Raw genomic sequence first — 144,179 nt, 5'->3', positions numbered from 1 at the left:
GTGAGTGCAGTTCGGAAATCGGCAAGGGGACGCATCCCCCCCCACACACACACTTTGCCCCAGTGGTCTTTTCCACCCCCGCTTCCCATATTACCCTCCGTCAGGGGAGGCTGGTGGCTCCGATTTCGGTGAGGCTGTCAATCCATTCTAGGTTTCAGTCAGAACTCTGAAACAGCTATCCATAGTGATGAACCGTATCCCCAAAATAGGTCCAGCACCTTGGAGAGCTCCTTTGAAGTTCTGGCTGGTTCTGACTAAACCCAGAATAGATTCACAGCCCCACCGAAATCGGAGCCACCAGCCTGTACTTCTTCTTGCCCTCTGTGGGGTTCTGACTGCGGGGGCGGCGGTAGGGAGGGGAGGCTAAATCCCCCCCCCACTACTTTCCAATGTTCTGTCTTGTTTGTGTGATGCCAGTGCTGAGAAATACCAAACGCACAGGGACCTGCTCTATTCCCCCTGTGTGTATTTGTGTGTGTGAGAGTGTATCCCATCATAGTTCCTCTTTTAATGTTATTCTCTTCTTTTGCCTATAATAAAAACGTCCTGGGTTTTGCCCTCCGTCATGTAGAACCTGCTTGAGCATTTATAATAAGCGCAAAGTTGTTCTGCACACATTCTTCCACACACAGATTTGTTTCCCCATTGACGCAATTTCTATCTTAGTGGCTTTCTGTTTGGTTTTCATCAGTTGTAATAATTGATCATGACTGCAGCTGAATTCCTTTTCTTCTTTTCCCCACTCTTCATTCAAGTGTGTGTGTGTGTGTGTGTGTGTGTGTATTTGAGTGTGTGAGTGTGAGTGCAAGGGAATATATGAAATTATTCTTTTTGCATAGTAGAGCCTTTACTTGTGGCATATGAGTTTTGTTTAAAATAAACCAAATTTTCTGATTTATGATGATGGGCAGGAAATTATTTCAAAAGGCGCTGATGCAGCAAAATGCTATTGGCAGGTTTTCAAGATTGCTGTTTTTGTGCAGGATCTTGAAATAAAATATAACAAGCAGAATAACGGGTTTCCATCTTAGAAATGGCTTTTTGGATATTTGACCATTGAATTGCTAACCAGAAGGAACTTACTTGGTGGTGTGTGCAGAAAACCCTGGAATTTTATCTGCAAAGATATGTGTGTTTGTTACCCATGGAGCATGAAATATGCATGTTTATTCAGGGGTAAGTTCTACTCAGTTTATTAGGACTTTTTCTTTGGTAAGTGTTCTTAGGATTTCGCCATCAAAGTTATAGTGAAAAGTGGCACTTACGTAAAGGGAATCTATTAATATTAAATGCATGTGGATTCAGGGCGTTTGCAGTAGATTTACAGATTTATACATGTCCAATATTTGTGTGGAAAACTGGCAGAAATAGAGTCATGAATGGCTAGTTCTTCATCATTACTATTATTTTCTTTTTGAAGGTTGAGTCTTTGTAAATTATGTCCCTTCATACATCTACTATGATGTAAAACTATATAAATGAATAGTGTATGATAGAAAATATGCACATTTTAATCAAATACATTGAAGTCACAAATGGTTTTTATTGTAAGCAAATTAGCAGAATTTAAAGCATATTATTAAAGTGTCCATTTCCTCTGTGAATTCATGGTAAGTTTGTCTGTTTTCCATAGCTCTGCATTGGAATGAAACTGCGGGAGAAATAGAAAGGACCCTGGCAGATGAAGACACTGCATTTCAACAGACTAATAGTAGTAGCAGCAAAAATAACAGCCACAGCAGTGCATTCCAGAAAGAAATTACATTGCCTTCAAGACTTGTCTATTATCTAAATAGAGACTCTGAAAGTCCCTACCATATTTTGGATACCAGGACAAGGCACCAGCAAAAACACAGTAAGGTAAGGCTTTTAAAAAGGAGGATACAGCACAGTGTCTCAAAATAGTCATGTCTCTTGAGGTATTGTCTTACTTTAAGAATGTTTATTCAGCAAGTTTGCAATACTTAAGAAGTCACTGCACTTTTCTCAGGACAGAAAGGTGTTTCAGTGAAAAAATAGGGAAAGGACTTGATATGACTGCATCTTGTGACTAATACGAAGTGTGAGGAATCCTTGCACATAAATATTGAGGATGACTGCTGCTACCACAAGTACAAACCATTTTTTTTTATTTCCTTGAGAGGCTTAGAGCATTTTCCTCTCCAACCAGCTTACCTGATTGGGGGCGGAGAGAGAGGACTATGGCAGCAGAGTGGTAGGCCATCTCTCTCAATGTCACAGGTTTAGGGGACCCCAGAGCATTACAGGCCCAAATTCTTTATTTTAAGCAGAGAGATAATTAAGTAAATCATCCAGGCTCCTGATCCAGCTAAAGGTAGTCATGACTAGGTACTGCTGAAAACGATGGCACTTAAGTTAGTAATTATTTGCTTGTTCAATTGATTTCAGTAGGACTTAATAATTATTAATGTTAGCTGAATTAGGGCACAAGGTTCAAAAGCACATTAGAAGAGAAATGTGAATTGACTCACAATTGACTGAAAGTAATATACAAAGGTGCATTTGGATTTTAGTCCATCAGTTTCATCTCTTGATTATCAGAGCTTTTTGCTCTCAGTCTGCTGGTTTTCCCCTAGAGTCTCAGTAACAAGCAGGTCCAAACAAGTTGTCCTTCCAGCTGAGAGGTTGGTTGTTGCCTTTCTGAAGATGGAATTCCAGGAGTCACAAATACTAATTTCCAGGTATCTGGCCATTGGTCATAAACCTCTTACTTTCCAAATGCAGCTATAGCATAGGATTAATATCATTCAGTGTTTCTCAATTAAAGGAGAGCATTTCACTGTAGGAGACTTCTAAATTTTTAGTAATAGCATTATTTCATTAAAAGAGTAGCACTTTCTCTCATTATTAGTAATGTTATGTGTCTGGATGCAAAGGGATTTGTGGGGAGCTTCCTTGTGCATTCCAGAGATAGACAATTTTTCTCTTCTCACTGCATCTCCATGACACATTGAATGCATGAATACATTGAATTCTAAATGTCCCCCAACCTTTAGAAGTGGCTTTTTGAGGAGTGAAACAGAATGTGGTGGAAAGGGGGGGGGGCACTGAATAGCCCCAGTGCACACACAATACATTGTGCATGTTCCTTTGGAACCTGGCTTTAGGGGGTTTGATAGTAACTTGTCACTGATTGCTTTTTGAGGACTAATGTATCACAAGTAAGAAAATTCTAGGCTTTCAAATTACTACAGAGAAAATGTTAACTTTATGTCTGATCTTTGAAGGATCCTGCTTGATCGGGGGGGGATGAAAGATGATGTCTTTGGCTGGCTGAAATCTTGTATCGCAGACCCCATTGCTCATGTTCATATCCCAGCATGCATGAGTCATTGTCCTTAGCTAGACCGACGGTTTATCCCGGGATCGTCCCGGGGTCATACCTGTTCATGTAAATGACACACAGGTTATCCCAGGAGCAGGCAGGGACAACCCCAGGATGATCCCGGAATAAACCTTAGGTCTAGCTAAGGCCTTAGTGTAGCCTTGGGAAAGTTACAAGCTTAACCTAGCTCACAGTAGTTGTTATGATAAAATGAGAATTCCTTGTGCATCCTGTGGATTTCAAATGTGATAAATTGAATCTAAAACATTTATAGTATATGGAGCAGGATTAATATAATGTTACTAAATTAAGTACATACTAAGATTGGCATAACTGAAAAATCATAGCAAAAATGATACCTAAGAACTGCAACAAATGATTCAGCAAAAGTGGCTGTCAGAGGAAAACAGCTTTAAATGTCTGTGCTTTTGAGATTCCAAACTTCTGTTAATGCTGTGTTACAGGAGAACTTTAGTTAATCATGAGTTTCGCACATAGTTCTATGTAAAATAGGTCTCTTGGCAGGTGGCTCCTTGTAATACATGCTTTACTCCTAGGGAGGTACATATACAGTGATATTCCTGAGATGCACATGGTTTGACACACGCTGTATAAAGCAGTGATTCTCTGCTCCCAAGCAATAAATATGGATGACTTGGAACAATAGTGAAGATATCACCATACTTTGTACTCCCGAGTTCCTTCTTTTGCAGGTCTCAACAATTTAATAAATTCGCTTGTCCTTATGGATCATTCACTTATTCTTGCAGGCTCCTTACCTCTGGTTGTCTTTGTTTATGTATGTGTCATGACCCAATCCTGAGCAGGCCCCTGACCCAGAGGGGCCTAGCTAGCCAGGTCAGAGAGACCAATGGTGCAAGCTGCAGAGCTGGTAGAACCTGGCCCTGGCATCAAGTTTAAGATGAAAGCTGTCAGCAAGGAACCCCTTGAACAAGAGGCTCTTGAACAGCATCTCCTTTGCAAGATTCTCCTGAGAGGCCTGTCCCTTCTTGGCCTTGCATTTCCACAGTGCCTGCTTGCTAGTGCAGGCCATGCACCAGAGTGAAGCAGAGAGATGAAGGACTAGAGGTCTATCCCTTTAAAGCTCTTTTTGCTCCTCGGGAAAGGAGTGGAACACTGGAGGAGTAGTCAGATCCTGAAGGTGTACAAAAGGACTCAAATAGGCTCCAGACATAGTTGGAGCAAGTTATCAATTCTGAGTTGCCTAAAAACATGCAGCCTCATTTTGCCACTCTCATGCACCCTTTTGTGCCCTGTGGGCTCATGTTCAGGAAAGCATCATATGCCTGTTTTCATGAAGACTGAGACGTGGGAAGCTTCAGTGGGGAGCCTTTGCCTTTACACACACTAACCAGCTACAGCTCTGACAATTACGATATCAACTTGACATCAAATATAATTTCCAGAGTTGAAGGGAAATGTTTTTTCTGTTTGAAGCTTTATATGATCATGATGTACATAGCAGATGGGTTAATTATAAACCATTCTTTTTATTATTTTGTAATGAAATATACATATCTATACAAATACTGAATAAACCAAAAACTATGAAATTGTAGAGCTGTTAGGATCTGGTGGTTGTTTAAACACTGAGACAGGACTCTTCTTCATAGTATTTATTTATTTATTTATTTCATTTTTATACCGCCCAATAGCTGAAGCTCTCTGGGCGGTTCACAAAAATTAAAACCATAAAAAGCATAATAAAACAACCAACAGTCTAAAAACACAATTACAAAATACAATATAAAAAGCACATAATACCCAAACATATCCAGGGCAGTTTACAAAATATAAATATAAATAGCAGAACAGGTTAAAATACAATACAAGCAACAAAAATATTCAAATAGCAATAATGTCTCAACAACCAGCAAATAAAGCACATCATCAGAGGTTCTGACTAGAAAGATGCCTGTTGGAATGAAATTATAGTAAGAGCAGTTATAACATGATAAAAAACCATATCAATTGCAGATTAAAATATATATCCGAAGCTCTAATTAAAAAATGTTTGCTGAAATAAAATAGTCTTCAGAACATGTTGAAAAGCAGACGAAAAGCAGACAGATGAACTTTTGGGGGCTATTCCACAATTTGGGCAACATAGCTGAAAAGGTTACTCTCCTGCCCCCACCAACCATGATTCTGTTGGGGAAGGGACAAAAATGAGCACAATTATCAAACTGGTTCATATGGGAGGAGGTGATTCACAAGATAATCGTGGTTATTTAGGGCTTCAAAGGCAAAAATCAGCACTTTCGATCGAGTCTGGAAGCCAGTGAAGTTGGAACAAAACTGGCCTAATATGGTTTGTCCTGTCAACCCCAGACACAAGTCTGACCACAGCATTCTGAACCAATTGAAGTTTCTGGCAGCCCTGTGTTAGTTTGTTACAGTAATTCAACATGAAAGTGACACAACTGTTGGCAACTTGGTGCCCTTTAGATGTTTTAGACTACAACTCCCATCAACACCAGTCAGTATGGTCAATTATCAGGGATTATGGGAGTTGTAATCCAAACTACCAGGTTGCCTACCCTTGGTAGGGCATGAATAGATCTGATTGCTTCAGAAAAGAATGCAGCTGGCAAACCAGATGGAGTTGATAAAAGGCTCCTCATTAGTACTGAACCTGTTCAGATGTCACACTAAGCCACAATGATCAAGCATTTTGAGCTAAACATTATGGCTTAGCATGTCGGGTGAACCATGATGTAGAGCTCATCTTCACCAGCAGAATATTCCACTATGAAAGCGGTATATAAAAGGCAGGAGCCACACTACTGCTTTATAGTGGTATTGAAGTGCACTGCAGGATCTACGCTACTGCTTTATAGTGGCACTGAAGTGCACTGACAACTGTTGGGGCCCATGACACATCTACACCAAGCAGGATATAACACTATGAAAGCGGTATGAAAGCAGTATATGGTATGTGTCCATGGGCCCCAACAGTTGTCAGTGCACTTCAGTGCTGCTATAAAGCATTCGTGTGGCTCCTTCCTTTTATATACCGCTTTGATACTGTTTTCATAGGGCAATATCCTGCTTGTTGTAGATGAGCCCGTAGTGTGTCATGTGAACCATTCCTAACCAAGGTGGCTACATAACTACGGTTTAAACACACTCACTAATCATTTGCTGCAAAAGGGTTAGCGGCCTATCCATGGCTTGGCCTATCCATGGCTTATCATGTCTGAACAGATCTACTGTCACCTATACATCTATAAGCAGGGACAGATTGAGGATTGTCCTCAAGCTGTAAATCTATTGCTTCAGGGGGAGTGCCACCCCATCTAGAGCAGGCTGAACACCACTTTCAAGATTATCAATAACAACAACCAACAGTACTTCTGCCTTGTCTGGATTAGGAGGAAGAAATTGGGGAGTGTTGCTACTTGGGTGGGCCAGCTTGATGGAGAGTTTGTGTCTGGATTATGGTTCAGTTTGTTCACCCCCATCCATTCCGGTAGTGCTCCAGACACTATTTTAGCATTTCATTGCTTCCCAGGATTGGGTGATAGAAACAAGATTTTGAACTCTGTATCATCAGCAAGCTGATGACACCCCAGCCCAAATCTCAGGATGGCTTCTCCCAGCGGTCCTATATAGTAAGAACATGGTTAGCAATCATCCAAATTACAGCATGCCGAAGGGACCAAGGGGCACCAAGTCAGCAGCGTGTTTTGTTTACACAGTTAAGATTGCGTCAGAGGAGTTCAGAAGATACATGAGGAAATAGGCTGTTTTAATTACATATCCTTTTATGTTATTTGGCATCAGTTTAAAATCTGTGTTTGCTTGTTGATTGTGAAGTTCCTTAGATCCGATCATATGATAATTTTAAGGAGGGGTTTCATAAATAAGATAAACAGATGCTTCAGATTTTAACCTGATGTACACAATGAATTTGAGGTGAGGTCTTGTTCTCTTAAGCCTGGATAGGGGGGCTTGTGGGATTTAATTATTCTCCATCTTCCTTAGGACATTGTGGCTTCTAAATGGCTGAAGGTTCACAATGTGACTTTTAAATTATAGATAACCTTGTTGGTCCATGAAAAAAAATCCCAAAATCACAGTACAAGATTCCTTTATTGGGATCAACTAAACTAAAATGTCACAAAGTAAGTTCTCCAAAATTAAACTATTTTTCAAGATGGGTGTTAAGCAATCAGCTAAGGGGTTGGGAGTGAGGGAGAGAAATGAAGCTAGGTAGTTTTGCAACTGTCTTAATATGAGATGCAAGAGGCGTTGGATAGACTTGGATTAGCCTCTTCTAGGTTCAAAAGTTGCACTAAGGGCTATTGGAATAAAGAAACAATAATGGTGATTCTCTTTTTTTAAAAATAAATAAATAAAATCCAGCAGTTATTTAGATTAATAACAGATTAACTCTGTTTTCTGTCCTTCCCTGTCTAGTGACCACAATCCCCTCTTTTTGATTAGGCAGTGTCAGGTGCACCGCATAATCAGGAGCTGTGTTACTTCTGAATCTCTCTGGCCACCTGGAAGCCTTTTACTGAATGCCTTGGCATTGTGTCCTTGCTTTAATTCTCCATAGGAAGACTTACTGGATGTTTAGCACTGAAAACAGTTGACCTTCTTATCTTCCAAGTTTGGGCCCCTGCATTATTCTGAATGGCAGAATGGAGCCAGCTGCTCACTCCCTGCTACATTATTCAGATTGTAAGAAAAAACAATAAAACGTTGAAAACTGTTAACATTGCTAACAGAAGAATTGTGTGCATAAATAAATGTAAGTGCTTCCTAGGGATTGCCATCTGAAAAGACTTAACTACAACTTTGATTTCAGTTTTGTCTGGTATTTGACTACTATTCCTATTGCCTAGGGTGACCATATGAAAAGGAGGACAGGGCTCCTGTATCTTTAAAGTTGTATAGAAAAGGGAATTTCAGTAAGTCTCATTTGAATGCATGTAGCACCTGGTGAAATTTTGTCTTCATCATAACCGTTAAAGCTGCAGGAGTCCTGCCCTATTGACCAGATACAAAAAAGAGGAGGGCACCTGCAGTTTTAACTATTGCGATGAAGAGGGAATTTCACCAGATGCTGTATGCATACAAATGACACCTGCTGAAAATCCCTTTTCTTTACAACTGTTAAAGATACAGGAGCCCTGTCCTCCTTTTCATATGGTCACCCTACTATTGCCCCATTTGACTTGTATTGTGTTCATTCATTATTTTGCTAATTAATTTTATAAGATGATGCATTTATAAAAGTGGATTTTTTTTCTGAGGAACTGAAAACATTTCCAACCTACAGCTTTGGTTCTGTACTATTGCCATCTGGTCCTTCGGAACATCTCAAGACCCCTACTAAAGATATGGCACCAGTAATTTCTTCCTGGACAAGGAGGAGGGACAGGACTGGCCCTCCCATGAAATCAGGTGAAGCCTTTGTCTTAGGGCTTTGCTAGACGAGGGGTTAGCCCGGGCTGATACCCGGAATTGCCCCTGTTCATCCAGATGATGCACAGGGGATCCCAGGTTTAGGCAGGGGTCAACCCTCCCTTGCCCCGGGATAATGGGCTGTACTTGTAGCCCAGTATTTTCGCAGTCCCGGGATGAGCCTGGGACCGCGGAAGGTCTAGCCCATTCCGCAGCTTTTCCCGGCTACGTGGCTTACTTGTGCATAGCCGGGAGAAGCCGCACACGGGGCAGGGGGAGAGATCACAGCCAGGGGGGGAGATCGCGGCTGGGGGAGAGATCGTGGCCAGGGGGGGAGATGGGGGCAGGGGGGGAGATCAGGGCAAGGGGGGAGCGGGGAAACCTTTTTTTAAAAAAACTTACCTTTTTGATCGCGTGCTCCTGCGCACCCGGCCCTTTAAAAATGAAAAAAAAAAATCGCAGATGTGACGGGGCTTTCCTTTAGGCCGTCGCGTCTGATGTACAGACTGGGGGCACAGCCCACGCTAGCTGCGGTGTGGTCTCCCCCCTCGTCCCGACCAGACTTTCAGGTAGGTCTAGCAAAGGCCTTAGGCAGAAGAAGGGGAAGAGTGGCGAATTATGCACACACACACACACACACACACACACACACACACACACACACACACCAGTGAGTCTTGCAGGCCCTGGTCTCCCACTGCAGCAAATGCAACAGGAGGCCAGCAACCAGTGGAGCTCTCCAGAGAAGCCACCTGCCCTCTGGCTTGCCCTGATGATCTTCTCAGGACGGTCCAGAGGGCAGGTGAACAGGCAGTCCCTTTGAAGAGCCATATTGGCTGTAAAAAGTGGCTGGTGTGGTGCAGGCAGACCCAAATTCCTGGTCCTGAGTGGCCCCAGGCATTGTGGGAGGGGGTCTCACTGGAGATCACCTTTAATACAGGCAGTTTCCAGGATCACCACCTTCTACAATGCCTGGTGCTGAGGAAGGACCCTTCAGAGCCAGGCATTTGGGCCTGGCTGTCTTTTTGCAAAGTTGCACTGGCCATTCCTGACTGTTAGAGCAATATGACAATGAAACCAATTCCCTAGGGATGTACTGGGCTCTCCCACACTAGAGGCATTCAAGAGGCAGCTGGACAGCCATCTGTCAGGTATGCTTTAAGGTGGATTCCTGCATTGAGCAGGGGGTTGGACCCGATGGCCTTGTAGGCCCCTTCCAACTCTACTATTCTATGATTCTATGATTCTCTACAGCCAACTTGGGTCTTCAGAGAGCAGCAGCAACAGTGGCAATGGCAATAAGGATGCAGGTGTCAAGATCTAGCCAGGATCTATATATGAATATGAAAGTAGGCTTTTGCATATTTATAGCCCCTGGGTGGATGAGGAAATGTTAGAGATATGAAGGCCTGGAGTAAGGGAGAGAAAATTTGTGGAGAAAAACATTCCCCCCCACCATTTTTCCAAAGATTTTTTTTTTTTTGTTCCCCCACCCCAAATTGGAAAATTGAAAAAAATAATAAAGAAAAATGTATTATGGAATGTTTTATTTTAGCATGATGAATAAAATGTTTAAGACATTTAATATAATATGTTAATATATTTACTTCTCCAAATAATTTCTAAAAACGATGTACAGTATCAAATTATTATTATTCTGTGCACCGAGGACAAGAAACTCCTAGGTTGCAAACTGAGAGTACAACTCTCAAATGCACGAGCATGATGCCTTTCTGCCTCCAGGGGGCACTGCCATTGAAACAGAGTCTGAAACTGATAGTGGTAGCTATAGCTCAGAAAATAAGTCTGATTAAATTTCATGCATATTTATTGAATCTTGACACACACAACCTTTTCTCAGTTCTTTTTATGATAATGGGTACTTTATGTCTGCTTGACACTGTGGAGGACTAGAGGAGACGCAAATCATTTTCTTTGTTACTAATGTTGATGGTTTCTTCTGTTTTTTGTTTTTTTAAAATTGCTTTTTGCCTGCTCCTCAAAAACTGGCAAAACCAAAGAGTTTCCTTACAGTTCAGGAGCTTGTAGCTCCATTTGTTACCAATATATATATATATATATATATATATATATTTAAAGAAGTAAATTCAATTTGTAATAATTGCTTGAATACACTGTGCTTTTAATATACCAAATATGATAATTTTATACCCAACCAACTTGGACATAATTACATTTTATGTTCCTAAAGTAACAAAGTGACTTTCAGTCTTTAAAAAGTGCTAATACTGCATTTTTTCAATTTTTCTGAAAAATTCTGTTTTTTTCTGGGGGGGAAAAGGGAAACCCCCTATTCCCCCCCTCCCTCCCATGTCTTCAAAATGTCTGGAAATTTTACATCTCTAGGAAATGTGTGTGAAAACTGGTGCTTTGAATATGGTTCCTCTCCTAAATCCGGTAGTTGGGGCCATACGTATATGTTACTGCACATATTAATTTTTTAGGCAATGGGAGATGGTTAGATTCTTGGAGAGGGCTGTGCACATGCAGCTCCAGCTGCTGTGGAATACACAGTTGGATTAGGGGTTTAATGACTTATTTTATTTGTTTGTCTATAGTAGATGGAATGCCCTTAGTGAGAGTATTAAGTGCCCTGAATATCAAAAGGGCTAATTCACTTCATTGGCTATGCTGTAGCTTCAGATAAAGAAAGAGTTTATCCTGCTTTATTTGCAAACTTCGTTGATTATTTTAATTGGATTGCCAGTTTAACATAAACAACTATTGTAGAATGATGAATAATTGAAAAGGCATTCTGGAACAATTAGGTACTAAGGTTTCTGCCACAATTACTTTTGCTACTATTTAAAAAAACGCTATCAATTTTATCTCTGAAGAAGGATGAACTATGAATGTTCCTTAATTATAGGATGGACTGCAACCGTGTAGTTTATAAAGTAAGCTTATAGTGGCAAGTAAGCTTTTATCTTAAAATTTCATGTTAGAGTATTTGAACTCATTCTATCACCACCAAATTGCTAGTAAATATGTATTGGTCCTAATTTTGTTTAGAGAAATGAATATATTATACTACTTAGGTCCCTTTGCTTATTTATATGTTTAATGAAAGATTTATATACTTGTAAGCCAGGGTAGCTTATTAAATCATAGAAACAATTCTAAAAAGGATAAAAATATAAACAATCCATTGTGAAATACTGAGAAATGAGTATAAAATAAAGGTGGACACATTGGTTGATAAGAAAAAACAATCAAAATATATAATTGGTCAATTTCTTTATTAGGACCAATGTAATAAAAAGTTCTCCAGAGCTCTTCATCAGGCTAAATAATAAATAGAAAAAAAGAAAAAAAGCAGAGGATGGGAAAAATATCAAAAAAATACAAAGATTAGACCAAATGTTGTAGTCAAAAAGTATGTAGATTAGTCTGGCTTTTGTATTGCCATTTTGTACTACCAGACTTTTGCAACTTCCATTTTGAGATTAGATCTAAGATGCAAACCTAATGACCACAACATTTGGCATAATCTTTGTACTTTTCTTGTCCCCCCACCCCCCATGCCTTTTGTACCTTACTTGTCTGCCCTGAGCAGGCATCCATGATGGGTTATCTCTTCTTACTGTCCAGAATAAGGCAGGAACATTTACCTTCCTTACAAGATATATTTATATGTTCAGGTTCATCAGAAACACTATAATAAAGAATAATGATAAACCAATAATGGATGCCTTCTTCACACCAAACTGGATTGGAGCTTCATGGGGAGTGATTGCCCAGACTACGCTATATAGTAAAATTCTAGAGAACCTCAAAAGCTTGAGACTTTTGTGGAATTTTGTTTGGCCCTAATAAGTATTGCTCAACTGTGGATTGAAAAAAAAAGGTTCATACACATGTAGAGTTTATCATTACTCTTTTGTTACAGTAAGTGTGAACAGATACCTACATTAAAAAAATAACATACTAAAACATTTAGCAAGAATAATCTATAAACATATTTATTGCTTGATTCAGCTGATTATTTTGGGTGCATGCATGGAATTTCTCGCCCATATGCAAGAGCTGCTCATTCATTTCAGAAGAGAAATTCAATCAATGAATATCTTCTGTAAACGGAGAAGCCCTCATGCTGGAGATATATTTATGAATTAATGTGCTATATTTTATTGATATTAGTATAATCCATTCTTAACGAGTACATTCTTGAGCTGCTAATATTAATTCTTAAGTAGCAGTTTGAGATAACTAATATAAATGTTCTTTGTTCTGGTTTACTGATGTTGGGTTATCTTCATTATGTGGATATGGAGAATTTTAGATATTTATACAGTATAAATCTATTTACTGTTGTGTTTTACTTACTGCCTTGAGTAGGTGAGGTGCAAATGATGACTCATGTTGTTGATTCTTCTTAATGAAGATGAACCCAAACTGTCTTGACTCCCAATCCTTCCAGCACACCTACACTGGCAAACTGACACAGGACACTCAAATCAGTCAGAACTCTTTATTGCAGGAAATCCCACGGCAAAAGCTTAAGGGTTACACTCTAAGTAGGGTTTATGTTGGATTTCACCCTAGGAAGGCAGACCAGGGAGTAGGGATTCAAAATGTGCTGAATGGGGTTACACTTATTTTGAAATCCCAGGCGGCTATCAAATCTTGGTAAAACATTATAGTAAATCAGTTTTTAATGAACTGATAAAATCAGGTCAGATAAAAATAGTTTACTAGCCCTTGGCTGAATGCTCTACAGAAGAGCCATGTCTTTACAGTATGGCAACGGTGGTGCCCAAGAGGCTTCTGTGAGGAGAGCATTTCATGACAACCAAAAATGTTCTCTCCTGTGTACTCACCTGCCACATCTTAGATAGCATGGAAACATGGAAATGAGCCTCTAATGTATTTGCTAAAATGTTATAGCTGGAACATTTGAATCTTGAATGAAGCGAAAATTCTTACTTGATAGTGCTTTTGTTAGGAATTAACATCTTGTGCTAACTGCTTACACCTACAGTAGTTCTTAAGAATCTCAAGGGAGTAAATATATGAACTACATAAAATGCAGCAAAGTTTCCCTGTGATACTTCCTACTTCTTTATGGTATTATTTATAGGTTACAATAATAACTCAAATGTTAAATTAACATGTTAATATAATAATCAACTTGTAAATGCCTAAAATGTGCTTGAAATTATGCAAACGTATTTGTGACGATTGAAACTATGTGAGTCATTTGGCTATTTATGAATTCTTTGACAACGTAAGGAAGTTTCTCTTGTTAATGTTTCTTCCTCCCTTGCCCCTACACTCTTCCATTCTTATCTTCAGGCTGTGCATCTGGCTCAGGCAAGTTTCCAGATTGAGGCCTTTGGCTCTGCATTTACTCTTGACCTCTCACTGAATAAGTAAGTTTATATTTGTGGTCCTTATTTTTTCTTTTTATCGTAGTGGTCATGATCTATTTTAATTGCAGGAAATGATCATGCTCTGCATTCATTTCCTAAAAGACTGGCTATGCTAGGCTGTAAAGAAACAGCGAAGATACCCCAGATATTTCAATAAGGAGATTATGCAAAGAAGAGAAAAAGAATAGTGTCTAAGAAACAGAACTGTAGTTTTTGTTCAAATCTGAATTGCAGAATCTCATCAATTGAGGCTTCCATTATCTTCATTTTTAACATACTTGGCATGCTTGATGTCCCTTGTTATGGTATGTCCACATTCAAGGACCCACGAAGTTAGAGAATTACCCCAACAACATAAGGAAATGTCATGTTCTTGGTGTCTGGATTTCAGCCTATTCTGTATACTCCAGTGTCATGTCATGTCTCATTTTAAAGCATGTTTTGTAGGGTTAATTGCAATGGGGTAGGTGACAGCAGCTGGTAAGATAGAATCATAGAATCGTAGAGTTGGAAGGGGCCTACAAGGCCATCGAGTCCAACCCCCTTGCTCGATGCAGGAATCCACCCTAAAGCATCCCTGACAGATGGTTTATATGTTGTACATTGCGAAGAGAAAGAAAGTGTCTGTAGTTAGTTGCTGATTTTTTTCATATCAAAATGTGTGGGTAAAGTTGCTGCAGTGATGGGAGGGGAGAGAGGTTGAAAAAGAAGTGGAAAGTTCTGGGTGTGAGAATAAGAGATACTGAGTGGATGGGAAGGAAGAACTTATTGAAATCAAATATTTATTCCATATTCCTCCTTTAAGATATGAAACAGCATTATATTTTACGCAATAAGCTGGGCTTTGCAGAAACAAACAAAATCAAACCACGTCTGTTCTGTCATAGAATCATAGAATAGCATAGTTGGAAGGGGCCTACAAGGCCATCGAGTCCAACCCCCTGCTCAATGCAGGAATCCACCCTAAAGCATCCCTAAAGCATCCTTGTCCAGCTGCCTCTTGAATGCCTCTAGTGTGGGAGAGCCCACAACCTCCCTAGGTAACTGATTCCATTGTCGTACTGCTCTAACAGTCAGGAAGTTTTTCCTGATGTCCAGCTGGAATCTGGCTTCCTTTAAGTTGAGCCCGTTATTCTGTGTCCTGCACTCTGGGAGGATCGAGAAGAGATCCTGGCCCTCCTCTGTGTGACAACCTTTTAAGTATTTGAAGAGTGCTATCATGTCTCCCCTCAATCTTCTCTTCTCCAGGCTAAACATGCCCAGTTCTTTCAGTCTCTCTTCATAGGGCTTTGTTTCCAGACACCTGATCATCCTGGTCGCCCTCCTCTGAACACGCTCCGGCTTGTCTGCGTCCTTCTTGAATCGTGGAGCCTAGAACTGGACGCAATACTCTAGATGAGGCCTAACCAGGGCCGAATAGAGAGGAACCAGTACCTCACGTGATTTGGAAGCTATACTTCTATTAATGCAGCCCAAAATAGCATTTGCCTTTCTTGCAGCCATATCGCACTGTTGACTCATATTCAGCTTGCAGTCTACAACAATTCCAAGATCCTTCTCGTTTGTAGTATTGCTGAGCCGAGTATCCCCCATCTTGTAACTGTGCATTTGGTTTCTATTTCCTAAATGTAGAACTTGGCATTTATCCCTATTAAATTTCATCCTGTTGTTTTCAGCCCAGCACTCCAGCCTATCAAGATCACTTTGAAGTTTGTTTCTGTCTTCCAGGGTATTAGCTATCCCACCCAATTTTGTGTCATCTGCAAATTTGATAAGCGTTCCTTGCACCTCCTCGTCCAAATCATTAATAAAAATGTTGAAGAGCACTGGGCCCAGGACTGAGCCCTGCGGTACCCCACTCGTTGCCTCTCCCCAGTTTGAGAAAGTTCCATTGATAAGTACTCTTTGAGTCCGATTTTGTAGCCAACTGTGAATCCACCTAATAGTTGTTCCATCTAGCCCACTTTTAGCTAGTTTGTTAATCATGGGGCACTTTGTCAAAAGCTTTGCTGAAGTCAAGATATATGACGTCCACAACATTCCCACAGTCCACAAGGGAGGTTACCTTATCAAAAAATGAAATCAAATTTGTCTGACAGGACTTGTTCTTGACAAATCCATGTTGGCTTCTAGTGATCGCCGCATTGATTTCAAGGTGTTTACAGATTGACTTCTTTATAATCTGCTCCAGAATTTTCCCAGGGATGGATGTCAGACTGACTGGTCTGTAGTTCCCAGGTTCCTCCTTTTTGCCCTTTTTGAAGACAGGGACAACGTTAGCTCTCCTCCGGTCATCCGGCACTTCACCTGTCTTCCATGATTTTGCAAAGATAATAGACAGTGGTTCTGAGAGTTCTTCTGCTAGCTCCTTCATTACTCTAGGATGCAGTTCATCGGGCCCTGGAAATTTGAACTCATTCAAGGAAATTAGGTGTTCTTTGACCATTTGTTTATTAATCTCAAACTGCAATCCTGCCCCCTCAACTTCTGCTTCACTTTCTCCAGGGGGCTCATAGACCCGCTTTTGGGAGAAGACTGAGGCAAAGTAGGAATTGAGCACTTCAGCCTTTTCTTTGTCATCTGTTATCAATTTGCCATCCTCATTAAGCAGTTGAACCACCATTTCTTTCCTCTGTCTTTTACTACTCACATATCTGAAGAAAGCCTTTTTATTGCTTTTAGCATCCCTCGCTAATCTCAGCTCATTCTGAGCTTTAGCCTTCCTGATGTCATTTTGGCACTTCTGCGCCATTTGTCTGTCTCTACTGTCATGTACACAAAGTCCAACACAAAGGCTTTCCAAGCTTCAGAGTAAGAGAACACTGTAAATGAATAAATGCAAAATGCATATATAATTTGTGATGTGCTACTGGGACACATTGTTTTCTTATTTTCATAGTTGTCTGTATATAAACAGAGAACCTCTCTCATCTCACACTATTACCCCGCTCGTGCTCTTCGCTCCTCTGATGCCATGCTTCTCACCTGCCCAAGGGTCTCTACTTCCCTTGCTCGGCTTCGTCCATTTTCTTCGGCTGCCCCTTATGCCTGGAACGCTCTTCCAGAACATTTGAGAACTACAAGTTCAATCGCAGCTTTTAAAGCTCAGCTAAAAACTTTTCTTTTTCCTAAAGCTTTTAAAACTTGATTTTGTTCTGACTCTTATACTGCCTGTTTGGTGCATTCTCTTCCCCTCCTTATTGTTTTATTATGACTTTATTAGAATGTAAGCCTATGCGGCAGGGTCCTGCTGTTTATTGTTTTTCTCTGTACAGCACCATGTACATTGATGGTGCTATATAAATAAATAATAATAATAAATAATAATAATAATAACATAGTACCAGACTAATGAAATGCACACTTATAGAAGTTACTGATTATCATTGTAACTTAGTTCGCAATCATTTGAGAACTTGGAGGCTTACGGCCATCCAATGCAGAAAGGGAGGAGTGGCGGAGGTGAACTTCACATCCGCGCTTCTCCCGATCTGCATTTTAGCTAGACAAGCTTTTTCACCCATCTAGCTGAGGCATGGGGGAGGGGAGGTCTCCTGGGTCTGAGGTCAGAGTGCTGACTCTGATCTTGGATCCAGGAATCCAAACTATACTATGGCCTTCCAGATGCAGGGCATGGCTAGATGGGGCAATATCCCGGGATCGTCCCTGTGTGTCCACATGATGCACAGGGGATCCCAGGAGCAGGGAGGGATGATCCCTGCATTTCTCTGGGATACAGCCCTACACATTTTTCTCGCTTTTTCCGGTGGTCCCGAGACTGCAGGATGTGTGGGCAGCCATCCCGGTATAGTCCTGGCTCCTAGCGAGTAAACGTGAGGAACCGGGCACAGGGCACACAGCAGCGTCAGGGCTGTTGCGTCAGCATAGGTCCTGACTCAAATGAAACAGTCTTCAGTCCATTTAAAAGCAAGCAAAAGGGCCCCTGACAAACTTCCACAACTGAATAGGTCCTCTCTCTTGTCCTCACCAGTCACACTTCTGTTGGCAAAGCGACAACAAGAAAGGCTTTTGTAACTGAATGCAAATCCTTAGCAGGTTCATATGGGAGTAGATAATTAATGAGATAACCTGGTCACAGGCTGTTTAGGGCTTTAAAGACCAGAACTTGCATCTTGAATTAATCCCAGACACAAATTGGAAGCCGCTGAAGTTGGAACAAAATTGGCCTAATATGATCTGTCCAGCTGAGCCTGGACACAAATCTGGCTTCAGCATTCTGAACTATGGGTAGCAATATGTGACATTTTATGAATGGGGTAGATGTGGGAATTTTTTTTTGGGAGGGGGTAGGAATTCCAGTGCTAGCTTTAGTGTCCCCCTGTCCTCCCATGCTTCAACTATCTCCCATTCATCACTCCTTCTGCCCTCGTTCCCTCAAACCTGCATTCATGTATCATGGTGAGCATAGGGCAATGGAAATGTAGGCATGGGCCTAACCCTTTTTTATTCCATAGCAGCAGTAGCTATAATGGATGAAATGGTGAGAAGGTGGAGGTATAGACATTCCTGAAAATCACCAAAGTGATTAGTGCTACATGCTGAAGATGAAAGTAAGGAATGCTTCAGTTCTTCCACTCCAACCAAGGAACTATGTTTTGTTGAGGGGATCTGATGCATTCCTTCCTTAGTCAGCTTGTAGGTTTTAGGGGAGATAAATCAGCTCCTCCTTCTTCTCCCCCTTCCCAAAGTTTAGTGTTAGATTTGAGGTAAAGCAATGCTTCCGTGCCTTTCTTCTTACTCCAAATCACTTGTCTGCATTTTTTCAGATTTTTCTGAATTTAATTAGATATTTTTGAACTGACAATGAAATATAAATATACTTGATTCCAAACATATACAAAATTTACTTCAGCGTGAGAAAACATGTTGCAATAGTTGTCAGTAGGCAGGTGCCCACTGCTCATATAAAACATAATCCCCAAACACAGCTGAAAGTTGAGTGAGCAGGTCAGTGTCCTGAGTACCAGAGTAGTAGTTGTGTTAGTTCACAATGTGTTGATGGTTCGTACTGATAAATTGTACAACCTAATAGTGGCAATATTTTCTTGACATATTCATGAGAAGGATCCAAATGGTTTGTGAGGTCAGAAAAGTTAATTCTATATTATTTTCCATTAGTTCTTGAGTATTCATGGATCAAGACACAAGTAATAAGGCTGCAATGCTACAGTATATCCATTTATCTGGGAGGATGCCCTATTGAACTTAATTGAACTTAATTCTGAATAGACATGTTTAGAATTGTCTTTATTTGTATTTTTTTCTTCAATACAAAGTTTAAATCATGAAATTGCAGCTAGGATAATACTTCATGATGTAGGTATTTGAACTAGATTTGACATTTTACAGAATAGCTAATTTTATCGTTAGAATTGTTTTTTCGGCCAGAGTATATCTTTTAAGTATTTAGAAATAGATTTTTTAATAGATATTGCATGATCTTGTTTGGTGGGGACTGATTACATTTTGACCAAGTCCATTAGTGCTAGTTGAGCACATATCTACTATTACCTGCTGAAGGGGTGGGGGAGGAGGGTAGTTAAGGGGCTCTATCCTGCACTCCTATTGTAGTTGCAGTGTTGGTTTCTGGTAGGTGTTTGTGTCCAAAGGCCTGAGATGGGTATTCCTGAGTATCTAGGAAAATACATGCTAGGTAGCCCAGCCACAACATATCACCACCACAACTTTTCCCCCCTACGTGTGTGCGTTCATGTGAAGGGACAGTGATGTGGTGCTCTCCCACACATATTTGGGAAATGGCTGTGTTCCCTCTGCTGCAGAGTGTGAATCCACACACATACTGTATTACTGTGTTGTGTGCTCTCATCTCAGGTTGCCTGAAGGTGCAATATATGTATCTCTATTAGCTGAATGGGTTAGGTTTTAGTTATCGTTCATATTCTAGTGGAGCAATGTTGTGCAAGGGCTGGAGGGGAAGAATCAGCACAATTGTTTTTCTATACAGAAGCATCATCTGCTTTTTGAAATTTAGTTGAGATCTGATTTCAATTATTCGTCAGCAGTTTGAGTGTTTTTGAAGAGAGAAAACAAATGTATAACATTATTGGGGTTCCAACAACTCAAGTTATTTAAACAGTGTGGGCCACCATATTAGCAAACGGTCACTTACCACTAACTTTTCCTCAAAAATGTTGAACTGGAAACATTTAGGTTCCAGGACCCAACCAACATCAGTGTTTCAGCACGTTAAAGGAAATGACATCAAGAGGCACTTTTTTTATTATCTTCTGTCACCCACAAAAAGTGTGCATCAAAAGACTGTAAAGCATAAGAGATTCGTAGGTGTTTTGTTGGACCAGAGTTGTTTTATTTTGGAGATAGGCAAAGTAGGCAAATAAGTAGATGGGAAGAGGCATCAAAGGGAATAAAAGCTTAAAAGACTTTTTAAAAAGCTTTTTTTTTAGAAAATTATGGAGAATCCACTTTAGTTCACAAATACAATCTATTTTTTTAATTATGAGATGTAATTTGTTTTTGTTTTTTAAAATTAACTTAGGCCGTAGCTAGACCTAAGGTTTATCCCAGGATTGTCTTGGGGTCAAACCTGTTCATCTAAGTGCCACACAGGGCATCCAGCGCTCAGGCAGGGATGAACCCGGGATGATCCTGGGATAAACCTTAGGTCTAGCTACGGCCTCTGTCACCTGTCACACTAATACAGTGCATGCCATTATCACTGGTTTGATTGGATTGGTGGAAGGTCATTTATGTTGGAGGAAACCCTCTCTGTGCATATACAATAGATCTTTACATAAATGAATTCTGTCCCTTTGTTCTCCCTTCCCTCTTTCAATTGTGTCCTGGCTCACCAATATCAGGTTTGGGGGACTTTTCAACACTGCTCCTAAGTATACTACTTTACTTTCTCCCATATAAGTGAATGACTGGTATTCACTCCTATAGGGAAAGCAAATAATTTTTAATCTGTCTGTCTCATCCCTTTAGGTTCTATTTATCGTTTGTTACAGAGTGTGACAAAAGCATGAGATTTAGAACTTGGATTTTAGTATCTATAATCACCTGACCCTGCTTTATGGCCAGGTGCAGTTCTTTCCGTAGCAGTTGTGAGAAGGTGGGGGAAGGGGACGGGGGGACACTCTGCTATGGTCCCTGGGATGCTGTCTAGGAACCATAGGATTGCTCTCCCGATTCTTTAGGTAAGATAGGTCAGTTGGATATTAAGTCAATAATAATGTAATGGTAGACAAATCTGCATCGTAGTAAAATAAGTTTAATTGAAAATTTCATAGAAATTAATTTGTAAAAATTACATACAACTTTGTTGATATTTGCAATGATAATAATGCAAATATTATTTTATTCTTTTAGATTCACGTTTCCACAGTGAATAGTCAAAATGTTTGATAGATACAATTAGTCTGTGTACATGCAGATTTTCTAGCAGTATTGTTTAAAGAACTATATATACTCTCTCTCATTTCTTTGCAGTGATTTATTGTCCTCTGATTATGTAGAAATTCATTATGAAGATGGAAAACCACAATATTCAAAGGTACTGTAGAATTTCTTATCCTAGCTGAAGAGTGAAGATTCACTAGCACGTTATTTGCATGTTGTTGTGGTGGTGGTGGTGTTTAAAGCCTAGCACATTTCAAGCTTTAGGGAGCCAAAATATAGTACAATGTGAATTTCCTAGCATTTCCATCTGTGTATTGAGCTTGCCACAAATACATGCATATCTAAATTTATAGATGGAATATTATACAACTGAAAAGCAGTTGTGTAAGCATATTGTAATAATCAGAAATTATCATTTGGGATGTAATAGGTGCCGCAACTTTTTTAAAAATCATGACGATAACTTAAAAACTTGCTGCAGATTTGAGCACACAGATGTTTCTCTCATGTGTATTGTTATTTGGAAGAGAAGGATGGAAATTCTTTTCCTATCTGCTGATATTAAAAAAAAACCATATATCTAGAATTCTTCTTCATGGTCTCTGTGCATCACACATATGGGCTCTGCGCCTCCACTGAGCCTCATTTCGGGTCTCCTATAGCTGAGGAAAACGTTTTTGTGGGAGCCCTCCCCCACTGTCCATTGTGCATGTCCTAACGGGTTCCCGCCACTTTCCTCAGTTCTCTTTCGACTGCCTAGTGATAGGACGCTTCATCGGGAACTCCTGCTCTTTCTCTTGGAAAGGGCCCTTTCTCCTTGATTTTTCTTTGTTTAGCTGAGTTGTTACTCGTTTTTACTTGCTTGTACATATAGTTTATATATAAATTATATAAAATTATAAATGATATATTATATAGTTTAAATCCAGTTTGGAAAGTTCCATCGTTGGACAAGTTCAGTCAGCTCCATTGAGCATATGGCCTTTTTGCAAATGCATCAGGTGTGGAAGTAAACTTCGCCCAACAGACGGACATTCACTTTGCTTGATCTGTTTGGGGAAAGCACATGTAGTTGAGACGTGCCACCATTGTATGAATTTCATGAAACAGACGAAGAAGAATCACTCAGACTGCCTAAAGGCAGTATTCTAGAGGAGAGAGTTGGAAGCAGTTGACTTGTGTAAACCAACAACATCCAAGTCAGGTCTAACTATGGCAGAAGCAGCTCAACCAATACCTTCAAATAATTCTCGGTCTCCGACTCTAACAATGGGTTGTACCAATCCACCCACTCCGCGTAGATCTCTGGTACTTTCAGTGGCCAAGAAAAGCCCTCGTTAGGAGGTCAAAAGAAAAAGAAGAACGAAATGAAGGAATCATCTGCTGTAAGAGGATCGCCAGAGATCATTCAACTTCAGATTCCTTCCCCTCCGCCACTTCTAGCCTCCCCAGTACCAACTCGACCATCCTCACTATCGAGGGAAGAACCTATTTCAGACCCATTAACCAGAATGTCATCGGTACCAAGATCGGAGCCAATCCCCACTGCCTTGACATCAGAGGGCGAGATTAGAGTTTCAACACCACCACGACTACCCAAGTATAGGGGCAGGTCGCCACTGCCAGTGGAACGTAGACCAGCCGATCGCAGGATTTGGGATGCTTCTCCGGACACAATTAGGTCTGGACAGTTGGAGGCATATCATCACTACCCATATGACAGAGAATGGGACAGATATCACACTTGGGCGCCAGCACCAAAAATGCACTACCACTATGCTGACTGGCGATGATCTCTGGATTGAGGGGTTTACTGGGAATGTAACCCATATCTGGGAGCACGTTCTTCTTCGTGGTCTCTATGCATCACACATATGGGCTTTGCGCCTGCGCAGAGACCAGACCGGAACCTTCTATAGCTGAGTGGAACGTTTTTGGCGGGAACCCCTCCCCCACGCTACCGTGCATGTCCATGGGGTTCCCGCCCTTACCTCAGTTCTTCGTCGTCCGCCATTGTGCACAGACCTGTTTAACCGAACCTCTAGCGTTTTTCTTATTAACTTTATTTTCTCTTTTACGATCTTCTTCGTTTTTCGATCTTTTTCTAAGACTCTTCTTACTACTTTTCTTATATTAAAAATAAATAAATAAATATTGTAGATAGTTTTCCTCAGCGACTTCGGTCACGTGAGGCCTGTATGGCAGTTGAAGCCCCGTTTACGAAGTGTGTGAAGTGTGGGGCTAAGCTTCCACCTATTGACGGACACTCCCTCTGTGTCCTTTGTTTGTGCTAAGGCCATATCGTTGAGGCCTGCTATCACTGCATGTCGTTTACAAAACAAACGAGGAAAAGCAGAGCTGACGACTTCCCTCCATCTTGGGGGGAAAAAGCTCTCAGAGCCACGGAGGCTCCTACTATGGATAAAACGGCAGTCAGTAAGTCCGTTACCGACAAAACGGCAGCGAGTAAGTCCGTTACCGACAAAACGGCAGCCAGTAAGACCGTTGATGACCGTTGCACTGAGGTGCCTGAGAATTCCAGAGCGGCTAATAGGGCTCAGATACCCCTAACGCCTGGACGGTCACTGGTGAGTTCCGCGGCCAGGAAAATCTCCAAAAGGGCCCGGACTCCCAAATCTTCAATGATGGACAAAACGGCAGCCAGTAAGTCCGTTGATGACCGTTGCACTGAGGTGCCTGAATATTCCAGAGCGGCTAATAGGGCTCAGATACCCCTAACGCCTGGACGGTCACTGGCGAGTTCCGCGGCCAGGAAAATCTCCAAAAAAGGCCCGGGCTCCCAAATCTTCGACGATCGACAAAACGGCAGCCAGTAAGTCCGTTGATGACCGTTGCACTGAGGTGCCTGAATATTCCAGAGCGGCTAATAGGGCTCAGATACCCCTAACGCCTGGACGGTCACTGGCGAGTTCCGCGGCCAGGAAAGTCTCCAAAAAAAGGCCCGGGCTCCCAAATCTTCGACGATCGACAAAACGGCAGCCAGTAAGTCCGTTGATGACTGTTGCACTGAGGTGCCTGAATATTCCAGAGCGGCTAATAGGGCTCAGATACCCCTAACGCCTGGACGGTCACTGGCGAATTCCGCGGCCAGGAAAATCTCCAAAAAAGGCCCGGACTCCCAAATCTTCTTCGGAAATGGAGCGGCGGAACCGGCTAGGAGTCACTCTACTCCTCCTGTCATACCGACCGCTTCGATACCGAGGCCTCCCTCGGTATCGAGATTCCAGCCGCTACCGATGGCTACGGTACCGACGCACCCTCCCAGTCTATCGGAGGGCGAGTTGCGGGATTCGGCTTCAGCGGCCTCTTTCTGAGAGCCTACCAGGCCGTGAGAGGTTCAGGGACTAATCCCTCTACCGCCTTCGGAATGGGATCGATATCACCCACTTCCAGGGTGACCACCAGTACCCTCAAGAAGAGTATTATGCGCACCCTTCGCTTACATCGAGGGTGTGTCATCTACCGCTGCCTCCACCGCCCGCCCACCAATGTCCACGGTGTCGACGCCTCGACACCGTACGCAGCCATCGGCATCGACTGCCGCGGTTACCACGATACCGACGGAGCATGTGTCATCTACCGCTGCCTCCACCGCCCGCCCACCAATGTCCACGGTGTCGACGCCTCGACACCGTACACAGCCATCGGCATCAACTGCCGCGGTTACCACGATACTGACGGAGCATGTATGCCTCCAGGTGGTTACAGTATCCTTGCCTGAAGAAAATTATTCATCGGATTCTGAATTGGGGTTGTCGGCTACTCCATCGATGCCTTCACCATAAGATGAGGTTCATGACAACGACCCTTCTTCCCCTTCCGACGATACGGTCAGATCTTCTGACCATATGCTTAGAATGGCTCAGGCATTAGGACTGGTGATCCAGCACCACATGCTTTAAAGCAAATGGCTCAATTATTCTGGAAAACACCGGCTATGTCTCAAGCCACATCGTAAAGGCTAGAGACCCTCTATCGAGTCTAACAAGAAAATGTACAGTTTCTGGTCCAACATCCCAAACCTAATTCGATCGTAGTGAGTCGGCTCAAGGCCGCTCACAGAAGGCACATTCTGCACCCGTGGACAGAGAGGGCAGAAAGTTGGACCTTACGGGCCGGAGGATTTACTCCTCTGCTTCTTTGGGCATCAGCCTACGAGGCTACCATGGCACGATACCAGCTCTTCCTCTGGGAGAAAATAGGATCACTAGGTGAACATCTCCCAGAGGACAAAAAAGAGCGGGCACGAGTCTTCCAAAGTGAAGCTTCAGCCATAGCCAGGCAACAAGTGTCGACAGCGCGACACCAAGTTGACTGCCATTCCAAGTCGATGATGGGACCCGTGTCCTTGAGGAGACATGCTTGGCTCCGCTCCGCTAATCTGGCTCATGACACCAAAGCCAGGATTGAGAACATGCCTTACGATGGCGAGGGCTTGTTTAATAGCAAGATGGACAAGACCTTGGACTCTATATACAAGGCTTGCACAACAGCCAAGAAAATAAGTTTTTCTGCTCAGCCTGCCCAATACAAGCTGAGACGGTGAACAAGACCGCCTGCTTAACAACAACAGCAGCGGCCCTACTATCAAAGCCAACAGAGGCAGCAACAACAACAACTCCAGAGTAAGCGGCCATATCAGTCTACATTTCAACAAGACAAGCGTCAGCCTGACTTCACCAAGAAGCAGCGACTTTGACTTCTTTGTCCCACGTCCACCTCCCTTTGCGAACCGCCTAGCACCCCATTACCATCAATGGGAGTCAATGACATCAGACTCCTGCATGCTCACTATCATCAACTCGGGGTATGCCATCGAGCTCGATGTCCTTCCTCCTTCTTCGGGGGTGAAAGTAACGGCGCCATCCCTTCCTCTGCTTCCGGAGGTACAGACCTCTGCTATCGAAGAGAGCCATCTCTCCCGTACCCGCAGAGGAACTCAACCAGGGTTTTTTCTCGCGCTACTTCACGGTCCCGAAGAAATATGAGGTCTTCGGCCGATCATGGACTTAAAGCAGTTAAACAAATTCATCATTCCAAGGAAGTTCCGTATGACAACGGTTACTTTTATTCTGCAGCTCCTACACTTGGACGATTGGCTTCTGGTAGCGGACAGCAGTTGCACGCTCCAGAAGGACATTTCAACCACCCTCAACCTGTTGGACTTGTTGGGTTTGTGGGTCAACGAGGAGAAATCCATCTTGACCCCACATCAGAAGCTCGACTTTATAGGGGTAACTCTGTCGTCTCAAGATGGGAGAGCATACTTACCGTCGACCAGAGCGAACACCTTACAGCAGTTAGCCATCGATACCGAGAGCCGCCGAAAAGTTTCGGCATGGACAATTCAGAGACTATTAGGCTTGATGCAATCATCAGGTTTGCAAGACTCAGAATGAGAATATTGCAAGCCTGGGTTTTAAGAACTTTCGATCTTCGAAACACTCCTTTGGTAACGATCACGACGGATGCATCGTTGATCGGATGGGGAGCACACTGCGACTCCCTCACAACTCAGGGCCGTTGGCCTCCTTCCCAGAGGGAACATCATATCTACCACCTAGAACTGCTAGCGGTGGAGAATGCAATAAGAATTTTTTCACAATTGATCGAGGGCTGAATCGTCCTGATCGCAACAGACAACACCACAGTAGTGGCGTACATCAACAGACAAGGTGGGACAAGGTCTCATTCTCTGAATCGATCGGCACTCAGGATTTGGAACTGGTGCATAAAGAGAAATACTCACCTGACGGCGACCCATGTAGCGGGCAATGAAAACATCATCGCGGACGCCCTCAGCAGGTCTTTCCACGTCGACCACGAATGGGAGCTCGATACCGAAGTAAGAGACGTTCTCTTTCGGTACTGGAGCCTCCCTGCTGTCGATGTCTTCGCTACCGAAGAAAACGCAGCTTGTTCCAGGTTCTGCAGCAGAGCAGGAAGGGGAAAGCACTCGCTAGGAGATGCTTTCACCAGAACCTGGAAAGGAAATCTTCTTTACATCTTTCCTCTGTTTCCACTGTTGACGAAGGTGCTGGCCAAAATCCAGTCGGACAGGTCGGACTGCATCCTTATCACACCATGGTGGCCTCGACAGACGTGGTTCTCCACGCCCTTCGACTGTCGGACGGGAATTACATCAGACTCCCGCCGATACCGACACTGTTGTCTCGACACCAGGGCAGGGTTCGACACGCAAACCCGTCGACCCTCAAGATGACGGCATGGAGGATATCATCCACTCCTCCTCTCGTATCAAAGATTTAACTGTAGACTATATATTTTGGCATCACTAAAGCCTTCAACAAGAAAATCTTATGCGGCAAAGTGGCAAAGATTTCAAACTTTTGCCTTGGAAAACGATCAAGCACCTGAATCTTGCCCTTTAGCGTAAATCCTCAAATACCTACTGACACTTTATCAGCAGGGACTCGAACTCACTTCCATCAGAGTTCACTTAGCAGCTATTACGTCTTTCATCGAGGCATGATTGGTTTTACACCTTTTGTGCATCCAACATCGAGGAAATTTTTAAAAGGGCTTAAAAATATGATACCGACAGTAAAGAGTATCGTTCCACCATGGAGCCTATCAGTGGTGTTACAGGCATTGACAAAGAAGCCCTTCGAGCCCATGGCCTTATCTGACCTTAGGCTTCTAACATTCAATACTGTCTTTTTAGTAGCCATCACTTTTGCTAGACGTGCAAGTGAGCTTAGAGCTCTCAAGATAGTTGCTCCTTACACTATCTTTCACAAAGATAAGGTTGTGTTACGCACAGACCCTGCCTTCTTGCCTAAGGTAGTGTCAACCTTTCATCTGTCCCAATATATCACTCTACCAGCTTTCTTTCCGAATCCTACATCACCTGTAGAGTCTGCTTTACATACACTTGATGTAAGGAGAACTCTTGCCTTTTACAAGGCTAGGACAGGGAATTTTAGAAAAACAAAGCAATTGTTTATTTGTTATGGGGAGCCTTATAAGGGACTCCCTGTTTCATGCTGGCGTTTGTCACGCTGGATTGTAGAGACAATTGAACTTGCCTACTCTATCTCTAAACTAGAACTGGTGAAACCTGTGACAGCTCATTCTACCAGAGCCGTCACAACATCTGTGGTTTTCGGCAGAGGTGTTCCTTTGACAGAAGTCTGTAGAGCTGCAACGTGGTCCACTCTATCCACGTTTCTTAGGCACTACAGTTTGGGCACCCGTGCGAGGCAGGACTGCTCATTTGAAGGACAGTGCTCTCGGAGATCTTCAGATGATGCACCAACCCACCTCCAAATATATGTCAGCTTGCTACTCGCCCATATGTGTGATGCATAGAGACCACGAAGAAGAAATGCAGGTTGCTTACCTGTAACTGTAGTTCTTCGAGTGGTCATCTATGCATTCACACAACCCACCCACCATCCCCACTTGGTAGTGTGAGACTTATAAATGACACAGTTATATGTGGAATGTACTTGTATTTTATTTACACTCATGTTTATGGGGGCACAATGTCGGACTCCTGTAAACTGAGGTAAGGGCGGGAACCCCATGGACATGCACGGTAGCGTGGGGGAGGGGTTCCCGCCAAAAACGTTCCACTCAGCTATAGAAGGTTCCGGTCTGGTCTCTGCGCAGGCGCAAAGCCCATATGTGTGAATGCATAGATGACCACTCGAAGAACTACAGTTACAGGTAAGCAACCTGCATTTCTCGGGGATACCATCCCATGCAGGCACCCACACTTCGATATGATCCAGCGCCCACCACAGCATGAGGGAGATCAAGGGATAAAGAACACTTCCACCACCTTGGGTACCCCCGTATTCTGGATCACTAGTGGAGAGGTCGATGCCTCAAGCGCATCAGATGCATCGACAACCAGATCACTCAGGGATAGCACAGACTACATACCAATCACCATCCCTTTCTGCATCTGCAGGCAGAAATAAAAACTGGCTGGATTCACCTTAATCAGTGGAGGATTATCACGCAGATATGACATCTTTATCCTAAATTCAGCCTTCTATATCATCCCCAGTTGACATTGTGGGAACACAAGAGGTGGCATCCTTTTCAGAGGACCTTTTTCACTTCTCAGTAGGGCTGTGCACAGACCCCCCAATTCACTTCGGATCCCGATTCGGACCTTCCAAATCGAGCCCAATTTGTTTTGGATCGATTCAGACCCAGTCCGCCTCGCCTCGGATCCGAATCAATATTAGGATGTCCAAATTAATGAGATTTTTCATTTCCTCATAGACTTGCATTGGAAAAAATAAACACCAATATATTTTTTATTTTTCAAGATAGAAACATGAAAGTTGGTGCACTTACAGATGTCCTGGAGGTAATCTTATGTGCCAAATTTCAGACGCATCTGTGCAGTGGTTTTCTTGTAACCCACTGCTAAAAAAGGAATTTTTCAAGGAAAGAAAGCAGCCACTCAAGGCAAAGAGTGATTTGAGAAGGTGTGTATTCATTCAAGCTCACACTATCCCTTCAAGGGCAAATCTCCCCTACTTTTCTTTTGTTCTGAAGTTGACACGTCCTCAGGCTCTTCCCATTAAAGTATGCTGACTGCAATACACATATTACCTGGATGGGAGCAATGTGCCTTAGAAATTGAGTCAAAGCAAAGCCAGAACCAGATTGATAATACTGGAGAAGTAGGTAGCTAGGCAGGCAGGCTGGTAGGCAGTGAGATGGGCAGAGAGGCAGCAGGCAGGTGTGCGGGCACGTGTAAGTGAGCCAAGGATTGTCTCAATTCAAAGCCAGAAACACAAACCAGCCCTGCAAGGCAGAATCAGACAGATCATATTGGAGAAGTGTACAGGTGTTCAGGCAGGCGGAGAGGCAAGGTGGCAGCTATGCGGGCGGGCACAGAGAGGCTGGCAGAAAGCAAACAAACCAGCCCTGTGAGGCGGGCACAGAGGAGAAGAGGCCACAGGCAGCTATGGCCATGGAGCACTGGGAGCATGTATGCCATAGGCTTGTGGGGTTGACCCACCCAGCCCATCTACATCTCCCAGGAACCAAGAGGGCAGAAAGGTAGGCTGGCCCAGAGAGGCTGGCAGAAAGCAAACAAGAGAGGCAGGCACAGTGGTTCGAAACAGAGACAGTGAGAGATGCTTTGGCAACCCCTTAACAGGAGGCTAGGAGGAGGATTGTTTCAGGGTCCATCTTATTGCACTGTGAGCAGCACAGCCAATAATAATAATAATAATAATAATAATAATAATAACAACAACAATAATAATAATAATAATAATAATAATAATATGCTCTGTGAGTTCTGTGTTATTTAGTCTCTCAGTGTCTTCTACTTTGTGTGTGTGTGTGTCTCTGCTGTGTGTTGTGCACAAGCAGTACATAATAATAAAGCACACATTTATAAAATTCCATAAAAAAACAAGGGTCGAACGGATCTGCTACAAACTTGGCATGGCTCAAGCCCTACTGAAGACATACCATGGTGCTAATTTTCATGTCTTTATCTGTATTTTTCCCCTTTCTGGAACTTGGTTACTTATCAAGGAGCTAGACAACAATGAAGAGGTTTGAGTTTGAACTTTAAAAATTCCCAAAAAAACAAGGGATCAACTGATATGCTTCAACCTTGGCATGCCTAAAGCCCTACTTAAGAGCAATCGTGATGCTAAGTTTCACCTCTTTACCTTTAAAAATAATAGCATATTTTTAAATAATAATTTTAAAACCATAAATTTTAAAAAATGTTTAAAAATCAGGGGATGAACCGGTCTTCTTCAAACTTGTCAGGAATGAAGCCTTACTGAAGGCCTATCATGGTGCCAATTTTCATGTCAATAGGTGCTTGAAAAGGTCCAAATCAATCCGAATCTATTCGGATCATGTGATTTACTTTGGACTGATTCGGACCTGTTTTGATTCGATTAGGATCTGTTCCAAAGCCCTCTGAATCACCCCGATTCACCTAGGATTCAGGATTTGGACCTGAAGTGATGCAGAGCCCTACTATCAGACCAGATACTTGGAATGGCTCAGTTCCTTGGCATCGAAACTCAAATGCCAGCGGAGAGAGTAAAGGTTCCGGTGTTCAATGCTGACCTTGGCAGCTATTTCTATCCTTTTTTTGCTGCAAATGGTTAAGAACTCATGGAAAGCGCCTTCTTCAATGGCACCAACATCTTTGCACACATCCCCTTCGGACAAAGAAGGAAGGCGTTTAGATCTACTTGGGAGTAGAATGTATTCATCTGCGGCATTGGGGCTAAAGGTTGTGAATTACCTGGCTACTATGTTCAGATATGAGTTATTTTTATTGGAGAAAATGAGTTCCCTTTCAGTTCACCTCCCAGAAGATGAAAGGGAGCTTGCCTGCCGTTCGGCTGGGCTCACCCAGGAGGCCAAATCACGCATAGAAGAACTCCCATTTGATGGCAACCCCCCCCCCCCCCGTACTAACCAACCCAGTACAGGTAGAAGCGATGGTTCAGACAGCAGCCTTATTACCACAACAGACGGTAGAGAGATTGCATCTCTCGGATTCAACCACCACCACAACGCAAGCAACACTCCTCTAATTGTTTTCATCAGCAGAGGCAGAAGACAGAACATGACTCTAAGTGGAGACTTTGACTTAATCTGTCAATCACCATCACAGGGAACTCAATCCCTTCCCTTTGGGATATATCTTGCATACTTTCTCAACAATTGGAAAGCCATAACGTCCAAATCATGGGTCCTAAATATATTCAGTTAGGTTACCATTTGGAATTCAAAGTCCTCCCCTCCTGTCGGTATTGTGAAAGTGACTGCTCCTTCTGAAACACAATTGCAGAAGGGAACAATTGTAAGAGTACTATTGTATCAGACCAACAACAAGTTCTTATCTCATTGTTTCAGGATAGCAAAGCAGGATGGGGGACTTGGACCCATTCTGGACTTCTGGAATCTCAACGAGTTTATCGCAACAAGGAAATTCTATATGACCGCGCTAGCGACAATCCTGCTCTTACACCAAGATATTTGGTTCGCTGCTGTGGAATTAAAGAATGCTTATTTCCATAAGAGAAGCACACCAACATTACCTCAGATTCATTATCGGGAAGCAGATGTTCTAGTTTTGTGTCCTTCCATTCGGACTGGCAACAGCACTAAGGTCTTTACAAAGTGTATAGCAGGAAAACAAAGGAAAAAGCAAGGGGCAGCAATACACTGAGGCTTAAGGGTGCATTAAATCCGCTTGGGGAAAATAATCCAGATTTTCCCCACACCAAAATAATCTGTAAAAGGGAGGAAAAGAGGCGAGATGGGTGCAGGACAGGGACATCATGTGAGTCCCACCCTGCAATACCAGATACTAGATGTGGCAGGAGTGCGTTAAACTGATGGTGTGATGGAGCTCGTAATCCAGCTACGAGGAGCAATTCATGCGATTCCGTATGGAAAAAGGTTTCCATACTGAAATAGCGTCAATACAACAGATACTTACCTTTCTACATTTCCTGTACAACAAGGGCTTGAAGGTGACATCAGTTAGAGTGTTTGTTGTTTATTCGTTCAGTCGCTTCCGACTCTTCGTGACTTCATGGACCAGCCCACGCCAGAGCTTTCTGTCAGCCGTTGCCACCCCTATCTCCCCCAAGGTCAAGTCTGTCACCTCCAGAATATCATCCATCCATCTTGCCCTTGGTCGGCCCCTCTTCCTTTTGCCTTCCACTTTCCCTAGCATCAGCCTCTTCTCCAGTGGCAATTTCTGCACATACGGGAACTGTTCAGAATTACCCAGTATTTATGTACCCACTGGTCCGACAATTTATGAGGGGCCTTAATAATTTGGCGCCTCTGTTATGTGACCCAATACCACCATGGAGCCTCTCGGTATTCTTGAAAGTTTTGACCTTGAAACTGTTTGAACCTATGGTGACGGTAGATATTCACCTCCTTTTGTGGAAGGTAGCCTTTCTGGTGGCAACCTCTGCCAGAGGATCTAGTGAGTTTGCAGCACTCTGTATAGATACACTGTATTTAGTGTTCCACAAGGACAAGTTGATCCTAAGGCCAGACCTGCTGTTCCTGCCAAAGATTGTTTCATCTTTTCATATGTATCAGGACATAGTGCTGCCAGTGTACTTCACCAATCCCTTGACTCCATTAGAAGCTTCTCTGGACACTCTGGATGTTAGGAGAGCACTAGCTGATTATAGAAACAGAATAGAATCGTTCCGCCAATCGCAAAGACTTTTTGTCTGCTATGGGCTCTCAGTATCGTCTCAGAGACTGGCAGCAGGGATCATGCAGACTATTGAATTAGCTTACCAGCTAGAGGGCTTGCAGCTGCAGCATTCTGTGAGGGCACACTCAACTAGAGGTGTAGCCATATCATCAGCCTTTGGGAGGGAAGTTTCACTACCAGAACTCTGCAGGGCTGCGACCTGGTTGAAACCGTCAACGTTCCTCTCCCATTATAGGCTGGATGTTCGGTTGTGAAAGGACTGCAGTTTTGGCCGAGCAGTCTTGTCATCAATTCTACAGTAGCAGCAACATTGTCTACCTACCCACCTCCGGTATATCAGCTTATTAGTCACCCACATGTGTAATGCACAGAGACCACGAAGAAAAAAGGCAGGTTGCTTACCTGTAATTGTAGTTCTTTGAGTGTTCATCTGTGCATTCCACACAACCCTCCCATCCGTCCCCACTTCAATGTCAATGCAGCTACGATGTCAATACCGTGGTGTGGTTGTTCTCTTCATTGATGAGGCGGACTAGACAGTCTCAAGGAACCGAGGGAACGGGCGGGAACCTGTTAGTACGTGTGCAATGGACAGTGGGGGAGGGTTTCCACCAAAACATTTCCCTCAGCTTTAGGAGTCCTGAAACGAGGCTCAGGACAGGCGCAGAGCCCATATGTGTGAATGCACAGATGACCATTTGAAGAACTACCGTTACAGGTAAACAACCTGCCTTGATCATGACAATCATATGGCGGGGGGGGGGCTAACGGAAGAAGGGAGGAAACTTCTGATTGTGTTAAGCTTTGAAGTCATCATTAACCAAGTTGAAAATACTGCTTAAACGTTTATTTAATATTGCTTTAACCTTTCAACAAAACATTAACAAAAATGTTCAGAAGCAGGACCACCATGTTAAAACAAAACCAATGCATTTAAAGTGCATTGTCAAATAAGAAAACCTCAGTCTTTTTTTATTGATCCATTTTTTCATTCTGTTTGAAAAGCATGCAAAATGCTGAGTATTGCTAGTTGCATTGTCATGCTCTAAATAAAACTTTTGTTGCATCAATGCCAAGTATATTTGTGATTTCAGCAACTAATATAATAATTACTGACTGAAAACAAGGCACTTGGCAATTGGAAACTATGTAAATAAACTTGTAATTCTTTTTGTTTTAGAAGAGCTGTATTTAATAATTTTGCTCTCCCCACCATTAAATTAAAACATGAGTATTTACTATGTTAAGTTTCACCAAAATTACTGTAATCATTGATGTATAGTTATTGCTAAAACCAAAAGTCAATCATACAATCTATGATTTATGGAATTAGCAACAAAAGTATGTCCTATTTAATGTTTTACTTTAAATCGTTGCAAATTTCTATTAATGCTCACCTGTACCAGTCATGTGCAAATGTTTAGTAGTTTGCATTCTAATTGTATGCATTTTTATACTGTTTGTTTGGATATTTTTTTTAAAGGGATAGCTTGCCAATTATGATTAGTGGAAAGTAAAACTGCCTTGTTTACCTAGCTGCAGTATTGCCAAACTGACTCTTTGCTCTGCACCTGATTGAAAATGGAACCATGCCTCCTTGGAGCATCTGAGATTTATATTATTGCAGTCATTTATAGGGGATGGTGCATACATCAAACCTTTCCATAAGCAGTGGAGAGATGAGACTGTGGACCTATTTGGATGTTATCGCTGCCCCCTGTTTCTATGAATGGTGAGATCAGAGGCAAGCTTTGTGTTTGTGCTCCAATCACTATGCATAGTCCATGCCCAAACTAGGAAATCCTTTGGTTATTATAGGGTGACCATATGAAAAGGAGGACAGGGCTCCTGTATCTTTAACAGTTGCCTAGAAAAGGGAATTTCAGCAGATGTCATTTGTATATATGGAGAACCTGGTGAAATTTCCTCTTCATCTCAACTGTTAAAGCTGCAGGTGCCCTGCCCTCTTTTAAATCTTGTCACTCTAGTATAGCTCCTGCAGCTTTAACAGTTGTGATGAAGAGGGAAAGAGCAAGCTTGGTGGGAATCACTAGGGCAGGAAGGAAGGCTTTAATCTCCCCCCTCCAATAATCCTGATCAAGGTTATAGTTTCCCTGCTGGAGTTTGCTGGGCAGGGGTGGGTGGGAAGAGGTTTTAACCTCTCCCACCAGCGTTCCTGATCATCACCAGTGCAGACCCTCTACCTGAAAAGGTTGCTCATACCTGTTGTAGTAACTCTCCTTCTTATTTTAATGGTTGCTGCTTTTTAAAAAGCAACTCAGGTTTTGAATTTTAAATACAAATTTAATGGCCTCAGATGACTTAGAGTTATGTACTTCATGCTATTTAGAAAATTCAGTGTACTGAATGTATTGCTAACCACTCTGTAAAACCTATATTCTCTTTTTAAGAGGATTAGAGACTATTGTAATAAATGCATTTTACGAGTCCTGGCTCTGAAAAAAATAATAATATATGAAGCTGGTGCTTTTATAGTTCATTAGCGTATTGTAGATGGTTGAGGATTCCTCAAGGGCGCTCCTTCAGAACATTGTCATAGTCAATTTATTTGTATACCACATTTTCCACAATACATTGTGCTTAGAGCAGTTCATAAAAACAAACAAATATGAAAGCCATAATTATAATAATTACAATACAACATTAACTCAATTACAGTTCATTTGAAGCATATCACAATTTAAATAAGTTCAAGAAATATCAAATATCCATATCAAAAATATTAATACTATACTCACATTAAACAATTCACTGAAAGGTTCATGTTAAGAGACCTAATAATGATACCTCATCCTCATCAAACTCAAACAGCATTGAAAGGACTGTATTCTTAATTACTCCGTAGCGAAATCCTATGCTTGCTCACTGAATGTTCAGTCAGGCCCGCTCCTTAGTAAGTGTGTATAAGATTGCAGCCTAAACTAGTGTAGTGTTTTTTACTTAAGTTCGAACTATATTCTTTTATTATCCTCAAAAATGTTGGCATTAAAACAGTCATATTAACTCTTCACATAGTTTGTGTTGTCCGAAATAGCTTTAAACCATAAATTCAAGTGATCATTCACCCAAACAGTATGAGTATGCACTAGCCTAATTAAAACTGAATCACAAAACCTAAAATTAAAGGATTCCTGTTAATCCTCAGGGAGGAGAGCACTGTTACTATCATGGGAATATCAGAGGCATCAAGAACTCCAACGCTGCGCTTTCCACATGTAATGGGCTCCAGTAAGTACTAATACTACTAATAAGTATCATATTAGTTGCTGATTTATCTTACTAGTTCATGCAATTGTTACAGTTGGGAGTCTTATTAACATTCTGTTCCCTAGCAAAAAGATAGTGGTATAATACTAGATGTTATATATGTTATGAAATTTGCTTGCCAGTTCCTCTACTTCTGAGGGAAAGTGGGTTGAGAGGATCTGTATTGGGACCAATGCATTTCGACTTGTTCATAAATGATCTGGAATTAGGAGCGAGCAGTGAAGTGGCCAGGTTTGCTGTTGATACCAAATTATTTAAGGTGATTAAAACAAAAAGGGATTGTGAGGAGCTCAAAAAAAAAAAATCTCTCCAAACTGGGAGAATGGGCATCCAAATGGCAAATGCAGTTCAGTGTAAGCAAGTGTAAAGTGATGCATGTAGGGGCAGGGAATTCCAACTTGAAGTATAGCCTGATAGGATCTGAGCTAGCTGTGACTGACCAGGTCCATAGCGAGACCTAAGGTTTATCCCTGGATCGTCCAGGGGTCAAATCTGTTCATCTAGGTGACACACAGGGGATCCAGTGCTCAGGCAGGGGCAAACCCTGGATGATCCCAGGATAAACCTTAGGTCTAGCTGTGGCCCAAGATAGAGAGCTTGGGATTTGGTGGACAGTTTGATGAAAATGTCAACCCAGTGTGCATGCGGTCGTTGTAAAGAAGGCAAACTCCATGTTAGGCATAATTAGAAAAGGAATTGCGAATAAAACTGCCAGTATCATACTGCATTGAAACTGACTTCTAAGAACATAACATTGTCTTGCTGGATGTAACCATGAACAAATTAGTCCAGCACATATTCCCTTTTAGTCAGATGCCTCTATAAGCTCACAAGCACTAGATCCATCCCCTTATTTGACCCTGGCTTATTTTTTAAATAGCCCATTCCTCTGCCACACAAATGGTTCTGGTCACCACACCTAAAAATGATATTGTAGAGCTGGAAAAAGTGCAGAAAAGGGCAACTAAAATGAATTGGGGGCTGGAGCATCTCCTCTATGAGAGAAGGTTGCAACAGCTCGAATTGTTTAGCTTGGGAAAAAAGAGAGCAATGGGAAACATGATATAGAGGTGTACGAAATTATGCACGGAGTGGAGAACGTGGATAGGGAGACATTTTTCTCCCTCTCTCATAATACTAGAACCCAAGGTCTTTGATCCCAGTAAGTGCTTTAATATAATGCTCACATACAACCTAAGTAGATTTGAACCAGGATATAAATAAAGGTACTCAACCTCCCTTGTTATGAACCTTTAGAAATCTTCATTTTCTTTTACTTCCACCCCACCCTCCCCTACCCCACCGGTCATGTAGATATTTTCAAAGATAATTCATCATTCCTAACTGGCAGAAGCCATTTATCACCATGCCCTTACTTCTACGTGTTCCTAGGTGCTTTCTGGAATATTCAGATATATTAGTCTGAACATTTATTGGTAATCCTGGAAATGCATACTCTGGTGTACTCTCATTCATCTATTTCTTGGTATTTTTAGAGCTCTCATGTCTTTTTTTCTTTGTGTTTTAGTGGTATGTTTGAAGATAGTACTTATGTATACTTGATAGAGCCTTTGGAGATGATTCACAGTACAGTAAGTTAATACTGACCTAAGTAGATCTTGTTTTGCTTTATTCCTAATGTGTCTAAACAGAGGATGATAATTATTTAGGCCAATAATGTATTATGCAATCTCATATGTCTTTTATAGGTCTGTCTGTATTTATCTTTGAATAAATATTTTTCTGTTAGAATTTTTTATACAACAAGAGAGAGAGAGACTGATACACAGCTGACATTTTGTGAACTTGAATGTTAAATAAATTTGTACTGGTGTTGTAAACCACCTACAATGCTGACATATGACGTTCAACAGTGCTAGCTCAGACTCTTGTCAAGTGTTTGAATTGTGGATTTGAAGTCTAAAGACATACTGAGTGGGTTCACAAGTCACAATAAGCCACCCTGAGACTAAGCCATGGTGGGTGAGTGGCTTGTCTGTTACTCCCAATAAATGATTACCCACTCTGCAGCTTACTGTGGCTTGTTTCTTCCTCAGTCCCTCTCAGTCCTCCCAAGGGGCCTTTGCAGCAGAAATTCACATTTCCTTGTTCCTTACATCAGCATTCTTTCTGCAATTAGTCTGCTGGAGTCACAAGGTAACCCCCTACCCCCATGCATCAGATTTCCAAAGGGCTTTAAGTTTCTGAGTCCTTATGAACACAGAAATACATTGCAATTTCCTCCCATGGTCTTGTGCAAATCCAGAATACCACAAGATCCCATGTCCACTTTTGAGTTTAGCACTTTGGCACTTCCTGAGTGAAACTCCCCCCCCCCCGCCCCCCTAGTACCAGATCACAAAAAGGAAACATTTTTTGAGCCCTTATAAACACATTCACAATTTTTAAAATTGTGTGTGTGTGTGTGTGTGTGTGTGTGTGTGTGTGTGTGTCTTTTGCAAGACCACGTCTGCTGTTTAGCCAAGCATGCTAAGCTTTGGGCTCCCCCTCCCCCTCTTCATGCTTGTCATTTCCCCCCACTGGTCTCTGTTGCTAGCTGTCAGATATACATATGGGTTACAGAGCAGTGAGTGGGCTCGCTAAACTGTGGGAATGTTGTGGAAAAACAATAAAACATAGGGGGGAATCGCGCAAATTACAAGGCAGAGCAGTAAAACAGAGGAGGAAATTGTACAAATTTTAAAGCAGAGTAATAAAACTGAGGGGGAAATTATGCAAATTTCGTAGCAGTGGACAGCCATTGTCGTGGACTTGCACAAGACCTTTGTAAATGTGTTCAGGACAGTGTTTGGTGTCTTTCCTTCAAAACTTCTATGGGAAAAAAAGAATTAAAAATCCATCCTGAGGTAGAGGGCGCTGAGAAGGGTTGAAGGGGATGGTAGTGACACCAGTGAGATTGCAAGAATCAGCAGGGGTTTTCCCCAATCTGGCTGGCTGGCTGGCTCTCTAGCCATTCCTGACAACCCTGCAGGAGCCCTGCCGTTCTTTGTAAACTTACCAGATACAAAAGGGGGCAGAGCTCCTGCAGCTTTAACTGTTGTGATGAAGAGAGAATTTCACTAGGTGCTGCATGTATACAAATGACACCTGCTGAAATGGCCTTTTCTATGCAACTGTTAAAGATACAAGAGCCATGTCCTCCTTTTCATATGGTCACCCTAGACAAGCCGTGCTGCAATCACCCTGCTGTGTTTGAAAGTCACCAAAAAATACCCTGAAAACAAGCCACCCTTAGCAACCCTACTACAAGCCACAAGTTCTCAGGGTGGGTTGTTAGTGAAAAACAACCCACAAAGGAAAAATCACTCTGTGTTCAGACATCATGGTAAGCTACCCTGCAATCATCTATGATAACAACCCACTGTGGCTTTGATGTGTGAACCAGGTCACTGTCAAAGGCTAGAGTACTTTGTAAGCCTATTGGAATGAATAGGATTTAGTAGTTCTTTAGTCATAATGAATGATGTGCAGACCATAAACTAGTTTTCTTGACTATTTTGTCTGTATATTGAGTTGAACTTAACAATTGTATGTTCCCTTCAGCAGAAGCAAATTCATAGTTTTCAGTTAGTTAGTGCAAAGTAAGTAAGTAACTGGATGTTAAACAATTGTATCTAAGGCATGCCTTAAACCCCATTGTTTCTGAGAGAGCCTGGTAAACCAGAGCTATGATTTTACACTGTTTTCAATATAATAATTAAAAAAATACACTTCCTGCACACCAGTCATAAAAAATAAACTAAATCTAATTTAACTAAGAATAATGCTGGTCTTGTTCAATCTTAAAATGTTTTGTACAATCTAAAGATGGCTGACAAATTTTGGGGAATTTACATGCAATTGAATGTACAATGGGAATGTGATGTAGACATTGCATAGGAAAAGTGGCGGAAGACAGGTGACCCAGAGAGACAGCAGAAGAAGGTGCTTAGCAAGATTATCAGATGCCCAGAATAGAAATATTACACAGGATCTAAGAGTTATGGTTATGCAAAAGAAAACTACGCAGACAGCAAGATTTCTGGGTTTGCCATAGCAATTTCTCCTGCTGAAGAGATAAGTTGCTGTTGGCTTTGAAAATCATTTTTAAACACATGCCTCTTTTTAAAAGATCATGGTTTACATCATAACCAGTTAATAAAGCCAACAAATATATTATTAAAAATACCAAAATACATATCTATAACATTTCCAGATATACAGTTGGCAGTACTGCACAAATATGCCAATAATTGGGCCAAACTACACAACGTTAGTACAAGCAAATACATACATGATGTGATATAAATATGTTGGAGAAAAAATCAGTAGCAAGATTGAAAAGTAAGAGATCAAAGGCTAGGAATAACTGTGAAAATTCTATAAATCAGCCTTGGCCATGCTGGCTGGGCATTATGGGTGTTGTGGCATCCTTGAAGACATCAGGTGTCCAGCTTTGAGAAGCTCTGATTCAAAATGTAGATTTCTGAATCACATCTGACAGGACAGGAATGTCCCCTTGCTTCTGCAAAAAGAAGCAGACTTTAGGTTCGCCTCTGTAGTGGCCAGCCTGCCCTGTGGTTAAAGAAACGACAACATGATGGGTTGAATTTAGGAAGAGAAGAGAGAAGGAACTAAGACTGTATGGGTGTACACAGCCATCTCCCCATCCCACTCAACCAATAATCAGGTGGCGGGGGATGGGGGCTTGTCAAAACTTGAAGTTTATACCATGGAGTAGTATGGTCTTTCACATTTGAATTAATTTGTCAAGGACTCTCAAGGTTAGGATTAGGCTATTGGGCGGTATAAAAATGTAATAAATAAATAAATAAATAAATAAATAAATAGACAATTTTCATGGTAGAGCTTCATATGTATATGCTGTGAAAAATACTCCATCTATTAGAATATCTTTTGCTTAAATTTATACGTCCAATATGATAGACCTATTTGCCTCTTTTGTTACAGAGCAGTACAGGTAGGCCACATGTCATCCAGAGAACGTTAGGAACAAATACCTCCAAGCAATTGGAAGACCTTGGTATGACATCGTTTTTTTTATCTTACTTCAGTAATATCTGAATTATTAATACTATATAACAGCATTGTAAATTTAAAAATTATTTTAATGGAGTTTTCTGTTCTGACATTTATTAATACAGCTGATAGAGATTTACACTGAAGTAGAACACCATTATTTAACACAAACTTGCTAAATTTCCAGCAGAATTCAGTAGACATGACTTTTTTTAAAGTAATATTTTTTCGTGAAAAATACTCCGTTCTAGTGAAAACCTGATAGTTATGCTAATGGTAGAATACCTTTTTTTGAAGTATCCGCTAATGAGGAAATCCCAGTCCAGTTATTTAGAATCTTTTATCAATAGCCAAGAATATATCTGTTGTATTTCAAAATAAAATCACTTTTTCTTCTGTAGGAACCCCAGTATATTTTTCTTTTGATAGCCTGACAGTGCTTATTCTTTTCTTCAATGTACTGAGTTTGGACACAACTACATTTAATGAAAATAGGATTCCCCCTCCCCTCCCGCCTATCTACTTCTTTCTTTCCCTGCTGCATTCAAGACCCAGTCCAAATTATTGCTCGTCCTAACTTGTATATTTTATAAACTTTATATTCTACAATATCTGCTTTCATTGCTCTTAGATGCCAACACCTTTCCAGAGGGAAGCCTGTACACAACTCCTATTGAAATCAATGAAACTTAGCAGAGCTTCACTTTTTGGACTAGAATGTGCTTTATCTGATGTATCCCTTCCTTTAACCAAGGAAGGTAGCTCTGGGACTGTGTGCTTTCCTTGTCTTATCTCTCCTGTCCCAAATGCAAATTCCCCCAGGTTTCCTGCACCCCCTACTTTTGTGGGCAAGGGTCATATCAGTAGCACCATTAACCATAGTTAAAACTAACTAGGGAACACCCTTAACCAGGATTTTAATGAGCTTCAAACCATGATTAAGATCACCATCTTTGTTAGTATGAATTAGTTCACATTGTTAGTATGAACCCATGTTTAATGGCAGAGTTGACATTACTCTTACATACAGTATGTATAAGGGGAAGGGGAAGCTGTGCTTGAAAGTGGAGGATCAATGTGATCTAGGGACTCATTCCTGGTCTCTTAATTATGCTTAAAGGATGTTATATCTGCATTGACTGGCTATTTCGTTTTGGCTGAAAAGTTAATACGTTTTGGAAAGTAGTGCCTTTTTGTTATCAGTCCATAAAGTTTTTAACTGATAAAGATGGAAGAGTCTAGAAAAGAGTCTCTGTAGAGCCCCCTTCCTTTGTAGAATATGATTTGGGGTTAAAATCCGCCTCGTCTATGTGGGTGCCTAGGCATTGCTTGCTATGTCCATCCCCAAGATGATGGTCAGCAGGGCTGGATCTACACTACTGCTTTAAAGCGCTTTATAACAGTTTTGAAAACAGTATGTGGAGTGTGTCCTGGGCCCAAACAGTAGTCAAAGCTGTTATAAAGTGCTTTAAAGCAGTAGTGTAGATCCTGCCCTGGTCTGCTTGGCTTGGGCCATCTGCCAGCTCTCCCCTCTATTTTATCTACTGCCAGCTGCTGAAAAAGTAGATGGAAGGAGAGTGGCAGAAATTGGAAGGAGAAAAAGGAGAAGAGAGCTGGTTGAGTTTAACATGTGGGTATGTGGATACAAAGGGCTAGTAAAGAGAGGCCTGCCCTTGCCCTATCTCCTGTGCTAGTCATATATGGAAGGGCTCCCAATTCATTCACCAGTCTTGTTTATTTTTGTTTATAGTGCATAGTGTGTATACCTGTATATTGTGCATGTATACGTGTGGCACATGTATATATAAGAGCATATGTGAGTATGTGCATGTTGTGCATGTGGGGAGAGGTGGAGGGAGGATGTCCACACCCCTGTTCCCTTCCCAGTACCATGAATACATACATACACTCCTACTTGTACAATCCTGTATTTTCCCATATTCCAAATAAAAGTAGATTAGGGCTTAGGGTGAAGGAATTATGTTTGCTGGTTCTAGGGTGAAAAGTCTGCATGTGGAAATCTGCCCCCACTGAGTCAGAAAACAACTTTGTTAAGCAGCAGCTAAGAAAACTATCCATTAGGTACAGTGAACATCCCGTAATGGATACAAACCTAAAGCCAGATTAAATTTGATCCCTCATAGTTCATTTCTTCCAGAAGAACCTGTGCTGCTCTGCAACTGTTTGTTTGAACGTTTTTGACTAAAAATGGCAGATTTGAAACATGTCCTTAATAGAATAGAAATGGGAGAAAAGCACCAGCGCCAGAAAAAAAGGGGTGAGGAACTCTCTGTGGTGCGTAGGAAAACGGTTTGCCCAGTAGGTTTCATTTGATAAAGGTAGCAGCATTATGACGTGAAACTGAAATTTCTCTGCTGTGTTTTTTTTTAATCTCCTATAGAGACTGACTCTACTTCTGAATGGCCCTTCCTATCTGAGCTGCAGTGGCTAAGAAGGAGAAGAAGGGCTGTGAGTGTTATAACATCAGTAATACTACACCAAATTACAATATCTGGTCACTCTAGAATAGCTAGAGTGACCAGATACAAAGGAGGGCAAGCCTCCTGCAGCTTTAACTGTTGTTATGAAGAGGGAATTTCACCGGGTGCTGCATGTACATAAATAACATGAGTAACAGATTCCTCTTCCCTCCCCACCCCCTCCCACAATCCTGTCCCCTCCCCTCTTCCTAATAAAGTATTGTGCAAAATGCGGCAGCCAGACTAATAACGAGGACCAAGAGGTTCAAACATATAAGTCCCGACTCTGGCCCACTTGCATTGGCTGCCTGTATGTTTCCGAGCCCGATTCAAAGTGCTGGTTTAACCTATAAAGCCTTACACGGCTCAGGACCACAATGCCTGACGGAATGCCTCTCCTGACATGAACCTTCCCGTACACTACACTCAACGTCTAAAGTCCTCCTCTGGGTGCCTACTCCGAGGGAAGCTCAGAGGATGGCAACAAGGGAGAGGGTCTTCTCAGTGGTGGCCCCCCAATTATGGAATGATCTCCCCGACGAGGCTGGCCTGATGCCAACATTATTATCTTTTCAACACCAGGTCAAGACTTTTCTCCCAGGCATTTAACAGCATATGCTGAGTTTTTAATTGACCCCGGATCTGCTGAGAGTTCATAGTTGTTTTAAATGTGTGCGTGTAATGCTTTTATGTTTTTTAAAAAAATTATATTGATTTTTAATATTCAGTGTTTTAATCTTTGTAAACCACCCAGAGAGCTTCGGCTATGGGGTGGTATATAAATAATAATAATAATAATAATAATAATAATAATAATATAATAATAATAATAATAATAATAATAATAATAATAATAATAATAAATACTCCACTACCAAACTGTTCCCCTCTTGTATTTGCACTATAAATCCTATAATGGGCCATAAATATAATTTGCAAAATGGTCATGGAGAAAATCAGAAGAAATTTGCAAATGAAAGTAATAAACTATAGTTAGAGATATCTTCATGAAAATATATAGTCTATTTGCTGCAAACTAGTGTATTGTTAAGGCTTTAATGGGTTTAAATGAAAAAGGGTGAGGTACACAGCATAGCAATGCAATTCCAAATTCATTGTTAAATCTCCAACTGTAGCTTTTTAAATCTTATAGACATTGCGTGGCATATTTGAAGAAATGAAATACCTGGAGCTCATGATTGTTAATGACCATAAGATGGTAAGTTAATTGTATAAATTCTTTCTGTTATCTAATTATCAAATTTAGTTATACAGTTATAAAAGGATATTTTTCTCTTCTTCACAACTATCAACAATTGTTATTTGCTGATACAACTTGATAATTGGATATAATTTGCTAAGAATTCAGTACTGGGACAGGTCGGGCATAACAGCAAATCATGGGTTAATTATCCCAAGATTTCCTGTGCAGGAGCGAGCAGGCATGCGTCTCACTTCCACTTTCTGTAAACCTGTGATTGGCCCATTCGTAAGTTGTGAGTGTGATGTGCAAACCCAGAGTGCTGGGTTGTTTAGAGGCTGCCCTCTATGTGTTTGTTGAGAAGAGCTTTACTGAAGAGCTTGCTCTACATGCATAGGCTCCTTGCATGATTTCGAACCCTGGACAAGCAGGGTTCTAATTCAGGCAGGTAGCCTATGCATGTAGAGCAGGCTCCTTGCTTCATACCTTTGCAAACCTATGGAGTGCATCAGGGCTGAGCAAAAGGGTTATCATGAAGGGCCAGGGCCAGCAAGTGTGGTCCTGCTCTTCCTCTCATGCAATTCCTGTCACATGAGTGATTGGATGCCTAAATCAGGTTCTAGTCACTCACTCCCTGTATTGATCTGGGGTTCTGATTCGCTCCCAACCAAATTAGATTCCTTCAATTACCCAAATGAAACAAAACTGCTTGTGCAAAAGATGACAGTTTATTGATAGAAAATGGATGCAGAGTATACCGTATTTCTTCGATTCTAAGATGCCATCGATTGTAAGACACACACTAATTTCAGTACCACCAACAGAAAAAAAGCTTTGAGTCTAAGAAATAATAAACACACCCGCGATTCTAAGACGCACCCTGTTTTTAGAGATGTTTATATGGGGAAAAAGTGCATCTTAGAATCAAAGAAATACAGTATATGCAAAAAAAGTTCATACCCCTTTTCAGTTGACCAAGCCGTTCTCTGTCACACTGTTTGTACTCTGGGATCCTTCAACAGAGTATGTGAAGTCATTCCCCCAGGACTGGCAAAAGTTCTCCAAACTGCCATGGACACATTGCCCCTTGAAGGGAGACCAAAGTGCAAAGCCTGCGGATTGTGGCTTATAGATGCCTCTCTCCCCTCTCATGAGCGAACAGGCCAACAAACATACAGTCAAGAGAAGGGGCAGGGGTTCTCTTTCCTAAATGTGCTCGAAGCATAGCAGACTGAGAAATCACTCACCCATTCTTTGAGACCAGGGCATCAGCATTCCAGAGGGAGTTTCACAGGTCTTCTGTGAGAATCAAAGCTCGACATTTTTATCTCTTTCAGTTTGTGAAGTAATTGGGCAAAGCCTTAGCAATGTACAATTGTTGACATATGAAGCTGTACTTGCTTGGAACTAATTAAAGCATGTGAAAGATCTGCTTAATTAACTATGAAGCAGCCAGTTAAGCCAAACTACACAGGTCTCTAACGGCATGTAAAAATGCTGTGAAGTCTACCTTTTTGCTTACCAACAAATTCACTACACCCACCCCCAACTTTGCTTTATTTACTGCTTTCCATCTGACCATATTCTTTGAAGTACTCTCTGGACTCTAATGATCAGGGACTCATTGTGATACCTTTCCTCCACATTGGACAGCGCCATTGCCTCAGTATCATACCAGCAACTCGGTTATTTGAGATTGCTACCACTCCCCCCCCACCAACCGCCACAAGCCATGTCTCCTGGGTTTGGGCTACATGGCAAGCCATGCCAGTGAGGGCAAGTAGGGAAATCCAGCTGACATGCAACTGCCATGCATGGTGGGGAAATAAGCCACAATGACTTATTTCCTTTGCTATTGTGTAAATTGGCCCACTAAGTGTCTTTCAGTCTCAGACCTCCATCTATAATTTTGGGGTGATAATATTGATGCTAGCAGTTCTTACTGCGTTACTGTAGTCCTGCTATTCTATGACAAGAATTGTTATATTTTCATATATGGCTCCTGCAGTATTATTGGTCAACAGAGATTTTAATCCTTATGGATCTACTCCAGTCCTTTTGAGTTCTTTTGTCCCCCAAATTTGAAACACATTGTTGTTCTTATTCTAATCTAGTTGAGGAACTGCCCCTTTAAATTTGTCTTTCCCCCAAAATGCAGGAAATTGTACAAAAGAATTGTAACATAAAATCTAAGGATTTAATGGTTACATAAATCGGCTGAGTATAAGTTTGTTGTTGTTTATTCGTTCAGTCGTTTCCGACTCTTTGTGACTTCATGGACCAGCCAAGTAGCCCAATGTTGTTGGTTTCTTTTTTAAAAAAAATCTCATATAAACAGAGTCCTTGTTCTTTTATGTAGGGTAACCATATGAAAAGGTATCTTTAACAGTTGTATTTATTTATTTATTTATTATTTATTTATTACATTTTTAATAGCCGAAGCTCTTTTATATACCACTCTCATAGTGGAATATCCTGCTTGGTGTAGATGAGCCCATAAAATCAAATAGGGTGACCATATGAAAAGGAGGACAGGGCTCCTGTATCTTTAACAGTTGCATAGAAAAGGGAATTTCCGTAGGTGTCATTTGTATATATGGAGAACCTGGTGAACTTTCCTCTTCATCTCAACTGTTAAAGCTGCAGGAGCTATACCAGAGTGACCAGATTTAAAAGAGGGCAGGGCACCTGCTGCTTTAACAGTTGAGATGAAGAGGAAATTTCACCAGGTTCTCCATATATACAAATGACACCTGCTGAAATTCCCTCTTCTATGCAACTGTTAAAGATACAGGAACCCTGTCCTCCTTTTCATATGGTAACCCTATAAGTTATTAGGATATGGACACCAGTTAAAGCTTCAGGAGCTATACTAGAGTGACCCTGAAATTCCCTTTTCTATGCAACTGTTAAAGATACAGGAGCCCTGTCCTCCTTTTCATATGGTCACCCTATTTTATGGGCTCATCTACACCAAGCAGGATATTCCACTATAAAAGTGGTATATAAAAGGCAGGAGGCACATCAAGCAGGATATAGCGGTATGAAAGCAGTATATAGTATGTGTCAATGGGCCCCAACAGTTGTCAGTGCACTTCAATACCACTATAAAGCAGTAGTGTGGTTCCTGTCTTTTAAATACCGCTTTCATAGTGGAATAGCCTGCTTGGTGTCCTGCTCCCTATGTGAGCAAGACTTAATTATTTGTAATCTGTCTGCAGGACACTAAGGCACCTGCTGTGGTTGTTTTAATGCAAACCTAAATGGTAGCCTCACATATAGGGGTCAGAGCATGGTCTCTTGACAGTATTGTTTCACTTGAAGCCGAGAAAGGTGGCACTGAGCATGAGCTACAGAAGGAGGCTAGTATCATTTCAGAAGTTAAATAACTTGTAAAAGTGGAATTGATGGGGAAAGTTGTTGCAAATTAATTTTTAATAGTAGGTTTCACCTTTTCGCATGCAATTGACCATAAAACAAACATAGGCTGCATAAATGTTAACAGTTCAAAAGGAAAATATTATTTGCAGAGGAGCTGTTTTTTCTTTACATCGCTAGAAGGCAATAGAGAATAACAAATGACGTAATTAAATGTTGACATTTTTCTTCTAGTACAAAAAACACAGATCCTCCCATGTTTATACAAACAACTTTGCGAAATCTGTGGTAAACCTTGTGGATGCTGTAAGTATAATCAATGCAATTAATATTATTCACCATTTGACTTGGCAGGCACTGGGATGAAAATAGAGGTGATGGAGAATGATAGTTTATATATCACTTTACGATGTTTCTTGCATAGACTGTGGAGAGGAATCCAGTAGTTCATTAAACAACATTTACTTCTTGGCCTAAATTGAATGTACCAGTAGCAGAAGATATTCCTGGGCTAGAAGGAGCTCTATTGCCTTTCCCCATTGAGCAAGTGGTTGTGGAGGTGCTAGAGGATCACTTTGTAAAGCTAAGATCTGCAAGCAATTGTGCAAACAGAACTATAGTTGAATATAGTCTAGAACTTAGGGCCTTGCTAGACCTACCTGAAAATCCGGGCATGTGGAGGGGCCAGCCCGTGCTACAGCCCCGTCGCGTCCGCCATTTTGTTGTAGACTTAAAGGGCCGGGTGCACAGGAGCGCACCACTGGCAACAGTAAGTGGTTTTTTTTTTAAAAAAAGGATTCCCCGCTCCCACCCTGGCTGCGATTCCCCCCCCCGCAATCTCCGGTTCCCCCCCCTGCGATCCCCGCTTCCCTCCCACAATCTCCAGTTTCCCCCCCCCCCCCGGGATCCCTGCTCCCCCCCATGATCTCCCCACCCCACAATCTCTCTCCCTGCACCCCGTCTGCTGCTTTTCCCAGCTACTTGCAAGTAATAGCGGTAGCTGGGAAAAGCGGCAGACCGGTCTGCACACCCGCGGTCTCGGGCTCAGCCTGAGACCGCGGGAAATACTGGGCCTCAAGCGGTGCTGGTTATCCCGGGCCCAGGGAGGGTTACCCCTGCCTGAGCCCGGGATCCCCTGTGCGTCATCTGGACGCACAGGGGCAGGCCCAGGACTTGCACCGGGCTAACCCGTGGTCTAGCAAGACCCTTAGTTTCTGCTAGTGCAATGTCATTTGTGCTCGCAGAATCAAACCGTTGACTACAACCCATAGGGAAAAGAACTAATGTAGACTAATACCAAATTCAGTTCTCTGAATGCTGACCTTTATGTAACCAAAACAGAACCAACCATTCACAAGAGATGGGTATTAGCACATGTATGTGTATAAAGTGAAGAAACAGAATTGTCTAATAATCTGTTCTTTTACGGTTGTTAATAATTATACCTGATCTTTTGTAATATTGGATTTAATGTAAAGCTTAGTGGAATGTTGGTTTTTAGGAAAATTAGAGGCATGTCGGCTAATGATATCCCAATGTTTCCCTCCTGCTTTACCCCCTCTGTCCTTCCACTGACTGATTGGCTAATTGTGCCTGTTTGACCCAGTGTTCTACTCCTGTGCCTGTCCTGTCTCTGCCCGCAGATTTACAAGGAGCAACTGAACACCAGAGTTGTTTTAGTTGCTGTTGAAACCTGGTCAGACAGAGATCGTATTAACGTTCGCCCTGATCCAAGACAGATGCTTCATGATTTTTCCAAATATCGACAGCATTTCATCAAACAGCATGCTGACGCCGTACATCTTCTCTCGTACGTATTGTGAGCTCTGTTTTGTGTATGGTTTCCTGAAGGTTACTCCTTCATGCTCTTATTTTGTCTACTTATTTCTGTTTCCCAGATAAATCTTAAATACTGCTTATTTAGTTATTTCATTACCATAATTATAAAATACTAAAAAAAAGCATTAGAGAAAGATAAACTTCAAAATGTACTTCACTGTAGTAAACTTCAGAATTTCTGCAGTTTAATTAAAATTCACTTATTATAGAGATTTTAATGGAAGCCTCAGAAAACAGTTTTAAAGATGCAAGATGATATCCAGTGTACTATATCCAGTGTACTATTATGGTGGTTTGCAGTGTATCCACAGATCCACATAGACAAGGGTCAGCAAAGTGGGTCTTGGGTTAAATCTGGGTATACTTGCCTAGTAATTCCCACTGTGATTTCTTCCATCCCCAAATGTTAATCTTTACCATTTGGCACCGTTTGTGCGCCCCCCCCCTTTCCTCCCCAAGCCCGGCCCCCTGAGGGCGAGCCGGGCAAAGGGGAATTCCTTCATTCTCTCTGATCAGTGGCATCAGCGATCAACACCACTTGTTGTAACAATTGGAACATGAACAGCACAGGAAGGAGCAGCATGATTCGGTTGGGGCTTGAAGGAGCTGGCTCCTGCAAGTCCCAGTTGAGTCCCTTCAGGGCACAAGTGATTGGGGCATAAGTGGCACAGGAAGGAGCATCGTGAATCGGTGGGACTTGTAGAAGCCGGCTCTGGCAAGCCCTGGCCATGTCCCTTCCTCTGTGCAGAGAGACATGAAGAAAAGCCGATGAGGGTGGGGGCAGGTGTCATCACGAGAGGGGGAGAGCTTTGAGGTGAGGACCTACCCCCTGACATCATTTGGCCTGCCAGTTTATTCCTGGGGAGTAATTGGCACCTGAACCAAAGTGGTTGTCTTCCCCTGGACTAGCCCAACTATACATTGAAATGGATAGTCAAGTGATAAATAGCTATATTAAAATAAAAACAGAACATTTAAGATTACATGTTTGAAAAACAACAAAGGTGTGCAAGAACAGTAAACTATGATGAATGCTCACTATGTGGCATGTGAATTTGGAGTTATATTGAACTTTCCTAAGACTTGATGCAATTAAAAAGAGGAAAATAAATTAGAGGGCATAGCGTTTATCCTAGTCAGCAATCAGTTTCAGTCTTAACACACACACATACACACACTAAACTAATTAAAAACTACACCTTATTTATTAATTTGAAACATTGCTATACAACTCTCCAAAATTGTTTACAGGTAACCAAAGAAATGGTTTAACTTGAGCCAGGGCTCATCAAAGCCATGCCCACTGACATCATGCCCCACTTTTGCTTTTCTCCATGCTGGGAAAAACTAGACAATATTGATCTAGGTGGCCTAATGGTCTGTCTTGTTATAAGGCAGCTTCCTATGATAGTACAGCAGTGGCAAAAAATAAAGCCTTTCTGTTAAATCAAGGCCCTTTAGCTATGCATTTTCTTTTATCTTCATGTGTGTACGTGTGGGGTGGGAGTTACAACCTGCAGCCCATAATAGAGGAGCATCCTTGATAGAAATGGTAGCAGAGACTCCCATGAGGTGCATCTGGCAAGCTTTGCTGTTAGTGGTGGTAAGAATCCTCTATTACGGAAGAAGGAAGTGTACACAGCAAGGCTGGTGGTGTAACGTCTGGGGGATCTGGGGTTGTGTGGGAAAGTATTGTTCTTTTCTTCTGAAATTGTTATATCCAAATCCCTGACTTGCAAATTGGCACCTCGTGTAATGTGAAGTAATTTAGCTTTGAGAATGTGTCTGTATATGAATGGAAATAAAATATATGTTAATTGGCATGTCCTACATACAGAGGTCTTTCAAGCATTTACAAGTTTGCTGAATGAGGGAATCCTTCTTCTCCTGCAGTAGTGGTAGATACCCTTGGATAGGTTTCCCCTGCCAATTGTTCTGATAGGCAGAACTATGCAGATTAGGCTTTTGAATACCCTCCTATGTTGGGGAGCAACCTGCTTCAAGTTACATTCCTCACTAGTTCTGAGACTCAACCTCTGCAGTGTTCCACAAATCTCCCTCATTTTTTTACCTCACAACCTTTTCTTCATCTTTCCTCATCTGTTCTTGAGAAGGAGCATTAAGGGAAATCCTATTGTTTTCCTGCAACTGTTGTGCTTCCTGTTTCTTTGGCGAGATTGATATTAATTGAATTATACGGTAGGAGAGGGGTGACAAGGCAGAAGGTCCTGCTTCCCAGGGCTCCTTTAAATGGCGGACACAGTTGAATCGAGGGAGTGTGGTTGTCTGTTTCCTCACAGGCCCCAGGAAATAGAAGTAAGATTTTGCTGTAAGTTTTCAACCCTTGTCACACTTACTTGGGAGTAAGCCCCATTGAACACAGTGGGACTTACTTCTGAGTAGACAGATGGGGATCGGATCTGCCTGCCTTTGTTGCAAGGAGGGCTTTTACCCTCTTTGCCTAAAGTCCTTCCTCCCTTCCTCAGCAGGTTCATAGTACAATGTCAGCTTTACATGCTGCCAATTTTGTGCCGTTTACGATTTATTCTAGCTTCTCTGTGCTGTATTTTAAAATGGAATAAGGGGCAGGGGGACTACGGGAGACCTCATGTTTGTTTACTGCATTGTTAAATTGACCCCAAAACTTTCATGAGTGGTCAGAAATGAACGTGCTATAAATAGCTCATTTAGAGAAGCTCTAAGGTTTGAGGGGACAGCCAGTTCTGCAATGCCTTATAGCCAGTCTGTAGGGAATCAGGGTCTATCTGCCAATGGATCGAGCTCCTGAAAATGGAAGTGCAAGTTGCTCCCAGCTAAGCCCTCCCATCGTGGTGTGACGCCTCCCATATTTTGACCAGCAGTCTCTGACAAATAAATTTCTTATCTCTCTCATGCCAGCGAAGGCTACAGACTCTGAAACTGACAGTATTTCAGGAGCTTTGCTGTCACTTCGGACCCCTTCACCTCCGCTCTCAACAATCAACGCTTGCGCTTCTTCTTCGGACACCTAGCTCGTGCAGTGGAAGCCACAGATGTTCTCCACTCTCACTGGCCCAGGGACAGGCTCTGCACATTCCCGACATTCCTGTTTTGGGCCAAGGTCCTCAGGAATATCAGGGCAGAATGGGCAATTGCAATAGTTGTAGTGCCATTCTGATTCCGGAGACTGAGATTCTGCCAAATCCTGCACTTGATACAATAAGACCCCTGGCTCCTGCCCTCGACATCCAATCTCACACAAGGAGTGGTGTGGCATCTGGACCCAGAATGGCTACATCTATCTGGCTACTGAGAGCCATACCTTCCTCTCCCTCAGCTATTCTACTGAGGTAACAAACTATGCTATCTTCTAGGAGACCATCCACTAATTGAATATATGAAACAACCTTCATTGGTGCAAGTGGAAATGTTTAGACAGCAGAAATCAAGAACTTTCTCCTATTCGTACAAACTGGGCTACATATGGGTCTGAAGGCAAACACACTTCTCAGGCAAGCCATGGCTCTTCCTTCATCCCCTCCAAGCTATGCTATAAGCCTCTTGATGCTCACTCGCACCTTAAGCAGTTCCTCAGAGCAGTCTCACTCATCTGTCCTGCAGTTATGCACCATTCCAACATGAATCTGCACTTCGTTCTTTCAGCTTTCACTTCTCCACCTTTGGAGCCTCATAGAACTCTGTCTCTTCTTTTCCTCTCCCTATTTCTTGTAGCCATGATATCTGGCAAAGAGTTTTCTGCTTTCTCCATAAGAGACCACTTCTGCACATTCAGCAAGGACTCTGACACACTTCAGTTTGATCCTTCCTTTCTTCCCAGAATTAATACTTTTTCACAGAATGCAAGAACTTGTTCTTCCCTCTTTCTGCCCTCATCCTTTTCACCCCTCTGAATGGGTCTGGCACACATTAGACAATAGAACGACCATCAAAATCTACCTTTAGAGAACTGAGGCACTCAGACGTCCTGATTCCTTGTTTGTTTCCTTTCATCCTATGGCTTTAGAACAGAAGGCTTCCCATGCCATCCTCACCAGGTGACTCAAGGCATGTATTTTTGTGCTCTATGCAGTTTAAAAAGCCCCTAAACCCATACATTTTACAGTACACTTCACCAGGGCCACAGCTGCCTCAGTAGCCTTATCTTGGCAGAGATCTGTAAGGCAGCCCCTTGGTTTTCACACTACAGATTTGTAAGACATTACAAGATGGACAAATCTGCTTCTGTCAAAGCAGCCTTCAGACATTGGGAGCTCTGTTTTATTGCACTCATGGATTTTTGCCAGGCCTTCTCATGAAGTCATCTGCCTCATGCCCTTTCTAGCGTTCATTGCACGACAAAAAAACACCCCAGTAAGTCCGACTTATTTTGAAAGATGGAAGTTGCCACTATCTCCTGCTTTGTGCAGGAGAAGCAGCAGGATCAAACCGGCCCACTGAATGGGCCACGCGCAAGTTGTTTACTTCCTCTTTCAAAAGAGGAAATAATGAGGGACAAACACACAGGCGGAGAAGCGACAGTAAGCAAACATGATTTCCCCCTGTGTGATGACACTCAGAATGTTACAACAGGTCCTCCCTCAACCTTAGAGTCAGCTTGCTTTGGAACCAACGCTATGGGATATATTCCATGATGTATATCTCCTTACACCACATGTGAATAGAAAGTTGGATACTTTACATGAAGTTCCCTTCTGATTCACTGTGTTGGAAACTTCCATACTGCACCCTTTTGCAGGCTGATCAGCCATTCTGATACTAGTGTTTGCTATGGGTTTTTTCCCCCCACAGAGTGTGCAAATCCCAAGAGAAGGGACCTTTTTTTTTCTGGCCTCAGTTTTTCTCTGTGTTTTCCTCATTACATTAATGGCTCCTCAATAACTACTCTATCTAAATGCTTGGCCAGAAAGGAACTAGCTGGGAGGAGCCACGGAGGCCAGAACTAAGGCTAAAAGTCTGGTCACATGTTCCTTGCCTGTCCTGGATGGTGGGAGGAGTTAACCCTGATGGATGTCTCCTGTGCGCTGAATTGAAATGGAACTTCACAGTAACTACCCAATTTTCCATTTCTCACTATAACTCAAATTTAGTTCTGCTGGTTCAGGGGATGTTTGGTTTTTATTTATTTATTTCTTGCTCTGACATCTTCTGAAAGCTGGAAGCGGAAGTAGGTTGCTCCCCCTCACAGAAGGGCACCTGAAAGTCTAATCAGCGTAGACCAGCCTATCAGAGTGAGTAGGAAGAATATCCAAGAATATCCTCCATTCACTGCAAAAAAGGAACTTCTCATGGTAAACTCCAACATTCTGATTATTTGTATGTGTCCTATCCTTCCAATGCTTTTAGCGTTGCTATGTTTTTCTTGTTCTTAAGGAATGTGACATTTCATTACAAAAGAAGTAGTCTGAGTTACTTTGGAGGAATTTGTTCTGTGACCAGAGGTGTTGGAGTAAATGAGGTAACATTTGTCTTTTGTCCATATTATTGTAATGCCTTTATTAGATTAACCAAAACATCACAAAAATGTTCAAGCTTTTGAGATCCCCAGATTTCTTTATTAGGCAAGATATTATAAAGAAAACAGTTTGGGGCAGGGAGGAAGAAAAAGGTAGGGGACCCTGACTTGATAGTGAAGTCTCATTGTCTGTGTGTTCAGAGTTACAAGATGGAATGCTGGAGGAGGGGTTTGCAGATATTCAACTTAGGCTTTGCAGGTCATATGGTGATTACAAGAAGGACCTGCTGGATTCACTAGGGTTATTGGGGCAAAGAAAGGGGGAAAATGTTGGTTCTTTTGAAAATCTAAAATCCTTCTGCTCTCAGAGGTGGTTTCCATCCTGGACAAAGCACATAGGCACCTTGAATTGGTGGACCATAGAGAGAAATTAGCAGGAGATAATTTGAGATGCTGTTTTAGGTTGAAATAAAGAAAACTGAATTTCTTCTCCAATTTTTGTATGGAAAAGGGGGGGATTATGAAACAGTTCCCTTTCTTTAAAAGGGAATATACTTTCTTTAAAATGCTTCTCATGGTGTTTTCAAAAATTCCAAATCTTTTTTGTAGATATCTGGAAAGAAATTAACTATGATATGCAGTTGACTGCAAAGTATTTCCTCTTTTCACTTAATGTCAGTGTAATATAGAACACTTGAATGAAGGATGAAAGCAGCCCTTTCTCTGGGTTAGGTGCATATGAAATGGTTTTCTATATATTACTTATTAGTAAAAAAAAACAAAAATCAAAAACAAAGAAAGCAAGTTTTTAGCATTTAAGGACCAGTGCATTACAGACACGTGACATGCTTAAGGTACAATCTCTATTGGGGATATTTCCAAAACTGGTGCCTAGATATTTTTCAGAAACTTCAGTATCAAATCTTATGCTTGAAACTTAACTTTACAATAAAATTCCAGATTTAACCTCTCTATTTTGCTTGCTTTGTATCTGTGCTGATTCTACTAGTCAGTGCTGTGGTCACTTACGATTATTTTTTTAAAAAAATACTTCAAAACTCTATGTCAAAGTATACTTTGACCATATAACCAGAAACTGAAAGATACTGTGATTGGCCTATAACTCATTCTGAAATAACCTTAAAATAACCTTCTACACCAAAATTTAATCTGGTTTTACTTGTCTTGTGAATGGACTGGTCCCAAAATATCCCAACTCACACTGGCTGCATTCCCATGGAATGATAAGCCAGGATCATGGAGAATCCTGGCATATTATGGATGAGCTGTGTCCTAATGCACACAGCCCATTTGCTCCCACTTTGTTCCTTCCACTAGCACAACAGGAATGGTTTGTTCAGCGTATCATCCAAACTGGGGATACTGGCTTGTTGCTACCTTTATAAGCCAGGATCGAAAACCAGGGTTTCTTCTTGGTTTATGAATCCTGGCTAATTTGGAAGCAATGTTCAAGGATCCTTAGTTTGGACAACTTGCTAAACAAACAATTCTTTGCACCTATTTAGAGAATATAATTCTTTGCTGTATTGTAATGGTTGCATGGTGTTACTAATGAAAAGTGGTTCATAGATATTTGCTTCATTTCCAGAAAAATGAGTTTCTATCAATTTAGTGTTCAGTGTTCACATTGTGGAAAGCTTGAGGATGATATCCTAAATGGTGTTTGGAGTTATTTTCACATATGTATGCTTTATGATCTGAATCAAATTCCAAACAGAATAAGTTGCAAAAATTGCAGCAATCTGCAGTACTATTTTTTGCTCACTGTTTTAATTTACTTTAATCTCTTTTTCTCACAGTATGGCCTTCCTTGGGCAATGGCACAAGAACTGTCCCAAAGTCTGGCACAGAATTTAGGAATACAGTGGGAGCCAGGAGCCAGAAAGCCAAGTATGCACTTGCCATTAAATTCCTTTCGTTTTCCCTTTTAAATTGTTTACAAGCTTTTGCATGAATTGGATTTTTTAATAGTTTATTAATAAAGAGCTGGGTTCTGAGTTGTGCAAGAGTGGAAGTCTATTCATGCCACAGGACTTTTCTGCCCCCTTCTCAGGAAAGGATCCTTAGGGAAAGGCTGGTATGTGAGATGTAGGGTTGCAGTGTGTGTGTGGTGTGTGTGTGTGTGTGTGTGTGTGTGTGTGTGTGTGTGTGTTGGGGAAGGGGATCAGCAAAAATAATATGGTAACACCTTGGATGAGCAGACTTTCACTCAAACAACTCTGTATCCAACCATACAGTTCATACTAAAGGATCTGGAACTAATACACATCCTTTTCCAGAAAAGATAGATATGCATAGATATGTCTATAGTTACACATCAACGAATTGCTTGTTTCTAATTCTCTATCCATTTTTAATTTTTCAGTTTTTAAAAATATGCATATGTGGATTTGTGTATATTCATGACAGTTAATACATATGAAATGCATATATATGAAAACACAACTTTCTAGCAATTATTCATAAGCTTCAACAAAATAGACCAGGTATCCAAGTAAGTATCCATTCAGAGCTGGCATCTATACGCCACCCATTCAGTTGTTGAAAGCATTGTAAGGTCCTCAATCTATGCTATTATAAGAGGTGAGCATTTATCCTTCCAAGGTTGTATTATCAGTCTTTTGGGTGTCCAAAGGCCACAGCAAGTCTATTTATGCTGTACACTTCTTAATTTCTATGAAGCAGATAAATAATTTTAAAAAGTTTGTACATCAGCAAATATTAAAGACTAGTACAATTTTTCCCCTATAAAATAACCTCCTTCCCAAAAGAAGCATCTACTGGGCATTGCTAAAAGATATATTTAAAAGAAGCATTAGGTGCATTGCTCCACCAGCAAATAGCAGAATTAGACAGAACACTCCTAATTTATTGACTTTTACACAGATTTAATTCTTCTATTTTATACTTACCTTTAGCGAGATCCTGAAACCGTCTTTTGCATATATTCCAAATCAGGGATACAAAACTGTTTGGAGCAAGGGGCCAAATTGCCCTCCTTCTGCCCACCCACCAGCTCTCGTTGCACCTCACAGGCCAGATGACATCAGGGGGCATGGCCCTGGCCCCTGATGTCACTCCCCTTTTTGGTTTTCTTCTTTGGGCTGGAAGGAGGCACAGAACTATATAAATAAATAATACATACAAAGGAGGAGGAGGAGGGCATCCCCACTGCTATCGTCAATCTCAGGCCTTTGCTAAACCTAAGGTTTATCCCAGGGTCCCTGCCTGCTCCCGGGATATCCTGTGTGTCATTTACATGAACAGGGATGACTCCGGGACGATCCCGGGATAAACCTTAGGTCTAGCTAAGGCTTCTGATCGGAGAAAGCAACAGGGACGAAGCGCATCGGGGTTGGGAGCTGCTTACACGTGGGCAAGGACTGTCACTCTCCTTCCCTTTCAGATCGTTGGCAGCAGTACAGATGGGGGGGGGGCTGCAGGCACTGGGAATTGGCTGTGCCGGGGGGAGCAGCTGCTCTCCCACACTCAGATGAGTTCTAATACCTAGGCCGCCCTGCATCCCTCCGCTCTCTCTGCTCTCAGATGAGGGGCGTTGGGGCCTGCCTGCACAGGGAAACCAGCCGTTCCCCCTAGCATGAGTGAGTCCTGCCCAGGCTGCCTGGCTTCCTTCCTGTTATCTCTGACCTCAGCCCTGCCTCTGGAAGAACCCCAGGAGGTGGAGCGGGCTGGAATGGGGTGCCCCAGGGGCCAAGTTAGGCCTTTCAGCAATTCAGACCCAGGAAGCAAAAATCTTTTTTTTTCGTCTTCTCTCTTTTATGTAGAGTTTATTTTTATAGCTCACACATTTCCTTCTTTTTTACTATTTTTGAACTAAAAAAACTGACCTGAAAGTGTTTTGCATTTTTTTTAATTTTCTTTCAGAAGGATGTGACTGCACAGAATCCTGGGGTGGATGCATCATGGAGGAAACAGGGTATGCAATAATAATAAGTACCTTGGTGTTATAACGTTCTTGGTTTTTATTTACTTTTTTGTCTCGGAACAAATTCAGGAGCCCAGTGCTTAGATTCATTGCTGGACTGCCTACCATATGGCAAGAAACATTTAATGCTGAAGATAATAAAACATTTCTTATTATAGAAAAAATTCAGAGTGCATGATTTCATTTGTAGTTTAAGGTGGAGATTTTATTCTTTGTCACATCTTTATTTTAAACAGCTGCATGGCGTACTAGCAGGTATACTAGCTGCTTCCACCTTAATTTTATTTGTGGATGTTGTACATCTTCATGCATACAACAAACCATATTAAAATGCTTTCTAAAGCTTTGAGTTGAACCAGCTCAGTCATGAGAAGGGGATGCAATATGTTTTCTTCCAATTATCTATACATGCAACTGAGTTTAATACTGTAAGACAGCAGTTATTTCTCAGCCAGAAATGAATTACCCCTTTTCAAACTGACAGCAGCTGTATATTCTCTGCGCCTGAAGATTCCATCAGTATGGGACTTGACCGCCACCTTGTGGTCTAAGGCAAACCGCTGCAACAGAACTTTCCAGACACTTTGACAAGCTTGAATGCTCAGTTTCAATTTGCCTTACACCAAAGTAGTGTTATCTTTTTACCTCTGCATTCCCTTTTGGCTCCTGCTTGTGCGTGAGTGTTGTTTATGGTCTAATGGTACTTTTGTGAGTTTACATTGCAACTGTTTTCCTGCAAGTAAAAATAACAGTTAGTGGGCAGTATCCAACAGTGTAGTTCTGCAAATTCAGATAGTGCTAGTGGAGGAGCTCCACCAAATCTCTCCATTGCGCTGGCGCTTGCACACTACACTTGTGCAACTGCCTGCACACATGCACCTTGCGAAGAGTTCAGAACCTAATTTCCACCAGCGCAACATTGTTTGCACTAGCGGAATGACACAGTTGGATACTGTCCAATGTCTCTAGGCCTATTCCTGGAAATAGTTTTCCTCCTTTTCTAATAGTTCACCACTATTTTGGAATTATCTAATTCACTGTTCTTGCTTTCTCATGACAAGAAAGGAACTAATACAATTTTCAAGTAGGAAAAAACAAATGGACTGGGAAGATTTTTATATTTATTGACAGCATTTTTACCCTGCTCTCCAGCCAAAAGAGGCTCCCAGAGAAGCTTGCATTGATTCATCAGAAGGCAGTCCCTGCCCTCCGGCTTACAATCTAAAAGACATCACTTAACAGGAAAAGGGATTGGGAGGGAGGAGTAAAGCAGCAAAATTCAGGCACCAGTTCTTAGTTTCAAATTTCTTATGGGAGTTCTTTCTGGGAGAGAAGGGTGAACTAAACTCCTTGCAGCTGTATATGGCTGGTATATGAGGCTACAACGGTCTACCTTGCTATGATGTTTATCCTGGGAGTCAGGGGTGCATTTTCCCTGTGGGCCTTGGTTTTCTGGCCAATCGATGCTGGAGTCTGCAGTCCCAAGGAGGTGGCATGTGGAAGGAAGAGTTCCTCTTGGCAGGGAGGAGTGAAGCTTCATGCAGCTGCTTTCTCTTTGGCCGATGCTTCGTCTTTGGCCTCATAACTCACTACTTTCCCATGTGCTGATGGTAGTGCTGCAGTAGAAGTGATGTTTGCATTATGCTGCTGCCTGTCTCTTTAAGCGTGGTACCAACTTTAAATTACAATGCCATGTGGATCCACTGTGCACCGTTTTCCCACAGTCAGTTAAGTCAATGCGCAGCCCACGCAGTGGATGCACATAGTGTTGTAAATTGAAGGTAGTGCTGTGGTGAAAGAGACCGTTACAGTGCCATGTGAATGCACTGTGTGGGTTATGCATTGACTTAACTGTCCCTAGGAAAAGGGTGCTTTATGCAGGCACTGAAATTCTTTGCTTAAGCTAACTCTGGACACATAGAGCTGATAGCTGTACTTCTGCAGTAAGAATAATTACAATTCTGAATTAAACTTATTTTATTTTATCATAACCTTCCTTTAAATACAAAGCCCTACTAAGGCAGCTTCCAGTAACAGATTAAAAACAAATACAATAAAAATAGAAAACACAAATTAAAACTAAACATCAGATAAAAAGCAACATACTAGCATGAGAGAAATCAAATTAGAGAGGTGTGAACATTAAGAAAAATCAATCAAGGCAGGTAAGTGACAAAATCAAGTCTTCAGAACCCATTTAAAAGCAACCAAAGAGGGGAGCTGACTAGAGACTTCGCAGATAGATTGGATAGACATGGGGCCACCACTGAACAGACTCTTGTCTTTGGTGACTGCCAATCCAATTCTTCTAATGGAAAGCTAAAGGTCAAAATTAGCATTTTAAATTAGCTCAGAAACAAATTTGTAACTAATGGAAGTGATGCAGGTTTTATACAATATGAGCTGTCTAGTTCCTGCTAGCATCCTGGTAGCTAAGATCTGTACCAACTGGTGTTTCTGAACTGTCTTCAGAGGCAGCACCAAGTAGAAAGCAATACAGTAGTCTAGTCTGGATGTAGCACATGAATAGCATGGCATATGTACTTTTTGATACCTTCATTATTACCTTGCATTGTAAAGTACTAAAAAAAGTCTAATGTTTGTACACTTCTAGAAAATTGTACTTTTGATAGTTGTCAATTCAGGAGTTTTTTCCTTCTTTTTAGCATGCACAGACAAACACAAACATCAGTTTAGTAGGTAGTCCAATCTCTGCCTTGTTATTTTTTCAGGTTCCACTTTCATGCAAAGGTGTTAGCAATTTTACCCATTTTTCAGAGGGTGGGAAAGAAATCCACTCTCTGACCTGGTTTGGACGACATAACAACCCATGGTGGGTTGTCAGCCTTATTTGTTTCAGGGTGGCTTGTTGTGACATCCAAACCCAGCACAGTTTCTTCAGTGTAGTTTGTCAACCATACATAAATTGTCCTGAGTACCCATGCTGTTTTGGTGGGTTGTTCAAGGTGACTTGTTTTCAGAGTGACTTTTTGTGACATTTGAACCCGGCACTTGTTGGAAAGGGTTACAGAGCCTCCTGGCATAAGCGTTGAAAAATCCGGTCATTGAAATCTCACTAATGATATCCCCTCTTTATTACATCTTGAAATGGCACTAGTCAATTTACTCCTCTATTTTGTTGTCTCCCTTGACAGTGACACTTTTGGGGAGATTTGCGTAAATTTGATGTTACGTTGTTGTTTTACCCTTTTCACAAATTTAATGTTTTTGAAAAAAATATTTGGGGGAGTTTTGTGCAAAATTGCTAAAATGCAATAACTTACGTACATTACTTATGTAATTACTGTGCTTTAGTAAATTTGCAAAAATCTCTCTGAAAGATTTTTTTTAAAAAAATAATTTGCTTAAATCTCCCCTGATGGTGAATTTTTTTTTAATAAAACAACCTCTACTCATTGCGCTCATTAGCAGAGTAGGCTGCTGAGGTTGTGCTGCAAAGACCCATGGGATATGTGCTGGGAGCAAGTGAGGGGACTAAGGGGGAAACACTCCACAAGAAATTGCAGAGCACCTGATCCGCTGTCAGGAATAACATGGGGCTAGTGAGCGAACAGCCAACCCACCATAGCTTATTTTCAGGGTGGTTTACCATGATGTGTGAACTGGCCCACTCTTATCAATTTATTAATGAGAGATTTACCCCTTCAGAGTGGAAATGGTTTAAAGTTGAAACAATCAATTGTGGGGTAAGGAGATTGTGGAGTTCTACATCTTCTACCAAGTGATGCTCACCCCAAAGAGACTATACATAGGGCCTTGCTAGATGACGGGGTAGCCCGGTACGAGCCCCAGGCCGGCCCCTGTGCATCCAGATGACGCACAGGGATCCCGGGCTCAGGCAGGGCTGAAACCTCCTTCGGCCCGAGCTAACCGGAACCTCTTTTGGCCTGGTATTACCCGCAGCCTCGGGCTGAGCCCAAGACTGTGGGCGTCTAGCTCGTTCTGCCACTTTTCCCGGCTACCGCGCTTACTCGCAAGTAGCCGGGACAAGCGGCAGAGCTCGGGGGAGGTGTGGGGGAGATCGGAGCCTGGGGGAGGTGGGGGGGAAGATTGGAGGCAGAGGGAGGTGGGGGGGAGGTTGTAGGCAGGGGGGAAGGGGGCTGGCAGGCGGGTGACGGAGCTGGTGGGGATGGGGGGGAAACAAAGCTGGCAGGAGAGTGGGGGGACTCAGAGCGGGGAGAAGGTGGTTTTTTTTTTTAATAGGGCCTTGCCTAAGAGCAGGACTGTTCCTGAGTCCGGCCCCTTTAAAAAAAAAAATGGCGGATGCGGCGGGGCTTTGCTTTCCCCCCCCCCGTCACGTCCACATCTAGCAAGACACGACAGCCTGTGCTACTTGTAGCATGGGCTCGCCGCTCCTCCCGCCCGGATTAGGCGGTAGGTCTAGCAAAGCCCATAGTGTTCCATCTTGATTAGTACCAAACAAAATACTGTTAAAAAAAACCTTTGCAAAATGTGAAGAGCTTGCACTAAGCTGTCTGGAACTGGAATATTCATATACGCCAGAGTAAAAAGATATCTCTGCTTTTAGTAGACTACATTTTTAATGGCTTTACTGGGAAGCATTTTTCTAATTGTTATTTGTTGTTCAGTGTCTACCATCCTAGAAAATTCTCAAGGTGCAGCATTGCAGAATACAAAGACTTTCTACTCCGAGGGGGAGGTTCCTGTCTCTTCAATAGGCCAACAAAGGTATCCTATTCTTTATCTTGTGGTGGGGGTAGGAGGGAGTAGATAGACAGGGGAGGAATTTTTAGTAGATAAATGGTAGAGAAGGAAATAGAGGGAGGATGGAAAAAGTTATCTCCCCTCCTGACATGCCTCCATTCCTGCTCTGGCAATGCTGGGTTTCAGGGTGCAGCACACATTATAATAGATTTATTGCAAATGTTGGAATACTGGAGAATTTAAAAATGAATCTCAACCAGTTAAAGTTAAGAATTATTTTGATGTCTTTCCCTGCCATCATGCATCAGATATCCTAACCAGTTCGAATATGGTGATGTGTGTTGTGTTGTTTCCTCTACTGTTCCCAATTTTGTTTTGGAGAGCTCTGTGAATAAGCTTAATCAATTAATTAATTAATTACATTTCTATACCGCCCAATAGCTGGAGCTCTCTGGGTGGTTCACATTTAACACCAAGTATAATTTATGCTTGGTGTTAAATGTTTGGAGAGAGGAGGAAAATGCATCCCAGATCAAAATGGCAGTTACTCTGTTCTCCATTCCTGCTTCAGCTGACTGAAACTATCTCTTCAGTCAGCTTTCTAACTGGCACACCAGTTGGATAGTTCATTTGAAGCACAGGGAACCTTGAATTGCCAAGTGCATGCAGATATTGTTTAACTTCGGGGATAACATGGGTTAAGCCAATCACAAGGCTGACTCTAATGAGGCTATTATCATTTCAAGCACTACCGGCTGAGGTTTAACAGATTACTTTTGGTATGTCGAAGAGTTTGGGCCTATGCAAAGGGTTTTGTTTGTTTTACTTTTTTACTTTTAATAGCAAACTCCTTATCACATACTGTTTTTAAAAGTCCTCTTAGGCCTTAGCTAGATGGAGCTTTATTCCAGGGTGAATCACATGACACACAGGGGATCCCAGGATCAGGGAGGGATCATCCCTCCCTTGCCCCAGGATATAGCCCTCCCCTTTGGCCCCAGTTTTTCTGCGGTCCCAGGCTGAGCCCGAAACCGCGGAATGTGTGGCCAGGTGCCGTGGGTTGACCTGGCTCCGCGCGATTCCTTGCGAGGAACTGTGAGCCGCTCATGGGGCGCAGCACTCCTCAGGAGTGCTGCACCCATCGGGGGTAGGGTGGGGGGAGTGGGGGAAATAATTTAAATTTTAAAAAGGACTTACCTTTAGCGCACGAGCGTTCGTGCGCTGCTAGTCCTTTATAAAAAAAAATGGCGGACGCAATGCCTCTCCCGCTGAGGTCGTCGCATGTCACGTGTAGACAGAGGAAGGATCTCGCGTTAAACACAACGCTAGATGTTCCCTCCTCCATCATGGTCTAGCTAAGGCTTAGATGTATTTATTTAAGCTATTTGTATCTTGTTTTTAAAATTCATTTTCCGAAACAGCTTACAATAAAAACAATATAATGACATGGAACACAATACCAAACTCCTTGAATCAAAATTCATTTTTAATCAGTTTTAGAAAGTAATTTGCCATGTGGCATATTTCCTATGCCTCCTAGGCTTGGGGAAATAGTGTGGTTCTTTGGATACTGGTCTGAATTACATCTATGTCAGAAATGTGTGGTTGTCATAATGCTGCTTCAGAATGGGAATGTGAAATCTTTCCATTGCAAGAAAATTAATTAGATATGCTCTTGAATCTTGTGATACTTTTTAAATAGTGTTTTGTGTATTTGTCTCTTTTAGTTGTTTGACACCACTGAATGTGGAAATGGGTATGTGGAACCAGGAGAAGACTGTGATTGTGGTTTCCAAACGGTAATATTTTTAATTTATACACAGCCATTTATTTTATCAATACTATTAATATGATAAATTACCCTTTAAAATGAAAGTTTAAAGAATATTTCAATTACCCACAAGTTCATGCTCTCTATATAGTGTAACAACTAGGGGTGTGCAAAGTGGGTCTTCTCTGCCTCGAAATCTGATCTGGATCTCCGTTGAGGTTATTCTCTGTCTCGATTTTGGAGCCCCTCCCCTTCTGTCAGTCTCATCGAATTACCCTTGAAGAACCAACCATTCATTATTTGGTATTAAATGGAAATGCTTACAGCTCCCTCATTTTTAAAATATAAAGAGATAAATCTTGGCACAGTGATAGCTCTTAAAGAGAGCTTTACCCCTACCAAGTTTGAATCAGTTCGGTTCATGCTTTGATTTTTTAGGAATTTTTAAATGGAAATTAACAAAATGCTTACATCTGTGTAATTTTTATAGATAAAGTGATGAAACATGGCAAGGTGATAGCTCTTAAGGAGGGCTTTAGTTTCATCAAGTTTGAATTAGATCAGTGTATGCCTTGACTTTTTAGGATTTTTTAAAAATTCCCCACTCCAGCCTTCTCCAACGTGGTGCCCTCCAGATCTATTGGATGGACCACCACCCCCTGCACCCAGCCACTGACATAAAGAGGCTGCCAAGCTTTCTCACTCACCAGCCAGCCCAGCAGCACTTTCACACTGTGGAAATGTGGATGATTGACTAACATGAGTCCGAACAGAAATGCGCTCCCCCCCTCCCGAATCAGCAGCCAGTTGGTGTTTCCCACTTTCATGAACACTGTGATTGGAGAACACTGCTGTGGCTATTCCTATTGGTTAGTCACAGAAGTCAATATCAAAGCTCCCCCTCACCCTGCTCAGCGTTTTCCAAATATGGAGATAAACACACACACACACACACACCCCGCAGGCTAATTCCGGAGACTTTAGATGCTCCGACTGGGCACGTCTCTGCTCTGATATTAATCGATGTGTTTGGAAGTGGCCAATCTCTGCTCTGGAAGTTTGAATGCTCTGTGGATGTTTGTGGTTACCAGATAATTCTGGGTTGGAGTGCACACCCCTAGTAACTACCATAACCAAATAACTGAGGCTGTGGAATTTCAATGAGAAATCCGGGAAAAAGATTAATCACAGGAACTAATATTAAAATAAAGAAGAAAATGTTAGTTTCCCCATTCTTAGACTTTCTCTTATTTTACCACAAGAGAAATCCCATATGAAGATGGTTGGAACTCCCTGCAGGAATGCTAACAGAAATTTTGTTTGTGTTTCATATCCATTATCTCAACCAGAAAATAGGGAATGTGACAAGCTTTCTGCTTAGGAAAATGGAGCAAGCTGGCACAAAAGGGGGATTTTTCTCACTTAGCTTTAATACGAAGTACTAGTTCAAGTTTGGAATCATTCAGTTCAGTCAGGCCATGTAGGTCCTGAGTCCTAAAGAAAATATATGCATTTGAAGATTTGTTGTTCATGTTATTTATTTTGCTTCTCCAAATTGCATTTGGAGGTCCTAAGCACTGCAAAAGCCTGGACCGTAGAGCCGCAATGGCTGTGGTTGCTACAACCAGGTCCTCGGTCCTCGTTCTAGCTCATTTCCATCTGAGACGGAGAATGCACCTACTCCACCTACAAAGGTTGCTCCTGCTGCTCCAAGTGGATAGAGACCATCTTCAGGTTTTGTGCTGGGCTAACATTTAGTTTTAGATGTAATACAACTCATCTAAAGCTAAATGTTACCTCAGCACAAAGCAATATTTTTCCTGGTATTTAATTATTATTTGGGGTGGGGGGGTATTTCTCTTTTTTGTTAGGCTTTGGAATGAATTATTATTGAATTGTTTAATTTTAATTTATATTCATTGTGAGATATTTAGCTTATTTATTTGACTATTTACATTTTGTTATGACTTGTACTTTTTAATAAATTGTATTTCCTTTAGGATTGTCATGCAGAGTGCTGCAAGAAATGCTCACTTTCTAATGGAGCTCATTGTAGTGACGGTCCATGTTGTAATGAAACCTGTCTTGTGAGTATTTTTAGTTTTTATCTTTGCTAGAATTATGGTCTAAATTGCCAAACTGCCTTCTTTGCTTTTCATTAATGTTTTCAGTTACTTGCTACTACTGTCTGAATCTGGAAAAGTGGCACTAATTTAAGGCCATCGAGTCCAACCCCCCACTCAAAGCAGGAATCTACCTTAAAGCATACCTGACAGATGGCTGTCCAGCTGCCTCTTGAATGCCTCTAGTGTGGGAGAGATGTTGATGGTTCCTTGATGCAAGCATTAAAATGGAAACTCAAGAGCCAAATGACACATTACATGTTGCCTGTTTCTTTCTTCCGACTCTTTGTTGCGTTGAAAACTAACCTTGGAGGCTGCCCTTGGGAGTAAAAGAGTGGTGTGCAGATAGGGGCACTTACATCCTTGATTCTTGCTCAGTCAAAAACCACACACACACACAAGCACTACCAGCTGGGATAAAAGATACATTGCTATATCTAATCACTTTTCCACAAATAAAAGACTAATGTTTTAAAACCAAGTCCTGAATGTTTAGAGGGATTTTTTTTAAAAAATTTTTAAGCATCTTGGTTCTTAATAAAAAATCATTTGATTTTCAGTTTTTTCCACGAGGATTTGAATGTCGCTATGCAGTGAATGAGTGTGATATTACAGAGATCTGTACTGGGGACTCTGGCCAGGTAATTAAAATTTTGTAATGTAATTCATATTATTTTGTAACCAATGAACATCCGTCCTTTAATGTTCTGGGGCATCTCTGACTTTCAACTGGAGTCAAAAAGTGATTTTGAAAAAGTAGGGGCTGTTTTTTCTGTACATGCCAAAAACATAGCATGCATGGTGATTATCTGAAAACTAAGTACCCCTCCTTTCTGAAAATGTTGGTGCATCTGGGATGTTCTATTCCATGTCTTAGACCCAGAGAGGTGCCAGTAAAAGGGAGCTGGTGGAAAGTGACTTATCCATTCTTACTCCCACCAACAGCACGGCCCTCCCCAGCCCCCTGAAAAAAATATTGAAAGGTTGAGGGATCCACAAGACTAGGTTGTGATGCGGGGATCTCAGAAGAAATGGGGGATAGCTGAAAATCAGGCAGAGCAGTATCTGTGAGCAGGAGGAACAATGAAAAATACTTCAGGCAGTCTGTTCAAGGATTTTATATATTGTGTAATGTTTGGTTCCCTAAAACTGTTGTTTCTCTTTGCCCGAATTCAAATTACACTAACCATTCCCTTTCAGTCCTAATCCTCTAAGTATATGGGACTTCAGTTACCTTCCATGATGATGGTGATGATAATGACGATGATAGTAAAATACCAACTGTTGGTGCAATCTGACACATGTCTACTGAGAAGTAAGTCCCAATGAGTTCAATGGGGCTTACTCCCAGATAAGTGGGCATAAGGCTTCAATCCTAGTTTATGTTTTGTTCAGCTTTGGTTCACAATTCTGAACTAGAACACTCCCATTCTCTCCTATCTACTGCTTATTTCCTTTTCCCCTTTGTGCATGTATGTTAACTCATGGAGCAGTATCCAACGGGGCACTTATGACCCCACCAATTCTTTTCCACCCCATCAATTCTGTTGTGCAAGCGGTGGGTCTCGCTCCCTTATATGAACTCCACCGACCTGCCTCCTTCCAGAATTGAGCATTTCTGCTCATTTCAAGTGGCCCTGAAAAAACTAAAGTACATTTGCGCAAGTCCTATGGACTGCTTGTGCAACGCAATTAGCAGGCGGAAGAAAATCGGCAGGACAGGAAGTGCCCCATTAGATGGTGCCCATGGTGTGGCAATTGGTAACCACAATATATAGGTGAGGCTACTTGTGTGCAATCACATGCAGTAATGAATAATGTATATGTGCAATAAACAAGTACATCAGGCAAGCAAAGGTACAATACAGTGGTTTCTGTCTCATGAAACTTTTGTAATGGCAATGTCACGGGGATATTAAGAAATTTGGGGGTTTGCACTAAGAACTGAAATAGTATAATTTCAGTATTCTTCAATATAATATTGCTTAAAATGTAATAATTAAGGGACTGGCTAGCTCCCTGGTGTTATACAAATCTTAGAGATTGGAAGAATTAGGTTCACATTGCATAGAGATAAGTTTACCAAAAGGGCATGGTTCAAATCAGTTCTAACTGAACAAGAAAATTCTAATGGTGGGAGTACTAAGTTGAACTAATTGTGCTATGCTTATTGCAATTTACCCAGCTTGCTCCTCCAACTCACTGTGTACTTGATGTAAGCAGAATAGTACTAGCAATTCCTAGTACTGATCTAGAATATGTTATCGATTGTAAATTTCTGTGAGTGGAACTTTGCTCATGGCCTGAAGCCCAGTTGAAATGGAGCCAGAAAATCATAACATTTTTTGCCTCATTACTCTCTCTTTATGTTCTTTTGTCTATCTTTACCGTATATGTTGTCTCACAATTCAAAGCTTTATAATTAAAGGAAAACGTTTGTCTTTCAGTGCCCACCAAATCTTCATAAGCAAGATGGATTTGCTTGTGATTCAAATCAGGTATGTAACTTTTTAAAATGTTTCTTATAGAGTTTTTATTTTGTTTTATTGCTTGATGAGCTATACTTTTTTCTTTTATTTTCCTGTTAGCATTTTCATTTTGATGGCCTCCTGATATTGCTTTAATTGTTGTTAGGCTGTTAGCCACTTTGAGTCATTTTATAAAAGAAAGTAGGGTACAAATGCTTCAAATAAAGATAATCCTTTTCATTTTCTTTACAGTTGTCTCCGTAGATAATATTTACTGGACATCCCTACATACAACACCTATTCTTAGCATTTACTAGGGTCAGATTCTTTGTTCAGTGTTTTCTGGGTGTACTTCGTTATGCCTGGAACTGTCCTAAAAGACCACTTTTTCTGTTTGTTTTCAAATCCCTCTTCATAACCTCGTACCTCTAAGTACAGGCTTGGGAAATAGCAGACTAGCAAGACTCTAAGCTTGCTATATATTAGAGTCTGCTCTGCACTGATTTTGCTAACAACAGCTTTCACTGTATCCTATCTTAACCAGTAAATGAACTAGGTTTTTCTGTTTCTAATGGACTCACCTCTGAAGGAAAAGCTGTCTTGAGCTGTGAGTCTCATTGAAAACTGAGTTCAAAACAATATTAATTACAGGACTCTCTTCCCTAAGGCGACTGGCTGAGGAAAACTGCTCTATGGTCCCCATCCACTTTGGGATCAAAGCAACGTTGACAAAGAAAATGTGTGCCTTTTGCTAATATAATTGGTCTGTTCTTTCAGTGTCTGGCGTTTTGTCTATGGGCTCATCTACACCAAGCAGGATATTCCACTATGAAAGCAGTATATAAAAGGCAGGAGCCACCCTACTGCTTTATAGTGGTATTGAAGTGCACTGACAACTGTTGGGGCCCATTGACAAATAATATATACCACTATATCCTGCTTAGTGTGTCTCCTGCCTTTTATATACCACTTTCATAGTGGAATATTCTGCTTAGTGTAGATGATGTCTGACTTTTCAGCGAGAAAGGCAAAATGTACTATTCTGTTTACAATTTGTTTTTATTTAGGGACGTTGCTACAACGGAGAGTGCAAAACAAGAGATAATCAATGCAAATACATCTGGGGAACTAGTAGGTTGATTTATGTATGCTTTCTTCACATGTATTTCTTTCTTTGTACTTTCAGCTTTTCATTTTAGTACAAGGTCTCAGTTAAAACTTTACTGCAGTGTTAAAGAAAACTATTGTTGTTGTTTCTTTAAAGTTTTTATTTGGCATTTAGCCACAGAAACATGGCAGATTCAGTATTTGGATGGAGGCAGGTGTATGTTGCTATTTAAAGTTAAAGCTTCAACAAAAAAGCATTTGCATTTTTTTTGTAATTGGATATACATTCAAATAAGGTATCCACAAATGTTATTATATTGCTGATTCACTGATTCAGCATTCCATTAGTTCTTGCTCAAACAACCACCACCATACTTAATGTTTACATATTAAGGATGTGATGCTGTTGTAATATGTACTGATTCCAGCTTAATACTATTAAAAAGTATGCTGGTAAGGGCAGTTACAATAGGTTATTAATTTTTTCTAGCTTCTTATCCAGTATTTAGGAGTACTGAAGTGATTATATTGGAATAAGGTAACTGTGCCAAATTTTCAGCCCATTTAAGGCCAAACTAGATGTTATGTTAAGCACAAGATTGGCCCTTGTGTGCTTGGTCTTTGTTTCCTAAAGAACAGCCAGAGTGCGAGGGGGCAATCTGAATTAGGACCGTAGTGTGGGAAGAGAGGCATTTAATCCTTTGTCCCCATTGCCTGATGTGTGATGTGTATCAGGATCATGGAATTAAATCCCATCTCTCATCATGCCAAAAAACAAGCATGCAAGGGCCAATCACACGCTGAACGCCTAGTTTGTTTGTTTTTCGTTATTTCATTTCAATACCGCCCAATACCCAAAGTTCTCTGGGCAGTTCACAAATATTAAAACCATAAGGTACAGCATAAAATATAAAATATGGAAGCTTAAAGCCGCAATATAAAAGTACAACCAGAATAAAACTGAGCAGCAATGCAGAGATTTAAAATACACATTTAAAATACAGATTTAGAACAATAGAGCTAAAAGACTAGGATGCTAAAATATTGGGAAAATAATATATATATATATCTTAAACTCCTGCCAAAAGGAGTACAGTTTAGGTGCCAGGTGAACCTCTTTAGGGAACTCATTCCACAGTCGGGGTGCCACAGCAGAAAAGGCCCTTTCCTGGTAGCCACCCACCTCACTTCCTTTGGCAGGGGCTCATGAAGAAGGACCCCTTAGGGCCCAGGCAGGTACATATGGGAGTAGGAGATACTTCAAATAATCTGGCCCCAAACAGTTTAGGCTTTTAATGTTAATACCAGCATTTTGAATTGGGCCTGGGCCTGGACTGGCAGCCAGCGGAACTGGAAAAGTACTGGTATAATGTGGACTCGTTGGCCAGTTCCCGATAGCAATCTTGCTGTTCTGTTTTGGACCAGCTGAAATTTCTGAACTGTTTTCAGAGGCAGCCCCGCCATCATCATCATCATCATCATCATCATTTTGGATACATTCTAATGAGTAGAAATTACATTCACATTTTCTTCAATAGAGGCTTCAGGATCTCACAAACACTGTTATGAGAAGCTTAACACAGAAGGTACAAAAAAAGGAAACTGTGGAAAAGATGGAGATAAATGGATTCCATGCAACAAACAGTAAGTTTAGCCTTTTAGAATGTATATATATATGAGTTATAGTTATGAATCCTCAGTACTCTTCTTGTCTTGCTGAAATCAGAAACCATCAAAACAGTTTACAGGGAATCTAGAACCTGCCCAGTTTATATGTCTATTCAGGAAGCACAAATGTATTATACCTGTAGCTATACGGATCCCTGGCATTTCTCCTGTGAGTCAGAGATGAAGACAGGGCATTTCTGTATGAGCCTCCTTTTTATCCCAACTCTTTGTGAATACATAATAGGCATCGGAGCACTAAATACTTAGGATGAAACTATGTTTCCATTCACAGAATTAGTAATTTCATGATTATTTTTTTTAGTAAATAGTAGAAGTGAGGAGACAATAGGAGCTTTCTTCCCAGTGCTACTAGCAGGAGTGCAGGGCCTGATCCAGACAAAACCAGATTCACACAATTGGTAGTGGTGTGAATAGTGTCATCTCTAGTTTGGGCCGTGTGATAGTTCTGTAATAAATTTCTACTCTAACCATTCTGCACACTGCTCTCCACTTTAGTTGAATTACAATGTGGTACATAAGGTATTAATCTTCTTGACTTTTCTGCCTATTTGGGAGCATAATGGCCCCATAAATCCATTGGCTTGGCTTCAAAGAAGCATGAGCAGAACTTTCCCATCTCTTTGTCACTGCAGCCACCTTTGTGCCACCCCCCCACTGGCTGCTCCTGAGGTTTGCTGGACAATCATGGTATGTGGGGGCTGGAGCTGGAAATCGCAGGATCTAAGCTGATATCTGCTGCCAGCAGCATAGGCTTGAATTGCATAGTATGTTACACCAGCTGATACTGAGCCCACACCATTTTTGTGTAGTTACTCCCACTGCCTAGAAACACTCTGTAGTGCTTGACATCTCTACTATAGTGTGATCTCTCTAGTATAAGCCCTGAAAATCGTGGTAAGTTTTCAAATCTGAATAGATTTACATTCTAGAATTTAGCCTGTAGTATTACTGTCTCTCACAAGATTGAGAATACTATTCTTTAATCCTTGGTTTATTGAAATAATTTGGAATTTTCTATTCACTACGTTGCAGGCAGATTTTTTCTTATATAGGCATGTTTCATAATTTATCACAAAATCCCATCCATTTCCATTTTAGAAAATAGTTTGCTACTTCACCATGTCATGGTTTTTATTTTACAGTGATGTGTTCTGTGGTTTATTGCTTTGTGCAAATCTTGATGGAGTTCCACGGATTGGTCATCTTCAGGGAGAAGTTACTCCAACTTCCTTTTTCCACCAAGGTGTAGTAGTGAATTGCAGGTATGTAGAGTCCCATGCACTGTGTATGATTCGTTTTATAGAACTCTTTAAGTCAAAAATTAAGGTACCTTTTGGAACTTCTCAAGAACGAAAAGTTGAATTCTGTTATATAAAAATAGTAAATGGTTTTACTTCTGCAACTGACACCCTAAACAGTATTTAAGTATTGGAATCTTTAGAGGCTGCCTTCTTGACACCAATATTTAATATCAGTGTTTCTCAAGAAATTACAAATTTTCATGCTTTAATCCGTGCTGCATCACTGATTTCACTAGTGAGTTCAGGGTAGCCAGATTTTTATAATCTGTGTAGTATCATAGAATCCTAGGGCAGTATCCAATGGGGCACATCTGCTAATTTCTTGGAAAAATTAGCTTGCTAGCTAACACTATTGGCATTGCAGTAGTGTAGTTTATGCTAGCGCAACGTGATTTACATTATTTATTTATTAAATTTATATACCGCCCCATAGCTGAAGCTCTCTGGGCGGTTTACAAAAGTTAAAAACTGAACATTAAAAAAAGTATACAAAATTTTAAACCATCAAAAATATAAAAACAACAGTATAAAACAAGAGTATCCATTTAAACAACAACAGTTCTGGGCAGTTGCACCCCATTGGATACTGCCCTTAGTTAAAATACAAAGAATTAACCGAAAGAGTAAGTACCCATGAATATAAACATGATGGAAGGAAGTGATCTTGTTGTTATTTTAGTACCTGTTTCTTACAATCTTGAAATCATAGATACTATGAGCTATTTGCATGAGTTCATTTCTATAAAGTTTCAGTTAAAAAACATTTCTTGTAGTTGTGCACATGTACTTTTGGATGACGAAACAGATTTAGGATATGTAGAAGATGGAGCTCCATGTGGTCCTAATATGATGTGTATGGACAGAAGGTGCCTATCCATTCAGTCTCTGAACATAAGCAGTTGTCCTATTGGTGCTAATGGAAAAGTTTGTTCAGGACATGGGGTAAGTTCCAGCCAAGATATATCCATATTCCTAGTACAAAGAAAAACTTCTTTTTTTTTACCACTGATCCATGCGTATCTCCACAGTGGATTAAAAAAAATGTAGACAGGAGGCAGAATTTTCGAAAGAATCCTGGATGCTGGGCTAGAGACTGTTCTTCCATTTCAGCATTCAGTTCTCTTGTGCCTTCAGCCATGCAGATGTTTTAGCAGGTGTACTATATGAATTGAGCTGTTCAGGCACAACAGTTGTCTGAACAGTTGTCTGAACAGTTGGCATAACAGTTTTCAGTTGTGCCTGAAGCAGAACAACCCAGGGACCAAGGAGACAAACATTCCTGGGTTGAAAACAACAGGCCACAACATTATTAATAGTTTCACGTACAACACCATGTTTGACACACCTCCAAGGAATGGACAAGGGAAGGGGCATGGCATGGCCACCAATTGAGATTTAGGCCCCATTCAGACAACACGCTAAACCATGCTGCTTAACCACAAAATGGTTAACGGAATGCATTAACGAAATCCATTAACCATTTTGTGGTTAAGCAGCATGGTTTAGTGTGTTGTCTGAATGGGGCCTTAGTGTTTTTAGCCTATGAGTATCAGTTATCTTCCCTCTGGGCTGCTTTGCCCAGACTATGTCTCCTTGCTGAAGCCACTTTATAAGACATGTTTGAAGAATGGGGATGCAGCTTCTGTTGAGTGTGAGTGTCGCAACAATCGTACGCATATTTAGACAGAAAAAGTCCTACAACTCCCAGCATTCCCTGTAGGGAGTTGTAGGGCTTTTTTTCTGTCTAAACATGCATAGGATTGTGCCCCAAAGTTATTTGTCAGTTCATTTGGGAGGTTTATATCAACATGATTTTTCCAACACGAGTGCAAAAACTTATGGGAAATAAATTCTTTCTGTTTCTTACATTGCTTTCTAGGTAACTTGTGACAGACTCTTCATTGAAAGCTACATACAATATACATATTCTGATCTGACAGAACTTTGTCTCTGAGTTCATAAAATTTACCTGACAGTTGAAATTCTTTTTGGCTGTGCAGACATGCAGTGGCTCTTTGCTCTATGTAAATGCAGTCAAAAATTCACAAGTTAAAGCCATATGAAAAAACGAGTGCTTTTTTCCTGTCAAATATTATTTTTGCATATGGAGCAGTCCAGAATTAAATTCCAATGTTTTCCCATGTGAGCCAGATACTGTGTATTGTGTGTGTTTACATGTCAACACAGCACTTGTATATAGGTGTTTGTGCTTCTGAGTCCATACAGAACGCGCTTCTACGCAAAGTTCTCCCTTTTATTTCAGTAGAGGAGTCAGATCTAGATGCTTGAAAGGGAATACATATGCAGATCAGTTCCCTGTGATCAAGAGATCTATGTGTATCTGTGTCTAAAATATAAACATATTGTTCTGTAAAACAGCAGCCCTTTTTTCTGTCTAACCATGTATATAGTCTTGCACCTGTAGTGACTTTAATCTGTCATCCATGTATTATATATTTTTATTATATGCTAACCCATGCTAACATTTCTTTTAGGTATGCAGTAATGAAGCCACGTGCATTTGTAACACTACTTGGGCAGGGACAGATTGTAGCATGTTTGACCCTAGAAAGAAAGAAGAACCCGAGAAACCAAATGGACCAAAGGGTTTGTGTGATTTCAGTTTCCCCCCTTCCCCATATAAATACATAACTGGACAGGAAGATTTGGAACAAAGCACCAGAGAACAGTACAGCTATTCACTCGATATGTGTATCATGTTTCTGGTGATTGTTTATATGCTTTAACCTATATTGTTCTGAAGGAACTTCACAGAAAATCATTAAGATGAAAACTTATTTTCTTAGCTTTTGTCTTTTTTATTTAATAACCTAAACCTAGAAAATATATTTTATTACAATCATACAATGTTTTTATATAACAATTTCAAAGAATTTTTTAAAAATAAATGCCTCTATTATATTTGGCCTCTCTCTGGAAGAGGCCTTACATTCTTAATAGTTTTCAAAGACTTAATAGTTTTCAAAGACAGCACCATGTACATTGATGGTGCTATATAAATAATAATAATAATAATAATAATAATAATAATAATAATAATAATACCATTTTCAGCACAATTCTATGCAGGTGTATTCAGAAGTAAGTCCTAATGAATTCAATGGGACTTACTTCTGCTTAAGTGTGTATAGGATTTCCATCTTAGACATTTTGCCCAGCTGTATTCTGTAGCCTCTTTTTTCATTAATTTAAGAACTCCCTGAAAGATTTGAGTCCCTCGCCTCTAGTATATTAGGCTGCTTTTGTGAAGAAAAGTAACAGAATATCAAAACATATTTTGTTGCATGTTTAATAAACATATTTTTTAATTTTATTTTTAAACTCATTTGAATATACTATAGCATCTCTAAAATACAATTAACAAGTGATCTAACAGTAGCTTACTTTTCTGGGGCATATTCCACGCAGGAGCTTAGATGGTTTTGAATTTTGTCAATACAGAACTGGGAAGATACTGGTTTTAAAGTATGGTTTCCTTTACATTTTCTATGAATATTCCAAATTTCAGTATTAGCTAGTATAGGAAAGTAGATATACTGCATACATAGTGTCAGAGTGCATATATTGTCAGTTTGTCTTAGGAAAAGAATGGAATATTTGAGCAGGGTGGTAACTCAGCTTATTAAAAAGTATAGCATTAAAAGTGTTGATTTCTTTTTAGAATTTCTCCCAAGCACCCACAAGTTTCTAAAAAAGCAAAATTTCAAAAGAAGTAAAACTAAAACTACTGCTAGGCAACTCATTAAGTTATTTGCGGTTGTTTTCAGGCTTACAAATGATGATAATTGGACATATAAAATTATCTTAATTCCAAAATCAGTGTTCAACAAACAATATCAAGTACTCCATGGCATAAGGTTTTTCTCCCATTTCCATATTTTTAAAATTCTGAGAATTCAAGCAAAGGTTGAATCTTCAAATACTGTGTGTGTGCCTCTCAGTAGACTTCTGTGGCATTAAATATTACTGAAAAGAAGAAAAAGAGTAAATTAGTACAAAGTGCAAAGTCAGGTCCCATGGTTTCATTATAAATTAAATATGTCAAACCAAAACATTTTAACTAGAAAACTTTATTTATTTATATATTACATTTATATACCGCCCCACAGCCGAAGCTCTCTGGGCAGTTTACAACAATTAAAAATGGTAAACATTTAAAATACAAAATTTAAAAACCATCAAAAATATAAAAAACAGTATAAAAACAACAGTATCCATTTAAAAACAACCGTTCTGGGGTCCATTAAAAACAAACTTAACTTCTCTTCAAGTATTTTACATAAGCAAAACTGGACTAAATGGTGTTTCAAAGCGACGGGTACCAGATCATTGGGACTGCCCCTAGGGATAGTTGGAAATGGGTGCTGTGTCTGAACTCAGAGATGAAATGGTCAAGGGGCTGGCAAAACATCCCCATGAAGGAAGGTTATTATTTTATTTTATTTTATTTATTTTAACATGGAATCCAATGTTCATGGGGCTGTGGGGAGGAGGGTCCTTTTATAATTCTTAGAAGGAAATAATCATTCTGTTAAAGAGTGCAAGGAATAAAACAGATAGATAAAGACCTCAGCCAGAATAATGGCTGTGTTGGGTTTTTTAATCATGGTAGTTTTTCTTATCAATATGTAAACACAATGTACAAACTGAATATACCTTCTTTCCTTCCCAAGCAAGATAAAGGCAGGGCGAATTAATTTAAGTAGCGAAATAATCCACAGTCACTGTAATAGATGGGACTCCAGAAGAGAGAGAAAAAACAAGGCTGAATAAAAGGATGGCTTACCTCTTAATTATAGGCTAGGGTCTAGAGAAGTCTTTAGTTTTGCTTGAGGACCTGTGCACACCCAGTGGGAGTTTTGAACTTTTTCCTTTGAGCAAATGCCTGTGACACATTGTTTTTGAAACTTAGCTCACTTTTAAAAGATATTTGCACTATGGAGGAGAAAAGGAAGCCCCAAGTCCCCATAAGCGGCAAAACGAGTCACGCAGTTCTTTAATGTTGGATGTTGTTCTTCAACATTAGTCTCTTCACACCTCCTCCACCACCACCACCACCAACACACACACACCCCATTACACATTTCTATGGCTGTATAACGGATTACACCTGGAGGTGATCTCTAAATTCATGTCACAGATCTTGGTGTCCTAAAGAAAAATGTTTCTGTGTGGAGTATAGGAAAGATAGGTGATTAGATTCTAATTGTGTCAGATTCTGGAGATCAATGAATCTTCCTTTGCACCAAAGGCAGGTGGAAAGATTCATACTATATTAGCACTTGCCTTCAGAATCATGATGGCTTTCTTGAAACATTAATTCCCTTTGAGAGTAAATAAATAGGTAGATGGAAGCAGGAGCAGTCAATTCAATTGTTTCAGTTTTGAAACACTGTGTTAAACAACAAAGTTAAAATGATTAGTGTTCTTTTTATTTATTTTATCTTTTTATTTGTAAACTTTTATGGAGTTCACTTGCATTTCCTTGCTGTTTCTGCAGTTGTACAAGACTTCTCATTATGAAGGGTGATGACATATAGTCTTCATTTACATATAGTCAAGGCCGTATGCATGCACTCTCTGGAGCACATTTTTTTTGGGGGGGGGGGTGGATATAGGATTGAAAGGGGAAGGGGTGAATCAACAAAGATTAATCTACTGGTGCCAGTGTTTTCATGGCATCTTTCCCTAAGTTAAAAGACGTCCTTTTGCACACCGTGGCCTTCTGCTTGCAGAAGGGTCCCTTAGGATCTAACCCCATAAGCAAAATGTCTTCAAAGAGGAACAAGTCCAAATCCCATTAGGGTTATGGGAAAATCCAGGTTTAAAAGATGGTTACGGTTCTTACTGTGAATATTCATAGTGTGCGTTTCAATCAAATGATCCTGAACATACTTTACAACGGATTGCAACAGATTACACTAGTGAAGCAATGTGTTATTTCTGGCAGGGAGGGGGGAAGCAAGCCACTTTCCTGCCTTACAGTTGGGACCAGGCTGGTCATCCCTTTTTACAATATTCTTCTGAGGAGAAAGGGGTGTAACTTCCAAGATGAATACATTAAATTGACATGGGATTTCAAACAGGAACCCTCAGCTACAGTTTTCCCTGTTCTTTCCTGTTGGGAACAAAATCATAGGGATTTCACCCTGAAGTGCAAAATGTATGTCAGATTTAGTGAGAAACTGGAAAGAAAATACATTTTTAAAGTTTGTTTGGCACAGAATATGGGGATTTGCAAATTGCATGGCACTATACTCCTTCGTCTCAGCCTCACTTTGTTTATTTATATAATCAATGGGCAAGTCAGTCTACTGGCTTAGAACGTAAAAAGACATGACATTCAAGGGAAAAGGAATGGGAGTGGGGAACCAATTCTTTCAGCAGGACTGGTGGAATGGCTCTGCTCTCCCTCTCCTCTCCCTCTCTACAGCCTTCTGGAATAGCTGGGGGTGGTGACTGTTGATGGAGGAGGAGCCTTCATGAGGGAGGTCTTCAGTAGGGCTGGTGGTATGGCCATGCTTCCCCCTCTCATCTCTCTCAGTTCACCCTACCAGAACCTGCAATTCTGGTAGGGAGTCCTTCATTTGCTTGTGAGAATCTGGGCACTGCCCTTCAGAAATCACTACCGGCTCTCATCAACTGACAGGTAGCTCAGATTTTCCAGAGCTCCAGTGGATCATGCACAAATACTTTTCCTCTGCTGCTAGAAGTTGAGGCATTGCAATGTTCTTTGGAATTATTTAAGTAATTTTTCCACACCATACTTTTCAAAAGTAAGTATTGGCTGCATTTTAGGCTATAATTTATACGACATATATAAATGTAATAATAATGTATTTCTTGCGAAGTTGGCTTAGTGGTCAGTATGCAGCATATTTCTGATGGTATGAAAGAGTTGTTATTTGTGTTGATTTTAAACTATGTCTTTTAAATATGGCAATGAGTACTGTATTGCATAGCCTGAGAAATAAAACCTTTATAAAACTATGCAGGCACAATCAAACTCTACGTGGGTATAGCTGTGTACATGGAATGGTGTTGGCATATAGCTCGATGGAGTCCTCTTTCCTTCCTCTTCTCAACTGGACCTTGACAAGTTGTGTTCCAGCCATAATTTTCAGCAGGAGACCCATGCACACATCCCATTTCTACATCCAGTCATCCCTCTCCTCCCCAGGACCCTGGAGCCATCTTACCTGTTCTTAGAGGACATGTAAACTGGGGACAAGACCCTGAAAAGGAGAAGGATGGTGAAAGTGAAAAGGGTGTCCTATTTGAAAGTAATGGCCAGTGTTTTGTAGCGTATGTGGCTGAAAAGCAACCAGGTAGCAAGAGGGAGAATATAGAATTCCAGGATGCTCGGAGCCTCTCTTCCATACATGGAGTTATACCCACGGGAGTATTGATCATTCCCGTGAATTATCAAACCCTGATATGTTTTTAAAAGAAAGTGAGTTTTTAAACTGGTGATTGCAACATATTTATATTCAGGCAAATATAGTCTCTGCCAAATCCTTATTTCTAAAACTGCTGAACCGAATTATCTATAAAATGAATTCTAGAAAGTAATATATAATTTTGAGGTGCCATCAAATACTTCTTTTCAGACATCTATGTATATGATTACTTTCTTTTTTAAAAAAAGTCTTCCCTTTTCCCTCTGTACAGTGAGCATGGCCACTAACAGGCTTATAGGTGCAGTGGCAGGGACCATTCTGGCTCTGGGGGTGATTTTTGGAGGCACAGGGTGGGGAATAGAGTAAGCATATTTCTTAGTTTCAGAGTTTCATGTCTGGTGCCTAGTGTGTGAGGTAACTGTACGCATCTGAGCCCTCTGTGTAGTTTCCCATTAGCTTTGTGTTATGTGGTGACCGTATTTGTCATGTGATTTGAATGTCTGTGTCATGTGATATGCTCATGCAGTGTTTAACCCTCTCCTGTCTGGGATAATGTGGGGCATAAAACAATACATTTGTGGATTTTATATCATTCTAATATTGCAATTCAATGTTTACATGTTTTCAATGCTCTAAATTATAAAAAGAATTTTCAAAAAATGATCATCGTTGCAAAATGTAGGCTAATAGACAACTTGGACTATATGATAAAATTTGAATTATTGCTATTGGCATTCAGTGTAACCATAGGTAAAAAAAAATCCAAGTTGAATAATAAGAAATTAGAACTTCTTAGGAACTATAGTTTGTATAACCAGCATTTAATAACTTTTGACTGTTGCTTTTCTAGGATTTTCAGTTGTCCTAGACCAATAATGTTCTATTCTGTTATACCCTGATCCAGCAAGGGAGATCTGCATATGGAAACCGCCATTTGTACATATAGCCAATGTGTATCCCATTAGGCGTCCGGATGGGCCCCCTCACCTGTATTGCGATGCTCATCTCGGTCCCGCTGGCCTGGCTAGAGGCCTCTTTTGATACTTAGGAGGGAACCCCCTTCTGAGGCCATCTGTTGTTGTTGTTGCACACGACTAAAACTGGATCAGGACCTTCAGCTATATGACTATTCATATTAAACGTGGTTATATAATTTTGAAATAGCCAAAATCTCAGTATAAACACACTAATTGATATTTATGCTATACATACATGGGGTAAAAATCATTCAATATTCTTTATGGGAATAAATTGTAGATCAGGTTTGAACTCTCACTGTCCCTGATTTTTATTTCATTTTGTCCATTTTTTTTTAACAGTGAGTATTTCATCTGCATTTTGCCTTGGACAGGAATTTCTTTATAGGGTCAACAAATGATTTTGCTACCCCATTTCATAACAATTTTTCTGTAACAATTTCTAATTGCAGACTCAGTTACATAATGGCAGTAAGTGGCAATGACACTAATTGGTATATTTGGAATTTGTTGTAGTTTGTCTTACATTACTGACAGTAGGGTTTTTTCCCTTTATTTTTAAAGTATTATTTTTTATCATCATCATTAACTTGGATCTTCATAAAGCAACCAGCAACCACCAAATAGCCTCTATGACTCTTGAATAACCTCTACAGAGGGTTATTATTTATTATTATTAGATTGGTGGGACCCTCCTAAACAATGTAGGATGGAAAGTTGGTGAGAGGGGAGGGGACAGATAAGTTTCCTTCTGTGAACTTTCTGGATAGTTTAACCCTATATACATGTCTACTCAGAAGTAAGTCCAGTTGAGCTCAAAGGGACTTACTCTCAAATAAGTGTGCCTAGGATTGCAGCATAACAGTACAATCCTGTACATGTGTACTCTGAAGTAAGTCCCATTTAGTTTAAAGGGACTTATTCCAAGAAAAGTCAATATAGTATTAACTTATCTTAGAATGCATGTTGAATTTTGAGCCATTTCTCTCTCCTCCAGCAGCACCCTGCACCCCATCCCACTTTATTCAGGAGGGTCCCCCAACCTACCATAGAGGCTTTGGGGCAATGCAGGGAGGGCAGGAAGCTTTCTTTCTGTGAACTATCTTAACTTACCTTAAGATCTAAATTATTGTTGTTGTTGTTGTCGTCGTCGTCGTCATCAGAAATAACTATCTGTATTTTTAAATAGTATTTTCTTGTGTAGTGAATGATCTGCATATAGTTTAAGTTCTGTTAGCTCATTTAAGTAATGATTGAATATATATGCTGCTGCAGAAAATTCACAATTTATTCAAAATTAGTATTGATGTTTTTAAGGGAATGTGTGTAAATAACAGTAGCATAATACCTTTACTTGGACCAACTGAAACGTCACAAAATTAACAAGCCTTTTAGTTCATCAAAACTCTTCATCAGGTTGGACGCTAAACAGAAAAGTAAAAATGGGGTGGTGCAGAGAAACAAATTTTGCTAGGAACGAAGTATAAAGTGTTGGTTATTCCCTTTAAAGTCCTACATGGTTTGAGTCCAGGTTACCTGCGGGATGGCCTTCTCCCATACAATCCGCCCCGCATACGCAGTTCCTCTGGGAAGGATTTACTTCAGTCAGCGAAAACTAGGCTGACGATTAATTACCCAGAGAACCTTCTATTCTGCTGCTCCCAGACCATGGAATGGCCTGCCGGGAGAGATTCGTCATCTTAACAGTCTTTCTGAATTTAAAAAAGCTATAAAGACTGATCTCTTCTGGCAGGCCTACCCAGTTGAATTTTAAGATGTCTGGCTGTTATTTCAATAATGTATTAGTTTTATATGTTTTTAATTAGTTTTATGTATTTTATTGTATTTTTGTATTTGATGTTCCTCACCTCGATCCAGAGGGAGAGGCGGGTAAGAAATAAATATATTATTATTAAGAGAGGCCATGTTTGATGCAAAAAATTGTACATTGCACCAAAGGCTACAGGGATAGAGAAACATGGCTGCTATCCCTTTGCAAATACAAATGTCAACAGTTGATCAAATCTGTCCCTAGCATTAATTGGAGCACACACAGATCCTTTATGAACACCAGAAGTGAAGAAAAAACATGGTAGTCCTGATATTAGCAAACCTAGGGATTATTTTTATATTATGGGTATACTAGGTAAAATTTAGTAAAAGCCAAATTGGTTAGTGATACCTTGTGATATGCTTTCATGTTGATTCTCTCAAAGGCAAAGTCCCATCCTTGGTTAGTAGAAGGCAATCTTCCTCCAGTTCTAGGTCCCCCACAAGGATGTTAAAATTCGGTATTCTCCGAACTGCAAAAAATTCAGGCAGCCATTTTTATAGTTGCCACCATTTTTTGTCAGTTTAAGAAACTTCACTTTGTTTTTTGTTTTTTTTACAGCCGTGATCAATGCTTTAAAGGTGTTTCTTTTATTCTCAGTTTCTAACCATATTTTGCATGGGTTTTTTTTTTAAAAAAAAAACTTTTGTTAGCTGGCAAATGCTGGTTTTCAATGTAAATAATCTTTCTATAGTAAATAATCCTTCTATAGCTGAGTGCCAGTATAATGTAATGCTTAAAAGTGTTGAACTGGGACTTGGGAGATACGAAATCTAGTCTCCAGTCGGAAGACATGAAGCTCCCTCGGTTATTTTGGTCCAGTCACTGACTCTTATGCTAACCTACTTCACTGTGTTGTTGTGAGGATAAAATGGAGAGGAGGAGGCTCATGTACATCACCTTGGACTCCTCAGAGGAAAGATGGGATATAAATGTAATAAATAAAAATAAATTATTGCAGAATATCTAAAACATATTTCCAGTTTCATTCAAGCTGACAAAAACATAGATTATTTTACTTTTTCAAGAAAACATACAAATAATTAAAACATTAGGTTCTTGAGGAAGTATATCTGGAAAATGCTTTGTTCTGAAGCCCCTGCATTTAATTAATTTATGCAATCACGCCAATGTAGTGAGGGTGATTCATATGAAGTTACAGGGTTCTATGCATAGATTACTCGCAAATATGGCCCTTTGAGCCAAAAAGGAAAATGTGTAGGGAGAAGTAATGCATCCAGGAATGAACATGTAGTAGTTCCCATACTGTACATGCACAGACCAGTGCTGTTAGTTCACTTACCTATTGAAGGTCTGATTTTAGGCACCTTGTTCTTCACCCCCACTGCCCCCCACCCCCCACCCTCAATAGGTTGTAAGCAAATCAGACTTTACTCTGCTAACCATCTGTATGTCGGAACAAGAGGGGAATCTAGAGATAAGTGCATGCACTTGAGCATTAGAATTGTAACTAAAGTCAGTAACTATTTGTTCCACAAAAATAATTTGTTTATTTCATTTCATTTATTTCAGTTTTATATTGCCCAATAGCTGGAGCTCTCAGGGCGGTTCACAAAATTACACACCACAATATGTGTTAATAAAAACGTAATATGAAATCTCTAACATACAAACTTCAAAACACTATAAACAGCTAAAACAGGTACAATAAGCTACTGGACCTGATAGGAACAACTGATATACCTGCCTCATCATCATATGCCATCAAATGCCTGGGAGTAGATTGAGAGTCTTCACCTGGTGCCAAAAAGATGGCTGTTGGCACCAAGCAGACCTCAGTCGGGAGCGCATCCCATAATTACAAATAATTGTAATAATTTCAAACAGTACTTCAATAGTTAAGATGTCAATATTCTGCCTCTTCACATTGCAAGTTTTACATTTTCTTTAAAATATCTGTACTACTTTTTAATTGTGGATTTTTAGCAGCAGCAACAAACACTCATACTCCCTTAAGTAACAATCTTATAAAACACTTATCTGGGAGTGAGCCCCATGAAGTGCAGTGGGGCTTATTTCTGAGTATACATACATAGGATTGTACTGTAAATCTTGCAGTAATAAGCAGGAGGACTTAAACAATTTTTAGATCCTTTCTCCTGTTAGCTATGGCACAGAAAGGTAGGGGTGGTGCTTTCTTGCGTTAGGACCAGATAGCGTATCGATAACGATAAAATTATACAATGTTCTTTGCAGAAGATATTTATTATGATAAACTGTGGAATTTCCTCACCAAGTGGGCATGGAGTATGAGTGGGGTCCTAAAAAATGGGGATCCTGGTCTATTCCCTTATTTGCCCCGTTTGCTTTCTCTTTCCCATCTTCTTCAGAAGCGTCTCTTTTTTTCTTGTTTCCTCTCTAAAAGTATTCCAAATACCATTTAATATTAAGTATTTTAAAAAGTCAGTTCGCTGTCTATCAAAGCAGAAAAATACACCCTCTGCTTCTTTCTTTAAAAAACTTTTGAATGTTGCAAAACTGTAAGATATATGTAATATTAAAAAATATGTTTAGATAATTAGAATTGGAGTCGGGAATTTCATTATCAGCAAATACTCTGGTAAGGAGTTAATTTCAACGTGAAAATTTGATAGATAAATCTTTTCTTTGTTCCTCATATGTCTTTTTTTTTAAAAAAAAAATAAGCTTGGCCCTTTTGACGACGTTTGTTTAAAGTAATTTAATAGCACACTTATTTTAAATGGCTTTACTATATTTCCCTTGCTGTGAATTAATTAAGTGGTTGGTTCTTATGTCTTTCTTCCCATCATCCTTTGTCACAGGTCCTAGTGCCACCAATCTTATAATAGGTTCCATCGCTGGTGCCATCCTGGTAGCAGCTATTGTCCTTGGGGGGACAGGATGGGGCTTTAAGTAAGCAATGCCGCATGTCTTCTCTTCAGTGGCTATGGCATCTCTCTCTTCTGCTTACATCACTAAATTTTGAGTTCCTGCTACAAGATTTCTGGTAACGTTTTACTGAAATGAATCTATGGTGAAAGTCCAAGAAGTACTTTAAAAAAAATCTCAAAGATGTCACTAGGGTGCAAAGTTGTTAAAAAAACAAAACAACCCCAGGAAAGTGAGCTGTAATAGTTTCAGTGAATATGGACCAAAGAGCTTATTTATAATGGGGCAAGTACTATCTAATAGCTCATAGCAGTGCGGTTATAAACACCATATAGGAAATCTGTGTTATAGATTATATAGGTAAATTCTGGGGGGGAAAGCATAAATATTTGAACAAGATTGATTACTTAGGAACATTTTTCTTAGGACTGCGGGATAATAATATGCATATTGTATGAACTGACACCTTGACATGGGATCTGTTTAGATGGCTGAAGCAATTTGCAATGCTCGTGCAAATTGCAGCAGACATGTCTACAGCTGCTGTGTGAAGCTGTTGCTTCATTTGATTGCTGCCTCTATGCAGGCCTGCTGCCTATCGCCTGCCTGCCCCCTGTATTTCCAGAGGCAATTGTAGAGATGCACTGGCTGTTTGAATAGACCTTTAGAGCAAAAGTAGAAAATATGGAGAATGTGTGGGTGATGCTGTTCCTCCACCCACAAGTAATGTATAGCATAGCATGAGACATGACATGACCTTAGCTGTTGCTTGCAGGGGCAAGGGAGCTTTTAACGCAGTGAAGCCATGTCCCATATTTTGGCTTTCCAGAGGTAAGGAATACAAGAGTGGTGAAAGAGACAGAGCTGCTGTGTTTGCAGTAGCCATATGATCTCCATATTGCTAGTATTGCTGCGTGTAATATACAAATGCAGGGAACTGAGCCCCAACACCATTTTTGAAAATGAAGATTTTTCCCCTTCCTCCCCCACTTTTTTTTTTGGGGGGGTAGTGAGTCTTTAAACCTTTTGCAAACTTTTTGTTATGAAAAACTGCATCACATTTAACTGCTTGCACTCTTAACTGCTTGCAATATATTAAAACATCTCAGAGCATCTTAATGTTAGCTTTGTTTTATAAACGAAGATAGCGCTCAAGAAAACTCTCTGAGAACAAGAACTTAAGGAAGAAAGATCTTTTTCTGATTGCAAACATTTTACATGAACAAAGAACACATTTATCAGGCAAAGAATATCCACAATCTCGATGCCCTAGCAAATATGATTTTGGAAACTTCCAGAGATAAAGTTGTAGGGGCAAGACAAAGAAGAGAATGGTAGATGGGGAGTTGGAAATCCTCCTCTACTGCTCCTTTTCTGGCTGCAGGGATCATCCGGGAAGGGGGAAAGCTAGCACCTGGATTTCTTCAGGTGCCCCTTTCTGCCTTCTATCCTTCCAGCTTGCTTGGTGATCAGTACTTCTGTATAGCACAGATCATATTGTGGTCACGTTGAGGCTCTGTGAAAGCAGGCAGGCACACTGTTCTTTGGATTGGGACCAGTATGTTTAAATTGATGGCTATGATTTATTGACATTCTTCCTTCAAGGTCCTTCAAAACATTCAAACAGAGTTATTAGCGTTTTGAGAAACGCCATTAAATTAATCAGCCAAACGTTATCCATTCTGAACCACCTGTGAATCATTAAAGACTGTTCACAAATGTTCTGATGTCCTCAAGTTCCCATATCTTTTGCCATAAAATAATAAACTTAGCTATTATAGTTTGTGAATTCTATTTAGCATATTGCTTATTATATGCTGAACTATAAAATAAATACAGAATTTATGACTAGTAGTACAGCTTATAGATCATCTGAAAATACAAAGCTCATTTAAAACTAGAATTTCATTAATCAAGTATTTCTGTTCAGATCCTTACCTCTTAATGAAGCAAGCACATGTGTGTGTGCAATAGATAACCCTCAGCGGCTTGTTTTAATCCCCAGCGTGTACTGGTGCATGCTGGGCACCATTTTTCTAATTACCTGCTTGTCGTGTTGCCTGAACTCAGGCAGCAGGGCTAGTTGGAGGAGAAATACTCAAGTTATCTGTGGACTGTTGTAGAGGGATTATTTATTTATTTATCACATTTCTATATCACGCAATAGCTAAAGCTCTCTGGGAGGTTCACAAAAGTTAAAAACATCAAATACAATTCAAAGTATAAAACAACAATATGAAAATACAATATATGATTCCAACCCATAGCAGTAAAACATACAATTTTTTTTATTATTAATTTTAAAAAATTACATTTCATGTTCTAATTTCAGAACATTTTAGCATTTTTTTCAGTGCCATCCTAAGTATGGTTGAAACAAAGCTTGTCTAGAACCTTGGATGAAACTATGCTTGGTGATTTTTTAAAAAAAAATGAGTAAGACAATGTTTCACTATTTTGATGCTTTTAAAAGTTATCCACACACACACATTGGCTGGGATCCAGACCTTGCAGAAGGCAGAAGGCTTTTTAACTAGCAGATATTTGTGGGTTCTCCTCGCCCTCTGTGTCTTCTCCAAACCTGCTCTGGAGCGAAGGAGGACCCTCCAGAACAGTATGGGAGGTGGTGCTGGGAGCTGCAGGGGTAGGTGAAAATCCCCCCTTCCTACCAGCTGGAGCATTGTGAGTAGAACAAACTCTGAATCAAACCAATCTTAATAATTTCCCTGTGACTTATATTGCATACTACTGTATTTCTTCGATTGCAAGACGCCATCGATTGTAAGACGCACACTAATTTCAGTACCACCAACAGAAAAAAACACCCTAAGACACACCAGCGATTCTAAGACGCACCCCATTTTTAGAGATGTTTATATGGGAAAAAAGTGCATCTTAGAATCGAAGAAATAGGGTAATATTCACTTTGCATCCTTTGTGTCATCTTAATGTATTTTATATGCTGTAAAATGATTTGCATAGATAACTGTTCAAAGTAAACATCCCAATAATTCTCTTGTTTTGAAAGAAAGGCATTTTATTCTGTAGCAGAACCTCAAATATGATGGCCTCGCCTAGCTCACAGCTTGAAGTGCATGTTTCTTTGGGGTAAAACTGAATAAAAATTTTCACTGTATGGAAGAGGCCTAGCCCAGGTAGGCCCTCTCATAGTTTGTTGCTTTATTTAGTGTGTATGAGGCTTAGTAGAGAGGCTAGAATGTTTATGCTGTCTGATAGGAATCAACCAAAAGATAGCCAAATCAAAAACAGAAGGGTGCACGTCTATCTCAAAGATTTTAAAGGATTATTGCACTCAATTTCAGAGGCGTGTCCAAAACAGCAGGGTGATATTAAACAAAGTTAAATTATATATTTAGATTAAGAATATGGCTTAGCTTTAAAGAAATAATAGTGCAGTGGGGGACTTCAATTATTTAATGTGTAATGGTCCTAGGAAGCACTTATAACGAAACTGTAAAATATTTCTGCTGGACACCAGAATATTCCCTTTTTTTAAATAGCTATACTTAGACTTGGATCTAGTCTCATGTGAGCAGAAGGCCACTCATGCTGTAGGTCTTTCTATCCTCCTTGTCCCCACTGCAGCCCCTGTGCTCTCTGCAAAGCTGCTCTTGAGGATCAGGGACCAATCCAAACAGGTGCCTGTAATGGGAGGAGAAATTCATGTAAATTAGGTGGAGGCTAGGGTGCACAGAAGCTTGCAGTGTTGAAGAAGGGGTGCAAGAAACCCTCGTTGTGTAAGCAGCCTTCTGATCACAGAAATCTGGGTCCAAACCATTACGTTGTGAAAGGGTATGGATTTTAAAATCATAGTGTTGGGTTGAAATTCTCTTTCGTGCAACTGGTGCCTTGTATGATGACTTTTTGAACTATTTTCAAACCTATGGAAAATTTCATGTACATGACCTTTCTAGTTTCTATGTAACATTTCTAGACAACTACAATGAACATGCTAGATTTCTGTGTGATCTGATCTGTCTCCAGAAAAGTAATATGGATATTGATTTTGACAGATCTCCGTTGATAACTGCATTTATGATTGTCCAAAGTGTTTAATCAGAACCAGTTCCATAATGGAGAATAACATAATATTGATGCTATTGTATAAGCCTTCCCTACACTTGGTTGAAAGCATCTGATTCCCCCCACCACCACCATTTGCAACCCAGGTTGTATGTGCCCATAAGCAAACTGAAATATGTATGCTTGACTTTCCAAATCCTTCTACTTCTAAAAATATATTACATATAATATAGTTTATTGGAGAGAATTGTATTGATCTGTGTGCATAATGAAATATATACATTATTCTTTTCAGCAATTCCTTTTCTACATTGTACAGTGGCAGACATTGTAAAGCCAGTGTTTTACATTACTTTAGTGCTCGTGTTAAGGCAAGAGAGACATTAAGCAGTTCAGTCCTGACCCCATTTAGGATGAAAAAATAGCTGAACATTGTCTTTCTAAGACTGTTTCTGTCTCTGCACTTCTGGGCAATATCTTTATTAGAACCAACCAAAATGCCACAAAAATGTGCGAACTTTAGGGTTCGCTAGAACTCTTAATCACGCTAGATGGTACAAAAAACATGAGATGGAGGAATAAAGAGAAAAATACAAAAGTTAGGCCAGCTGTAGCCATGAGGTCTGCAGTATAGATAGACCCAGTCTTAAAATGGAAATTTGCAGACATAATGACTTAGTCACTGGTAGCTGTTGCAGGTATCATATTATACCTAGCAATGCATTTTGGGACAGAGAAGGAATGGCAGATCTCCAATTCTGAAAGCAAAAGGTAATTCAACTCTGCCTCTTCACATGGGCAAAACACACAGGTTCCTGAGTCAGCATGGGGCAGAAGTACAGAGAAACAAGTCAGTCATTAAATTAGTAAAACCAGAGATTAGTTTTAGGTGGCGCACTGGATAAAAGAATCAATTAAAGCCAAATTGTGACTTACCTAGTGGTTGGAGGGAAGAAAATTTGTGGAAGGTCCCTCTTCAGGTGGAAGAAAATCATCTTCTGGTGGTAGATTCTACCCTGGATGGCTAAATATGGGTTGGTTGGTTGATTTGATATCTCTGCACTGAAATACACGGTGCAGAACCTAGCCCCCTCTCTGTATTGGAGATGGTCAGTTTTTCCTCCAGACCGTTGTACAGGGTATGGGAGAGTATTTTGCCTCACACTGTTGAACTCATGAGGCTATACTTAGCAGTAAGGGCTTCGTGGTTATAGAGCACAGGCACACAGAATCATACAAAATAGAAATACATATATACAAAGTACAATATGTACAAAATCTAAATAAGTTGTGTAACTTTGAAGAGCAATGTATCTCTTGCAGCATGAAAACATTTACTTTTCATTTATGAGCGAAATCACAGGCACACTTCTTACCAGTTTGATTCATATTTGGTAATCAGAGGTTTGAGCACTTGATATCCCTTAAGGGCTCTGCTCCAGACCTGGCCTTTGAGCTGCGAGCTGGCCACCTCATCCACACATCGTCTATAAATGGTCACTGTACTTCTAATGACTTCTGCTACTTTGTAAACTCAATGATTGGCAAATCTCCTCTTTAGCTCCTCCCTTTCTGTCCAATATTTTATTTGTGTCTCACAAGCTCTGTCCGTCCAGATGGATTGTAGCATCTCATGTAGAACAGCTGTCCAGACTGTCCAGTTCAGACATAGTGCTGCCAAGTTGGCCAAAACATTGTTTGATGACTGGGAACCATCTGACAGACTCCTCCTTCCCTGTCCCCTGGTTAGCAGCAGGAGAGAAATTAAGCACTTCAGTCCTGACCCCATAATACTGTAGCATTATTTCTTCACTCACTTAGCTATAGTTATCACTAACAAGGAAATGCTGCAGCATAGTTAACAGGGAAGGAAAAATGGGAATTCATATAGGTAGTGGGAGGTGGCGGCAGGTTTGTATCTAATGGTGTAATGCCACTGGCACAAATGACATTGTGGTGGCACAAGGGTGGGGCACCTCTTTCAGCCTGAAGGCTGAATTCCACTTCAGAGAAGATCTTAGCCCACATTCCAGTGATGGGTGGAGTTGAAGGCAAAGGGGAAGGGGACCAAAAATAGCAAGATATTTTGCTTAAAGCTCTTCCTACCTAAGGAGAGATATTTCAACCGTTTAGAATGGGGGAAAACTGAACCAAAGCCAGAAGCCACCCAACAATCAATGGTTGGGGCGTGGGGCGCAGCCATCTGGGAATCTCCCTGGGGGAGGCAGACCTGTTCCCCACCTCAGCACTAGCAGAAAGCAAGTTCTGAACTATGCACAAGGGGAGGATCCAGCTAAAGTTCCACTTGCACAATTGGTTGCACGACCTCCAGCCTATCAGGTTTACAAAGTGGTCTGCTAATGCTTGGGCAACAGGAAAAGGCAGTGTAGCTCCACTAGTACAGGATTTCCCCCCCACAGACAGTATGTTGGATTTATACCTAAATCCCCAAACCCTTTATTTAATGATCACCCCACCGTTAAGACTGAACAGCCCCTCTAATGTTACACAGTGTCAAAGAGCATCATTAGTATTTTTCTCTGTCCCGTTATTCTTTCCAATATCAACCTTTTTCCTTTGTGTACTTTCTACTGAAATATTTCCCTGTGTTGAAGGGGGAGTAGCTAAGAGGTCAGCTTTTATCTCGTTCATTGTAACCTCTTCCTTGCCACCCTCTCTGCTCAGTTGACTCAGCATGCCCCTGCTGAACTCCCTTTTCCTTCCTGTGGGTATGGTGTCACCCTGACTCGGTGCAATCGTTATTGTTACTCTCTCAATCCTGCTTCTTGTCTGTACTTTCAAAATGCAAAGTTCTAATGTTCCCTTTCCATTTCATTCCATTTGAATCTGTCCATTTTGCATTTGTTGGCCAATAGAAGAACGCTGTGAATAGAATTGAATGGAAGCTGGCAGTTGAAGCATGATCTGGTGTACCTTTCCCCAACCAAGTGTCCTCCCGGTGTTTTGGACTTCAACTCTCAACAGCCCCAGCCAGGATGGCCAGTGGTCAGGAACCCACTAGTACTCCAAAACATCTGGAGGGCCGCAGGTTGGGGAAGGCCCATCTAGTGTATGATGTGATATCTCCTGGTTGCCACTACACCACAGAATATCTGTTTACCTACCCTCTATTCAATCGCCTTAGTCCGCCTCCACTACCATTCCTTTGTCTTCTGCCATGCCAATCCATACATCTGCATGGGTCCGTCTCTTCTTCATTAAGCCAGCTCTTTTATTAGGTTCATCTGTTTTCAGCAGCTGCACAGAGAGCTGTATTCAAACTTTGGCATTATGTGAATAAGCAGGCAAGGGCCTTGATCTTACATACTTTGTCTTCCCTTTCCCCTGTACAAGGGGAGGAAATTTCACGCTTCCATTCCCGGTTTGTATCAAATCATACTTTGCTGTTTTGATTGAACCAGGATCAAACTCTGGTTTGAAACCAATCTTTATTTTCCGGCGAACTATGTTTTGCTTAAACCATGGTTTGCTGCATTCAGGAGAAAAACTAGTTTGCTGAAAACTAGGAATACAAGCATCCAATTTCGTGGGTTTAGGGTATGGGAGGAGGAAATGCACAAGACCAAGGCTCCTGCACACATGTTCTCATAATGCCAGATGTCTGTGCAGCTGCTAGGCACCTAGTGATAGCAAACTGGTCTTTTGGAGCCACACTCTAAAATGGTGGTTCTTATAAGGTCTTCGTAGCAAAATGAAAGTTTCTCTAGGCATGAACATAGATTACTCACCATTAAGATCTTTCTCATAGTTTTAATAAATGCTTGTTAAGGAAAATATGATAGGTTTAAGACAGCCGAATTTTCCTCAGTAGAACATCGAGATGGTTTTTAAAATGTTGTGTGTATGAAAGCCTCAGTCATATGCTCAGTATTTCAGGTCACTGTGTGCATACAGTGATCTTTCATCATGTAAATAAGTCATACAATTTCAAAAAGGAAGACCACAAGCTCTGTTTCATAGTTTGGCAAGTATGAGCAATGTACTACATCTCTCTCCTAACATGCACAGCAAGTAGTTGTCTAATGATAGGGTAGAACTTCTTAATGACATGCCCCAATCCTGACCCCAACATCTAATAATTAAAGAATCCAGTATTTTGGGAGTGGGGGGAGCAGAGATGTATCCTTCATATTCTCCAACTCATTTAATATTGTACAAGACCAGTTGTAAATTGTTCAGAAGGAAACTAAATAAGATGAATTATAGTTGGCTTTCTTTATGAAGCAGCCAGAAATAATTGCTTAGACAGCAAGGACCCCAACATGAAGCCTGAATAAGTAACCTTGTGTTAATATTCTATCCTTTTTGTTATTATTTCTTAGAGGAAAAACATATGATTCACCTTTATTACCAGGCCAGTAATTGGTTTAGGCTGCAATCCTATGCACTTACTTGGGAGGAAGCACTTTTGAATCAAATGAGATTTACTTCCAAGTAGACATGCCTAGAGTTCCCCTATAAATATCAAAACATCAAAGGTGATTAAAGCCTTAAGTAGGAATAGCAGCATAGTCTGGTGTTTTGTACATGGGCTGTTTCTAACTGTGTAGAACTAGCAAGTTAAAGATGGGTCACTTTTGTAATCAATTGATCTTCACATGACAAATCCTAACTGCGTCATGGTGGTGCTTTCTGCCGTAAAACTATCTTGGGGACAGTAAAGAAAGTCACGATATGGTTAATCTTTACAGTTTTTGAGATTGTCAAATATATTTTGTGTTCTATAAGCCAAAACACATGCCTTGGCCATCACTTTTCAAGAGTACGGTTGAGCTACTTTTTCTTACTGTATTGGCAATGCAAGATTAATTGCATAATCGGAAAACAATGGAATGTGAGTTTGAAATGAATACATTATATAATTTAAAAAAATAGGCTTTCAAGCTTTCCATGCGTCGTGAAAAGCATTGAGTGGTATGAAAACAGCGAAGACATTTTTTTTCCAAATCTAGATCTTTGTTAATAATATTAATACCAGCCATGTTGGCCTGTTTTAACAAAAGGAAAAGAATTGTTTTAAAGACTTAATAGACTCGTTGTGGCTTATGGTTTTGCGGACGAAGTTTATGATTTGAAGAAGATAATCCATGAGTGGGGGGGGCGAAATAGTTGTCAGTAGGGCTGACAGGCCTGCAGAGTCTTAAATGTATACAAGTTGAGAGCAGTGACCTGTTCACATCAGCAGCAATTGGTGAAAATTATTGTCTTTATAGCCATTTATGTTGGTGTTCTGAGGTATAAAAAAGAAAAGGGGAAAAAAATAGGATCCCACTGGGCTACAAATTTCACATCTACCATTACTTCATAGGCAGTAGTGAGATTACTGTGTTATACCAGAATAATTCTGTCAGTGTGATACATGATACATATTTAAGAGTATATTTCTTGTACAAAAGGCCATGAAAATGGTTGTTACAGTACGGTTCTCAAAACACTGATCCATAAGTGCATGTTTGAGTTTGTTACGTGGTACAAAAGTAAAGGCTGAAGATACTGCCTTTTGGCAATCATTTACAACTTACCACACTTACAAGAAAAAAGTTGTTTTTTTAAAAAAAAAATCTGTTCACTGCAGCAACAGTTAGTTGCAGGAGCATGTAGTGGAGAAGACCAAAAATGTTATGTTCCATAATGTTAGGGAATCTGTGAAATCCTGTTCTCTGTTTTACTGCATGATAATTTGGTGGCGGTAGCATTGCACACGCCCAATGTTAAGACTAAATGCATGAACCCTTTGCTTGATGCCACACATAAAGCCAGATTATGGGGAGGTTGCATCCAGTTTTTGTGTTGCCTTGTAATGTCTTGCTGTTTATTTATATAGGATATTGATATGACAGGAGAATGGACATTTATACAAAAAGCTTCTTTGTTTGCTAATAACAGCGGCAAAAATTGCAAGGGCGCAACTAACCCGTGCTGGTGTCCATTCTTCTTCAAGAGCAGTTTCTCAGCATCTGCTATATGGAGATTGAAAGTATTCTGTTCCATATTGTAGTAAAGGCTGACACCAAGGGCACACATGGTCTTAGGTTGAAATCAAACTATATTGGCTTATTATAGCTAAACAGAATAGAAACTGGTTGGGTGTGGCCACAAAAATATTCTCTATGAATTATCATTAATATTACACCAAAGGGTATGTAGATTTAATATAAGCAGTTTCATACTCTGCAGGACCATTAGAATTAATATTAGAACTGAGTTGTAAGACCCTCTTAATATGAAACTTTTAATTGGTTTATTTCAAGTTTATGTTTTGAGTGTCGTCGTGTGAGCCCTTACTACAGTGGGATGATAATAACATTACTTTGTTTTCAGTTATGCCTAACTAATGTATTTTTTGTTTCCTTATCTCACTATTTTGTCTCTTCTTTAACTGGAAGAAATGTCAAAAAGAGAAGATATGATCCAAGCCAACAAGGTATCTAAGGAACTCATTGGAGGAACTTTTCTGTGCATTACTGGATTTCTGAATATGGTGGCTTTTTGTAGTAGCTTTACAGAAAATACATCACTGCAGAAGGAAATGATTTACTACAAACTGCAAGCTGAGATATTTATGAAAGGGCTGAAGGAAAACTGTCCTTTTTGGAGATCAAGTTCAAGAACTCCCTCCACTCATTTCTCTTTTTTTAGGGTGTTAAGAGACAAGTCAAATGTTATCAATGAACTATTTTGGCCTAACTTTTTTTAAAAAAACAAAGAACGGAGTAAACAAACCAAGTGCAATAAGAGAACTGTTTCAAAATATTAAAATAGGTAAAGAGTTTCTTAATTGATAACTTCAGTTCGCATGACCTTTTAATATTACTGACAGACTCCAGTGGCATGATAAGCTAACTTTTGAAATGGTAAACTGCATGGCATATATACAGCAAATGAACTAGCAAGCTGACCCCAAGCAAAATCTGCATACCAAGAAAACAATAAAAGCAAAACACAGAAAAACTGGTTCTGGGTTCTTATAATACCATGTTTCACCTGTGCAACACAAACTACTCTCTGAGCTCTATAACTCCCTTCCATATTCCTCATTATTCTTTTTTCTTTCGGGGCAAACCTCCTTGGGGTATGGCAGGGTCATACCATGTTGTATAGTTTTAAATATGAAAATAAGATATTTTTGTCATTACTCATACTTTGTCATAACGCTTTCTGATATAACACCTTTTGTTAAAGATTTTGTTCTGTGTGTAATTTTATCTCCTTGGGTTTTAACCCTTCTTTAAAAGTCTCCTCTTTTTAAGGTGTTTTAATTTTTGTTTCAGCATGTTATATAGTGGGGGTTCTGGGCTTGCTCTAAAAAGGCATATCGCATGCAGACACTGAGTTCCAGCAGAAAACAGATGTGCTTTTAAAATTTGTATGCTTGAAACCAAAAAAACAAACAAAACCCAAACCCATCCAAAACCTATTAATATGTATAAATGCATACGTATGCAATGAGTTTTTCTCTTTCCAAATGCATTATTTGCTGTCATGCAGATATTTTGTATATATTGTAAGAAGTTGACACCCTGTCAAATTAATCACAGAAGTGCCAAGCTTATAACTTTTTAATTTTACCATCCATTTTCCTTTCTCTATTTCACATTGTATGAAAGGAAAAGAAGCCTAAATAAGCCTTAAATACCCATAAAATACTGAGAGCTTTTAATAGGTTAAGGCTTTCCCGTGTATTGTTTTATGGTCCCCAGCACCCTTCATCCCAAATCCACCTTTCTGTTTCTGACAAGCTTGTAAAAATGATCCAAATATCCATGTCTCTCTGAGTTTATTTATGTAGTATGTCCCTTTCAAAGCACAGCCTTGAATGTTACTTCCTTAGACTACTTGTGGTTACTGTCGTGGCTCAGTTCTGTTTGACAACGTAAGAACAAAAATGTCGTTTATATTTCTTCATCCTTAAGCATGAGAGTGGATTTAATTATACATTCGTTCTCTCATCCTTATCCTTATCAAGCAACTGAGCACTGCAGTACTTCGTCATTTACACCAGACCACAGTCTGATGTAAATGTAAATGCAAGGAGCAGCCATGGTAATTCCCATCAGCAGACCAGAATGAGTTGTATTGTGAATAAAACATGCCTGTATAGGTGCACTCTGGCAGGATGGCTTGTTTTAACTTTATGCTGAGGCCCAAATCTACATCCCACTTGGTGGTGCTGCCGCTGCATGGCACTGACAGGTTTTCCAAGCCTGGTGGGAAATATTGTCAACGATAGGTCATTCTGAGTTAAACCATCCATTTTCAAGATAGTAACCATATTGTAAACCTTCTGTTACAATTCCTATAGCATCAGATAAATAGGATCAGGAAGTACAGTCACAGTGAAAGTTTCAAATGCTTTGTCTAGTGCTTGTTAAATGTCAATGGAAGACTACTTTTTGATTACATTTAACTTTTGATTTGTACTCCAAAGAGCCACATAATTAAAAGCTTTTGATCTGGTCACAAATATTTTGGTGTATTCTAGGATAATTCCGCTGATACTGTAGAAATTACCTTCACTATATATTAATGTAAATACGTTACCATTTTAAGATTATTTTCCATTGCGTAATTCACAACTAGCCTAAAAACAAAGCAGGCCATGATACTTTTAAAATATTGGATCTGATTTAGGTTTGACTGTAGAAGTTAAATTATTAAAATATCAATTACTTGAGATACCTATCTTTCTTCACACTATATTTATAGTAGTATAATCAGTAGCCATTCACAGTAGTCGTTCCCATGACAGTAATCTTACAACATTTTGAAGGCATGACACAGCTGTTTAGCTGATAGCTCTTTTCACATTATCACCATAATTGAATAAAAGTTGCTATTCATCATGAGTAAAAGTTGCAGTGGGAAATCTGTGTTACTGGAATATATCGTTGATATTTAGTGTTCAAAATAATATAAAAAGGCAGTCCTGATTTTGCAACATCTTGTAGGCAATATATTTTCCTTTCCTTCTTGACCTGAACCCAAAATTTGATCCAAGTCTCTGAAAGTGTAAAATGTACCTGCTTGATGCGCTCCTTTCCAGATCCTCTCACTTACAGTGTGATATTGGCCAATAGGACTATTTTGCTTAATACCACTTCGCTTTTGAGTGTATTTGGAATAAGGATATCTAAATAGGTGCTACGGTCTCCTTTTTGGTTCTGTTCTGGGAGCGATGTGGTAACCACAGTAGACAATGCCATTCAATATGGTTACAAAAATTAGATTGTTGTATTTTAAAAAAAATATCTTGAAGTAATTCACAAAACATTGTAAATGTGCGATGTGATGTTTTTAATCAGACCACACTGGTCCCCAATTATGTACATATGGTAAGAGTTGGTGTAACTTTTTGTTACACCATCAGTTTCATAAGAAATATAATTTCTTGTCTAAATTTCTCCTCTACTCTTCTGTTATGTTTATGTGTGTTTAAAATACACAAACTTTATGTATAGAATGTAAATGACCACACAACCACATAGCTCACAGAAGTGGATTATAATATTTTGTGTGATACTAGAGTTATGTAATCAAACTTATTAGGGTAGATACTTATTTTATAATCCTTCATTTACCACATTTTGTAGAGAACATATACTGCTTAATTTTTTTACCACTATCAGTGTCATTTTAAGGGTTAGAGTTATAGAATAAATTTTAACTTTCCATTTTAGCCATTATACCTTTGTTCCATTAAAAAGGATTCATATTGACAGGCAAATGTATGGAAATTTTATATAGCTTCTGTTGATATGCTGCATGTTCCCACTGAACTGAGCAAATTCTCTACTAAGGAGAAAGCTCCACTACGCAAATTAACAAAAATATATTCTAGGTGCATGTTAAAATAAATTACATAGAACTGGAGTTTTACAACATTTTCTTTACTATGCAATGATAGGTATTGCACAAACTTAAAATTCAAAGACATATGTCTGAGGAACTTTACAAAATAATACTTGAATTTATTTTTAATCTAAAAAGCTATCAGTCATTTTATATTCATTGTTGCTTTCACTATTAATCTTCCTTTAAAATTGTTTGTAATTATTTTTTAAAGTGCACAATATGTCATAAACTTGTTTTTGTTTGAAGTTAATACTCATTCATATCTTGTTGGCTGCTGTTGAATGGAAATTCAGTTGTCATTGTTCTGCATCTCAGTAAATGAGTATTAAAGACTTCATGAACATAGAAAGTTGCAACTTCTATATTTATCTTTTCTTGTGCTGTCATTAATTCAATACCTATGTTGCACATTCAATCAGTGTTGCAGTAAACAGTAATGTTGGTTGGTTTTTATCAGAACTACTGGAGACAACCCTTAATCAAAGCAGGATTTATATTCACTCATAAGGAGAGTAGGTCTCTGATTAGTATTTATTTATTTATTGCATTTTTATATCGCCCAAGAGCCAAAACTCCCTGGGCGGTTCACAAAAACTGTAGTGTTCGATGTGTTTATATGTGTCTAGTCAAAAATCAGATATGACAATGCAACACTGCCTACCTGGCATGGAAGGGTCATTTCAGATAACTGCATTTCTCCTGTGGATCAGTTCTCTCTTTTCATTTTTATAATGTGTGTGTTGCATATATTTACATGTCTAAAAACACATGGTGTTTAGCAAGCCATGATTAGCAAAAGTTCCCAAAAAATGGTTTTGTAGTACAATCCTATATATCTAAAGTTCCATGAAGTTCCATGGGACTTACTCCAAGGAAAGTGTCATAGGATTACAGCAAATATGTGTGTATTTGAGAGACAGAAATCCTAGTCAAGAATACTACAGAAGATATGGTCATCCTGCAGTGGTAAAATGAGCAGTCTTGATAGTTTGAGCGTCTGGTTTAATGGATCAGAAGCTTAGTCAACATAATTGCACTCAAAGATTGCTCCATTGGCTCAGCATCAGGTCAGCACTTTATACCGATGCAACAGTCTTAAGTTAACAATACTGGTAGCACCTATCATGATCAAATGTAGTACAAGGCTTATTTGTAAAATAAATGGGTAGAGAGGGATGGTGGTGGTAGCGGTGGGATAGGAACCAGCCTGGATTGGCGCCCAGAGCTAAAAAGCCTAATAATTGCTATGGAATCCACTATGTTGTTATGCCTGGTTGCACTGCATCAGGAAAGACATTCCATGCTTGCCTCTGGATGCCAGTAGCTGCATTGTCACAAGCCATTTACTCTACACCTTCACAGCAATTGGCTTATATGATTGGCTTGTCTGATTTACTGCCTTATCACACAGTATTTTTTTTTGTATAATCCATTTGCTTTTTGAACCTGTTACCCTTCCCTTTATGAATAAAACTAGGAAAATGGATCAGTCCAGAAAATATATTCCAATGGTTTGTATGAGCGAGCTATACGATTTGCCAAGAAGATAGTGTGCTCTATCGTTCTGTGTGTGTCTGTGAGGGAAGGAGGGAGGGGGGCAAGACAGTCAAACTGATTTCAGCAAGGCTTACTTTTAATGTACTTAGGATTGCTAACTAAGGAAGGTTCCCTGCTGGAACTTGTAGCAGGGAATGTAGCATCCCCTTAGCAAAACTCTGGGGGCCACTGTCACAAAACCTTACTAAAGGCTGTGGAAGCTGTTGGCACAAAAACATACCCGTAAATGATGATCATCCTACTTTACTTCCAACAAAATCTAAAAGATGTGCAACCAGTGAAGATGTACAACCAAGTGCTGGTCGTAGCAAGTCATTGTGCACAGGAATCCCACGCGCAGCCTCCGTGTGCATGCGCAATTCATAAAACAAGGATATCTGCACAAGCAGGTTGCTGCTGCCGATACACTCAGCAAGCCAAGCGATCACACCGAGTTGGCTGTTGTATCTCTCTTTAGTTGGGCAACTTCCAAGCCACTGGATACCGTTAGGCTGGTGGAGTCCATCCAGATCCTGAGCCGTTCTCTGAACAGCCAACTTTGAGGCCCAGAGCCAAACTGGCCAATAAGTGGCTGGGAGTGTTGGTGGCAGTCCACAGCTGCAAGGACTAGGGAGGATTGGCTTTCAAGGTATCTAACTACGTTAAAGCACAAGAGATCTTTATCCCCGCCAAAGACTTTTGACTCACCCTCTGCCCAAGTGGGGTCCAGTAGCTGAGGAGTGAGGAGCTATTGAAAAGCCAAACTACGAGGTTCTGGTTTTCTCTGTGTGTCAGTCTTCACAGGCATTGAGTGTGATCTCGGATGTTGAATACAACCTTTCAATCTTGGGTTGAGAGATTCATGAATTGTCTTTAGTGATGAGACTCAACCAACTCCTTAAGCATTGTCATCAGCACAGGGGGTGCAAAGTATATATATATGGCTGCAGTGTCCTCACTGCTTGGGCATGTAATAGAAGCCCCGACAGTTGTGGACTGGATGAACTATTGCTGCTGCAGCTGCCGATGCTTCTGAGTTGGACTCTAGTTTCACGGTTCCAGCCTGGGCCACATCAGCAGGACAGCATGAGCACAATGGAGGTTTCGTTGCCTTCAACTGCATAGCAGCATGAGACCATGCCTCTTGCATTCATGCACTTTCACAGCGTGCCCGATCTCAGCGGAGTCCTTAATAAAGAAGGAATCTTACTTGGATATTTTATGTAACTTCTGCTGTGCCAGCGCACAATGCTGATAATCATCGTTGGGGGGAACATGAGAGTTGCAAGTGGATTTAAAACACTTCACTTTTAAGTATGCCTTGAAGGACAACTTATTGCAGATGTGATCCAGAAGTTTGTATAAAGCTGGGGTGCATGCCTCGCCTGCAGAAGCTTTTATGCTGGGTCGCAAAAATCTAGGGTGTGTGGCATGGCAAGCAACATGCTATTAAAGATCCACCAGTCTCGTCCATCTGGCCACACAAGATCAAACCCAGTTCAGCCACCACATGGTAGAATTTTGCCAGCATTGTAGCACAGGTGAGCCAGCTCAAAGTCACGCATTTAGGTAGCACTGCCAGGGTCAGATGCATGCATGCAATGTGCCTAGTCAGAGAAGTCCCATACCAAAATTTTGACATTTCTAACATCATAAAGGTAAATAACAAGAAGTCTTAAGGACTAACAAATGTATTATGGCAAAAGCTTCTGTAAGCTAGAATCAGCTGCACAAAATGGAAACCAATAAATACATGCTTTATGACGGCGTGCTTTCAGTCATGTTCTGAGCACTTCCTCAAGTGGTTTTATAAAATGCAATCCTACAAACGTAACATCGGAAGGATCCATAACCCACCTTGATAGCTTTCAGCATTTCTACTCAGAGGTAAGACACACAGAGGTCAATTGGACTTGCTTCCATGTGGTTGTGTTAAGATTGCAGTCTGAGTTTTGCTTTGTGCAGTTGGAAGAACGAAGCTGGAAAGGAGTTTGTGCTTCCTTCGGAAAATGAGGGACTGCGGCATCTCCCCTATGAGGGAAGGTTACAGCAGTTGTGATGGATCACCTTGGGGGGAAAAGGTGGCTCAGGGGAGACATGAGAGAGGTGTACGAGATTATGCATGGTATGGAGAATGTGGATAGGGAGACATTTTTCTCCCTCTCCCATAATTCTAGAACCCGGGGTCGTCCCATGAAGCTGATTGGTGGGAGATTCAGGACAGATAAAAAGGAAGTAGTACTTCACACAGCGCATAGTTAAACTATGGAATTTACTACCACAAGATGTGATGATGGCCACAAATTTGGATGGCTTTAAAAGGGGGTTGGATAAATTCCCAGAGGAGAAGGCTATCAATGGCTACTAGTCCTGATGGCTAAGTGCAACCTCCAGTATCAGAGGCAGTAAGCCTGTGTGTACCAGTTGCTAGGGGACATATGTGTGTGTGTGTGTGCTGTTGCACCATGTCCTGTTTTGTTCCTTGGCCAACAGCTAGTTGGCCACTGTGTGAACAGAGTGCTGGACTAGATGGACTTCTTACGTTCTTATGAGGTATGTTCTTATAACCACCCAGAGAGCTTTGGCTATTAGACAGTATAGAAATATAATTAAATAATTAAATATGTTCCTGCCTTCCTATGACAGATTTAACCTTTGTGCCACCTGCTTTCATTTCCACCACCACCACAAATTTCCTTTGAAGCCATTGAAAGAGGGTGAATTATATCCTTTGTGGAGATGCCCTGGGAAAGAGGTTCTCTAATTACCTAAAAGATGAAGAATGGGTAAAAGCAGTACAGAAATAAAGGACGTAATAACTTCATTGTCTTGTCAGACATCCTAAATGAGTATACCAGTAATGCAAATTACACCCTTAAAGGCTCCCAAATGCCATTAAAATTAATTGTAAAGTCTCTTGTGACATTAGTCTGAATGGCTGAATTGAAGAAACGGGCCTGTAGACTACATGGACATAACTGCTGCTGCCTTCATAATTTTCAGGGTTCTTCTGAGGATACAACCAGGGAGGTGCTACACCTATAAACACTGAACATTTGGAAAGGACATGGTAACATAATTATCTTGTTTTGCAGAGAGTTCTGTGATGAGGCAAAGGTGGTGCTGCCTTTATGTGTTTTGTTCCCAACATGGAAATCAACATTTCTTCAGCCTTATGCTATTTCCAGATGTCACAGTAGCATCCCAGGGTATCTCCTCCCCATCGGGGTTAAAAGGTTAGAAGGATCTCACCTGGGGTGCGATCTAAGGACATTCTTCTGCTGATGGAACTGCTTCCATTAGTGGAAGTGGGATGGTGGCGATTCCCCCTCCCCCCTGTAGCCTCTTGTGAACATTCAGAATCTACTCCAGAAGGTTGTGGGATCCCCGCAGCAGATTTTGGGGAGCATGAGTGCCTCCAGAGGGGAAAAGGGAACAGGAAAAGTCCTGTTGCATGAGTGGACTTCCACTTGCTTCTGCCCATGGTCAGGATGGGGCTGAAAGTCCCATTGAAACCAGTATGGATTCATTATAGTTCCATTGTTTTCAGTGCAGCTTAGTTTTGGCTTTCTCTTAAGGAATTATGCCCCTTTGTGTGACACAGAATGTCCAAACTATTCTGCCATTCTTTTGTCAGGGCAATAAATGCTGGAAATTATGTAAAAGCAAACCAAAGCAAGCGTCAGAATGGACCATACGATCTAAGCAAGGGTAGCTGAATGGTGCTGGGCTGTCCACTTGATGAGCATTACATGACAGATAGGGATAACGGGTATAATCCAGATGCCACAGGAGCAGCCCAGGGTACCTCCATCCCCTCAGGGTTAAAAGGTGAGAAGGATCTTCTTGAACACCATATCTGTGTCACCTGAAAACAAACATGCTTTGCTTACAGAAGTCAGCTCTGATAGGAGGTTAAGGCACATTCTGTCATCCGCTCATACCAGCCTTCCCAAAGCCACTGCTCTCCAAAATACGTTGGACTACAAGTCCCATCACCCAGGGATGATGGGAGTTGTAGTCTGACACCTGGAGGGCACCAACTTGCAGAAGGCAGCTTTATGCCACTTATCCAACAGAGCATCTGTCATGGGTTTATTCAGCGCATTATTTGAAAGCTCAGTAGTTTCAGTGGGAGAGCAACGTGCCTGTTTAAGGGATGCAATCCAATATTTTATTTATTTATTTATTTCACTACATTTCAGTGCTGCTCAAAAGCCTTAGCGGATCACAAAAATTAAAATCATAAACTAAACTGTAAAATTGGGAAATATCCTCTAGGGCAGAAGGGGTCAAATCCAGCCCACCTAAAATCCCATTCTGACCCTCTGGCAGCCGCTGTCCCCCTTCCTTCCATCACCGAGGGCTACCTGCGTCCCCTGCAAAACACGCACGCACACACACACTGTTTGGTCGTTTCCCAGCTCCTGTATCCCCCCCACCGCGCCCCCTTCTAAAGGGGCCAAATGGCGCGCCTAATGGTTCCTCACCCGCAGAAAGCGCTCTCAGCCCAGGCCCGCAGGTGCTTTGGGTGTGTTTGTTTCAGGGCCATCCAGCCTCTCCCATACGGGGAGTTCACCCCTTGGCCTGAAAGAGTTCGGGCCCCTCGGCTCTAGGGCGAGGCAGCCCTGGGCCCGCCACCTGTTCGGACTACAACGCCAACAAGCCCCAGCCAGCACTGTGGCCTATCCTCTCCTTGCAATGCGCACTTACCTGGGAGCAAGTTCCACCGAACTCCGTGGGGTCGCCTCTCCCCTCGCTCGCAGCTGGCCGGGCGGAGAACCGCTTGCCGAAGAAGCGCCTGCCTGTGCCTGCCTTCGGCGCCCCTGCGCTTCGGGCGGAAGGTCCCCGCGGCCGGTCGAGACGCTGCCTTCGGCGCCCTCTCCGTCCCGCCGCCACAGCGGGTCTTGCAAGAGAGGCTCCGTGGCTCCAGCGGGTCTTGCAGCATCTCGGCAGGGCGTCGGGCGCAAAGGTTCTCTGGAAGCGCTCGCGGCAGGAGCCACGACCTGCGGGAGGGCCGGGACATCATCGCCCCCCCCCGGACTGGACCCGAAAGGGGTGGGGGTGGGGGGTCGGCACAGCGCTTTGACGCAAGACCCTGCCAAGCCACCCACTCCCACGTCTCTATAAAGGCGAAAAGGCGATGGGGAAGGAACCCCATGGAGCCTTCAGGTTCGGCGCTCGGAGGAGTCAAGGCAGAGGCAGCAGCGCCCGGGCGCGATTGCGTTCCCCACCGCCTCCAAGAAGGTAAGAGGGGCCCCTCCGCCAGCGCGGGGAGGGGAGAGCACCAGCCCGCGGGCAGAGCTGCCCCGGACCCCACTGGCGCTGGCAGCAAACAGGCAGCTGCGGCGTGGCGTGGCGTGGCGCCGCCCTGGCGGGCGCCTGTGACTCTCCTTACGGCGGAGTCTGCGCGCCCTCCCGAAGTGCGCGAGGCCTCCGGGGGCCAGGCGGGAAAAGGCCCCACGGTCCAGCGCTCGAGGAAAGCTCGAAGCGACTCCATAAACGCCCTACCTAGCGCACAAGAGATCTGTTAGTCTCTAAGGCAGTGCCTTCCGGGGGGGGGGGTTGGCCATCAGCCCCCATAACCCCCCGACTGTTGGCCATACTGCCCGGCCCTGATGGGCCTTGTATTCCAAGACATCTGGGGGCTCAACTACCTCCTCTTAGGTGGATGGAAACGACCATCTGCTATGTTAAACAATGCTGGAGTGGGGCTACTGGTGGAGTCTTGCGCACCCTTCTTGGGGTCTAAAACTACTACCAAGGAGAGGGAGAGGGAGAAAACAAGCCCCGAGATAGGAGGGGAACGAGAGAGCAACAAGCAAAGGAAGGGGGATTGTAGGACTGGACCAAGCAGAAATTAATGGAGATTTCCCCTTCCTTTGCTGAGCTTTCATTCATTCATTCATTCATTCATTCATTCATTCTGTATTCGTTATTTTTGTAAACCGCCTAGAGAGTTTGGCTATGGGGCGGTATATAAATGTAATAAATAAATGTAATAAATAAATAAATCCAGAGCCTTCCTTTTCCTCCAAGAAGCTCAAGGCAGCGTGCATGACCTCCCCCCTTACTTTTCTCCTCACAACAATCCTGTGAGGTAGGTTAGGCTGAGGGAGGTGCCTGGCCCCTTGTCATGGCTGAGGCTGAGCAGGGATCTGAACCCAGCTCTCCCTATCCTCGTCCTGCACGCTGACCACAACACCACATTAGCTAACAACATGCTGCAGCGCATTCCTCTTTCTAGCACAACAGCGCTGCTGTTCGGGGTTCCAGCCAGCCTTTCCCTCCAAGGGGGATAGTCTACCCTGCCCCCTCCATCTTTCTTTTCCAACTCTCACTCTACATTTCACAGCTAAAGAGCAGGCTTGATCCTCTTTGGGCTGCTGTTGCTTTTTGCCCCCTTGGGGTTGTTGCTGTTATTTTTGACTCTCTTTTCTGCATTTTTTTTAAAAAAAGATCCTGCAAAATTCAGTGTTCACCACAGTATTCTGATACTTCCAAATTATCAGTGGTCCTATTGTTGCTACAGTTTTAGTGAAGCTCACCACCGCGGTATGCTATTAGAAGCAGTGTTAGAAAATTGTGCATCTTAACCTAGAATTTAGCAAGTGCCAAGCATACATTACATACTCTACTTCTACAGAGCAGCTTGGATATCAGAGACAAAGGAATCTCTGGGAGAGGAAGGGATGGCGAGGAAAGATTTGCTATACCTGCAATACCGACAATAATTCATATACTAGTGATGAAAAATGTCAATGCATGCAGTTCCTTAAAGAATGGCAGGAAGGAGCATCTACCTTTAAGCATCTATCTTACATTTAGAAATGGGTAAAACTCGACTTCCGATTTATCTAAATATGAGTTGATATTTCTGATGTTGCACATCTGGCAATAGGAACTTGTAGTTCTTAATTCCACCCCTTTCTCCGCAGTGATGTGCATGTTAACATGCAGAAATAAGGAACATTGCAAACATGGACGCACTCATGTTTTGCTGATCACCTCTCCCTCTGGAAACCCCCCCTCCCGGTCCCTACGCCAAATGCCTGCTCTGGAGGGCTGGGGAACCCTTGAGGAAGTGGGAGGGGGCTGGCAATGGGGGGCGCAGAAGGGGAGGGGGTTGCCAAAAATGGCCTTCCCTGCCTTTCTGTCAGCAGGAGTGTTCTGTGGGGAACTTAACTCATGGATCCAGCCACAGATAAGAGTAAAAACTCCGGATCTAAGCCCATATTCCTTAACTATTGTAACGGGAAACTGGACAAAACAAACAAACACAAACAGTCCACCTTGCACCAATTTCAGACAGACCAAGGTAAGCGAGCCAGCTTCCCCACTGAAATCAATGTGAACGAAAAAGGTCCGGTTCTTCAGCTGTATTGAGCCAACTTTGTTAAGTTCAAGAAGGATTTTTGGATGCGTTTATATAATGTTATTTCTTTTAATTTTAATTTTATTGTAAATCTCATGTTGGCCTGCACATAATATTATTTATTAAATCAATCAAATATGAAAGGGTGAAAACTTTTTGTGAGTATGGCACATGCTACCATATTTAAGTTTCAAAATTACATTTTAAATATATATGTAAGCGGCAGTTACTGCAGCCGAAACTCTCCCCACGGCCTGAGTTCGATCCCAGTGGAAGCTGGTTCTCAGGCAGCCGGCTCGGGTCGACTCAGCCTTCCATCCTTCCGAGGTCGGTAAAATGAGTACCCAGCTAGCTGGGGGAAAGGGAAACGCGACTGGGGAAGGCAAGGGCAAACCACCCCGCTACAAAGTCTGCCAAGAAAACGTCAGCGAAAGCAGGCGTCCCTCGAGGAGTCAGCAATGACTCAAGTGCTTTGCACAAGAGGTTCCTTTCCTTTCCCTTCCTTGCATTAGCCCAGGTAACATAGGAAACTGCCTTATATCAAGTCAGACCGCTGTTTTATCGGGCTCGGTATTTTCTACACTAACTTAGAGCCGTCCTTTGGGGTTTCAGGCCGGGCTCCTCAGCCTGACCAGGAGATGCCAGGGGTCAGACCTGGGGCCTTCCGCATGCAAAGCAAGGTCTCTCCCACTGAGCTTGCCTGTGAGGGGTGGGGAATTGTGATATTATTTTTGCTTTTGACAGGTTCCAGAGAGGCAGTGGATTCTGGTATCCCAAGAAAGATTCATTGCAACATGAGATTGACCCGCACTCTTTTGATCATGGGCTTATTTTATGTGTCGCCTTTCTTCTGCTACAGCCAGATTGATCCCCTGGCTGTAGCTGATGCCCAGTGCTGGGAATCCTCGTCCACCATCTTGCTAGAGATGAGGAAGCCACATGTTTCTGACTCCATCAGTGGCTTTTGGGACTTTATGATCTTCCTCAAGTCATCAGAGAACTTGAAGCATGGAGTTCTGTTCTGGGACCTTGCCCAACTCTTCTGGGATATCTACGTAGATTGTGTACTTTCCAGAAACCACGGCCTAGGGAAAAGGCAGCTGGCTGAAGCCCCACAGCGGATTGCAGCACTTCCATCGTGGATCTCAAGGAGTAAGCAAGGCTGTTACTACTTATGTCCGCTAGTGCAGCAGGAATGTGGCAGCGATGTGTCAGACACTGTCAGGGCACAATCCAGCAAAACTTAGTTGTGACTAAGGGCCTTTTCAGACCTTGCCTTTAGCAGCTGGGGAGGTAAATTCAATTGCAATCAGTAGGAGTTAAATCAAAGTAAACCTGGGGTGAGAACCAAGGATGATCTTCCCCTGATGGAATTGCTTCCATTCATGGAAGTGAGACAGTGGTGATCCCCCTCTCCCCCCTGCAGCCACCGGTGTACCTTCAAAATCTACTCCAGAAGGTTGTGGGAATCCTGAAGTATATTTGGGGGGGCATGAGAGGGGGAGAGTCTTGTCACGTTAGTGGACTTCCACTTGCTTCTGCCCATGGTTAGAATGGTACTGAAAGTCCCATTGAAAGCAGCTTGGATTCATCCTAGTTGAGCCCGTTGTGTGACACAGAATGCCCAAACTATTGTGCCGTTCTTTTGTCAGGACAACGAATGCTGGAAATTACGCAAAAGCCAACCATAGCAAGCTTCAGAAGGGATCAAATGATCTAAGCATGGATAAGAACGTAAGAAGTGCCATGCTGGATCAGACTAATCCAGCACTCTGTTCACACAGTGGCCAACCAGCTGTTGGCCAGGGACTAACTAGGTTGGGCTGTCCAATTGATGGACAGACGGGGAAATCTCCCCTGAGCAAGCCCTGTCAGAATGAATGGGAGTTGGGCCTTTGCTTCTTCCAGCTGCTTCAACAGGACATATGCAGAGGTTGTTCCAGTGTGTGGTGCTTATTATAATTTATTGGGCTGACTAGTGGTTCATTCTGCAAGCTTTCCGACTATATTTAATGCTTCGTGGATGATTTAGACTTCAATTTGGGGGCTCAGATCTTGAACTGAGGGAAATCATAAGTAGCGTTAACCATCGTTCATATTGGTACCAACGATGTGCTTAACTAGGGAAGGTTGAGTTAGCTCCAGGAGGCAAAGTGCTGAAGGCTGTCTCCCAATGTGATAATCATGATGAGCAGGGAGACAGAATTACATCTGCACCATCCCACAGCCTCAGATCTCCATCTATAAAATGGGAATAATGGCAGCCAGGCACAGTGGGCTTTGTACAAATGAGAACTGTAAGGGAATGGTGTTCATGTCAATCATCGACTCAAGATTACTCTAAATTTAAACGTTTTTCCCCCCAAAGCTACAAACTCAGCAGGTGTCCAAGTTCGGATATCTCCTAAACAAAAATGGGAAAAACGCAGATAATCTAAATGTTATCTATATTGTTTCACTACAAAGCCAGTGTGTGTTAATCTAACATGATCACTCTCTACCATGCTTAACCAAACAAAAGCAGAAAAAACAATTGGCAATACATCACAGAGAAAAACAACAACATCTAGCACTGTGGGAAGTAGAACTGAACTGAATAATAACTTCTTTATTCTATATGAACTGCACAACAGTTTCAATTGTGTGTGAAGTATTCATTTTGACAGAAGGGTAGTTGAGAGCTGAGGACAGGAAAACGTCCAGGGCCACACAGGGAAACTGCGGAGGGTTGAGAATATAACCCAGGTCTGTCAATGAGTGTCAGAAAGAAGACAATTTATAACAGGACCCCCAATTCATTTCCCAGCTGTTTTTCATTTCATGCTTACTTAGATTTTATCTGTAGCCCCGGGTTCCCCCCCCCCTTGCTCAGTTAATAGATTAATTAATAGTGGCTTTTGTGATAATTTGAATATTGTGTATGTCACACTAGCACAATGCCCAAGGAAGTGTATGCATGTACGTGGGGGTTAGGGTTAAGTACTGGGTTTCATTACTTACTCCTGTTAAATAGTTGATTACACGGCCTCAGTGTTGATTTTTTTTTTATCTCTCTCTAACATTGAATGGAAAATCCTTGTATACACTGTGGGTTTGCATGTAAGGAACAGCAGTTTCATGCATACAAAGCTGCTGCTAGGGCGATTTGAAGTATGTCTCCTGTCCAATTAACTAGCTCTCCTGAGGATCAATCATATCAAACGAAGAAAAATTTGAAAGCACAGGAAACAACATTGATCATGTCAGGAAACATAAAATGTCGAGGTGCACCAGAAATATTTTCCTGTTGCTTTCCCCCAACATTTAGGCATCTTTTCACAAATTCAGGTGGCTCCCGTACCGAAGAAGAAAGAATTGAATGGCGATTTAATAAGCGCCCACGTTTACAAGAGTGAATCTGCTTTGCTCAGAAGAATTGCTGGACACTTAAGAATGAAGAAAGAAGTCTAGAGTTGGTACCGTTGATGTCTTCTCCTCCCCCTGTTGTCGTTTTAAATCAAGACTATTATCATTTGAGTTTTCCTTTTAATTATATTTACAGTTGTTTCCCATAGAAAAAGAATGGCTGTACACCAGTGCCCTCCCGATGTTTTGGACTGCAAGTCCCACAATTCCTGACCATTGACCATGCTGATGGAAGTTGTGGTCCAAAACAGCTAGTGGGCACCAGGCTGCCTACCTCTGTAACCAATGCGCACCCGCCTCGCAAAAACTGGTTGTGAATTTGCATCCTATTAAAATTCATGGGAGGTAAGTTGCTATCATTTTTCCTGTGGTACTTAATTGCAAATCACTGTGGCTGAATTATCTCTTTTGTTCATTTTCAACTTGGAGGACTGGTCGCCTATATTGATGGGGTTGCAGGGGGGTGTGTGTGTGTGTGCGTTAGTTATCATGCCGAAGCCCAGGAGCTCCGTTTCTTTAATAAACTACATGATTTATAAACAGCTGGTCAGTGTATTGGTTCTGCATGTGTATCACCCACAGGATGAGTAGTGATGGAGAAGCAGGTTGCACTGGCTTCCCAGTACAGCTCTGGAAAAGAAGACCATCTGTTCTTTCAGGTGCTAGCCGGCACGATCAAAATCATGCCATTGGACCCTTCTCCTAAAATCGAAACTAAAACGCATGCAACCCATAGAGGTCAAAAAGATTTCCTTGTTATGCTGGCATTCATCGGGCTGGGGCTCTCGCCTTGGAGAAGCCACTGGCTGTTGCTGCTACTAGACAGAGGTTGTTGATTTTATAGCTGGGGCCAGCTTCTGCTGCATAAAATGTGGCCTTTCCTGGAACTGTGTATGATAATATACGTGTGTGTGTGTGTGTGTCTTTACACTGAATATATGGATTCAAATAATACACGAGGGCAGGGACCTTGAACCTCTTTCAGCCCCAGGGCTGAATTCCATGTTGGAGAACTTCCTGGAGGCCGCATTCCAGCGGTGGGTGGGGCCAAAGGCAAAAAGGCCCTTAGAGGAGAGACAGTTCATCCTTTCGGGGTGGGCTTTTAGAATCTGCAAATCTTCATGGCATCAAATAACTCTTTGATGTTTCGAAATATTCATTGATTCTTTGCAGCGCACCTAATTGAAGGCTGGGCAGCCCGGTCCTTAAGCCAGCACCAACAGGTGCCCCAGTGGAGTCAATATGGGACTGATCTAATTCTAGACCGAGAGGCTAAGGACACGTTGATACGAGACGTAACTGCTGCTTCAGGCTTCCTGAGGCTGCCTTCACAGCACAGCTTTGCTGCCGCTTTGGAGAAAGCCCTACGTTTTCGCTGCTGCAGGGTGGGGGCAGGAAATCCCTGCGGCAGAGGGGAGCGCGGGCTTTCTGGGCAGGGCCACTGGCCAGTGAGCTCACGCAGCCCGTCCCGTGCAGTCTGCCCTGTCCTCCCACATGTCCCCCCGACCTACCGTCAGGCTTGATCCGCCCCCTGCTTTGAGGCACAGCGAGGTCACCACCAACAGATGGCGTGAAGAAGGTGGTGACCTTGCATTAAAAAGAAAAGCAGTCAGCTGGAGGGGTGTTTTGTGTGCAGTTTCACCGGAAAACCCTATGGTAGCTGCAACTTAGCAGCTGTGTCATCTAAACGACGCAATGCCACTTCACTGCCACCACGGGGTATACAGGGCTTGTAGAATGAAATCTGGTCCAATCAAAGTAATTTGTCATTCTCTGATATGAATCAGATAGTTTAGCCTGTTAATTCCATCACGATTCAAAACAATGTCCTCTAGATTTCTATTTTGAGATCCATTAATGAACTGGTTGAAAGCGTGGGTTGCATTTTCAAGCACTTTTTGTTAACTTCCACTGGTTCCAGCGTTGTGTTTTCCAAAGCCAAGATGTGATTCTTGTCTGCAAGGGACAATATAGATTTGCATTTAACAGAGCACTTCACAAATTAGACGGAGGCAGAAAAGTCACCAGGCAGCCCAACTCAACAGATGGGGTTCAGTCACACTGGAGCGAGCAGTCACTTGTAGTGGTGAAACTCAAGCGTGACCCTTGGCCGAGGTTGTCGGGAAACCTTCCTATGGGTCTTCCTTTATTAGTACCCAAATATGGGCAGGTGAAGGTTTGGGCGGGTCTTGAAAGCTCACCGTGGATAGCACACCACAGGTTTGGCGAACTCCTTGCTCCGTATGAGAGTTATGCCAATGACCCTTTCACAAGCACTGGGCAGCCGGTGGTACAGAAGCTGCTTCCGTATCCATTTGGAGACAGCCGTTCAGGCACAATGTGAGCATGAACCAACCACGCCCTTGCACGACATCCAAAGAGCATCTATCGCAGTATGTTGTCCCAAGCAAGCTGTCTCATATTGTCCCTGACCACTAAACTGCAGGAAGCTGAGAATATTTCCTGGCCAGAGAAATATACTAGCGAAATTGGCTGAACTACTCCATTTCCTTGGCACAAAAAGAAGGGCTGTTAAAACATGTAACGGACATTTTAAGATGGGATCTCAAGAGAGGGGGAAATGGGTGGACTGGAGGTGTGGTATGGGTGGAGCGGAACAAGCTCGGAATATGTCCTATCCAAAGGCCTGTCAAGTCTTCCGCCACACTCCCAACCAGAGGAAGAGGTACTGGCATTTTCACAGTTCAGAAGCCTAGTTCAGAAATCTAAAACAAACCCACAAACCCAAGAACTTCAGTCATCCACAGACAGGCCAATTATTCCTAGTTTGAAACATCGTATTCGCTGCATTTCCTAAAACCAAGACTATTTTACCTAGATTATTTTAAAACCGTGGCTGTGATCCAGCCAAAGCTATGTGCATTTAAGCACCAGTGATACAAATGGCAAAGAGTTAAATATATGGCCTAACTCTCTTGTTGAAATAAATGAGATGATGGAAAAGTGCCTAACTTTGACTGGATTGAAACGACCGGTATAGTGAATGCTTGTAGCAGGAGACAGAAGCATTATACAAACGTGTTAATGTCAAGCTATGAAGGATTAATGCTGCTGTGATGAAAAGATTAGAACGCAAAAACATAGGAACTATTGTCTGCATGGCCGGTAGGAAGAGGGGGCTGGCAGGGGATGGAGGATGGACAGAGCGGCTCTCCCCCACCCACCACCCACCCACCCAAAAGGACCTGCTGCTGCTTGGCCATGCAGGCAGCCGGCAGGACCAAGAAACAGCAGCCCCCCGCTCACTCGCACACCCCCTTTGCTGTGCGCCATCTTGCCACATCCTGCTGCACCTCCTTGCCTTGCCAGGTTACGTTCCCTAGCACGGCCCCACGCGCTGCCTGTACAGTCTTGCTGCCCTCAGGAGTCACCGGGCACCTGCATGTCTGATAAGATATCGTGAGAGATCCCGAGAGGAGGAGGGGAGGCGGTGTGCGACAGACCCTGCTTCAGGTGGTGACCTGCCTGCGGCCGGGCCTGATTGTATGGAAGGATTTATGTGTAGCATTGCATGGAAGCCCACTTGCAGGATATAAGGAAGGAAAGGAACCTCTCATGCAAGCACGGAGTCATTAATGACTCTTGGAGGGACGCCAGCTTTCGCTGACGTTTTCTTGGCAGGCCTTATAGCGGGGTGGTTTGCCGTTGCCTTCCCCGGCCGTGATTACCTTTCCCCAGCCAGCTGGGTACTCATTTTACCGACCTTGGGAGGATGGAAGGCTGAGTCGACCCGAGCCGGCTGCCTGAAACCAGCTTCCGCTGGGATCAAATTCAGGCCATGGAGAGAGTTTCAGCTGCAGAAACTGTTGCTTTACCACTCTGCGCCACACGAGGCAGGATATAAATCTGCCAGCTAATTCTAAAGTAGTAGCTGCACTACCTTTGAGAGTGAAGCACGGTTTACCTTCTTTCTCTTGGACCATCAGGCAATAGAGAAGGAGCAGTTCCATCATCCTCACATTTCCCAGTTGGAAGCAAGGTTACGTGGCTGATGAGATCAGAGAAAGACTTGCAAACGTGCTCGGCTGTGGAGAGCAATCCCTCCTTGAGGACTGAGGGCTGACCTGGAAAGGAAGGAAAAGATCAACATACAGTTGAGAAACACAAAATGAATCAACCCTCGGTTTGTCTTGTTTCGGAAAGCAAAGCATTTCAATTTCATAAAAAGGCATTCTCAAGCTAGCTGGTGATTTCACAATTCTTCTGCATGCTTCTTGCACATCAACAAACACTACTCCCAAGAAAGTAGAAGGCTTTAAGCCTATTCAACTTGTTCCACGCATTGTGGTTAAAATTCCACATCTGCCCTCAGCTTCGCCTTCATGGTCTTAGGGATGCTGCCCTCTGGACAAGTGATTTCTGCTTATCAGGGGCTCTCACTGGCAACACCAAGTTGCCAGCGATGGGTGACAGGGCCAGCCCTTCCTTGAAGCAGGGTGAAGGCTCCGCCTCAGGTGGCTGATCCCAAAGGGCTGCGGATTCTGCTCCCAGGAGAACGGTGCACGCTGCCGGTGCTCCAGAAAGCCATGCTGGCCACTCTCCTGCTGTGGCAAGAATGGCTAGCAGAGCTCTCCCAAGCCCCACCCGCCTAAGGCCACACATTGAGGAAGCCTCAGAGCATGACATTGGGCAAGTAGACTCTCTAGGGAGCCCCACCAGCCACTCAAAGGAGAGCAGAGAGCCTGGCTCAAAAGGCCTCATTATGAGGGACTCTTCTTTCTCCAGGGCCACTTCTCCGCCAAGGCCTTGCTCTGAGAAAGGACTCCTCACAGTGGGTCACTGAAAGAGAGGCCTGTGTGGCATGGAAGGGGAGGAAGAGAAGGAGTGATGGTGGTCACCACGCTGCCATTGTTGGGGAGGGAAGACAGGAGAAGGAGGAGGAGGGTGGCGATAATGACAACCAACATCCACCATCGCCGTTGGGAAAGGGAGGAAGAGGAGTGCTGAGTGAGGCCGCCATCATAACTGGGGAGGGAGGGAAGAGACGGTAGCAGTGGGGAGGGGAGGGAGAAGTGGGCGGGCACTGCAGCCACTGCCATCATTGGTGGGAGAAGAGGGGGGATGTCATGACCAGGGGCAGGCAGTGAAGAGAGGGGCAGCCTTCCTTTACCTAGTGCCCTCCAGATGCTTTGGACTACAACTCCCACCTGCCCCAGCCAACATGGCCAATGGTCAGGGGTGACAAGAGCTGTAATCCTAAACATCTGAAGGTTGGAGAAGGCTGCTATATACACTTGCCTGCTAGCAATCCCAATTGACCTTACTTTTGAATAAGCAGGCGGAGGAATAAGCATTTCTGTCTTCCCACACAGAAGCTGCTGCTTTGAGTGCCATTATATTATTAGTATTAGTAGTATTAGTATTCTGCCTTTTGCCCAATACGGCAAAGAGTTTCTCTCCAGAAGCCAAGACTCCCTTCAAAAGTGTACGAGGTGGTCAGTCTCAGCGTAATGCAGACTAATTACACAGCTGATGTAAAGAGCTTCTTCCGCTCTCCACCCCACCTTCTTCCGCCGAGCTCTCCGTCCCGGCCGGTGAGGAGGTAGGTGGGTGGCGGCAGCGGCAAGGACGCCTCTTCCTCGTCTCTTCTCCAGGCAAGTTATACAATCGCTTTGGGGGCACATGGAAGCGCCCTCAGTTCTACGTGTGGAATCCTCCTTGGTGAGTTTTCTTTTAAGTACCTTTATTTATTATATTTATAGTATGAATTAAACACTTAAACTAGTTCTCTGGGCCTTGCACAACAGTTAGAAACTTTATAGTAAATCAATAAAAATCACAACAAATCACTGAAATCCTGCACAGGTCAAAAGCAGGATACACACATACTGATCTAGCAGAATACAAAGCTAAAATACAAATCATCAGGACCTAAGGCTGTCCTTCAGGGACTAAACTAATAGATCTAAAATACTTAAAATATCTATAATAATTAAAATATACTCATGAGACAAAGATAAGGAATGAGGGCCATTTTTTGCCCATAAGAGCTTCCGCTGATGTTCCTGTGTGCTGTACACTGCCACAAGATCGCTGCATCTCTAAAGCGACATTGTTGTTGCTTATTCGTTCAGTCGTTTCCGACTCTTCGTGACTTCATGGACCAGCCCACGCCAGGGCTTTCTGTCGGCCGTCGCCACCCCCAGCTCCCCCAAGGTCAAGTTTGTCTCACCAATAACCACATCCAATTTGCCCTGGCTCATAGATCTTACATTCCAGGTTCCTATGGTGCGTTGATCTTTAGAACATCGGATTCGTCGTTTACCACCAGCACCGTCGGACGCTAGCCGTCCTTTCGGCTTTGAGCTAGCTGCGTCACCACATCTGGGGCTAGTTGAACTTATCTTCTGTTCCTCCCCAGTAGCATTTTGACCATCTTCCGACCTGGGAGTCCCATCTTCCGATGGTATACCGACATATCTCTGGTTGTACTGATCCATTTAGTTTTCACGGCAAGAATACTGGGGTGGGTTGCCATTACCTTCCCCAGGGATCGTATTTACCTTCCCCAGGGATCGTATTTAGTCTGACCTCTCTACCATGACCTTCCCGTCTTGGGTGTCCCTTCACGGTTTAGCTCATGGCATCCTTGAGGTGCTCAAGCTCCAGCACCACGACAAGGTAACGATCTCCTTTACATAAGTTATCTATTTAATAACACATTTGATCAGCGAAATACATTCAAATATATGATGATGAGCCTATAAACGAGCGGGTGCTGTGATTACACTCTCGAAAAAAGGACTCCCTGTGACATCAAAAAGATTGTGAACTCTCCGGATACCTTTTGAGAAATAATTTGGGCACCAGGGAAAGGGCTGACATTTGCCTCTTTTACATTGATTGGGTGGGATGAGTAAACTGGCGCCTTTTGGAAACGAGTCCACAGTGCAAATATTAAAAGGTGAAAAATAATGGCACCAAACAGCTCAATTGTGATGAGTGGCGTTTAATGAATTCTTGAAAGGCTACAACATCCAAGAATGCAAATGTGAGTAGCACTGCCGCATTGGACATGAAATGAAGGACATTCTTCTAGATCCGTGGTCTTCATCCGGTGGGTCGCAAGCCAAAAGTGGCTCACGAGATCAGTCTAGAGCAGCCTTCCTCAACCTGGGGCGCTCCAGATGTGTTGGACTGCATCTCCCAGAATGCCCCAGCCTGGCTGGGGCATTCTGGGAGTTGTAGTCCAACACATCTGGAGCGCCCTAGGTTGAGGAAGGCTGGTCTAGAGGGTTTGCAGCAAAGCCATTGCCTGCCCCGTTGGGCGTGGAGAAAACTGTGAAAGTGAGTCCCATGTTGCATCTTGGGAGTCCCAGGTGGGTCTGGACCAGTTCTAGATCACTCATTGCGATAGATTTCTCTGGAACGAGGGCTTTAAGGATGAGCACTCAAGCCACAGTCCAGCACAAAGTTCTCCTATGAGAGTTTCAGTGGAATGAATGGGAGTCAGGTATTCCAATGCAGTTTCCACAGGTGAGAATCTACACTGGTGTTATTCTAACGTTTTGAATGGGTTACTGTGACGCATAGTGTCACGTGACCCTGGGTCTCCAACGTTGTAAATGAGTCATACTTACAAGTTCTGTTTCTTAGTTCCAGCGTGGCTGCAGATTCATGTGCCTCCTTATACCGGTAATCTTCCTCTCGCAACCCAGAGCTGCTGAGTTTGCTCCGCCCACTTCCTGTTCTCCTTCCTTCGCCCCGTTTGCTATCTTATCTGCTACAGCAGATAAATCACACCAGCCTTATACTGTGCAATCACTGACAATTGTATGCAAAGGACTCAGAAGTTTTCCACCTTAGAATCTGCTTTTATTGTGAAGTACTCCCATGCATCCTGCCTTAAAATTTTAATCAAATTGGGTCATCGGTTGATTTTTTATGATTTTTTAAAAAAACATTTCCCCCCTCTTTGCAAAGGAGCTGTAGCTCCCTGCAGGAAAATTAACAAGGGTCCAAAGTCTAAAACTCATGACCAGCGGGGCTTAAATGCGGCTGCTGCTAAAACTTTTCAATTTGGTTTCCCATCTTAACCCTGACCAGAGCCGACCCTGCTTAGCTTCAACAACATGGCTGGCTCCTGTGCGTTCAGGCAATTCCCTGGGACTTGTGTTAAGATGTTTTGGGAGGGAGGGAGTTTGTGTGTGCTTATGACTTGACCTGCTCTGCTGGCTAGGAATGAGGCAGGCAGTGGACGGAGCAAACCCAGCAACGAAAGGATTTAACAATGTGCCCTGCAGTAACGTTACAGCTACAGAGAACCGGTACAGAGAACCACGTTAGAAAGGGACACTAGCAACGGTATAAGACTAGTGTAGATCCGGCCCAGGAGAACTTTCTGGTGGATTGTACTTACTTGGAAACATGTTTCACCGAAACTGATGCCGGGACTCCGAAGTAAACCGGGCCCCTTGTTAACGGGCCTTCTAAGGGACTACAGCGGTGGTGCAGAACTGGCTACGCCCACTTCCCCTGGCCCCACCCCCTTCCCACCGACAGCTGATCATTTGGTAGTCCCCGGCTTTTGCTCGTAAACCTCCCTCACCCCATTCTGGGAGGCTGAAAGGGCTCTCCTGAGGCTTAGCTATGGGCAGCAAGGGCTTTAAGATAAAACATGCTGGCATTTTTGGCATTTTGGTCCCACCCCTTAACCTTTGACTCCACCCACCACTGCAATGCAGCTCTCAAGAGCTTCCCCACAATGGAATCCGGCCTGCCAGCTGAATAGAGGGTTCAACACCTGAGGACTACAGGCTCCGCTGTGATACCTCCCTGATTCAATTTTTGGAAGCCTCTTGGCTTGGCTACGAGACGTCACTCCCTTGACTCCTTTTGCAGTGGCTGAAACAGCAGAGGCTGAGCATGCTGCCACCATCCTATTCCACAACTGAGGGGGACTGACTGCAGTTACCCAGGGGGCAGTAAAGAACCTCTCTTTCGTTTTTACTTTGTGTATCCCAGGCCTGAGTAACATTGGCATAAAAAACAGATCCCAAGGCAGAGCCAGATATCAAATCAAGCCCCTTGGTGTCCCATTAGGAATTCTTACCTGGTCGCACTTGGAAAGACAGCGCGTCCTTCAATTTCCTCATTAGCTGCTGCAGTTCTTCCTCCTCCTCCTCCTCTTCCATCTGCCTCTCACTAAGTAGTGCCTCTGTTGCAATGGGGCAGGGAAGGCCTGTGATCTTAATGCCACTGCTGAGATGATTCCTGTTTGTTTCAGGCTTTAGATCTCCAGTCGGATTTGTTATAGGAACAAACCTTCCCGAGGGGCTTTCATTGTGTGCAACTTCAGGGCTGGAGTTTTGGAGCAATTCTGACCTCCGTGTGATCTCTGGCGATCCTGACTTCCTGCTGAGAAGACCAGCCTGTGGCTCAAAAGGCCCCTTCCTTTCAACACAAGCAGAGGGCAGATCCAAAGACTTGCACTTTGAATATTTCATATGGCTGGGCTTTAATGGAAGGTAACCTGATCCATCCTGAAAATTCCTTTCCTTCGAGGGCTTCTTCCCAGCTCTAGGGACATTCTAAGCATGTTGTAAAAGAAAGATGAGCGATCACTGCTTGGAGAGAACAGTGGGAATTCCTCTCCCTGCTAGCCTTCCCAAGTCCCCGCTAGCCTACAGGGTTTGGGAAGGAAGCTGCCGAAGGAGCCCAGGTCACCACAGGCCAGGTGGGGAACCTCCACAGGCTGGATTAGGCCAGTGGGCTGGAGGGTTCCCATCCCTGGGCTAAAACGATGAGCTCAGAAGCATGTGCTCATGGACGCCAAATGAGGAGAGAACTAAAATCCCCCTGCAGCATTTTTCCAATGAAATGGCTTCTAGCTATGCTCCTCGAATGTTGATATTCCTCTAATGTTTACGTTCATCTAATCATTTGTGGGGTGCTGATCAGGATTGGTCCTTGCTGGAAGGGGAGCAGGAGTTTCATTTTCCCCTCCCTGTTAACAGTCCAAAGGGAAATCCTGCCCTTTCAAAGCTACTATCTGCACAGGGAGGGAAACTCCTGTTGGCGAGGGACAAAACCATTTGGCCTACAAAGGTGTTGTGTCAGGGTTGCCACCTGGGTGAATTTTCTCTCGACAGCCAAAGGGCCTGTTGACCCATCCTTGCGTACCTGAATTTCCAGCCTCATTTCCTGAACCTCCAAACGGAGGTTCTCCTGGCTCGCTAGTAGCTCATGGAGCTTTGCTTCTAGTGTACGGTTTCTGTCTTCTTGAGCGGAATGCAAGAGCTGCACTTTGCTCTTCCATTTGTTCAACTCTTTCTTCAAGTACCTGCAGGACAAAAAAGTGGCAGAGCGTTATTACCAAATGAAAGGACCTATCACAAACACGGACCTGGCTCGAACGAGGCCAGCCCAAGCGGGGTGTGGGTGTGTGGGTGTGGGTCCCCCTGAGGTGAGAACATTGTCTCAAAGAACCAGACTCCATGAAAGTCAGTTAGGCTACCGTAATCTTGACACTACGCTGCCAGCATGTGCTTTCCCTGAGGACTCTTCAGAAGCTTCAATTGGTACAGGTTGTGGTGCTCAATCTCCTGACAGAGAACAGACTGCCAGGAGCAAATTGCACCAGTGCGGCATTGTCTCTGTTGGCTTCCTATTATATTGGATCACAATCCCATTTGACCTATAAAATCCTAAACGTATTAGGCCCCCTGTGCTGGCTATTTGTCAAGAAAAAACTCCTCCCTGCATTGAAGGACAAAACTATACAATCAACGTCATGTGTATTTCTCCTCCTCCTCCTGCCATTAGTAATGACAGCAATCACCTTGTGCTGGGATTTTGCTTGCCTTCAGTGATGCCATTAGGTAGCCAAATTGGTTGGCTACAGCAAATATCCCCAACATGTTGACATCCGGATGTATTCAACTACAATTCCCGTAACAGCTGACCATTGGCTATGCTGGCTGGGTCTGATGGGAGCTGTAGTCCAAAACATCTGGAGGGCACCATGTTTGGGAAGGCTGGGCTGCTACGGCACCTTTGACCTCCCAATTGCTCTCCAGCTGGCCTACTCCAGCTGAGCGAGATGTGATGGCCTGGAGGATATAGTCAGATGATAGGAAGGAAGGCCGGGTGATATTGCTTTATACGGCTACAATGGGCCTTCAGCTAGACAGATGGAAACACTGAAGGGCTGCTGGACTGTTCCTAACTTGACCTTGGGGTGGCGGCACAGGGTGCATTGCAGGCTGACTTTCCTTTCTCTCGCCCAAGGATGGGGAACGTGTGACCTTCTAGGTCATCCCTCTGCGTCCCTGATCTAGAGCAAGCCCCATCAACCTCCGGATGTTTTGCACTACAGCTCTCAGCATTCCTGACCACTGGCCATGGGGCAGATGGGGGATGAAGTCCAGCTGGGGGGGAAGCAGCTCTAGTTCAAGGGTGCAGAACCTCTTTCAGCCTGAGGGCTGCATTCCATTTTGGAGAAGCTCTCAGGGGCCACATTGCAGGGGGGGGCGGGGCCAAAATACCAGCATATTGCAGCTTAAAGCGCTAATTGTGAACTGCCCAGAGAGCTTCGGCTATTGGGCGACACAGAAAATAAATAAATAAATAAACGCTGACAGCAACTAAGCCTCGGGTATGGGGCATTTCAACCTTCCGAAATGGGGGGGGGGGGAACTGCACAACAGCTGGGAAGCCACCCAACAATCAGTGGTTGGGGGGGAAAGGGGGTGGGCTTCTGGGGACCCCCAGAGGGATGGATTTGGCCCCTGTGTCTGATGTTCTGCAGCCCTGCACGAGATGTGGTTGGACACCAGCTCCTATCAGCCACAGTCAGCATGGTCAATGGTCAGGGATGATGGGAGCTGTAGTACATCACCATCCAGAAGGACACAGGTTCCCCCTCCTTTGTTTCGTAGCAAGGCAGGTTGAAAATGGCCACTTTCCCTGGAACTTTCCTTGCTCCAGAGGTCCTGGCGTGCTGTTTTCTCTGGTCTCACCGCTCCCGTCCTTTACCCTTGTGATTGCAATCAAATTGCCACCCCCACGCCTGAGTGGAAGAGTGAGAGATTCGCTGCGTACTAGCTCTTCGAGGCAGACCGGATGCATGTGTCGCCCACTTCTCTAATCTAGCAGCTGAATCTGATTGATAAGTGCAGACCCCACTGCGCGCGCCCCCCAGCCTCCACGCCAGCCATGATCCTTTCTCTGCCACAAAGCAGAGGCACAGATGCAGAGATAAACACTCCCTAACACTGGAAAAGTAAACCACCCACCGGGTGACCTTTTCCCCCTACGCTTCAGGATTATGTTCTCTCCTGTCTATGGATCCTAAACGTTTCACACATCGCGGCTCTCAAGGCCCTGGACCACAGCTACCCACCTCCTCTGATGGTGAAGGGCCTTGATGGATTCCTGCGCTTTAGCCAATTCCACCTTCAGGGAAGCAAGTGCCTGTGGGGGGGAAAGAGAGAGAGCGGGGGGAGGGCCCGGCCTTGCGCTGCAATGGAGAGAGCAGGCAGACAGCAAAACAGGCCAAATGCTGCTGGGCAGCTAGCTCAACTCTGTACTGTACTCAAAATGCACAAATGGGCAGAGCAGGACTGGGTGGGCCACTGCCTGACGTTATGAGACAGGCAGGAATGGTCATGATGAGTGCCTGCACTTCAAGATTAACCACTGCACCACTGTACCAGATTGGCCTCACCCCTCATTTGCAGCTGAGAAGGCTACAGAATCACTCCTACACAACACTGGCCTGGTATTTAGAGGAGCACTATGACTCCAGCACTAATTACCTGACGGGGTGCTTTTTCTTGACCTAGTGAACTGCTGCCGTTCTCCATCTGCTGTGCCTGGGATACTTTGGCATCAAAAGGACTGTGCAGCTGTACGTCTGAAGTAGGCCCTGCGGGGATCAGATTCGGCAGTGCAGGCCGTGCTAAAGCGATGGCCTCAACAGGGCAGGGACTGCAAGAAGGAGGCGGCAGGGATTAGTCTATGTTCCACCTCTGCGTTCCATTTCCAAGTGCGGAGATGTAGTGAGCAGCACAGTTTCTGGGCTTCTCTAAACTAGGAGTTGCATAGAAAAGGGAATTTCAGCAGGTGTCATTTGTACGCACGCAGCCCCCTCTTCATCACAACAGTTAAAGCTGCAGGAGCCCTGTCCTCTTCACCAGATACAGAAGGGCATCCCCTCCTCTGCGCCAGTCGGGGCCTTAAAAGGTAAAGCATGTCATTTCCAGACATTATAGAACATTATAGAAAATCCCTCGACACCCAGGATAGAGCAAAACCCTGGACAAATCCAGGGAAATCCACTCATATGATTACCCTATAATAGATGCTGGTATTTTGAGGGTTTGGGGCATTGGGGCCTTTACCTCTTTATCCTTTGGCCTTGCCCACCACTGGAATATGCTCCTTGAGAGCTTTTCCAAAATCGCATTTGGCCCACGGGCTGAACGGGGTTGAAGATGGCTGCTTTAGAGATGCATAATACACATGATACAGGCAGCTTTGGAGCAAAAATACCCAATATAAAATGATGCGCTCACAGTGCTTGGCTGTGGGTAGAGAGGCCTGCATCTCCCACCACCACCAAGGCCTTTCTTCTCAGAGCTTCTTTCCTTTCGCAACGCCCTTGCAGTAAATTGTTCCGGATGGTGCGGAAAAATAGCTTTGTGCTGTCCTTTGCCGACACCTGCCCAAATGACACAACCATGGAAAAGGGAGGTGGATACAGAGAAGCCCTGATTGAAAAAGTTAAGGCATCAGTAGTGGGTGATGCAACTGTGCTATTGTCTCTCTTTTCTCCCCACAAGAAAATAGAAAAGCAACATACTTGATGACAGAAGCTGAATCCAGACAAGGTTGATATAATGGTGGTTGGCAGGACCTCCGGGTTTGGGAAAAGGCTAGAGGAAAAGGGTCAGTGGCTATCAAACTTCTTTTAATGTAAGGTGCCAAGTAGTCTCGATGCAATTTGAGCTTGGGCAAACTTCATCATGAGGTATTAAAAATACATTTTTAACATGGTTCTACTGTTGTAGGATGATTGCTGTGTCTTCAGTCCTTGGGCTGGTAAACCTGATACAAACTACCTAGCTCCCGTATAAGACTGAGAGCTTGTATTAAGTCTCCCTCCTCAAGCAGAATTAGGCAAACATTTTGTTCATTCGTTCTTTAGTCATAACACCCTTTAATATTATGTGATCTTCTAGTTAAAAAAGCGATTGCTCTGCCTCTGGAATATTTAAAGGGTGCAATCCTGGGCAGACTTACCCGGGAACAAGCCCCACTGAATGCAGTGGGAGTTGATTCTGAGTAACCATGCTGAGCATAACATTGTAAGAATTTTTATTTTTTTTGGTCTTTGCCTTGCACTTTTGGACAACCAGACATTCCTTTGCAGCAAGGAGTGTGCAATTAATCTGTCTGTTACTACTTGGCAGCAATTGCAACACAAAACGAAGAACCTGGGTGTTACCTAGGGTGACCCTATGAAAAGGAGGACAGGGCTCCTGTATCTTTAACAGTTGTAATCGAAAAGGGAATTTCAGCAGGTGTCGTTTGTATATATGGAGAACCTGGTGAAATTCCCTCTTCATCACAACAGTTAAAGCTGCAGGTGCCCTGCCCTCTTTTAGATCTGGTCACTCTAGTATAGCTCCTGCAGCTTTAACTGTGGTGACGAAGAGGGAATTTCACCAGGTTCTCCATATATACAAATGGCACCTGCTAAAATTCCCTTGTCTATGCAACTCCTATACAGGAGCCCTGTCCTCCTTTTCATATGGTCACCCTAGTGTTACCACTAGGTAAAGGGCTTTTAAGAAAAAGCATTTGATTACCATAAATGAAGCTACCACTAGATGCCACCATAATAAAGGAGTGTGGGGTTTACAGTTGTTCTTGATCCACTGCCCTTCCACCGAATCACTTGAGAAATCAAAATATACTGGTTCCTGCATCACGTAGCAGCTTTGCAGGGCACTGCACATCCTCATTCTGCACCAAAAGTGGCACATCCAACCAGTTAAGTGGGGCAGGATCTACACTACTGCTTTAAAGCACTTTATAACAGCGCTTTAAAGCAGTAGTGTAGATCCGGCCTGGGTCTCAAATAAGTATTGCAATGCCAATGCACAGCTGCTGCACACATGGAAACTTCTGCACATGGACCTCCCTTGCTGGATTGGGAACTATGTGGAAGTTTCATTGATTTTCATGGAAAATATATTAACAGTGCAATCCTAGCTGCGTCTATTCAGAAGTAAGTCCCATTCAGTTCTATTACTACATAAGCCTATAAGTATGTAAGTATGCTTAAGTCACAACCTTAAAGAGTTACTCAAGGTAAAGAGCTACTCAAGATCTGTTTGTGCTTCTTTTAGAAGAGCTCCTATGACAATTTTATTAAACAGATATTGGACACAGAATAAAATAACAATGGAATGGACGTTTAAAGTACAATCCTTGTGTTTCTAAGGAAATTACCTTTCCTTTACATAAAGAAAGTTAATATGCCAGCATGCACAACTGAATCCCCCTAGTTCGAAAGGGCGAACTCACAAGTGGCTCAGCTAAAAAGTGAACAAATCCATGACTTACTGGCACGCATTGTTCCATCACAGGGTGAGACTTCTTGTGGGGTTTCCTGTGTTGTCCGGTGAAGAAACAGACTTGGCAAAGGTCAAAGTTCAGGCACTTCAGACAACGATACCTGGCCAGAAATGTTTTTTTTTAATAAAAGAACCCCAGGAAAAGGAAAGGACCCTCTCGTGCAAGCACTGAGTCATTATTAACTCTTGGAGGGATGCCAGCTTTCGCTGACGTTTTCTTGGCAGGCCTTATAGTGGGGTGGTTTGCCGTTGCCTTCCCTGGCCGTTATTACCTTTCCCCCAGCTAGCTGGGTACTCATTTTACCGACCTCGGGAGGATGGAAGGCTGAGTCGACCTGAGCCGGCTGCCTGAAACCAGCTTCCGCTGGGATCGAACTCAGGCCGTGGGGAGAGTTTCAGCTGCAGAAACTGCTGCTTTACTGCTCTGCACCACACGAGGCTCATAAAAGATCAAATTCGCCAATGGGAACTTTACAGAAATGGCTATGCTCATTCATTGAACATCCAAATAATACCAACACCAAAGGAGGTTTTTATATATGTACACATTACACTGCACTAGCAGCCTATCAGGTACGGAGCCCCATTCAAGGTTCTGTTGTTGGCATACAAAGCCCTAAATAACTCGGGACCAGGATGCTTAGCAGCCCCCAGCCGACCTCTAAAGAACTTCAGAGGAGGCCTTCTTGGGCTCTCCACAATAAGCAGAATGTCACCACATAACATCTTAGAAGCAGGGCCTTTTCAGTTGTGGGGCCCACCCTGTGCTGTTCAGCAAACAGAAAATGTTGTGTGTTTTAAATGCCTCCTGAAGACAAACTTGTGTATGTCATCTTCCTCTGCCTTGTAACTAATCATGCTGTTGCTCCATTTGAATGACTCCTTTTATCTTATCTTTGCTGTTGTATACATTGATTTTTTTCAGTGTAATATTGTATTACATATATTTACTTTCATTGGTGATTTTTAAATATTTTCGTACGTAAACCACTTAGAGATTTTATTATATTAAGCGGCCTACAAGTACTAGTGCCAAATATATATCCCAAGGAAGTGAAGGCATTTCTGCCTGCTCTAATTCAGAACTAGAGTCCTTGGGACAATTGAGCTTCCGGACCTGTAAACGGCACTGGCTAAATCAAATGTCTGTAAACCTGTAACTCAAAAAAAAATAATGCACTTAACCAAATAGTACCTCAGTTCAAATCCCAACTCACTCAGGGGATTCATGAAGACATAAGAGTTTGTAGAGAGGAAGGGGTAACTTTGTAGGAGTTCTATGGAGTGGGGCTGACCTGTGAACACACACACATGCATTTTTGTCTCCCCGGGGCAAGTTCACGGGTGGGGGAAACTTGAATGGGGAAAAGCCAGCTGGGCTTCTTGTATTACCAACACATTGCCCCTCAGTTCTTGGAACAACTGTGCAATGTGTGTGTGTGTGTGTGTGTGTGTGTGTTTAAATGTCTGTGAAGTGTTTGTTTGTTTTGGTAAGGAGGAAGTATAAATGTATGTCAGCTATTTTTATTTTTTTTAAAAAGGGAGAGCTATAAACCAGGCTGGCGGCTCAACTTGCATTTCACTTGCTGAATGACTGCAATGCATGTTGGGAAGTACAGTATGACCCTGTTCAGACGACACACTAAACAACGGTGGTTAAGCATTTTGAAGTAAAAATTATGGCTTAGCATGTCATGTGAACCCTGATTTTAGTGAGCAAAAAAAACCAAAATAAGTGTGTTTGTGAGAGGTAACTGATGCAAGTGAATGAATAGTTTATTTGTTTGTAGCACAAAGACCATTACAAAATACAGAATTGCTCACATATAGCAACACACATTATTTAAAACATTCAAAATATTTGAGGTACAACTGATGCAAGTGAGTGTTGCCATAGTGGAACAATAACTATTTGTGGCATTATAAGAACAGCGCCTTAGTCTCTGAGCACAAATGGCCTTTATCCCTTTCCATTTACCCTTAAAGTATAGTCGACTGATTAATACAATTAATGTGGCAAATAAGAATGTGAGTTTCTGCCATCCCATGAGCTAATATTGCCTCCCACAGTTGTCTCTGCTTCTCAAGAGCCTAATTTCTAGTTCTTCAAAAACTTCCTGCTAAAGGGGAAGGCAAGATGAATTGCAGCAATTACAGAGGAATAGCCTTTTGGGCATCCTCCCTCAACCTGGTGTCCTCCAGATGTTTTGGACTACAACTCCCACCAGCCAGTGAGCATGGCAAATGGTCAGAGATGATTGGAATTTTAGTTTAAAACATCAGGCAGACACTAGAAGTTTTTATCCAGGAGGCTTTACTTCCGCACCTTTACCAAAGCTATTGCTTCCGGATTCTTTGCAGGATTAAGATCGGCTCCTTTACACGTGCTTTGGTTCCCTCCCCCTCTTTCTCTGCCTTTCTATATATTCCATTACACAAGCACTAGGTGGCAGTTTGGTATAGCAGAATTGTACAAATTCATGATGCTCTGTAACACCATTGAGGAAAATACCAGACTTTCCTCATTAGGAAAACACACACATGGTAATGGTTGCAAAGCATGGGAGAACCCCTGGATGTTGAGCAAAGGACCTGCAAGCTACCATGAGTGAGGAATCATGAGCACACAATCAAAGCCTGACATAGGAAAGTTCTAGGTTGGGGGAGGCTACATTAGGGTATACTCTCTTGGACACAAAGTTTGATTTAAACCAAGATGGTACTCAGTGGTATACTCTGCAAATGCACAAAGGTACGATGTTATTGCTTCACATGTCTTAGGGTCAAGACTTGACACAGAAAACCAGTTTGGAGGATAAACCCTCGTAAGCCCTGCCTAGCTTTTATACACTCAGTTCCCTTTTATCCAGAAAGAAAGGCGGCTGTTGTTCATCTCTTTCTCATATCCTGCCAGTCTTTCCATTACACAAGTAGTCAGATGTCTGTGAAGGACATGGGGCCTTGCTGGTTTATGGGCTGTACTGGCTCTTTAAGTGTACTGGCTTTTTAATTGTATTATTCTTTCTGCTTTGTATCTGTTCTGGTATGTGTTGTGTAGCCATGATGGTATGTTAAGTGGAGGTGGGAGTGTGGAACTCTAGGCGCAGAGACTCCAAGGTCAGATTGGGCCTCGCACCTGCAGGTTATCTCCACGGTCGGTCGTTAGGATAATTGGGTTGAGTTGTGAGAGAGAGGGCAAAGCCCTCCCTAAGAAGGGAGGGTTGGTAAGAGCCAGGCCGAGCTAGGGGATGGTTCAGCGAGGTCATGGGGCCCTAAATCCAAAAGGGGATAAAAAGGGTATCCTGTTTGGGATGAGAATCTTCTGTTCTGGTTTTGGAGGAAGAACACCAAAAGCAGCCTGGGGTGGCTGCTCGGAGTAAGCTAGGGACTTTTTGTTTATTTAAAATGTCTGGATTTCCTCAGACAAGGCTAGCCGCTTTTATGGCTAGGGGTGGGTTGTGTGTTTGCAGGTTTTAGATGGAGCGCTGGCTACTAGTACCGTCTCCCTTTGTAATCTCTCCTTTAACCCTCTTCCTTCCTTCCCGCCCTTTTATTCCTTCCTTTCCTATTTGCTGCTACCTCTGGCCAAAACCTTACGGGTTAGTTTTAGCTGAATGGTATTAAACTTGTTTTGGCCCTTAAGCTGAGTGTGTGTGTGTTTTATGCCAGGAATCTCTGGCTCATCCCAGTTGGGGAAAGGGCGAGGGCGAGGGGTGGCCAGGGACAACAGGACGTTTGGTCCGGGGCCTACCTTGCAGGAAAGTTGGATTGACTCCAGCCTTCGTCTACAATGTCCACTTCGGGAAATCTTAAAATGTATGAATGTGTTTGTCCATGCATTCAGGAGAGGCACAGAAAGACAAAAAGCTCTCCTGCTTTCTCGATAGCAGAGTTTAATGGGTATATCACCAAAACAGGTTTCAGGAGACCAAGATACTTTTCCTGGCTCACTCACTGATTCACAGAGAAGTCATCAGACAGAACCCCCCACCCCCGAAAAGCAAGAACGATACCTGAACCCTCAAACAGCCGTGCAACGGGGGAGGTGCAACATGTCATGTGGGGAGTGCCGGAAAAATAACAAACGGTCAGTTGCCTCTTCCCCCCTCCGTTACCCTGATACATTGTCCGAACCAGGCCAGAGATTCCACGTTAGCAAGCGTAAACAGTCCATGATATTGAGCACGGTCTCCATATATTACTGAAAGACAAAGAAAAGCAATGTGATGATGCAACATACCTGAGTCCAGTGATGGGAAAGCTCTTGCAAACTTTGCACTTGACCTGGTGGGTGACCATTTCTGTTGCCAACAATCGATAGCAGGTGGGGAGCCAGAGGAGAACGGCGGGTTCAGACTGGAGCCAAGCCAGGAATCTCTCTTCACCAACTGCGGAGTTCAGAACCTGGAAGGTCATTTCAGTTTAAACAGGGCCTTTCGGCCTCAATCTCAAGATGTAATGCCAAGTCTGGCTCTTCAGTAGGATTGATTACAGTAGTAGCCTATGAGCTTGTGCTTAAATCTTATCTCTAGCTGCAAAATCCTTAATCCAGGGCTGAAGAATCTTTTTCAGCCCCAAGGCTGAGTTCCACTTTGGAGAAGCACTCAGAGTCTGCATCTAGGCAACTGCCTAGGGCACAGACCTCAGAGGGGCGCAGTACGGCTCTTTAAGGGTCACAGGTTTATACAAATTAGCTGTTTTAAGAAAAAAACATAATAAAAGGAAAATATAATAGTTCAGAAACTCTTCTTAGACAACTGAATCAAAGTTGGCAACTGTGTGTGTGTGTGTGTGCAAGTAGCTCGCCTTGCCTAGAGCGCAAAATAGTCTGGCACCAGCCCTGGGGGCCAGGGGCCAACAATACAAATAATAATAATAATAATAATAATAATAATAATAATAATAATAATAATAATACCAGCCTATCGTAGCTTGAAGCTCTTACTGCCAGTAACTAAGCCAGTCTCCCGAGGCTTTTCAACCTTTTAGAATGGGGGAAATGGCAAAAAAGACAGGAAACCAAACAATGTGTAGTTGTGGGAAGGGGGGGACCAGGGGCAGGGGGGTGGCCTTGTGGGGAACCTCAGAGGACCAGATTGGGATGTCAGGTGGGGCCAGATTTGGCCCACAGGACTGAGGTTCCCCACCCTTGCTTTAGAACATGAACAGGGCCCTGTCTACACACCGTTCCGAAGGCGCCCCGAAGCCACTTGAGGGCACCCCGAAAACGCTCGTGTAGCATGTACCTTAATCGTCCCCAGAAGAGGCGGAGGAGGAGGCGTCCTTCGGCAGCGCGGACTGCGGGCGAGCTGCTCCAGGCTCCGTTTCCCTTTAGCCAGCAGGCCCTGCGAGAGCTCCCAGCAGCGGGGCTGGGTCATGGGAGGGAAGAGAGCGGACGGGCGAGGAAAGGGGCGGCGGCGGCGGCACCTGCGCGGTCCCGGGGGCGTGGGAGGCGCCCACCCCTTTCCTCGCCCGTCCACTCTCTTCCCTCCCACGACCCAGCCCCGCTGCTGGGAGCTCTCGCAGGGCCTGCTGGCTAAAGGGAAACGGAGCCCGGAGAAGCCCGCCCGCAGTCCGCGCTGCCGAAGGATAACCTGGCCCCAAACCGTTTAGGGCTTTAAATGTCAATACCAGCACTTTGAATTGGGCCCGGACCTGGACTGGCAGCCAATGAAGTTGTAAAAGGACTGGCGTAATGTGATCTCGCCGGCCAGTCCCTGTTAATAACCAATATAATTATATTGTATTTTATATCATGTTTTTATACTCTTTGTTTTATACTTTGAATGGTTTTAATTTTTGTGAACCGCCCAGAGAGCTTCGGCTATTGGGCGGTATAAAAATGCAATAAATAAATAAATAAATGAGAAAAAGAAAGCCTGGTAAGGAGGCAGGCTTTTTCATTAATGTAGAGATGCCCTGACGTACCCCACTGAAACAACTGCATGTTGCAATTTCCACATTGGAGAGATGGCGGTTTTCTCCCACAACGATCAGGATCTGCAGTGGAAGGAGAAATGCACCATTACCAGAACCCTTTGACAAAAGATGGATGCAATCACAATGCTTAATTAAAGGCAATAGGAAAAGGTTAAATATGGGTAAACATCAAAATGTGGGTGTGTACTAGGGGAGAAGGGAAATGGCTGTCTCAAGAGTATCAGTGAGGCTCCTCTCATCCTGCATGTCCTGAAACCTGGGATGCTTCTTGGAAGTCCAGATGTTTGTCCTATCTTATAACATTGCTTCTTCCTTCCTAAATCTTACTCCTCTGTCATCTGCACATCCTATTTTTCTATCTCACTTCCGTTTCTGAATAGGATAAACAGGAAACACAACTACCACCACCACAACAGCAGCAGCAGCAGTTTGGAAATCCCCTTGGATTTAATTAACCCAAGGGGATTCAATTAATGAGCTCATTTTAAACACCCTGAAAATGACTTAAGAAAATGACAAGGAAAACACACACACTGTTGCCTCAAATTTATACGGCTCAACTTTTAGAAAATCCCAAATGGTCTCCCAGATAAAGCTTGAACCCCCTCTAGTTGCAACCCTGAGTTTAGTTTACAATACTGGTGGAACAATATTCTTCGAATGGGAGGAGGGGAAAGGCCAATCACCTCTAAATTGAAAATTCTGCGTTTTTTTACTCAGTCACATGACTACCTGCAAATCAGCTACACATATGCCAAGTTTCATCTTCCTAGCTTGTCTGGAAGATGGTTAGGATGCAGACATTCCTACATCCATCATACCTAAGTAGAACACAGCTATTAATATTAACTGGATGAGAAAGACACAGGGTGCATCCAGATGAGGATTTTATCGTGTTATTGGCCTGCATCACTGACATAATTTCATGGGGGGGGGGGGTCCAGATGTAAGGGGCATTTCTTCATGAGGCTTTCATCCTGCACCTTTACTGAGGTTTCTGCTCCCAGATCTTTGACCTGTCGTTCTATATGTTTCATTATACAGCCAGTAGATGGTGCTGTGGTACAGCAGAATTGTGCAATTACACGGGACTCTCATTCTGCCATTTCTAAATAATATCAGACTTTTCTTATTAGGAAAAAAGATGAGATAATAGTTGCAAAGCATGAGAGAAGCCCTGGAGGATGATGGTCATGTAAAGGACCCACAAGCTACCATAAGTGAGCAATCATAAGTGCAGAATAAAAGCCTCGTGTAGAAAGATTCTAAGTGTCCCATTCAACCTTCCCATTTTTTTTTCACTACTTCTTCCACCTCTTTACTTACTGCATAAGATCTGTTAAGGAAGAAAAGACAGAATAGCTGCACAATGCCTTCTGATTGTTAGTGCTAGGAACCCACTATCTGGGAACATCCCCAGAGACAGAGAGAGAGAGAGAGAGAGAGAGAGAGAGAGAGAGAGATTAGATCAGACAGATTAAAAGATGTACATACTATGAGCTTTATCACACCAGCGATATACTGTGCAATCACTGCGAATTGCATGCAAAGGACTCAGAAGTTTTCCACCTTATAATCTGCTTTGATTGTGAAGTACTCCCATGCATCCTGCCTTAATTGTGCAATAAAGCAAAAAGATTTGCCGTATTTAGCCCCTGCATTTTGAGCGTGTCTTCCGATCCGCCGCTGGGACGCAGGAGCAGGATTTTAAAGAAATACTTACATCTGCGTAAGCTTTAAAGATAAAGACACTAAAATTGGCACAGTAATAGATATTAGGGAGAGCTTTAAGCATTCCAAATTTGAATTGAATTGGGTCATCCATTGATTTTTTAATGATTTTTTACATTTCCCCCCTTAAACTCACTTCCTGGTATGCAAAGGATCGCTGTCGCCCGGTAGCAAAAACAACAACGGCGAAAGCTTAGCGCTACGGGGATAATCCGAGGGAAGCAGGTACGTGGGATGAAGCTTTATGAGAAGGGGAGGTATAACGTGCTCAATACAACACAGTCACGTTTCCTTTTACACACAGTAGCTTAATATTTAATATTTTAAATAGAAAAGTACCATATCAATACATGTGGGATTCTTTAGATGCCAATCGGTGGGAGTGAGGACTTTCACTGAAGAAAGAACAGCAGGAATTGGAAACCAGCCCCTATTTGTATACACAGATTTCTCCAGCCACTCATAGGCCTGCTGACTTAATCCACGATTCCCTACTGGGTGATTATTAGTATTACATCCATGTATTAGTGTTATATACAGTTTTCTCAAAACAAACAAGGGCAGATGCAACTTCCCTCTGGCCCCACATTGCCTGGTAGCTGAATTACCTGGAGTAAGTCAGTGAGCAGTTTCCTCACCCCATTTCGAGTAATGTGAATGATGCGGCTGGAACCCCTTCCTGCACAGGTTGCGTAAAGCTGAAAGAACGCTGGCAACATCAGAAAACACCAATCAAAAACCCAGCAAAGTCAAGGAAGTTATTTTCCAACTCGTATTCTTCACGACCTGTCATTTGGAACATGATGAATTAAGGCACAGTCAGTAAAACTCTGATATATTTGGGGCCAGATTAGGTTGGATTTGGACAGGAAAGGCCTGGGTTCAAATCTCCGTTCAGCCATGAAGCTCTCTGGATCACCTGGGAGAGCATTCTACAGTCAGGGAGCCACCACCAAAAAGGTCCTCTCCTTGGTTGCTATCCTCTAAACCTCTCTCGGAGGAGGCACTCCAAGGGTGATTGTATTGTTCACGGCGGCGCTCCATCAAGTATTGTGGTCTCAAACCATATAGGGCAGGTTTTGGAACTAAAGTAGTCTGCAGAGGAATAACAGAAGTGTCCAGTACCTTGGTGACCCAGGGGAACATTTGGACTTTAAACTTTGACTCCAAAGTTTGCAAGCAAGAGTTAAACGTTTCTCTTTGGACTAATAGGGTATTTTGGTTGCATAGCTCTTACATTAATAGGTGACTCGCTCATTTGGCAATGGCTACATTGTTTTATGTATAAATGTGGTTCTAACTAAAAAAAGTCCCTCCCCAAATTCAAATCCTTGCAAGTTCTATTCCAATGAATCCCTTAGATCCGTCACATGCAGAGGTCACACTTGGCAAGACGCGACTCGCTTATTGTAGGGTGACCATAAGAAAAGGAGGACAGGGCTCCTGTATCTTTAACAGTTGTATTGAAAAGGGTATTTCAGCAGGTGTCATTTGTATATATGGAGAACCTGGTGAAATTCCCTCTTCATCACCACAGTTAAAGCTGCAGGTGCCCTGCCCTCTTTTAAATCTGGTCACAGTATAGCTGCAGTATAGCTCCTGCACCTTTAACTGTTGTGATGAAGAGGAAATTTCACCAGGGTCTCCATATATACAAATGACACCTGCTGAAATTCCCTTTTCTATGCAACTGTTAAAGATACAGGAGCCCTGTCCTCCTTTTCATATGGTCATCCTACTTATTGGGCAAAAAAGGTATCTCTTTGTCAGCGTTCTGAACCTAACCTGTGGGGCAGAATGCAGAAAAGCAGCGTCCCTCTTACCTCTATATTTGGTAAGCAGGTTTTCTCCTGAGAGAGCAATTAGAGCAGCCGCAACCGATCGAGGCTGGATAAAACCCACTCCGTTTCTACAAGACAAGAAAAATAACATGCCCTGGATGCAAGAGCAAGGTCAACAGCTGATACATGGGCTACATTACAACAGTGTCTTCATGTTATAGTTCTTTATCTGTCTGTCATTTTATATGACGAAGTAATATAGGTGCTGGGACTGTCCCGGAGGGCACAATCCCAGATGACAGCAAGTCAATGTGTAAAAAAACCCCAAATGTTTGTATCTCTACTAGACTAGCTCTCCAGTCTCTTGGGCAGGGGGAGAGGTAATGCCACCAAGTCTGAGTTAAAGAGAAAGATAAATTCCAAGTTTGGTTTAAATAAGGAGGGAGAGCCCGGGGTGTGGGGGGCTTGAAGTTGCCCATCAACAAATAGCACCTGGACTGAGTGGGCACACGTGAGGCTGAGCAGGCACACAGATCAACCTGGTCATAGTCTTCCTTGTGGTGATGGTGAGATGTACTGTATTTCTATTTAAGTTATTGTAATTATTTCTAAATTTGCATCTATACATGTGCATTAGCATATGGACATTTCATGCAAATTGGTGTCCTCTTTTGTGTGTGTGTGTGTGTGATACATTTCCTCTTTTTTTAGCAATGCATAAGTGGCCACCCTAATGACCCGGTACAGTTCAGGCACCACAATGGGAACTAGGCCCATTTCTTTCAGGTTAGGTGTGTGTGCAGAGTACACTGTTATATCTCTGACTGTGCTCCCTTGGTGGCATTGCAGAGCTTCAAATAGAGGACTGCCCTCTGACAGCTCTTCATAATGAGGATTGTCCTCTGGAGAGTATTATTATTATTATTATTATTATTATTATTTATTTATATAGCACCATCAATGTACATGGTGCTGTACAGAGTAAAACAGTAAATAGCAAGACCCTGCCGCATAGGACACATAACCACACTACCTGATGTCAGGCTTTAGGTGGGATGTGCATGATGTCACTGAATGCTCCTCCGAACAGTAGGGTAAAATATTGCAGGGTGGAGTATCGGTTTCCAGGATTCCAGCGCCCCCGTAACACATACACACTCCCTTCCCCCAAAAGTCAGTCAGCATTCCATAGCCACTGAGCATTGGGCTCATTTTGGACACACACACACACACACACACACACACACACACACACACACACAGAGTAGACCTCAGAAGTAAGCATAGGGTTGCAGAGCACTTCTTTCCAGTTTGCTGTTTTGGACTTTTAAAAAAAAGCTTCTCTGTGACCACACAATTAATAGTCAGTTCTATACGTGTTTACTCAGAAGTAAGGGGGTGCGAATCGATGGCCTTGTAGGCCCCTTCCAGCTCTACTATTCTATGATTCTAAGTCTCTCTCTGTCCAATGGGGTTTACTCAAAGGTAAGCATGCATGGGATTTTAGTATGACTTGGATGTAAATGCAGTTGAAATCAATGAGATTCACTCTTGAGTAACGGAACCAGCAGATCTATACTTTATGAACTGGAAATGCACAACTTTGCATTTTCAAAGAAAAGGAAAATAGATCACAGATGCAAACAGGTGGAATTTCGCATTGGGGGAGTATCAGGAAATGGTTTATGGGGGGGATTTAAAAAATCCTAAAAATCAAGGGATAAACCAATCTGATTCAAACTTGGCATGTCTAAAGCCCTACAACAACCAGCATTCCCTAGCCACCATGCACAGGATTGCACCCTTAATGATTCAAACATTAATTTTCAGGATGCTAAATTTTGTGCCCATTACCAGAGCATGCAATTGCTGAATACACACCACCACCACCACAACAACAGACACCCACTGGCTCTGCAGTGTTATTTTCTTATCAAAATGGCTCTCAGAGAAGATGTTGTAAATCAGCAAAAAATGAGACCCTAGTTACCTTGTTTTTCTCACCTGTCGAATGCAGCAGTCAGGAGGCTCAAAGTTAGTTCATGGGCCTTTGGCGCTACCTGCCCCGGCTTCTCTAATCTGGCTCTCCCAAAAAGCTCCTTTAGCAGCTTTGAGAGCTGCTTCACTGTGAGCGGGTCCTGCTTCTCATCCCGGCACTGGTGGTTTGGCAGAATGTGTTGAATCAAGGAGGCATCGACCAAATCGACTGAAAAATAAAGCAACAAATCCATTCCAAAGTCACACCCATGGAACTCCAAAAGATCAAAGGGCACTTTTTAAAACTTCAGCTTTCCACACTCAGTGTTTGCTTCAAAGGCCTCCCCCAACGTAACCCAAATTTTACTCTTGAGTAAGGGAACAGCAGATCTCTGTTTTATGAACTGGAGATGCACAGCTTCGCATGATCAACAGGTGGTCTTTCGCACTGGTGGACTACCAGGAAAACGGTTTAAGGAGGGAAAGTTTAAAAATTCCTTAAAAATCAAGGGATGAACCGATCTGATTCAAACTTGGCATGGCTAAAGTCCTCCTTAAGAGCTTCCACTGTGCCAAGTTTGATCTCTTTTTCTTTAAAAATTATGCAAGATGTAAGCATTTTGGTTAACTTGGAGCAAAGGAGGGGACTTGACTAGCTTTACAAAAGAAATTAATTAAAATTGTTCATCTGCCCACCCTCTGAAACAAGCAAAACAAACCTTCACTCCTCTTCCCCTGGAAACCTTTCCCAAGCCAAAAGACAGCAACAGTCTCGGCCCATGCGCTCCTTTCTGCTTCCTATAAACGGCCTCCCTTCCTTGAAGTTTGTTTAATATGATCATATGTGGAAGTATAGTGTGTTGTTTTACCATAATTGCGCAGTTTCAGGCTGCTGTACTATTGCATTGGCACAGAAATAAAGAAATATTTTTTTAAAAATAAATAATTAACTGGAACGTAGGTGGCAGTGCGGTAGATTTCGCCAGCATAGTAGCGCTCCAGGTGAAAAGATGCAATGCAGAGATGCGGAAGTGCCCAGCGCTTGACTCACTAAGGAAACGGAGGGGGAAACTGCGGATGGAAACCAGATTAAAAAAAGTAGGTGTGATGGAGCTCTTAATGTTTAACTTGTCTCCTTTCAAGTTGTTCAGAAAGTGGCCTGATCCTGTCTCTGTTGTACTACTCACGTTGGCATAGACTTTGCACAGCACGGAGCTTCAGGGCTGTTCTGTACACAGAATTCTGAATAGCATTCAAAGCCTCTGTGAAGAAAATGCACACATACCATAACCACGTCCTTTATTTTGTGTTTTATTTAAAAGCCCAGCTTAAGGTGACCATACGTCGCCTTAAGACAATCCACTATCTGAAGGCAATCCTCTATCTGAAGCCATTGTCTATTTGAAGGGCTGCCCAGTCCAAGCCTGGTTGAAAAATAAAGAGCCCTAAGAAAGGAGAGTTGGGGCCTTGACGCTGCCCCATCAACAGTGGACTGCGGACTGAGCCACTGCCCAGCCTTGTCACAGCCTTCCTTACTAAGGTTAGAAGTATTGCATTTCTATTTAAATTATAGCAATTATTTCTAAATTTGCATCCTCTCTCTATAAATTAGTAAATGAACACTTTATGCAAATAAAGTGCATCACTCTGTTTTGGTGATGCATAAGAGGTCTCCTTAGGACTTCAAGTTACAGTTGGAAAGAAGCAACTGCATTTCATACTTACCTTGTTGATCCAAATCCATCTTATTACCCTTGGAGACAGGAAGAAAAGCAGATTCCCTGAAATAAAACAAACTGTGGTAGAACATGATAGTTTCCAAACAGCAGCAGCAGCAGCCACAGCAAAACACTCATTGGTTGCAACTCACAACTCATATTACACACTGTAATAAGGAACAATACAGCATTTATTTATTTAGGTATAATATTTAGATCCATCCTTTTGATAAAACATTACCAAGAAGGCTTACAATTAATAACTTTATCCTTGAGTTTAAATTTACGTCCTTCAAACGCTGTATACCTGGTGGGTTTTATATCCTTGTATAGAACCCAGACGTCTCTGAATTGCAGCACAGTTTTCGAGTCCCCCAAGGTGCTCAGGTAGGAGATCACGGAAGAAGGGTGCTCACAGGAAATATGCTTTTAAGTCCAAAACAAACCACGGTAATATCAAATGCTACCTCCTGCTGCATTTATTTTCTTT

The 144,179-nt window shown here is 42.2% G+C and overlaps 3 protein-coding genes across 3 annotated transcripts; 2 read left to right on the top strand and 1 right to left on the bottom strand.

The window, feature by feature from the left end:
* Positions 1-36,995: 36,995 nt before the first annotated feature.
* Positions 36,996-99,293, top strand: ADAM23 (ADAM metallopeptidase domain 23). The gene is made up of 22 exons (XM_063116128.1): positions 36,996-37,063; positions 38,631-38,694; positions 42,074-42,146; positions 44,544-44,611; positions 45,776-45,841; positions 49,436-49,507; positions 50,845-51,011; positions 56,411-56,495; positions 58,313-58,403; positions 60,399-60,450; positions 65,070-65,169; positions 66,873-66,944; positions 68,917-69,003; positions 69,600-69,680; positions 71,487-71,537; positions 72,575-72,638; positions 74,153-74,258; positions 75,446-75,565; positions 76,378-76,546; positions 78,100-78,211; positions 88,638-88,728; positions 99,156-99,293. Exons 2-22 carry the CDS (start codon positions 38,635-38,637, stop codon positions 99,199-99,201), a joined length of 1,833 nt encoding a protein of 610 aa, XP_062972198.1. The 5' UTR covers positions 36,996-37,063; positions 38,631-38,634; the 3' UTR covers positions 99,202-99,293.
* Positions 99,294-109,316: 10,023 nt separating this feature from the next.
* Positions 109,317-114,982, top strand: FAM237A (family with sequence similarity 237 member A). The gene is made up of 3 exons (XM_063115877.1): positions 109,317-109,686; positions 112,277-112,693; positions 114,840-114,982. Exons 1-3 carry the CDS (start codon positions 109,317-109,319, stop codon positions 114,980-114,982), a joined length of 930 nt encoding a protein of 309 aa, XP_062971947.1.
* Positions 114,983-116,768: 1,786 nt separating this feature from the next.
* On the bottom strand, positions 116,769-143,715 carry DYTN (dystrotelin). The gene is made up of 13 exons (XM_063115876.1): positions 143,697-143,715; positions 143,159-143,233; positions 141,999-142,200; positions 140,037-140,122; positions 138,822-138,922; positions 136,471-136,542; positions 134,783-134,946; positions 130,532-130,643; positions 128,476-128,621; positions 125,081-125,240; positions 124,011-124,488; positions 118,918-119,022; positions 116,769-116,893 (listed from the first exon to the last, which is right to left on the bottom strand). The coding sequence occupies exons 1-13, from the start codon at positions 143,713-143,715 to the stop codon at positions 116,769-116,771; spliced, it is 1,845 nt and encodes a 614-aa protein (XP_062971946.1).
* Between the last annotated feature and the right edge of the window lie 464 nt (positions 143,716-144,179).

The sequence above is a fragment of the Elgaria multicarinata genome, chromosome 2, assembly GCF_023053635.1.
Source record: "Elgaria multicarinata webbii isolate HBS135686 ecotype San Diego chromosome 2, rElgMul1.1.pri, whole genome shotgun sequence".
Taxonomy (NCBI): Eukaryota; Metazoa; Chordata; class Lepidosauria; order Squamata; family Anguidae; genus Elgaria; species Elgaria multicarinata.
Note: the sequence above shows the minus strand (reverse complement) of the source record. Positions and strands in the feature narration are given on the sequence as shown.

What these genes read in the sequence shown, in the direction of transcription:
- ADAM23 (XM_063116128.1), top strand. Translation starts at nt 38,635, where the DNA reads ATGTTTGAAGATAGTACTTATGTATACTTGATAGAGCCTTTGGAGATG. An exon ending in TGCATCATGGAGGAAACAGG is followed by an intron (nt 60,451 to 65,069) that starts GTATGCAATAAT and finishes TTTGTTGTTCAG; the next exon opens with TGTCTACCATCCTAGAAAAT. An exon ending in GAAACCAAATGGACCAAAGG is followed by an intron (nt 78,212 to 88,637) that starts GTTTGTGTGATT and finishes CCTTTGTCACAG; the next exon opens with GTCCTAGTGCCACCAATCTT.
- FAM237A (XM_063115877.1), top strand. Translation starts at nt 109,317, where the DNA reads ATGGAGCCTTCAGGTTCGGCGCTCGGAGGAGTCAAGGCAGAGGCAGCA. An exon ending in ACCTAGCGCACAAGAGATCT is followed by an intron (nt 109,687 to 112,276) that starts GTTAGTCTCTAA and finishes TGCTTTTGACAG; the next exon opens with GTTCCAGAGAGGCAGTGGAT. An exon ending in GATCTCAAGGAGTAAGCAAG is followed by an intron (nt 112,694 to 114,839) that starts GCTGTTACTACT and finishes CCCAACATTTAG; the next exon opens with GCATCTTTTCACAAATTCAG.
- DYTN (XM_063115876.1), bottom strand. An exon ending in TTTCCCATCACTGGACTCAG is followed by an intron (nt 130,644 to 134,782) that starts GTATGTTGCATC and finishes ATTTCTGGCCAG; the next exon opens with GTATCGTTGTCTGAAGTGCC. An exon ending in CTTGCTTCCAACTGGGAAAT is followed by an intron (nt 116,894 to 118,917) that starts GTGAGGATGATG and finishes TGTCCCTTGCAG; the next exon opens with ACAAGAATCACATCTTGGCT.